Below are 124,810 nucleotides of genomic sequence, written 5' to 3' on the forward strand. Positions count from 1 at the left end.
TCTGTGTATCATGTAGTCAGTAGCATGAGAACCCCTTTAAAACAAGGTCTGTGTTTCATGTAGTCAGTAGCACGAGAACCCCTTTAAAACAAGGTCTGTGTTTCATGTAGTCAGTAGCATGAGAACCCCTTTAAAACAAGGTCTGTGTGTCATGTAGTCAGTAGCATGAGAACCCCTTTAAAACAAGGTCTGTGTGTCATGTAGTCAGTAGCATGAGAACCCCTTTAAAACAAGGTCTGTGTGTCATGTAGTCAGTAGCATGAGAACCCCTTTAAAACAAGGTCTGTGTGTCATGTAGTCAGTAGCATGAGAACCCCTTTAAAACAAGGTCTGTGTGTCATGTAGTCAGTAGCACGAGAACCCCTTTAAAACAAGGTCTGTGTGTCATGTAGTCAGTAGCATGAGAACCCCTTTAAAACAAGGTCTGTGTGTCATGTAGTCAGTAGCATGAGAACCCCTTTAAAACAAGGTCTGTGTTTCATGTAGTCAGTAGCATGAGAACCCCTTTAAAACAAGGTCTGTGTTTCATGTAGTCAGTAGCATGAGAACCCCTTTAAAACAAGGTCTGTGTGTCATGTAGTCAGTAGCATGAGAACCCCTTTAAAACAAGGTCTGTGTGTCATGTAGTCAGTAGCATGAGAACCCCTTTAAAACAAGGTCTGTGTGTCATGTAGTCAGTAGCATGAGAACCCCTTTAAAACAAGGTCTGTGTGTCATGTAGTCAGTAGCACGAGAACCCCTTTAAAACAAGGTCTGTGTGTCATGTAGTCAGTAGCATGAGAACCCCTTTAAAACAAGGTCTGTGTGTCATGTAGTCAGTAGCATGAGAACCCATTTAAAACGAGGTCTGTGTTTAAAAACAGTTTCTATGCATGCCAGAAAAGCCACTACACAAGACAACACAACACTAAATAGTACATTCGTTGTACTGACAAATGGTGGCAACAAACTGTTAGGGGATAAACCAAGCTGTCTTAACAGCAGAGCTTTCTGTTCATGTGGTGCATCCTTACCACTGCTACACCTGGCTATCAGCGGAGCCTCGTCTGGCAGCCAAACAGTTCATTACTGCCTTTTTAAAAAACAGAGCTGATATGACTGACGTACTTAAACAAATGTGGTTTCTACTGATAATTGAGATGTACAAACTATGGCATAAGGTAACAATGAGCGGATAAGAGGCGATCCGTAATTTAGATTAAAGACATTAATGAGCGCGCTAGGACGGACGAAGTCAATGAAAATATTTGTTCAGCACTTTTGAAATATACAGCGACGGAATTCGAAACATGGGCCATTTTTAAAGTATTCCCCTTGTACACCAAGTCAGAACCGTAGGATAAATAAAGGGGGCAAATAAACAGCCAATGAAATCTCTTACAATATTATATGATTACATTTCTCAAAAACAGGCTATAGGCCACACACCACCAAGTCAGGCTAAGTTATGAGGTGGAAAGGGACCAAATTATTAGGGTGAGCCACATGCTAACAGCTTACAACACAACATACACTTACGTATACTGTAGCTAAAAAGGTATTACTATCTCCCTGGCATATTACATCATTTATGCAGCAGCATACGGTACATTTTTGGACTCACCTTGTTGTGATCACTTGAACAGGAAGTTGGCACGCAGGTCCTTCTTTGATTAAAACAGGTCTGAGGTCAGGTCAGTCTGGCATTCTCTGGATGTATGGTGCTTTCAAGACAACTGGGAACTTGTTTTCCCAGTCTGAGATCGTCTTCTTTCCGAATTCCCAGTTGTCTTGAACTCATGAAGTCTGAGATTTCCCAGTTCAGAGTTTCCAGTTGTTCTGAACGCGGCAGAAGTCATGCTGGATTGTTTTAGTTTAGTTTATTAATTTGCCCATTTAAAAAAACAAGCACACATAAAACTTGGAAACGCCATACATACAAATAACTAAAATCATCAAGGATAACACACAATCAAGTCTGGAACTTTCTATTGTGGTCCTCTTGAAACAACATTTCTAGGCAAGATACAACATGGTTGAACACAGTATGAAAATAATCTAACGAAAAACAAAGAAGAAGAACTATCTCATCAGTGCAGTTACATCATAGGGGTCATTCAGATGGGCACAGAAGACATCTTCCCTGACCTTAATTATCCTTGTTTTCTTTATTATGTTGGTTAGGTCAGGGTGTGACAAGGGTGGTTGGTTTAGTTTTTGTATTGTCTAGGTGTTTTTGTCCTGTCTAGGGTTTTTGTATATCTATGGGGTTTTAGTATGTCTAGGTATATGTAGGTCTATGGTGGCCTGAATTGGTTCCCAATCAGAGGCAGCTGTTTATCGTTGTCTCTGATTGGGGATCCTATTTAAGTTGCCATTTTCACTTTTGGTTTTGTGGGTTATTGTCTATGTGTAGTTGCATGTCAGCACTCGTGTTTATAGCTTCACGTTCGTTCGTTTAGTTAGTTAGTTAGTTAGTTAGTTAGTTAGTTAGTTAGTTAGTTAGTTAGTTAGTTAGTTAGTTAGTTAGTTAGTTAGTTAGTTAGTTAGTTAGTTAGTTAGTTAGTTAGTTAGTTAGTTAGTTAGTTAGTTAGTTAGTTTGTTTAGTGTTCTTCGTTTTAATAAAAAAGAATGTATTCATATCACGCTGTGCCAAGATCTCCTCGTTATGACAAACGTGACAACATCAAACAGGTTTTTAACTTTATTTTTGACAGCATGGCCAATATTTAACAGTTTCTGGCTTATGGTGTTGAATGTTTATCCTTTTAAACTTGGAAAAGAGACCCTTAAACCCAGACTTGGACCACACACCCACTCCACTGAACAGCAGGCTAGTCACTGCTTTTAAATTTGGAAAAGAGACCCTTAAACCCAGACTTGGACCACACACCCACTCCACTGAACAGCAGGCTAGTCACTGCTTTTAAACTTGGAAAAGAGACCCCTAAACCCAGACTTGGACCACACACCCACTCCACTGAACAGCAGGCTAGTCACTGCTTTTAAACTTGGAAAAGAGACCCTTAAACCCAGACTTGGACCACGCACCCACTCCACTGAACAGCAGGTTAGTCACTGCTTTTAAAGTTGGAAAATATACCCTTAAACCCAGTCCTGGACCACACACCCTCTCCACTGAACAGCAGGTTAGTCACTGCTTTTAAACTTGGAAAAGAGACCCTTAAACCCAGACTTGGACCACACACCCACTCCACTGAACAGCAGGTTAGTCACTGCTTTTAAAGTTGGAAAATAGACCCTTAAACCCAGTCCTGGACCACACACCCTCTCCACTGAACAGCAGGCCAGTCACTGCTTTTAAACATGGAAAAGAGACCCTTAAACCCAGACTTGGACCACATACCCTCTCCACTGAACAGCAGGCTCGTCACTGCTTTGCTGTGCTCGCACTTATTTCTTCCAAACCACTTATTGTTGAATTTGCGATTTCCAACTTGTGTAATGTTTATGGCCGATGAGCACCGATGCAATTTATCTATCAGTTCACTTCATAAAGACAAGGATTGAAAAGGATTTGCCTGCAGATTGTCTTGTCTAGTTAAGATTTTGAAAGTATGATGGATCAGTCCAATCAAAGCTACGGTAGATATAATGTGATTTGACAATTTTATCTGTGGTCAATGACCTTGAGCCTTCTTGGATGAGAATTTCTAATGTAACTCTATGGCAACACCCAAGGTGCTTGAATTGTCGAGCTCTAGAACAATCCTCCTGTATTCCTGACCCTGAGATGGCTCTAGAACATTCCTCCTGTATTCCTGACCCTGAGATGGCTCTAAAACATTTATCCTGTATTCCTGACCCTGAGATGGCTCTAGAACATTCCTCCTGTATTCCTGACCCTGAGATGGCTCTAAAACATTCCTCCCGTATTCCTGACTCTGAGATAGCTCTAGAACAGATTGGGAATATGACTGAATAATGAATAGGCCTTGGAACAGATTGGGAATATGACTGAATAATGAATAGGCCTTGGAACAGATTGGGAATATGACTGAATAATGAATAGGCCTTGGAACAGATTGGGAATATGACTGAATAACAAATAGGCCTTGGAACAGATTGGGAATATGACTGAATAATGAATAGGCCTGGCAACATCACCAATAAAATGGTACTAACGTCTGTTCAATGTGACGCTGACGATGACAGATGACCGAGAAACATAATGAGAGTTCCTGCTGAACTGACATACATTTTTGTATTAATTTATTTCTCATGTTTATTTTCTAATCTAATTGATCCTGCCCCTGGGTGCTGAGAGAACACTGCAGAATTAAATTATTGGGCTTCAGCTGTAACCTATTCCACTTGTTATGGAACCAACCACGGATATAATGGGAACCAACTATGGTTTATAATGGGAACCAACCACGGATATAATGGGAACCAACCACGGATATAATGGGAACCAACTATGGTTTATAATGGGAACCAACCACGGATATAATGGGAACCAACCACGGATATAATGGGAACCAACTATGGTTTATAATGGGAACCAACCACGGATATAATGGGAACCAACCACTGATATAATGGGAACCAACCACGGATATAATGGAACCAACTATGGATATATGGGAACCAACTACGGATATAATGGGAACCAACTATGGATATAATGGGAACCAACCACAGATATAATGGGAACCAACTACGGTTATAATGGGAACCAACCACTGATATAATGGGAACCAACCACGGATATAATGGGAACCAACCACAGATATAATGGGAACCAACTACGGATATAATGGGAACCAACCACGGATATAATGGGAACCAACCACAGATATAATGGGAACCAACCACGGATATAATGGGAACCAACCACGGATATAATGGGAACCAACTATGGTTTATAATGGGAACCAACCACGGATATAATGGGAACCAACCACTGATATAATGGGAACCAACCACGGATATAATGGGAACCAACTATGGATATAATGGGAACCAACTACGGATATAATGGGAACCAACTATGGATATAATGGGAACCAACCACAGATATAATGGGAACCAACTACGGTTTATAATGGGAACCAACCACAGCTATAAAGGGAACCAACCACGGATATAATGGGAACCAACTACGGATATAATGGGAACCAACCACTGATATAATGGGAACCAACCACGGATATAATGGGAACCAACCACGGATATAATGGGAACCAACTATGGTTATAATGGGAACCAACTACAGATATAATGGGAACCAACTACGGATATAATGGGAACCAACCACGGATATAATGGGAACCAACTATGGTTATAATGGGAACCAACTACAGATATAATGGGAACCAACTACGGATATAATGGGAACCAACCACGGATATAATGGGAACCAACCACGGTTATAATGGGAACCAACAATGGATATAATGGGAACCAACTACGGATATAATGGGAACCAACCACAGATATAATGGGAACCAACCACGGTTATAATGGGAACCAACTACAGATATAATGGGAACCAACTACGGATATAATGGGAACCAACCACGGATATAATGGGAACCAACCACGGTTATAATGGGAACCAACTATGGATATAATGGGAACCAACTACGGATATAATGGGAACCAACCACAGATATAATGGGAACCAACTACGGTTTATAATGGGAACCAACCACAGATATAATGGGAACCAACTACGGATATAATGGGAACCAACCACGGATATAATGGGAACCAACTACGGTTTATAATGGGAACCAACCACGGTTATAATGGGAACCAACTATGGATATAATGGGAACCAACTACGGATATAATGGGAACCAACTACGGTTTATAATGGGAACCAACCACGGTTATAATGGGAACCAACTATGGATATAATGGGAACCAACTACGGATATAATGGGAACCAACCACGGATATAATGGGAACCAACTACGGTTTATAATGGGAACCAACCACGGATATAATGGGAACCAACTACGGTTTATAATGGGAACCAACCACGGTTATAATGGGAACCAACTATGGATATAATGGGAACCAACCACAGATATAATGGGAACCAACTACGGTTATAATGGGAACCAACCACGGATATAATGGGAACCAACCACAGATATAATGGGAACTAACTACGGATATAATGGGAACCAACTACGGATATAATGGGAACCAACCACGGATATAATGGGAACCAACTATGGTTATAATGGGAACCAACTACAGATATAATGGGAACCAACTACGGATATAATGGGAACCAACCACGGATATAATGGGAACCAACCACGGTTATAATGGGAACCAACTATGGATATAATGGGAACCAACTACGGATATAATGGGAACCAACCACAGATATAATGGGAACCAACTATGGATATAATGGGAACCAACTACGGATATAATGGGAACCAACCACGGATATATTGGGAACCAACTATGGTTTATAATGGGAACCAACCACGGATATAATGGGAACCAACCACTGATATAATGGGAACCAACCACGGATATAATGGGAACCAACTATGGATATAATGGGAACCAACTACGGATATAATGGGAACCAACTATGGATATAATGGGAACCAACCACAGATAAAATGGGAACCAACTACGGTTTATAATGGGAACCAACCACAGATATAATGGGAACCAACCACGGATATAATGGGAACCAACTACGGATATAATGGGAACCAACTATGGATATAATGGGAACCAACTACGGATATAATGGGAACCAACCACGGATATATTGGGAACCAACTATGGTTTATAATGGGAACCAACCACGGATATAATGGGAACCAACCACTGATATAATGGGAACCAACCACGGATATAATGGGAACCAACTATGGATATAATGGGAACCAACTACAGATATAATGGGAACCAACTACGGATATAATGGGAACCAACCACGGATATAATGGGAACCAACCACGGTTATAATGGGAACCAACTATGGATATAATGGGAACCAACTACGGATATAATGGGAACCAACCACAGATATAATGGGAACCAACTACGGTTTATAATGGGAACCAACCACAGATATAATGGGAACCAACCACGGATATAATGGGAACCAACTACGGATATAATGGGAACCAACTATGGATATAATGGGAACCAACTACGGATATAATGGGAACCAACCACGGATATATTGGGAACCAACTATGGTTTATAATGGGAACCAACCACGGATATAATGGGAACCAACCACTGATATAATGGGAACCAACCACAGATATAATGGGAACCAACCACGGTTATAATGGGAACCAACTACAGATATAATGGGAACCAACTACGGATATAATGGGAACCAACCACGGATATAATGGGAACCAACCACGGTTATAATGGGAACCAACTATGGATATAATGGGAACCAACTACGGATATAATGGGAACCAACCACAGATATAATGGGAACCAACTACGGTTTATAATGGGAACCAACCACAGATATAATGGGAACCAACTACGGATATAATGGGAACCAACCACGGATATAATGGGAACCAACTACGGTTTATAATGGGAACCAACCACGGTTATAATGGGAACCAACTATGGATATAATGGGAACCAACTACGGATATAATGGGAACCAACTACGGTTTATAATGGGAACCAACCACGGTTATAACGGGAACCAACTACGGATATAATGGGAACCAACTACGGATATAATGGGAACCAACTACGGATATAATGGGAACCAACTACGGATATAATGGGAACCAACCACAGATATAATGGGAACCAACTACGGTTTATAATGGGAACCAACCACAGATATAATGGGAACCAACCACGGATATAATGGGAACCAACTACGGATATAATGGGAACCAACCACTGATATAATGGGAACCAACCACGGATATAATGGGAACCAACCACGGATATAATGGGAACCAACTATGGTTATAATGGGAACCAACTACAGATATAATGGGAACCAACTACGGATATAATGGGAACCAACCACGGATATAATGGGAACCAACTATGGTTATAATGGGAACCAACTACAGATATAATGGGAACCAACTACGGATATAATGGGAACCAACCACGGATATAATGGGAACCAACCACGGTTATAATGGGAACCAACTATGGATATAATGGGAACCAACTACGGATATAATGGGAACCAACCACAGATATAATGGGAACCAACCACGGTTATAATGGGAACCAACTACAGATATAATGGGAACCAACTACGGATATAATGGGAACCAACCACGGATATAATGGGAACCAACCACGGTTATAATGGGAACCAACTATGGATATAATGGGAACCAACTACGGATATAATGGGAACCAACCACAGATATAATGGGAACCAACTACGGTTTATAATGGGAACCAACCACAGATATAATGGGAACCAACTACGGATATAATGGGAACCAACCACGGATATAATGGGAACCAACTACGGTTTATAATGGGAACCAACCACGGTTATAATGGGAACCAACTATGGATATAATGGGAACCAACTACGGATATAATGGGAACCAACTACGGTTTATAATGGGAACCAACCACGGTTATAATGGGAACCAACTATGGATATAATGGGAACCAACTACGGATATAATGGGAACCAACCACGGATATAATGGGAACCAACTACGGTTTATAATGGGAACCAACCACGGATATAATGGGAACCAACTACGGTTTATAATGGGAACCAACCACGGTTATAATGGGAACCAACTATGGATATAATGGGAACCAACCACAGATATAATGGGAACCAACTACGGTTTATAATGGGAACCAACCACGGATATAATGGGAACCAACCACAGATATAATGGGAACTAACTACGGTTTATAATGGGAACCAACCACGGATATAATGGGAACCAACCACGGATATAATGGGAACCAACCACGGATATAATGGGAACCAACCACAGATATAATGGGAACCAACCACTGATATAATGGGAACCAACCACGGATATAATGGGAACCAACTATGGATATAATGGGAACCAACCACGGATATAATGGGAACCAACTACGGTTTATAATGGGAACCAACCACGGATATAATGGGAACCAACCACGGATTTAATGGGAACCAACTACGGTATATAATGGGAACCAACCACTGATATAATGGGAACCAACCACGGATATAATGGGAACCAACCACGGATATAATGGGAACCAACTATGGTTATAATGGGAACCAACTACAGATATAATGGGAACCAACTACGGATATAATGGGAACCAACCACGGATATAATGGGAACCAACTATGGTTATAATGGGAACCAACTACAGATATAATGGGAACCAACTACGGATATAATGGGAACCAACCACGGATATAATGGGAACCAACCACGGTTATAATGGGAACCAACTATGGATATAATGGGAACCAACTACGGATATAATGGGAACCAACCACAGATATAATGGGAACCAACCACGGTTATAATGGGAACCAACTACAGATATAATGGGAACCAACTACGGATATAATGGGAACCAACCACGGATATAATGGGAACCAACCACGGTTATAATGGGAACCAACTATGGATATAATGGGAACCAACTACGGATATAATGGGAACCAACCACAGATATAATGGGAACCAACTACGGTTTATAATGGGAACCAACCACAGATATAATGGGAACCAACTACGGATATAATGGGAACCAACCACGGATATAATGGGAACCAACTACGGTTTATAATGGGAACCAACCACGGTTATAATGGGAACCAACTATGGATATAATGGGAACCAACTACGGATATAATGGGAACCAACTACGGTTTATAATGGGAACCAACCACGGTTATAATGGGAACCAACTATGGATATAATGGGAACCAACTACGGATATAATGGGAACCAACCACGGATATAATGGGAACCAACTACGGTTTATAATGGGAACCAACCACGGATATAATGGGAACCAACTACGGTTTATAATGGGAACCAACCACGGTTATAATGGGAACCAACTATGGATATAATGGGAACCAACCACAGATATAATGGGAACCAACTACGGTTTATAATGGGAACCAACCACGGATATAATGGGAACCAACCACAGATATAATGGGAACTAACTACGGATATAATGGGAACCAACTACGGATATAATGGGAACCAACCACGGATATAATGGGAACCAACTATGGTTATAATGGGAACCAACTACAGATATAATGGGAACCAACTACGGATATAATGGGAACCAACCACGGATATAATGGGAACCAACCACGGTTATAATGGGAACCAACTATGGATATAATGGGAACCAACTACGGATATAATGGGAACCAACCACAGATATAATGGGAACCAACCACGGATATAATGGGAACCAACCACGGTTATAATGGGAACCAACTATGGATATAATGGGAACCAACTACGGATATAATGGGAACCAACTACGGATATAATGGGAACCAACTATGGATATAATGGGAACCAACTACGGATATAATGGGAACCAACCACGGATATAATGGGAACCAACTATGGTTTATAATGGGAACCAACCACGGATATAATGGGAACCAACCACTGATATAATGGGAACCAACCACGGATATAATGGGAACCAACTATGGATATAATGGGAACCAACTACGGATATAATGGGAACCAACTATGGATATAATGGGAACCAACCACAGATATAATGGGAACCAACTACGGTTTATAATGGGAACCAACCACAGATATAATGGGAACCAACCACGGATATAATGGGAACCAACTACGGATATAATGGGAACCAACCACTGATATAATGGGAACCAACCACGGATATAATGGGAACCAACCACGGATATAATGGGAACCAACTATGGTTATAATGGGAACCAACTACAGATATAATGGGAACCAACTACGGATATAATGGGAATCAACCACGGATATAATGGGAACCAACTATGGTTATAATGGGAACCAACTACAGATATAATGGGAACCAACTACGGATATAATGGGAACCAACCACGGATATAATGGGAACCAACCACGGTTATAATGGGAACCAACTATGGATATAATGGGAACCAACTACGGATATAATGGGAACCAACCACAGATATAATGGGAACCAACCACGGTTATAATGGGAACCAACTACAGATATAATGGGAACCAACTACGGATATAATGGGAACCAACCACGGATATAATGGGAACCAACCACGGTTATAATGGGAACCAACTATGGATATAATGGGAACCAACTACGGATATAATGGGAACCAACCACAGATATAATGGGAACCAACTACGGTTTATAATGGGAACCAACCACAGATATAATGGGAATCAACTACGGATATAATGGGAACCAACCACGGATATAATGGGAACCAACTACGGTTTATAATGGGAACCAACCACGGTTATAATGGGAACCAACTATGGATATAATGGGAACCAACTACGGATATAATGGGAACCAACTACGGTTTATAATGGGAACCAACCACGGTTATAATGGGAACCAACTATGGATATAATGGGAACCAACTACGGATATAATGGGAACCAACCACGGATATAATGGGAACCAACTACGGTTTATAATGGGAACCAACCACGGATATAATGGGAACCAACTACGGTTTATAATGGGAACCAACCACGGTTATAATGGGAACCAACTATGGATATAATGGGAACCAACCACAGATATAATGGGAACCAACTACGGTTTATAATGGGAACCAACCACGGATATAATGGGAACCAACCACAGATATAATGGGAACTAACTACGGTTTATAATGGGAACCAACCACGGATATAATGGGAACCAACTACGGATATAATGGGAACCAACCACGGATATAATGGGAACCAACCACAGATATAATGGGAACCAACTACGGTTTATAATGGGAACCAACTACGGATATAATGGGAACCAACTACGGATATAATGGGAACCAACTATGGATATAATGGGAACCAACTACGGTTTATAATGGGAACCAACCACAGATATAATGGGAACCAACTACGGTTTATAATGGGAACCAACCACGGATATAATGGGAACCAACTACGGTTTATAATGGGAACCAACTACGGATATAATGGGAACCAACTACGGTTTATAATGGGAACCAACTACGGATATAATGGGAACCAACTACGGATATAATGGGAACCAACTACGGTTTATAATGGGAACCAACTACGGATATAATGGGAACCAACTACGGATATAATGGGAACCAACTACGGATATAATGGGAACCAACCACTGATATAATGGGAACCAACCACGGATATAATGGGAACCAACCACGGATATAATGGGAACCAACTACGGTTTATAATGGGAACCAACTACGGTTTATAATGGGAACCAACTACGGATATAATGGGAACCAACTACGGTTTATAATGGGAACCAACCACGGATATAATGGGAACCAACTACGGTTTATAATGGGAACCAACTATGGTTTATAATGGGAACCAACTATGGTTTATAATGGGAACTAACCACGGATATAATGGGAACCAACTATGGTTTATAATGGGAACCAACTACGGATATAATGGGAACCAACTACGGTTTATAATGGGAACCAACTATGGTTTATAATGGGAACCAACCACGGATATAATGGGAACCAACTACGGATATAATGGGAACCAACCACGGATATAATGGGAACCAACCACGGATATAATGGGAACCAACTACGGATATAATGGGAACCAACCACGGATATAATGGGAACCAACTACGGATATAATGGGAACCAACTACGGTTTATAATGGGAACCAACTACGGATATAATGGGAACCAACTACGGTTTATAATGGGAACCAACCACGGATATAATGGGAACCAACCACGGTTATAATGGGAACCAACTATGGATATAATGGGAACCAACCACGGTTATAATGGGAACCAACTACAGATATAATGGGAACCAACTACGGATATAATGGGAACCAACCACGGATATAATGGGAACCAACCACGGTTATAATGGGAACCAACTATGGATATAATGGGAACCAACTACGGATATAATGGGAACCAACCACAGATATAATGGGAACCAACTACGGTTTATAATGTGAACCAACCACAGATATAATGGGAACCAACTACGGATATAATGGGAACCAACCACGGATATAATGGGAACCAACTACGGTTTATAATGGGAACCAACCACGGTTATAATGGGAACCAACTATGGATATAATGGGAACCAACTACGGATATAATGGGAACCAACTACGGTTTATAATGGGAACCAACCACGGTTATAATGGGAACCAACTATGGATATAATGGGAACCAACTACGGATATAATGGGAACCAACCACGGATATAATGGGAACCAACTACGGTTTATAATGGGAACCAACCACGGATATAATGGGAACCAACTACGGTTTATAATGGGAACCAACCACGGTTATAATGGGAACCAACTATGGATATAATGGGAACCAACCACAGATATAATGGGAACCAACCACGGTTATAATGGGAACCAACCACGGATATAATGGGAACCAACCACAGATATAATGGGAACTAACTACGGATATAATGGGAACCAACTACGGATATAATGGGAACCAACCACGGATATAATGGGAACCAACTATGGTTATAATGGGAACCAACTACAGATATAATGGGAACCAACTACGGATATAATGGGAACCAACCACGGATATAATGGGAACCAACCACGGTTATAATGGGAACCAACTACGGATATAATGGGAACCAACTACGGATATAATGGGAACCAACCACAGATATAATGGGAACCAACCACGGATATAATGGGAACCAACCACGGTTATAATGGGAACCAACTATGGATATAATGGGAACCAACTACGGATATAATGGGAACCAACTACGGATATAATGGGAACCAACTATGGATATAATGGGAACCAACTACGGATATAATGGGAACCAACTATGGTTTATAATGGGAACCAACCACGGATATAATGGGAACCAACCACTGATATAATGGGAACCAACCACGGATATAATGGGAACCAACTATGGATATAATGGGAACCAACTACGGATATAATGGGAACCAACTATGGATATAATGGGAACCAACCACAGATATAATGGGAACCAACTACGGTTTATAATGGGAACCAACCACAGATATAATGGGAACCAACCACGGATATAATGGGAACCAACTACGGATATAATGGGAACCAACCACTGATATAATGGGAACCAACCACGGATATAATGGGAACCAACCACGGATATAATGGGAACCAACTATGGTTATAATGGGAACCAACTACAGATATAATGGGAACCAACTACGGATATAATGGGAACCAACCACGGATATAATGGGAACCAACTATGGTTATAATGGGAACCAACTACAGATATAATGGGAACCAACTACGGATATAATGGGAACCAACCACGGATATAATGGGAACCAACCACGGTTATAATGGGAACCAACTATGGATATAATGGGAACCAACTACGGATATAATGGGAACCAACCACAGATATAATGGGAACCAACCACGGTTATAATGGGAACCAACTACAGATATAATGGGAACCAACTACGGATATAATGGGAACCAACCACGGATATAATGGGAACCAACCACGGTTATAATGGGAACCAACTATGGATATAATGGGAACCAACTACGGATATAATGGGAACCAACCACAGATATAATGGGAACCAACTACGGTTTATAATGGGAACCAACCACAGATATAATGGGAACCAACTACGGATATAATGGGAACCAACCACGGATATAATGGGAACCAACTACGGTTTATAATGGGAACCAACCACGGTTATAATGGGAACCAACTATGGATATAATGGGAACCAACTACGGATATAATGGGAACCAACTACGGTTTATAATGGGAACCAACCACGGTTATAATGGGAACCAACTATGGATATAATGGGAACCAACTACGGATATAATGGGAACCAACCACGGATATAATGGGAACCAACTACGGTTTATAATGGGAACCAACCACGGATATAATGGGAACCAACTACGGTTTATAATGGGAACCAACCACGGTTATAATGGGAACCAACTATGGATATAATGGGAACCAACCACAGATATAATGGGAACCAACTACGGTTTATAATGGGAACCAACCACGGATATAATGGGAACCAACCACAGATATAATGGGAACTAACTACGGTTTATAATGGGAACCAACCACGGATATAATGGGAACCAACTACGGATATAATGGGAACCAACCACGGATATAATGGGAACCAACCACAGATATAATGGGAACCAACTACGGTTTATAATGGGAACCAACTACGGATATAATGGGAACCAACTACGGATATAATGGGAACCAACTATGGATATAATGGGAACCAACTACGGTTTATAATGGGAACCAACCACAGATATAATGGGAACCAACTACGGTTTATAATGGGAACCAACCACGGATATAATGGGAACCAACTACGGTTTATAATGGGAACCAACTACGGATATAATGGGAACCAACTACGGTTTATAATGGGAACCAACTACGGATATAATGGGAACCAACTACGGATATAATGGGAACCAACTACGGTTTATAATGGGAACCAACTACGGATATAATGGGAACCAACTACGGATATAATGGGAACCAACTACGGATATAATGGGAACCAACCACTGATATAATGGGAACCAACCACGGATATAATGGGAACCAACCACGGATATAATGGGAACCAACTACGGTTTATAATGGGAACCAACTACGGTTTATAATGGGAACCAACTACGGATATAATGGGAACCAACTACGGTTTATAATGGGAACCAACCACGGATATAATGGGAACCAACTACGGTTTATAATGGGAACCAACTATGGTTTATAATGGGAACCAACTATGGTTTATAATGGGAACTAACCACGGATATAATGGGAACCAACTATGGTTTATAATGGGAACCAACTACGGATATAATGGGAACCAACTACGGTTTATAATGGGAACCAACTATGGTTTATAATGGGAACCAACCACGGATATAATGGGAACCAACTACGGATATAATGGGAACCAACCACGGATATAATGGGAACCAACCACGGATATAATGGGAACCAACTACGGATATAATGGGAACCAACCACGGATATAATGGGAACCAACTACGGATATAATGGGAACCAACTACGGTTTATAATGGGAACCAACTACGGATATAATGGGAACCAACTACGGTTTATAATGGGAACCAACTACGGTTTATAATGGGAACCAACTACGGATATAATGGGAACCAACTACGGATATAATGGGAACCAACTACGGATATAATGGGAACCAACTACGGTTTATAATGGGAACCAACTATGGTTTATAATGGGAACCAACTACGGATATAATGGGAACCAACTACGGATATAATGGGAACCAACTACGGATATAATGGGAACCAACTACGGTTTATAATGGGAACCAACTATGGTTTATAATGGGAACCAACCACGGATATAATGGGAACCAACTACGGATATAATGGGAACCAACCACGGATATAATGGGAACCAACCACGGATATAATGGGAACCAACTATGGATATAATGGGAACCAACCACGGATATAATGGGAACCAACTACGGATATAATGGGAACCAACTACGGTTTATAATGGGAACCAACTACGGATATAATGGGAACCAACTATGGTTTATAATGGGAACCAACTACGGTTTATAATGGGAACCAACTACGGATATAATGGGAACCAACTACGGATATAATGGGAACCAACTACGGATATAATGGGAACCAACTACGGTTTATAATGGGAACCAACTACGGTTTATAATGGGAGCCATCTAGGGATATAATGAGAACCAACCATGGATATAATGGGAACCAACCACGGATATAATGGGAACCAACTACGGATATAATGGGAACCAACTACGGTTTATAATGGGAACCAACCACGGATATAATGGGAACCAACCACGGATATAATGGGAACCAACTACGGATATAATGGGAACCAACCACGGATATAATGGGAACCAACTACGGTTTATAATGGGAACCAACTATGGATATAATGGGAACCAACCACGAATATAATGGGAACCAACTATGGATATAATGGGAACCAACCACGGATATAATGGGAACCAACTACGGTTTATAATGGGAACCAACCACGGATATAATGGGAACCAACTACGGATATAATGGGAACCAACTACGGATATAATGGGAACCAACCACGGATATAATGGGAACCAACTACGGATATAATGGGAACCAACCACGGATATAATGGGAACCAACTACGGATATAATGGGAACCAACTACGGTTTATAATGGGAACCAACTATGGATATAATGGGAACCAACTATGGATATAATGGGAACCAACCACGGATATAATGGGAACCAACTATGGATATAATGGGAACCAACTACGGATATAATGGGAACCAACCACGGATATAATGGGAACCAACCACGGATATAACGGGAACCAACTACGGATATAATGGGAACCAACTACGGATATAATGGGAACCAACTACGGTTTATAATGGGAACCAACTATGGATATAATGGGAACCAACCACGGATATAATGGGAACCAACTATGGATATAATGGGAACCAACCACGGATATAATGGGAACCAACTATGTATATAATGGGAACCAACTACGGATATAATGGGAACCAACTACGGTTTATAATGGGAACCAACTATGGATATAATGGGAACCAACCACGGATATAATGGGAACCAACTATGGATATAATGGGAACCAACCACGGATATAATGGGAACCAACTATGGATATAATGGGAACCAACTACGGATATAATGGGAACCAACCACGGATATAATGGGAACCAACCACGGATATAACGGGAACCAACTACGGATATAATGGGAACCAACTACGGATATAATGGGAACCAACTACGGTTTATAATGGGAACCAACTATGGATATAATGGGAACCAACCACGGATATAATGGGAACCAACTATGGATATAATGGGAACCAACCACGGATATAATGGGAACCAACCACGGATATAATGGGAACCAACCACGGATATAATGGGAACCAACCACGGATATAATGGGAACCAACTATGGATATAATGGGAACCAACCACGGATATAATGGGAACCAACTATGGATATAATGGGAACCAACTACGGATATAATGGGAACCAACCACGGATATAATGGGAACCAACTATGGATATAATGGGAACCAACTACGGATATAATGGGAACCAACCACGGACATAATGGGAACCAACTATGGATATAATGGGAACCAACCACGGATATAATGGGAACCAACACGGATATAATGGGAACCAACTACGGATATAATGGGAACCAACTACGGTTTATAATGGGAACCAACTATGGATATAATGGGAACCAACCACGGATATAATGGGAACCAACTATGGATATAATGGGAACCAACCACGGATATAATGGGAACCAACTATGTATATAATGGGAACCAACTACGGATATAATGGGAACCAACTACGGTTTATAATGGGAACCAACTATGGATATAATGGGAACCAACCACGGATATAATGGGAACCAACTATGGATATAATGGGAACCAACCACGGATATAATGGGAACCAACTATGGATATAATGGGAACCAACTACGGATATAATGGGAACCAACCACGGATATAATGGGAACCAACCACGGATATAATGGGAACCAACTACGGATATAATGGGAACCAACCACGGATATAATGGGAACCAACTACGGTTTATAATGGGAACCAACTATGGATATAATGGGAACCAACCACGGATATAATGGGAACCAACTATGGATATAATGGGAACCAACCACGGATATAATGGGAACCAACCACGGATATAATGGGAACCAACCACGGATATAATGGGAACCAACCACGGATATAATGGGAACCAACTATGGATATAATGGGAACCAACCACGGATATAATGGGAACCAACTATGGATATAATGGGAACCAACTACGGATATAATGGGAACCAACCACGGATATAATGGGAACCAACTATGGATATAATGGGAACCAACTACGGATATAATGGGAACCAACCACGGATATAATGGGAACCAACTATGGATATAATGGGAACCAACCACGGATATAATGGGAACCAACTATGGATATAATGGGAACCAACCACGGATATAATGGGAACCAACTACGGTTTATAATGGGAACCAACTATGGATATAATGGGAACCAACTATGGATATAATGGGAACCAACCACGGATATAATGGGAACCAACTATGGATATAATGGGAACCAACTACGGATATAATGGGAACCAACCACGGATATAATGGGAACCAACCACGGATATAACGGGAACCAACTACGGATATAATGGGAACCAACTACGGATATAATGGGAACCAACTACGGTTTATAATGGGAACCAACTATGGATATAATGGGAACCAACCACGGATATAATGGGAACCAACTATGGATATAATGGGAACCAACCACGGATATAATGGGAACCAACTATGTATATAATGGGAACCAACTACGGATATAATGGGAACCAACTACGGTTTATAATGGGAACCAACTATGGATATAATGGGAACCAACCACGGATATAATGGGAACCAACTATGGATATAATGGGAACCAACCACGGATATAATGGGAACCAACTATGGATATAATGGGAACCAACTACGGATATAATGGGAACCAACCACGGATATAATGGGAACCAACCACGGATATAATGGGAACCAACTACGGATATAATGGGAACCAACCACGGATATAATGGGAACCAACTACGGTTTATAATGGGAACCAACTATGGATATAATGGGAACCAACCACGGATATAATGGGAACCAACTATGGATATAATGGGAACCAACCACGGATATAATGGGAACCAACCACGGATATAATGGGAACCAACCACGGATATAATGGGAACCAACCACGGATATAATGGGAACCAACTATGGATATAATGGGAACCAACCACGGATATAATGGGAACCAACTATGGATATAATGGGAACCAACTATGGATATAATGGGAACCAACCACGGATATAATGGGAACCAACTATGGATATAATGGGAACCAACTACGGATATAATGGGAACCAACCACGGATATAATGGGAACCAACTATGGATATAATGGGAACCAACCACGGATATAATGGGAACCAACTATGGATATAATGGGAACCAACTACGGATATAATGGGAACCAACCACGGATATAATGGGAACCAACTATGGATATAATGGGAACCAACCACGGTTATAATGGGAACCAACTATGGATATAATGGGAACCAACCACGAATATAATGGGAACCAACTATGGATATAATGGGAACCAACCACGGATATAATGGGAACCAACTATGGATATAATGGGAACCAACCACGGATATAATGGGAACCAACTATGGATATAATGGGAACCAACCACGGTTATAATGGGAACCAACTATGGATATAATGGGAACCAACTATGGATATAATGGGAACCAACCACGGATATAATGGGAACCAACTATGGATATAATGGGAACCAACCACGGTTATAATGGGAACCAACTATGGATATAATGGGAACCAACCACGGATATAATGGGAACCAACTATGAATATAATGGGAACCAACCACGGATATAATGGGAACCAACTATGGATATAATGGGAACCAACCACGGTTATAATGGGAACCAACTATGGATATAATGGGAACCAACCACGGATATAATGGGAACCAACTATGGATATAATGGGAACCAACCACAGATATAATGGGAACCAACTACGGATATAATGGGAACCAACCACGGATATAATGGGAACCAACCACGGATATAATGGGAACCAACTACGGATATAATGGGAACCAACTACAGATATAATGGGAACCAACTACGGATATAATGGGAACCAACTATGGATATAATGGGAACCAACTATGGATATAATGGGAACCAACCACGGATATAATGGGAACCAACTACGGATATAATGGGAACCAACTACGGATATAATGGGAACCAACCACGGATATAATGGGAACCAACTACGGTTTATAATGGGAACCAACCACGGATATAATGGGAACCAACCACGGATATAATGGGAACCAACTACGGATATAATGGGAACCAACCACGGATATAATGGGAACCAACCACGGATATAATGGGAACCAACTACGGATATAATGGGAACCAACCACGGATATAATGGGAACCAACTACGGTTTATAATGGGAACCAACTACGGATATAATGGGAACCAACCACGGATATAATGGGAACCAACCACGGTTTATAATGGGAACCAACTACGGTTTATAATGGGAACCAACTACGGATATAATGGGAACCAACCACGGATATAATGGGAACCAACTACGGTTTATAATGGGAACCAACTATGGTTTATAATGGGAACCAACCACGGTTATAATGGGAACCAACCACTGATATAATGGGAACCAACCACGGATATAATGGGAACCAACTATGGTTTATAATGGGAACCAACCACTGATATAATGGGAACCAACCACGGTTATAATTGGAACCAACCACTGATATAATGGGAACCAACCACGGTTATAATGGGAACCAACCACTGATATAATGGGAACCAACTACGGTTTATAATGGGAACCAACTATGGTTTATAATGGGAACCAACCACGGTTATAATGGGAACCAACCACTGATATAATGGGAACCAACCACGGATATAATGGGAACCAACTACGGTTATAATGGGAACCAACCACTGATATAATGGGAACCAACCACGGTTATAATGGGAACCAACCACGGATATAATGGGAACCAACTATGGATATAATGGGAACCAACCACGGTTATAATGGGAACCAACTATGGATATAATGGGAACCAACCACGGATATAATGGGAACCAACTATGAATATAATGGGAACCAACCACGGATATAATGGGAACCAACTATGGATATAATGGGAACCAACCACGGTTATAATGGGAACCAACTATGGATATAATGGGAACCAACCACGGATATAATGGGAACCAACTATGGATATAATGGGAACCAACCACAGATATAATGGGAACCAACTACGGATATAATGGGAACCAACTATGGTTATAATGGGAACCAACTACAGATATAATGGGAACCAACTACGGATATAATGGGAACCAACCACGGATATAATGGGAACCAACCACGGATATAATGGGAACCAACTATGGATATAATGGGAACCAACTATGGATATAATGGGAACCAACCACGGATATAATGGGAACCAACTACGGATATAATGGGAACCAACTACGGATATAATGGGAACCAACCACGGATATAATGGGAACCAACTACGGTTTATAATGGGAACCAACCACGGATATAATGGGAACCAACCACGGATATAATGGGAACCAACTACGGATATAATGGGAACCAACTACGGATATAATGGGAACCAACCACGGATATAATGGGAACCAACTACGGATATAATGGGAACCAACCACGGATATAATGGGAACCAACTACGGTTTATAATGGGAACCAACTACGGATATAATGGGAACCAACCACGGATATAATGGGAACCAACCACGGTTTATAATGGGAACCAACTACGGTTTATAATGGGAACCAACTACGGATATAATGGGAACCAACCACGGATATAATGGGAACCAACTACGGTTTATAATGGGAACCAACTATGGTTTATAATGGGAACCAACCACGGTTATAATGGGAACCAACCACTGATATAATGGGAACCAACCACGGATATAATGGGAACCAACTATGGTTTATAATGGGAACCAACCACTGATATAATGGGAACCAACCACGGTTATAATTGGAACCAACCACTGATATAATGGGAACCAACCACGGTTATAATGGGAACCAACCACTGATATAATGGGAACCAACTACGGTTTATAATGGGAACCAACTATGGTTTATAATGGGAACCAACCACGGTTATAATGGGAACCAACCACTGATATAATGGGAACCAACCACGGATATAATGGGAACCAACTATGGATATAATGGGAACCAACCACTGATATAATGGGAACCAACCACGGTTATAATGGGAACCAACCACTGATATAATGGGAACCAACCACGGTTATAATGGGAACCAACTACGGATATAATGGGAACCAACTACGGATATAATGGGAACCAACCACGGATATAATGGGAACCAACCACGGATATAATGGGAACCAACTATGGATATAATGGGAACCAACCACGGTTATAATGGGAACCAACTATGGATATAATGGGAACCAACCACGAATATAATGGGAACCAACTATGGATATAATGGGAACCAACCACGGATATAATGGGAACCAACTATGGATATAATGGGAACCAACCACGGATATAATGGGAACCAACTATGGATATAATGGGAACCAACCACGGTTATAATGGGAACCAACTATGGATATAATGGGAACCAACTATGGATATAATGGGAACCAACCACGGATATAATGGGAACCAACTATGGATATAATGGGAACCAACCACGGTTATAATGGGAACCAACTATGGATATAATGGGAACCAACCACGGATATAATGGGAACCAACTATGAATATAATGGGAACCAACCACGGATATAATGGGAACCAACTATGGATATAATGGGAACCAACCACGGTTATAATGGGAACCAACTATGGATATAATGGGAACCAACTACGGATATAATGGGAACCAACCACGGATATAATGGGAACCAACTACGGTTTATAATGGGAACCAACTACGGATATAATGGGAACCAACCACGGATATAATGGGAACCAACCACGGTTTATAATGGGAACCAACTACGGTTTATAATGGGAACCAACTACGGATATAATGGGAACCAACCACGGATATAATGGGAACCAACACGGTTTATAATGGGAACCAACTATGGTTTATAATGGGAACCAACCACGGTTATAATGGGAACCAACCACTGATATAATGGGAACCAACCACGGATATAATGGGAACCAACTATGGTTTATAATGGGAACCAACCACTGATATAATGGGAACCAACCACGGTTATAATTGGAACCAACCACTGATATAATGGGAACCAACCACGGTTATAATGGGAACCAACCACTGATATAATGGGAACCAACTACGGTTTATAATGGGAACCAACTATGGTTTATAATGGGAACCAACCACGGTTATAATGGGAACCAACCACTGATATAATGGGAACCAACCACGGATATAATGGGAACCAACTACGGTTATAATGGGAACCAACCACTGATATAATGGGAACCAACCACGGTTATAATGGGAACCAACCACTGATATAATGGGAACCAACCACGGTTATAATGGGAACCAACCACTGATATAATGGGAACCAACCACGGTTATAATGGGAACCAACCACTGATATAATGGGAACCAACCACGGTTATAATGGGAACCAACCACTGATATAATGGGAACCAACCACGGATATAATGGGAACCAACTACGGTTTATAATGGGAACCAACTATGGTTTATAATGGGAACCAACCACGGATATAATGGGAACCAACCACGGTTATAATGGGAACCAACCACTGATATAATGGGAACCAACCACGGTTATAATGGGAACCAACCACTGATATAATGGGAACCAACCACGGTTATAATGGGAACCAACCACTGATATAATGGGAACCAACTACGGATATAATGGGAACCAACTACGGATATAATGGGAACCAACCACGGATATAATGGGAACCAACTACGGATATAATGGGAACCAACTATGGATATAATGGGAACCAACTATGGATATAATGGGAACCAACCACGGATATAATGGGAACCAACCACGGATATAATGGGAACCAACTACGGATATAATGGGAACCAACTACGGATATAATGGGAACCAACTACGGATATAATGGGAACCAACTACGGATATAATGAGAACCAACCACAGATATAATGGGAACCAACTACGGATATAATGGGAACCAACCACGGATATAATGGGAACCAACTACGGATATAATGGGAACCAACCACGGATATAATGGGAACCAACTACGGTTTATAATGGGAACCAACTACGGATATAATGGGAACCAACTACGGATATAATGGGAACCAACCACTGATATAATGGGAACCAACCACGGATATAATGGGAACCAACTACGGATATAATGGGAACCAACTACGGATATAATGGGAACCAACCACGGTTATAATGGGAACCAACTACGGTTTATAATGGGAACCAACCACAGATATAATGGGAATGTTATTATGCTGTTATCACAAAGAGCCTCAAAGGTTGACATGAAATGACAATAACTGCTTTTTTGTGAAAAACTGTCCTCAATCATTTAGGGCTCAATATGTGATATTTTGTTTCTGTCTAACGGTCGTTTCTCATTTTCTGGTTGAGACCAGATGTATGTTTCTCTCCAAATCACGAGGCTCCTTAGAAACTGCAAGCCCGTTTCACAGTTCAATGTTTCTGCCAAAGTTCAAACTTGTCATCCTACAGGACAGACATCAAATTTAATGTTAACGTTAATGAGTTAATGTTGATTTTTATAACCATAAATATGTTATTAGTGACGCAGAACCCACCAAATGGAACAAGAGGGGTAACTAACTTCGCTCTGGATAAGAGCGTCTGCTTAATGACTTAAATGTAAATGAGTTTCAGAGGAAGTGACACTGCTTATTTACACTGTCTACTGTACATCACACGGAAGGTTCATCTCTGAGGGTGACACCTCAGACGGGGACTATCCTATCTCTCTGAGGGTGAAGGTGACACCTCAGACGGGGACTATCCTATCTCTCTGAGGGTGAAGGTGACACCTCAGACGGGGACTATCCTATCTCTCTGAGGGTGACACCTCAGACGGGGACTATCCTATCTCTCTGAGGGTGAAGGTGACACCTCAGACGGGGACTATCCTATCTCTCTGAGGGTGACACCTCAGACGGGGACTATCCTATCTCTCTGAGGGTGAAGGTGACACCTCAGACGGGGACTATCCTATCTCTCTGAGGGTGAAGGTGACACCTCAGACGGGGACTATCCTATCTCTCTGAGGGTGAAGGTGACACCTCAGGCGGGGACTATCCTATCTCTCTGAGGGTGAAGGTGACACCTCAGACGGGGACTATCCTATCTCTCTGAGGGTGAAGGTGACACCTCAGGCGGGGACTATCCTATCTCTCTGAGGGTGACACCTCAGACGGGGACTATCCTATCTCTCTGAGGGTGAAGGTGACACCTCAGACGGGGACTATCCTATCTCTCTGAGGGTGAAGGTGACACCTCAGACGGGGACTATCCTATCTCTCTGAGGGTGAAGGTGACACCTCAGACGGGGACTATCCTATCTCTCTGAGGGTGACACCTCAGACGGGGACTATCCTATCTCTCTGAGGGTGAAGGTGACACCTCAGACGGGGACTATCCTATCTCTCTGAGGGTGAAGGTGACACCTCAGACGGGGACTATCCTATCTCTCTGAGGGTGAAGGTGACACCTCAGGCAGGGACTATCCTATCTCTCTGAGGGTGACACCTCAGACGGGGACTATCCTATCTCTCTGAGGGTGAAGGTGACACCTCAGACGGGGACTATCCTATCTCTCTGAGGGTGACACCTCAGACGGGGACTATCCTATCTCTCTGAGGGTGAAGGTGACACCTCAGACGGGGACTATCCTATCTCTCTGAGGGTGAAGGTGACACCTCAGACGGGGACTATCCTATCTCTCTGAGGGTGAAGGTGACACCTCAGACGGGGACTATCCTATCTCTCTGAGGGTGAAGGTGACACCTCAGACGGGGATTATCCTATCTCTCTGAGGGTGAAGGTGACACCTCAGACGGGGACTATCCTATCTCTCTGAGGGTGAAGGTGACACCTCAGACGGGGACTATCCTATCTCTCTGAGGGTGAAGGTGACACCTCAGACGGGGACTATCCTATCTCTCTGAGGGTGAAGGTGACACCTCAGGCGGGGACTATCCTATCTCTCTGAGGGTGAAGGTGACACCTCAGACGGGGACTATCCTATCTCTCTGAGGGTGAAGGTGACACCTCAGACGGGGATTATCCTATCTCTCTGAGGGTGAAGGTGACACCTCAGACGGGGACTATCCTATCTCTCTGAGGGTGAAGGTGACACCTCAGACGGGGACTATCCTATCTCTCTGAGGGTGAAGGTGACACCTCAGACGGGGACTATCCTATCTCTCTGAGGGTGAAGGTGACACCTCAGGCGGGGACTATCCTATCTCTCTGAGGGTGAAGGTGACACCTCAGACGGGGACTATCCTATCTCTCTGAGGGTGAAGGTGACACCTCAGACGGGGACTATCCTATCTCTCTGAGGGTGAAGGTGACACCTCAGACGGGGACTATCCTATCTCTCTGAGGGTGAAGGTGACACCTCAGACGGGGACTATCCTATCTCTCTGAGGGTGAAGGTGACACCTCAGACGGTGACTATCCTATCTCTCTGAGGGTGAAGGTGACACCTCAGTCGGGGACTATCCTATCTCTCTGAGGGTGAAGGTGACACCTCAGACGGGGACTATCGTATCTCTCTGAGGGTGAAGGTGACACCTCAGACGGGGACTATCGTATCTCTCTGAGGGTGAAGGTGACACCTCAGACTGGGACTATCCTATCTCTCTGAGGGTGAAGGTGACACCTCAGACGGGGACTATCCTATCTCTCTGAGGGTGAAGGTGACACCTCAGACGGGGACTATCCTATCTCTCTGAGGGTGAAGGTGACACCTCAGACGGGGACTATCCTATCTCTCTGAGGGTGAGGGTGACACCTCAGACGGGGACTATCCTATCTCTCTGAGGGTGAAGGTGACACCTCAGACGGGGACTATCCTATCTCTCTGAGGGTGAAGGTGACACCTCAGACGGGGACTATCCTATCTCTCTGAGGGTGAAGGTGACACCTCAGACGGGGACTATCCTATCTCTCTGAGGGTGAAGGTGACACCTCAGACGGGGACTATCGTATCTCTCTGAGGGTGAAGGTGACACCTCAGACGGGGACTATCCTATCTCTCTGAGGGTGAAGGTGACACCTCAGACGGGGACTATCCTATCTCTCTGAGGGTGAAAGTGACACCTCAGACGGGGACTATCCTATCTCTCTGAGGGTGAAGGTGACACCTCAGACGGGGACTATCCTATCTCTCTGAGGGTGAAGGTGACACCTCAGACGGGGACTATCCTATCTCTCTGAGGGTGACACCTCAGACGGGGACTATCCTATCTCTCTGAGGGTGAAGGTGACACCTCAGGCGGGGACTATCCTATCTCTCTGAGGGTGAAGGTGACACCTCAGACGGGGACTATCCTATCTCTCTGAGGGTGAAGGTGACACCTCAGACGGGGACTATCCTATCTCTCTGAGGGTGAAGGTGACACCTCAGACGGGGACTATCCTATCTCTCTGAGGGTGAAGGTGACACCTCAGACGGGGACTATCCTATCTCTCTGAGGGTGAAGGTGACACCTCAGACGGGGACTATCGTATCTCTATACTAATTCAGCCTTGATTTTCATTACAATGTGTGTGCATTTCTCTAAACAGCCAATGAATTAAGTTTAATTTGTCTAGGCTATTACCGGTAATTAACTAATTATAATGATCTGAAAACGTCAAGGCTGCTAGCTGTAAAATGAGCTGAGAATGAAAAAGGAAACCCCAGGAAGTATTTGATGTTTGCCAGTGGATAGGCTGTGGGAGCAGGCCCCACGAACCTGCCCCAGGAACCTGAGGAGAGTTGATCGTGGTGGCAAAGGCGAGTATAAACAGGATTAACACAGGACTTAAAACCCGGCCAAGACCACGTACATAGACTTCTGGTGGGACAGGGACAGGAGCTGGGGCTGGACAGAGGCTGGGGCTGGGGCCGGACAGAGGCTGGGGCTGGACAGTGGCTGCGGCTGGACAGAGGCTGGGGCTGGACAGAGGCTGGGGCTGGACAGAGGCTGGTGCTGGACAGAAGCTGGGGCTGGACAGAGGCTGGGGCTGGACAGAGGCTGGGGCTGGACAGAGGCTTGGCGCTCGAGCAGTGTGGGTGCAATAATTGAATAACATTTATTTTGCGAAGCACGCGCACGGACGAGTCCGGTCTGGTCATCATGTTACCTGTTACCCCCCCCAGTGACTGACAGATACCACCTCTTCCCCCCCAGTGACTGACAGATACCACCTCTTCCCTCCCAGTGACTGACAGATACCACCTCTTCCCCCCCAGTGACTGACAGATACCACCTCTTCCCTCCCAGTGACTGACAGATTCCACCTCTTCCCCCCAGTGACTGACAGATACCACCTCTTCCCTCCCAGTGACTGACAGATTCCACCTCTTCCCCCAGTGACTGACAGATTCCACCTCTTCCCCCCAGTGACTGACAGATTTCACCTCTTCCCCCCAGTGACTGACAGATTCCACCTCTTCCCCCCAGTGACTGACAGATACCACCTCTTCCCCCCCAGTGACTGACAGATTCCACCTCTTCCCTCCCAGTGACTGACAGATTCCACCTCTTCCCCCCCAGTGACTGACAGATACCACCTCTTCCCCCCCAGTGACTGACAGATTCCGCCTCTTCCCTCCCAGTGACTGACAGATTCCATCTCTTCCCCCCCAGTGACTGTTAGATTCCACCTCTTCCCCCCCAGTGACTGACAGATTCCACCTCTTCCCCCCCAGTGACTGACAGATACCACCTCTTCCCCCCCAGTGACTGACAGATTCCACCTCTTCCCCCCCAGTGACTGACAGATTCCACCTCTTCCCCCCCAGTGACTGACAGATTCCTCCTCTTCCCTCCCAGTGACTGACAGATTCCTCCTCTTCCCTCCCAGTGACTGACAGATTTCACCTCTTTACCCCAGTGACTGACAGATTTCACCTCTTTACCCCAGTGACTGACAGATACCACCTCTTCCCCCAGTGACTGACAGATTCCACCTCTTCCCCCAGTGACTGACAGATTCCACCTCTTCACCCCCAGTGACTGACAGATACCACCTCTTCCCCCCCAGTGACTGACAGATTCCACCTCTTCCCCCCCAGTGACTGACAGATTCCACCTCTTCCCCCCCAGTGACTGACAGATTCCTCCTCTTCCCTCCCAGTGACTGACAGATTCCTCCTCTTCCCTCCCAGTGACTGACAGATTTCACCTCTTTACCCCAGTGACTGACAGATTTCACCTCTTTACCCCAGTGACTGACAGATACCACCTCTTCCCCCAGTGACTGACAGATTCCTCCTCTTCCCCCCCAGTGACTGACAGATACCACCTCTTCCCCCCAGTGACTGACAGATTCCACCTCTTCCCCCCCAGTGACTGACAGATTCCACCTCTTCCCCCCCCCAGTGACTGACAGATTCCACCTCTTCCCCCCCAGTGACTGACAGATTCCACCTCTTCCCCCCCAGTGACTGACAGATTCCACCTCTTCCCCCCCAGTGACTGACAGATTTCACCTCTTCCCCCAGTGACTGACAGATTCCACCTCTTTACCCCAGTGACTGACAGATTCCACCTCTTTACCACAGTGACTGACAGATTCCACCTCTTTACCCCAGTGACTGACAGATTCCACCTCTTCCCCCCCAGTGACTGACAGATACCACCTCTTCCCTCCCAGTGACTGACAGATTCCTCCTCTTCCCCCCCAGTGACTGACAGATACCACCTCTTCCCTCCCAGTGACTGACAGATTCCACCTCTCTCCCCCAGTGACTGACAGATTCCACCTCTTCCCCCCCAGTGACTGACAGATACCACCTCTTCCCTCCCAGTGACTGACAGATTCCACCTCTTCCCCCCAGTGACTGACAGATTCCACCTCTTCCCCCCAGTGACTGACAGATTTCACCTCTTCCCCCAGTGACTGACAGATTCCACCTCTTCCCCCAGTGACTGACAGATACCACCTCTTCCCCCCCAGTGACTGACAGATTCCACCTCTTCCCTCCCAGTGACTGACAGATTCCACCTCTTCCCCCAGTGACTGACAGATACCACCTCTTCCCCCCCAGTGACTGACAGATTCCGCCTCTTCCCTCCCAGTGACTGACAGATTCCATCTCTTCCCCCCCAGTGACTGTTAGATTCCACCTCTTCCCCCAGTGACTGACAGATTCCACCTCTTCCCCCCCAGTGACTGACAGATACCACCTCTTCCCCCCCAGTGACTGACAGATTCCACCTCTTCCCCCCCAGTGACTGACAGATTCCACCTCTTCCCTCCACTGACTGACAGATTCCACCTCTTCCCCCAGTGACTGACAGATTCCACCTCTTCCCCCAGTGACTGACAGATTTCACCTCTTTACCACAGTGACTGACAGATTCCACCTCTTCCCCCCCAGTGACTGACAGATTCCACCTCTTCCCCCCCAGTGACTGACAGATTCCACCTCTTCCCCCAGTGACTGACAGATTCCACCTCTTCCCCCCCAGTGACTGACAGATTCCACCTCTTCCCCCCCAGTGACTGACAGATACCACCTCTTCCCCCCCAGTGACTGACAGATTCCACCTCTTCCCCCCCAGTGACTGACAGATTCCACCTCTTCCCCCCCAGTGACTGACAGATTCCTCCTCTTCCCCCAGTGACTGACAGATTCCTCCTCTTCCCTCCCAGTGACTGACAGATTTCACCTCTTTACCCCAGTGACTGACAGATTTCACCTCTTTACCCCAGTGACTGACAGATACCACCTCTTCCCCCAGTGACTGACAGATTCCTCCTCTTCCCCCAGTGACTGACAGATACCACCTCTTCCCCCCCAGTGACTGACAGATTCCACCTCTTCCCCCAGTGACTGACAGATTCCACCTCTTCCCCCAGTGACTGACAGATTCCACCTCTTCCCCCAGTGACTGACAGATTCCACGTCTTCCCCCCCAGTGACTGACAGATTCCACCTCTTCCCCCCCAGTGACTGACAGATTCCTCATCTTCCCCCCCAGTGACTGACAGATTCCACCTCTTCCCCCCAGTGACTGACAGATTTCACCTCTTTCCCCCCAGTGACTGACAGATACCACCTCTTCCGCCCCAGTGACTGACAGATTCCACCTCTTCCCCCCCAGTGACTGACAGATTCCACCTCTTCCCCCCCAGTGACTGACAGATTCCTCCTCTTCCCCCCCAGTGACTGACAGATACCACCTCTTCCCCCCAGTGACTGACAGATTCCACCTCTTCCCCCCCAGTGACTGACAGATTCCACCTCTCCCCCCCCAGTGACTGACAAATTCCACCTCTCCTCCCCCAGTGACTGACAGATTCCACCTCTTCCCCCCCCAGTGACTGACAGATTCCACCTCTTCCCCCCCAGTGACTGACAGATTCCTCATCTTCCCTCCCAGTGACTGACAGATTCCTCCTCTTTACCACAGTGACTGACAGATTCCACCTCTTCCCTCCCAGTGACTGACAGATTCCACCTCTTCCCTCCCAGTGACTGACAGATTTCACCTCTTTTTACCACAGCACCACATCACTGACTATAATTGGTTGTCATTTTATTTTATTTTTTTCTCCGGTACCTAAAGAAATAGCACCACATCACTGACTATAATTGGTTGTCATTTTATTTTATTTTTTTCTCCGGTACCTAAAGAAATAGCACTACATCACTGACTATAAATGGTTGTCATTTTTTTATTTTTTTATCCGGTACCTAAACAAATAGCACTACATCACTGACTATAATTGGTTGTCATTTCATTTGATTTTTTTCTCCGGTACCTAAAGAAATAGCACTAAATCACTGACTATAATTGGTTGTCATTTTATTAGATTTTTTTCTCCGGTACCTAAAGAAATAGCACCACATCACTGACTATAATTGGTTGAATCTGTAATGCCACTATAGTTACACATCTTTGTTTTGAATTTTGCTTACTTTTTGTAAAGACTGAAAAGTCTCATCATAAAAGTATTTTGTTAAACCTGACTACCTGTCTCTTTGCGGGACATAATACATTCTTATGGGATTTTACCTAAAGTGACGTGTTCAGGGCAGGTTTTCTGTCATTTGTATTAAAATTGAAACAGAACAGAATATCATTATACAGTATATCATTGCAATCAGTAGAATCCAGGGAACACCCATATATATGACTTTTTAGAGGATTTTCATGTAAACTATTGAAACTAGGCATGAAAACAGTCATTTGGCATGCGTTTTCACCACTTTTCGACTAAAAGTTAAAAGGACACATATATATGGCATGTTGTGTTTATTGTGTTTTACAGACCCTCTCGGATATTGTTTTATCATTGGGCTGTATGTATGAATTATTTATGGAGATATGGCCATGTAAATCCTGTCCAGTATAGCCCGCTGGTTGGTGGCCATACTAGAAAAGCAGGGGCTAAACAAGCTAGCAGTTAGCAGACCGGGTTAGCAAGCAAGCAGTTAGTAGGGGCTAGCAGTTAGCAGACCGGGGCAGGCAAGCAAGCAGTTAGCAGACCGGGGCAGGCAAGCAAGCAGTTAGTAGGGGCTAGCAGTTAGCAGACCGGGTTAGCAAGCAAGCAGTTAGTAGAGGCTAGCAGTTAGCAGACCGGGGCAGGCAAGCTAGCAGTTAGCAGACCGGGGCTAGCAAGTTAGCCTATGGGGGACGTAGCGATGGGGGTAAATCTGTGTTTGCCTCTTCGTGCGGTGACGTTGATAGACCAGTCGTGGAATTAGTAGGGTTCCAAGTAGCTCTAGGCAGCTAGCAGGCCTAGCAGGTTAGCAGAATGGGCCTTCAGCAGGTGTCGCACCTGAGGGGCCTGTTGGAATCCTCTGGCAGATTATGTCGGTGTTACAGTCATAGAGGATCGGTGGGGTTCCGTGCCCCGTACCGGCAGTAGAAAGGGTCCAGATATTGTAGCCCAGGAGTGAGCTGGGAGATGGGTCTAGCATGGGCTAGCCCCAGGGTAGTTGGTGCTAGCTCCGGGACGGAAACATTAGCCAGGAGTAGTCAACCCGGGTTGCGGTTAGCTAGCTGTGATGATCCAGATGAAAAGGTTCAGAGTTTGTGGTAGGAATTTGGGAATATGGAGAGAAAAATAGGTCCGGTATGCTCTGGTATGAAACGCGAACTGGCGAGAGCTTTCCGAGCTAAAGGTTAGCTGATGACCGCTAGCAGTGGTTAGCTGACTGATAGCTGGTAGCTAGCTAGCTTCAGTTGAGGTATTCCAGTTTGAAGTAAATATAAATACTTTAGGGAAAAAAGAAAACAGATCCACACCACATTGGGTGAGGCGGGTTGCAGGAGAGTATTTTGAAGTTGAGGTTTAGGAAAAATATTAAAAAGAATGCGAAGAAAAAGATATATACACATGGGACGAGACGAGACAAAGACAAAGACGTCTGACTTGCTACGCCATCTTGGATTGCAAGGAAAGTTGGAATCCAACTTTTGAAAGTTGGATCATTTTATCCTTTTGAAGCTTTCGTACAATATGATTTTGAGGATTCAAAGCCACTGGGAAACATCCATGGCAGGCATTGTTGTCACTTTAGCTTCCTACATAACTTCTGAGTGATAGAAAGCACAACTACCACCACCAATCAGCCTACACCACTGCGCACACACCCGTCGTTACTATGACAACTAGTGTAGACATTTCAGCAAATGACTGCTGTCTGAACACATAAATCTGATTCAGTCACTTGTAACTTGCTGTTTGGACAGTCAATATTCTAAAACAGAGTTGAAAAAGCAAACTGATTTGAGCATTAAAGGCCTGCAGTGTGAACAAGGCTTTAGACACAAGCAGAAGTGCTGACACATAACATTGGCAGTACAGTACAGTACAGTACAAGGCTTTAGACACAAGCAGAAGTGCTGACACATAACATTGGCAGTACAGTACAGTACGGTACAGTACAGTACAGTACAGTACAGTACAGTACAGAACAAGGCTTTAGACAAGCAGAAGTGCTGACACATAACATTTACAGTACAGTACAGTACAGTACAGTACAGTACAAGGCTTTAGACACAAGCAGAAGTGCTGACACATAACATTGGCAGTACAGTACAGTACAGTACAGTACAGTACAGTACAAGGCTTTAGACACAAGCAGAAGTGCTGACACATAACATTGGCAGTACAGTACAGTACAGTACAGTACAAGGCTTTAGACACAAGCAGAAGTGCTGACACATAACATTGGCAGTACAGTACAGTACAGTACAGTACAAGGCTTTAGACACAAGCAGAAGTGCTGACACATAACATTGGCAGTACAGTACAGTACAGTACAGTACAGTACAGTACAGTACAGTACAGTACAGTACAGTACAGTACAAGGCTTTAGTCTCACATCGACCTCTACATGCAACAGCATTATTATACAACTCAAACCAATAGTCCTTCCCAAAGAGCAGTAACTCTAGCAGAGGTCCAATAGTCCTTCCCAAAGAGCAGTAACTCTAGCAGAGGTTCAATAGTCCTTCCCAAAGAGCAGTAACTCTAGCAGAGGTCCAATAGTCCTTCCCAAAGAGCAGTAACTCTAGCAGAGGTCCAATAGTCCTTCCCAAAGAGCAGTAACTCTAGCAGAGGTCCAATAGTCCTTCCCAAAGAGCAGTAACTCTAGCAGAGGTCCAATAGTCCTTCCCAAAGAGCAGTAACTCTAGCAGAGGTCCAATAGTCCTTCCCAAAGAGCAGTAACTCTAGCAGAGGTCCAATAGTCCTTCCCAAAGAGCAGTAACTCTAGCAGAGGTCCAATAGTCCTTCCCAAAGAGCAGTAACTAGCAGAGGTCCAATAGTCCTTCCCAAAGAGCAGTAACTAGCAGAGGTGAGGTTTAACTGTATAAGGACTTTCTCAGTATATCTGTTGAGCTTTCTACCAGCTCTAAAATAATAAAGTTATCATCAAGCATTTGATTTTAATCATGTGTATTAGTCCAGCCCTTTGGGTTCCTAGGACCAGGATTAGAACCAGGACTAGAATCAGGATCAGAACCAGGATCAGGATTAGAACCAGGACTAGAATCAGGATCAGAACCAGGATCAGGATTAGAACCAGGATCAGGATTAGGATCAGGATTAGAACCAGGATCATGATTAGAACCAGGATCAGGATTAGAACCAGGACTAGAATCAGGATCAGGATTAGAACCAGGATCAGTATTAGAACCAGGACCAGGATTAGAACCAGGATCAGTATTAGAACCAGGACCAGGATTAGAACCAGGATCAGTATTAGAACCAGGACCAGGATTAGAATCAGGATCAGGATTAGAACCAGGATCAGTATTAGAACCAGGACCAGGATTAGAACCAGGATCAGGATTAGAACCAGGACCAGGATTATAACCACGATCAGGATTAGAACCAGGACCAGGATTAGAACCAGGACCATGATTAGAACCAGGATCAGGATTAGAACCAGGACCAGGATTAGAACCAGGATCAGGATTAGAACCAGGATCAGGATTAGAACCAGGACCATGATTAGAACTAGGATCAGGATTAGAACCAGGACCATAATTAGAACCAGGATCAGGATTAGAACCAGGACCATGATTAGAGCCAGGATCAGGATTAGAACCAGGATCAGGATTAGAACCAGGATCAGGATTAGAACCAGGACCAGGATTAGAACTAGGATCAGGATTAGAACCAGGACCATAATTAGAACCAGGATCAGGATTAGAACCAGGACCATGATTAGAACCAGGATCAGGATTAGAACCAGGATCAGGATTAGAACCAGGATCAGGATTAGAACCAGGACTAGAATCAGGATCAGGATTAGAACCAGGATCAGTATTAGAACCAGGACCAGGATTAGAACCAGGATCAGTATTAGAACCAGGACCAGGATTAGAACCAGGATCAGTATTAGAACCAGGATTAGAATCAGGATCAGGATTAGAACCAGGATCAGTATTAGAACCAGGACCAGGATTAGAACCAGGATCAGGATTAGAACCAGGACCAGGATTATAACCACGATCAGGATTAGAACCAGGACCAGGATTAGAACCAGGACCATGATTAGAACCAGGACCATGATTAGAACCAGGATCAGGATTAGAACCAGGACCAGGATTAGAACCAGGATCAGGATTAGAACCAGGATCAGGATTAGAACCAGGACCAGGATTAGAACCAGGACCATGATTAGAACCAGGATCAGGATTAGAACCAGGACCAGGATTAGAACCAGGATCAGGATTAGAACCAGGATCAGGATTAGAACCAGGACCAGGATTAGAACCAGGACCATGATTAGAACCAGGACCAGGATTAGAACCAGGATCAGGATTAGAACCAGGATCAGGATTAGAACCAGGACCAGGATTAGAACCAGGACCAGGATTAGAACCAGGATCAGGATTAGAACCAGGACCAGGATTAGAACCAGGATCAGGATTAGAACCAGGACCATGATTAGAACCAGGACCAGGATTAGAACCAGGATCAGGATTAGAACCAGGACCAGGATTAGAACCAGGATCAGGATTAGAACCAGGATCAGGATTAGAACCAGGATCAGTATTAGAACCAGGACCAGGATTAGAACCAGGATCAGGATTAGAACCAGGACCAGGATTATAACCACGATCAGGATTAGAACCAGGACCAGGATTAGAACCAGGATCATGATTAGAACCAGGATCAGGATTAGAACCAGGATCAGGATTAGAACCAGGATCAGGATTAGAACCAGGACCGAGATTTGAACCAGGACCAGGATTAGAACCAGGATCAGGATTAGAACCAGGACCGAGATTTGAACCAGGACCATGATTAGAACCAGGACCATGATTAGAACCAGGATCAGGATTAGCACCAGGACCAGGATTAGAACCAGGATCAGGATTAGAACCAGGATCAGGATTAGAACCAGGATCATGATTAGAACCAGGACCATGATTAGAACCAGGATCAGGATTAGAACCAGAAACATGATTAGAACCAGGACCATGATTAGAACCAGGATCAGGATTAGAACCAGGACCATGATTAGAACCAGGACCAGGATTAGAACCAGGATCAGTTCCCGCTCAGCCCAGTCAAAACTGTTCGCTGCTCTGGCTCCCCAATGGTGGAACACAAACTCCCTCACGACGCCAGGACAGCGGAGTCAATCACCACCTTCCGGAGACACCTGAAACCCCACCTCTTTAAGGAATACCTAGGATAGGATAAAGTAATCCTTCTCACCCCCCACCCCCCTTAAAAGATTTAGATGCACTATTGTAAAGTGGCTGTTCCACTGGATGTCATAAGGTGAATGCACCAATTTGTAAGTCGCTCTGGATAAGAGCGTCTGCTAAATGACTTAAATGTAAATGTAAATGATCAGGATTAGAAGCAGGATCAGGATTAAAACCAGGATCAGGATTAGAACCAGGACCATGATTAGAACCAGGATCAGGATTAGAACCATGATCAGGATTAGAACCAGGATCAGGATTAGAACCAGGACCAGGATTAGAACCAGGACCAGGATTAGAACCAGGATCAGGATTAGAACCAGGACCAGGATTAGAACCAGGATCAGGATTAGAACCAGGACCAGGATTAGAACCAGGATCAGGATTAGAACCAGGACCAGGATTAGAACCAGGATCAGGATTAGAACCAGGACCAGGATTAGAACCAGGACCAGGATTAGAACCAGGATCAGGACTAGAACCAGGATCAGAACCAGGACCAGGATTAGAACCAGGACCAGGACTAGAACCAGGATCAGGATTAGAACCAGGACCAGGATTAGAACCAGGATCAGGAAACACTTCCTCTGTTATAACGTCCTGCGTTGGAGCTGAGCAGTGAGAGAACAGAACCCAGCAGCCAGCCAGAACCCAGCAGCCAGCCAGAACCCAGCAGCCAGCCAGAACCCAGCAGCCAATCAGAACCCAGCAGCCAGCCACGCTTCACTGACCAGGTGGTAAATTCTCTTCTTCCATAACAGCATAAAGACACTAATGAAATCAGCTAAATTAATTAAGCCCTCCAGCTCCCTCACTCTTTCCCTCTCGGTCTCTTTTTTTCTGCAACTCATCTGCCAGATGCAGCAGGCATCAGGAATATGACTGACAGTCACTACAGTCAGTGGATTCTCACCTGCTGCTAAATAGTAAACCAGGGGTGTCAAACTTATTCCATGGAGGACCGAGTGTCTGCTGGATATGGGTTTTCCTTTCAATGAAGCTCTAGACCACCAGGTGAGGGGAGTTCATTACTAATTAGTGACCTTCATTCATCAATCAAAGACATGGACGGAGCAAAAACCCATCGACAATCGGCCCTCCATGGAATGATTTTGACACGTGCTGTAGGTGATTGACTGTAGGCCACAGTATATATATATATATATATATATATATGTATATATTTTTTATTTATTTAACTAGGCAAGTCGGTTAAGAACACATTCTTATTTACAATGACGGCCTACCAAAAGGCCTCCTGCGGGGACGGGGGCTGAGATTAACAATTAAAAAATACAATTAAAATATAGGAGAAAACACACAGCACAACAAAACATAGACCACAACACTACATAAAGAGAGACCTAAGACAACAACATAGCAAGGCAGCAACACATAACACAGCATGTTAGCAACACAACATGACAACAACATGGTAGCAACACATAACACAGCATGTTAGCAACACAACATGACAACAGGGCAGCAACACATAACACAGCATGTTAGCAACACAACATGACAACAACATGGTAGCAATACAACATTACAACAACATGGTAGCAATACAACATGACAACAACATGGTAGCAACACAACATGACAACAACATGGTAGCAACACAACATGACAACAACATGGTAGCAACACAACATGACAACAACATGGTAGCAACACAACATGACAACAACATGGTAGCAACACAGCATGACAACAACATGGTAGCAACACAACATGACAACAACATGGTAGCAACACAACATGACAACAACACGGTAGCAACACAACCTGACAACAACATGGTAGCAACACAACATGACAACAACAAGGTAGCAACACAACATGACAACAACATGGTAGCAACACAACCTGACAACAACATGGTAGCAACACAACATGACAACAACATGGTAGCAACACAACATGACAACAACATGGTAGCAACACAACATGACAACAACACGGTAGCAACACAACATGACAACAACATGGTAGCAACACAGCATGACAACAACATGGTAGCAACACAACATGACAACAACATGGTAGCAACACAACATGACAACAACATGGTAGCAACACAACATGACAACAACATGGTAGCAACACAACATGGTAGCAACACAACATGACAACAACATGGTAGCAACACAACATGGTAGCAACACAACATGACAACAACATGGTAGCAACACAACATGGTAGCAACACAACATGACAACAACATGGTAGCAACACAACATGACAACAACATGGCAGCAACTCAACATGACAACAACATGGTAGCAACACAACATGACAACAACAACATGGTAGCAACACAACATGACAACAACATGGCAGCAACACAACATAACAACAACATGGTAGCAACACAACATGACAACAACATGGCAGCAACACAACATGACAACAACATGGTAGCAACACAACATGACAACAACATGGCAGCAACACAACATGACAACAACATGGTAGCAACACAACATGACAACAACATGGTAGCAACACAACATAACAACAACATGGTAGCAACACAACATGACAACAACATGGTAGCAACACAACATGACAACAACACGGTAGCAACACAACATGACATCAACATGGTAGCAACACAACATGACAACAACATGGCAGCAACACAACATGACAACAACACGGTAGCAACACAACATGACAACAACATGGTAGCAACACAGCATGACAACAACATGGTAGCAACACAACATGGTAGCAACACAACATGACAACAACATGGCAGCAACACAACATGACAACAACATGGTAGCAACACAACATGACAACAACATGGTAGCAACACAACATGGTAGCAACACAACATGACAACAACATGGCAGCAACACAACATGGTAGCAACACAACATGACAACAACATGGTAGCAACACAACATGACAACAACATGGCAGCAACACAACATGTTAGCAACACAACATGACAACAACATGGTAGCAACACAACATGGTAGCAATACAACATGACAACAACATGGCAGCAACACAACATGACAACAACATGGTAGCAACACAACATGACAACAACATGGCAGCAACACAACATGACAACAACATGGTAGCAACACAACATGACAACAACATGGTAGCAACACAACATGGCAGCAGCACAGAACATGGTACAAACATTATTGGGCCCAGACAACAGCACAAAGGGCAAGAAGGTAGAGACAACAATATATCACACAAAGCAGCCACACCTGTCAGTAAGGGTGTCCATGATTGAGTCTTTGAATGAAGGGTTGAAACGTTACAGCCACCAGGTGAGGTCATCATCAGACTGCTGTCTAATAAAGCAATGAGAGGCCCTAGACTAAGGACCAATATAAAGGGTGGCTGGCAAACATTTTAAGGGCCAATCTGGAATTTATACATACATTTTACCAGCATCATCCCTCAACTGTTTATCAAAACAGTGGCTGGGTTTCCACTTGGTTTAAATCCCAGATTACCCCTTTATCGTATGGGCTACATTGTTGAATAGCATGTGGTGCTTAGTTTGAAGATGAGGCTGAAGGCGAAAGGCTTGTATTTTCAGTCTATGAAAACTTCCCATTGGCTGTAAAGGGTGTACCACCACTCCGGACTACAATAGTCCTGGTTGGGAGATAAAACACGAATCTGCCAAAGTGTGTCCATTCATTTTTAAGAGTTCAAACGTACTACTGGCATAACAAACCACAACAACAACAACAACTACCCATGTTGGCCCTGCAGAAGGAGAGACAGAGTACCCACGTTGGCCCTGCAGAAGGAGTGACAGAGAGTACCCATGTTGGCCCTGCAGAAGGAGTGACAGAGTACCCACGTTGGCCCTGCAGAAGGAGTGACAGAGAGTACCCATGTTGGCCCTGCAGAAAGAAAGACAGAGTACCCATGTTGGTCCTGCAGAAGGAGTGACAGAGAGTACCCATGTTGGCCCTGCAGAAGGAGGGACAGAGAGTACCCATGTTGGCCCTGCAGAAGGAGAGACAGAGAGTACCCATGTTGGCCCTGCAGAAGGAGAGACAGAGAGTACCCATGTTGGCCCTGCAGAAGGAGAGACAGAGAGTACCCATGTTGGCCCTGCAGAAGGAGTGACAGAGAGTACCCATGTTGGCCCTGCAGAAGGAGTGACAGAGAGTACCCATGTTGGCCCTGCAGAAGGAGTGACAGAGAGTACCCATGTTGGCCCTGCAGAAGGAGTGACAGAGTACCCATGTTGGCCCTGCAGAAGGAGTGACAGAGAGTACCCATGTTGGCCCTGCAGAAGGAGTGACAGAGAGTACCCATGTTGGCCCTGCAGAAGGAGTGACAGAGAGTACCCATGTTGGCCCTGCAGAAGGAGTGACAGAGAGTACCCATGTTGGCCCTGCAGAAGGAGTGACAGAGAGTACCCATGTTGGCCCTGCAGAAAGAAAGACAGAGTACCCATGTTGGTCCTGCAGAAGGAGTGACAGAGAGTACCCATGTTGGCCCTGCAGAAGGAGTGACAGAGAGTACCCATGTTGGCCCTGCAGAAGGAGTGACAGAGTACCCATGTTGGCCCTGCAGAAGGAGTGACAGAGAGTACCCATGTTGGCCCTGCAGAAAGAGAGACAGAGTACCCATGTTGGCCCTGCAGAAGGAGTGACAGAGAGTACCCATGTTGGCCCTGCAGAAGGAGTGACAGAGAGTACCCATGTTGGCCCTGCAGAAGGAGTGACAGAGAGTACCCATGTTGGCCCTGCAGAAGGAGTGACAGAGAGTACCCATGTTGGCCCTGCAGAAGGAGTGACAGAGTACCCATGTTGGCCCTGCAGAAGGAGTGACAGAGAGTACCCATGTTGGCCCTGCAGAAAGAGAGACAGAGTACCCATGTTGGCCCTGCAGAAGGAGTGACAGAGAGTACCCATGTTGGCCCTGCAGAAGGAGTGACAGAGAGTACCCATGTTGGCCCTGCAGAAGGAGTGACAGAGAGTACCCATGTTGGCCCTGCAGAAAGAGAGACAGAGTACCCATGTTGGCCCTGCAGAAGGAGTGACAGAGAGTACCCATGTTGGCCCTGCAGAAGGAGTGACAGAGAGTACCCATGTTGGCCCTGCAGAAGGAGTGACAGAGAGTACCCATGTTGGCCCTGCAGAAGGAGTGACAGAGAGTACCCATGTTGGCCCTGCAGAAGGAGTGACAGAGAGTACCCATGTTGGCCCTGCAGAAGGAGTGACAGAGAGTACCCATGTTGGCCCTGCAGAAGGAGTGACAGAGAGTACCCATGTTGGCCCTGCAGAAGGAGTGACAGAGAGTACTCATGTTGGCCCTGCAGAAAGAGAGACAGAGTACCCATGTTGGCCCTGCAGAAGGAGTGACAGAGAGTACCCATGTTGGCCCTGCAGAAGGAGTGACAGAGAGTACCCATGTTGGCCCTGCAGAAGGAGTGACAGAGAGTACCCATGTTGGCCCTGCAGAAGGAGTGACAGAGAGTACCCACGTTGGCCCTGCAGAAGGAGAGACAGAGTACCCATGTTGGCCCTGCAGAAGGAGTGACAGAGAGTACCCATGTTGGCCCTGCAGAAGGAGTGACAGAGAGTACCCATGTTGGCCCTGCAAAAGGAGTGACAGAGAGGTTGTCTTTCCTACCGATCATCTGGCGGACCCACTGGGCACAGACATATAGTGTTGTCAACTAACGTGATTTTTTATTTTATTTTTTACTTTAAGTTAAAAGTTTAGTAAAAAAAATAGTAAATGCCCTAACATTGATGCCTTTTTTCAAATCCAATTAGATATTCACTTTGATTCAATGTCATCAACACATAGATTTTTTACTCCAGTTGAAATGACGTGGAAACGACGTTGATTCAACCCATTTTCTGCCCAGTGGGGAGCAACAGAGCATCTGCAATGTTATGTCATCCCAGGGCTGTGTGTACTCTAGAACTGTTCTCACAGCGCAGTACCCCGGAGGGGAAGGTGGTTTCCCTACGTCCAATGGGTCTGATCTGAGAGACAGGCCGCAGTCTGGACAGGATAGTTATCACTGCAACTCTTTAAAAACAAAGGATCTTTGTAATATACGTTTCACGTTATCATATTACTAGAGATTCTGATAAACTGAGCCGCGGGTATTGTGGTGGAAGCTGTTTTCTACTACCCTCTTCCTGTAGAGAGAGGATAAAGGCGTGACATTGGCACTGCCTTGGTTTCAACCATAGAGAATGATAGAGAAAACATCCTTATATAGTTCTATTATGGCGTCTGTAAGTGCATGGGAAACGCCAATGAGGCAATCTCCATTTTGAAGAAGTCCATTTTTTATTTATTTTTTACGATTGGCTGATCCCTCCTGGTGAGCCAATGAAGTTGAAATGTCCCACCCAGTTGAAATGGTGGAAGCCCTCAATGGCGCTGCGCATTTTGACGACGGCCTTCTTGCCACTAGAGACCTCTATCATTGTCTATGGTTTGAACAATCCTGACTGCAGAGAGGGGGACGCGGAGACGCGCGTCGTCAATAGCTTTATTTGCATATCCGAGCATACGCCACCGTACACATGCTGGGGCAACGAACAGTGAAGACGCTACAGACAGACCGGTCAATACCGACAACTTAAAGGATACAATAATGCCGAGCCGTCCACCCCGCGACTAGGCTGGACGGCAAGCGGTGCATCTCTGAGAGACGCTGAGGGAAACGGCAGGGTATCCTCCCATTTCCACGTTTACATTTGAGCCTGTCCTCACTCTCTGTTGTGTTTCTTTGGACATGTCCTCGCTAAATATAGACTACGACGAAGACCAGAGATGGGTTCCTACACACGTCCAGGTCACCGTTCTGCGGGGCAGGGGCTTGCGGGCGAAGGGCAAACACGGTACCAGCGACGTCTACACCATTATCCAGGTGGGCAAGGAGAAATACTCCACTTGTGTTCTGGAAAAGACCACTGTTCCCGAATGGAAGGAGGAATGTTCTTTCGAGTTGTTACCGGGTGTTCTGGAGCAGGTTGGGGACGGGGGCGCATACCCTCCCGGGAACAGCGACTTGGTCCTGACGGTGATGCACCGGGCGCTCATGGGACTGGACGTGTTTCTGGGCCAAGCCGTGATCCCCCTGGATAAGGTGTTTCAGGACAGAATATGCATGAAAAACGAGTAGGTTTCATTTTTTTTTGAGGTTTGAAGTATTTTTGCTGTATATTCCATTTGATTTCAGCGCTTCGGGGAGACGAGAGAACACCGGCCCTGTCCTGCATGGTGGTCTGTTCTAGAAACAGTCTCGCAGTGTTTCAAAGAGATTTTTTTTAAACTACCCAAAGCCTTACATTGTACGACAACATTAGTCAACTTTACCTTTCTTTTAATGGGGTTTAGAGGCTTTTCGAGGCTTTATTCTAAAGTTGACTTCTATAAACACAACAACTGTCAGATCATTCTGCAGCTTCAACCCAGGGCCTCTGCACTACCAGACACGCCCTCTACATGCAGCCAGACATCACAACTAGTTTGTCAAACAGACTATGAAAAGGGGACTATGCTATTTGATAGCCATTCTAGACAGCCGTGTTATTACTTTTTAGCCTACAGAGCTGGGCTGTGATGAGGGAGGTTAGACTACAGAGCTGGGCTATGATGAGGGAGGTTAGACTACAGAGCTGGGCTGTGATGAGGGAGGTTAGACTACAGAGCTGGGCTGTGATGAGGGAGGTTAGACTACAGAGCTGGGCTGTGATGAGGGAGGTTAGACTACAGTGCTGTGCTATGATGAGGGAGGTTAGACTACAGAGCTGGGCTATGATGAGGGAGGTTAGACTACAGAGCTGGGCTATGATGAGGGAGGTTAGCCTACAGAGCTGGGCTATGATGAGGGAGGTTAGCCTACAGAGCTGGGCTATGATGAGGAGGTTAGACTACAGAGCTGTGCTATGATGAGGGAGGTTAGACTACAGAGCTGTGCTATGATGAGGGAGGTTAGCCTACAGAGCTGTGCTATGATGAGGGAGGTTAGCCTACAGAGCTGGGCTATGATGAGGGAGGTTAGCCTACAGAGCTGGGCTATGATGAGGGAGGTTAGACTACAGAGCTGGGCTATGATGAGGGAGGTTAGCCTACAGAGCTGGGCTATGATGAGGGAGGTTAGCCTACAGAGCTGGGCTATGATGAGGGAGGTTAGCCTACAGAGCTGTGCTATGATGAGGGAGGTTAGCCTACAGAGCTGGGCTATGATGAGGGAGGTTAGCCTACAGAGCTGGGCTATGATGAGGGAGGTTAGCCTACAGAGCTGGGCTATGATGAGGGAGGTTAGCCTACAGAGCTGTGCTATGATGAGGGAGGTTAGCCTACAGAGCTGGGCTATGATGAGGGAGGTTAGCCTACAGAGCTGTGCTATGATGAGGGAGGTTAGCCTACAGAGCTGGGCTATGATGAGGGAGGTTAGCCTACAGAGCTGTGCTATGATGAGGAGGTTAGCCTACAGAGCTGTGCTATTATGAGGGAGGTTAGCCTACAGAGCTGGGCTATGATGAGCGAGGTTAGCCTACAGAGCTGTGCTATGATGAGGAGGTTAGCCTACAGAGCTGGGCTATGATGAGGAGGTTAGCCTACAGAGCTGTGCTATGATGAGGGAGGTTAGCCTACAGAGCTGGGCTATGATGAGGGAGGTTAGCCTACAGAGCTGGGCTATGATGAGGAGGTTAGACTACAGAGCTGGGCTATGATGAGGGAGGTTAGCCTACAGAGCTGGGCTATGATGAGGGAGGTTAGCCTACAGAGCTGGGCTATGATGAGGGAGGTTAGCCTACAGAGCTGGGCTATGATGAGGGAGGTTAGCCTACAGAGCTGGGCTATGATGAGGGAGGTTAGCCTACAGAGCTGGGCTATGATGAGGGAGGTTAGCCTACAGAGCTGTGCTATGATGAGGGAGGTTAGCCTACAGAGCTGGGCTATGATGAGGGAGGTTAGCCTACAGAGCTGTGCTAGGTTTACAGAGCTGGGCTATGATGAGGAGGTTAGCCTACAGAGCTGTGCTATGATGAGGAGGTTAGCCTACAGAGCTGTGCTATGATGAGGAGGTTAGCCTACAGAGCTGTGCTATGATGAGGGAGGTTAGCCTACAGAGCTGTGCTATGATGAGGGAGGTTAGCCTACAGAGCTGGGCTATGATGAGGAGGTTAGCCTACAGAGCTGGGCTATGATGAGGAGGTTAGCCTACAGAGCTGTGCTATGATGAGGAGGTTAGCCTACAGAGCTGGGCTATGATGAGGGAGGTTAGCCTACAGAGCTGTGCTATGATGAGGGAGGTTAGCCTACAGAGCTGTGTTATGATGAGGGAGGTTAGCCTACAGAGCTGGGCTATGATGAGGGAGGTTAGCCTACAGAGCTGTGCTATGATGAGGAGGTTAGCCTACAGAGCTGTGCTATGATGAGGGAGGTTAGCCTATAGAGCTGTGTTATGATGAGGGAGGTTAGCCTACAGAGCTGGGCTATGATGAGGAGGTTAGACTACAGAGCTGGGCTATGATGAGGAGGTTAGCCTACAGAGCTGGGCTATGATGAGGAGGTTAGACAACAGAGCTGGGCTATGATGAGGGAGGTTAGCCTACAGAGCTGGGCTATGATGAGGGAGGTTAGACTTCAGAGCTGGGCTATGATGAGGAGGTTAGCCTATAGAGCTGGGCTATGATGAGGGAGGTTAGCCTACAGAGCTGGGCTATGATGAGGAGGTTAGCCTACAGAGCTGTGCTATGATGAGGGAGGTTAGTCTACAGAGCTGTGCTATGATGAGGGAGGTTAGCCTACAGAGCTGGGCTATGATGAGGGAGGTTAGCCTACAGAGCTGGGCTATGATGAGGAGGTTAGCCTACAGAGCTGGGCTATGATGAGGAGGTTAGCCTACAGAGCTGGGCTATGATGAGGAGGTTAGCCTACAGAGCTGGGCTATGATGAGGGAGGTTAGCCTACAGAGCTGGGCTATGATGAGGGAGGTTAGCCTACAGAGCTGGGCTATGATGAGGGAGGTTATCCTACATAGCTGGGCTATAATGAGGGAGGTTAGCCTACAGAGCTGGGCTATGATGAGGGAGGTTAGCCTACAGTGCTGGGCTATGATGAGGGAGGTTAGACTACATGAGGTTAGCCTAAAGAGCTGTGCTATAAGAGGTTAGCCTACAGAGCTGGGCTATGATGAGGGAGGTTAGCCTACAGAGCTGGGCTATAATGAGGGAGATTAGCCTACAGAGCTGGGCTATGATGAGGGAGTTAGCCTACAGAGTTGTGCTATGATGAGGGAGGTTAGCCTACAGAGCTGGGCTATGATGAGGGAGGTTAGCCTACAGAGCTGGGCTATGATGAGGGAGGTTAGCCTACAGAGCTGGGCTATGATGAGGGAGGTTAGCCTACAGAGCTGGGCTATGATGAGCGAGGTTAGCCTACAGAGCTGGGCTATGATGAGCGAGGTTAGACTACAGAGCTGGGCTATGATGAGGGATGTTAGCCTACAGAGCTGGGCTATGATGAGGATGTTAGCCTCCAGAGCTGGGCTATGATGAGGATGTTAGGTTACAGGAGGATAGCCTACAGAGCTGGGCTATAATGAGAGAGGTTAGCCTACAGAGCTGGACTATAATGAGGGAGGTTAGCCTACAGAGCTGGACTATAATGAGGGATGTTAGCCTCCAGAGCTGGGCTATGATGAGGGATGTTAGCCCCCAGAGCTGGGCTATGATGAGGGATGTTAGCCTACATAGCTGGGCTATGAGGGATGTTAGCCTCCAGAGCTGGGCTATGATGAGGGATGTTATAGCCTCCAGAGCTGGGCTATGATGAGGGATGTTAGCCTCCAGAGCTGGGCTATGATGAGGGATGTTAGCCTCCAGAGCTGGACTATAATGAGGGATGTTAGCCTCCAGAGCTGGGCTATGATGAGGGATGTTAGCCTCCAGAGCTGGGCTATGATGAGGGATGTTAGCCTCCAGAGCTGGGCTATGAGGGATGTTAGCCTCCAGAGCTGGGCTATGAGGGATGTTAGCCTCCAGAGCTGGGCTATGAGGGATGTTAGCCTCCAGAGCTGGGCTATGAGGGATGTTAGCCTCCAGAGCTGGGCTATTCAGAGAGTAATTCTAAACTCCAGATTTGGAATAACATGTTATTCTCTGTAGTCTGTATTGTGGCCACAGGACTATTGCAGGATGTGAAATTACTGGGGATTAGAGTTTGTCCCAGTTCTCAGGATAATCCACTGGTCTCATGGCCTGAAAGCTCTGATTGGCATCCCAAATGCTACGCTATTTAGTTTAGAGTGCAATACTGTTGACCAGGGCCCGTGGGGGGTGGGGCCTGACCAGGACCCGTGGGGGGTGGGAGGGGGGGGGTGGAGCCTGACCATGGCCCGTGGGGAATGGAGCCTGACCATGGCCCGTGGGGGATGGAGCCTGACCACGGCCCATGGGGCATGGAGCCTGACCAGGGCCCATGGGGCATGGAGCCTGACCAGGGCCCGTGGGGCATGGAGCCTGACCAGGGCCCGTGGGGCATGGAGCCTGACCAGGGCCCATGGGGGGGATGGAGCCTGACCACGGCCCGTGTGCATAGGGGGATGGCCTGTCTCATACTACCAGGGCCCATTAGGTGGATGTTGATGCCTGAGCCTATTAGGTGATAGACCACGGGCCTGTCTCCTATTAGGTGATGCATAGCCTGCCTCATACTATTAGGTGATACGTTGTACCGGGCCTGTCTCATACTATTAGGTGATAGAAGTAGTGATGACCCGGGCCTGTCTCATACTATTAGGTGATAGATGTGACTGACCCGGGCCTGTCTCATACTATTAGTGATGTTGTACCCGGTCCTGCCTCATACTATTAGGTGATAGAAGTAGTGATGACCGTTGTAGGCCTGTCTCATACTAGGTTAGGTGATAGACCGGGCCTGTCTCATACTATTAGGTGACGACGACCCGGGCCTGTCTCATACTATTAGTTGATACCCAGGCCTGTCTCATAAGTCATAGTGATGACCCGGGCCTGTCTCATACTATTAGGTGATAGATGTTGTAGTGACGACCCGGGCCTGTCTCATACTATTAGGTGATAGACGTAGTGACGACCCGGGCCTGCCTCATACTATTAGGTGATAGACGTTGTAGTGACGACCCGGGCCTGCCTCATACTATTAGGTGATAGACCGGGCCTGTCTCATACTATTAGGTGATAGACGTAGTGACGACCCGGGCCTGCCTCATACTATTAGGTGGTAGACGTAGTGACGACCCGGGCCTGCCTCATACTATTAGGTGATAGAAGTAGTGACGACCCGGGCCTGTCTCATACTATTAGGTGATAGACGTTGTAGTGACGACCCGGGCCTGCCTCAAACTATTAGGTGATAGACGTAGTGACGACCCGGGCCTGCCTCATACTATTAGGTGGTAGACGTTGTAGTGACGACCCGGGCCTGCCTCATACTATTAGGTGATATAAAGTGGTTTAACATATTTTATTTTTTATAAGTATTCAGACTCTTTGCTATGATATTCATAGTTGAGCTCAGGTGCATCCTGTTTCCATTGATCATCCTTGAGATGTTTCTACAACTTGATTGGAGTCCACCTGTGGTAAATTCAATTGATTGGACATGATTTGGAAGGTTGAAGGAATTGTCCGTAGAGCTCCAAGACAGGATTGTGTTGACGCACAGATCTGGGGAAGAGTACCAAAACATTTCTGCAGCATTGAAGGTCTCATTGCCCTCCATCATTCTTAAATGGAAGAAGTTTGGAACCACCAAGACTTCCTAGAGTTGGCCGTCCGGCCAAACTGAATAATTGGTTGAAGGGTCTTTGTCAGGGAAGTGACCCAGAACCTGATGGTCACTCTGACAGAGCTCCAGAGTTCCTCTGTGGAGATGGGAGAACCTTCCAGAAGGACAACCATCTCTGCAGCACTCCATCAATCAGACCTTTATGGTAGAGTGGCCAGACGGAAGCCACTCCTCAGTAAAAGGCACATGACAGCCCACTTGGAGTTTTCCAAAAGGCACCTAAAGGACTCTCAGACAATGAGAAACGAGATTCTCTGGTCTGATGAAACCAAGATTGAACTCTTTGGCCTGAATGTCCAGCGTCACGTCTGGAGGAAACCTGGCACCATCCCTACAGTGAAGCATGTTGGTGGCGGAAAAATGCTGTGGGGATTTTTTTCAGCAGCAGGGACTGGGAGACTAGTCAGGATCGAGGGAAAGATGAACAGAGCAAAGTACAGAGAGATCCTTGATGGAAAAACTACCTTCCAACAGGACAACGAACCTAAGCACACAGCCAAGACAGCGCAGAATTGGCTTCAGGTCAAGTCTCTGAATGTGCTTGAGTTTGCCCAGCCAGAGCCCGGACTTGAACCCAATCGGACATCTCTATAGAGACCTGAAAATAGCTGTGCAGCGACGCTCCCCATCTAACCTCACAGAGCTTGAGAGAATCTGCAGAGAAGAATGGGATAAACTCCCCAAATACAGGTGTGCCAAGCTTGTAGCGTCATACCGGGGGAGGCAGGGTAGCCTAGTGGTTAGTGTTGAGCTAGTAACCAAAAGGTTGCAAGATCGAATCCCCGAGCTGACAAGGTACAGATCTGTCGTTCTGCCCCTGAACAAGGCAGTGTTCCCCGGTTGGCCATTGTTGAGAATAAGAATTTGTTCTTAACGGACTTGTCTAGTTAAATAAAGGTATAATACCAAAGAAGACTCGAGGATGTAATCGCTGCAAAAGGTACTTCAACAAAGTACTGAGTAAAAGTACAACGAAGTACTGGATACTAATATGATATTTCAGTTTAATTGTATTTTGCCCCTTTTTTCTCCCCAATTTAATGATATCCAATTCGTAGTTATAGTCTTATCTCATTGCAGCAACTCCCGTACGAACTCGGGAGAGGCGAAAGTCGAGAGCCAACGCGTCCTCCGAACCACGACCCAACCTAGCCGCACTGCTTCTTGACACAATGCCCACTTAACCATGAAGCCAGCCGCACCAATGTGTCGGAGGAAACACCGTACACCTGGCGACTGTGTCAGCGTGCATTGTGTCCGGCCCCCCCACAGCAGTCACTAGTGCGCGTTTGGACAGGGACATCCCTGCCGGCCAAACCCTCCTCTAACCCGAACGACTCCTGGCCAATTGTGCGCCGCCCCATGTGTCTCCTGGTCGCGGCCAGCTGAGACAGAGCCTGGGCTCGAACCCAGAATCTCTAGTGGCACAGCTTTAGCTGCAAAGATTTCTAAAACAATTTTTGCTTTGTCATTATGGGGGTATTGTGATGTCATTATGGGGTATTATGATGTCATTGTGGGGTATTGTGATGTCATTATAGGGTATTGTGATGTCATTATAGGGTATTGTGATGTCATTATGGGGTACTGTGATGTCATTATGGGGTACTGTGATGTCATTATGGGGTATTGTGATGTCATTATGGGGTACTGTGATGTCATTATGGGGTACTGTGATGTCATTATGGGGTACTGTGATGTCATTATGGGGTATTGTGTGTAGATTAATGAGGATCTTTATTTATTTAATCCATTTTAGAATAAGGCTAAGGTAACAAACGTTGTAAAGGTCAAGGGGTCTGAATACTTTCTGAATGCGCTGTATATTCTAGATATGAGTGTGTTCCTTCATATAGATTGATGGTGCGTATTGCAGGGAATGATGACCGAGGCGTGCCTGGACCCAGCTCTGCCAAAGACCTGTCACTTAACTATTTCTGATATTTATAAAGCTCTTACATAGGAGGAGGGGCTTAGTATAGCTCAGCCTCTGTTGGGCACTGGGACATACTGTATATTCCAGTCATCCATCTCGTCATCCATCTCTATTAATCTCTAGTCATCCATCTCTATATTGTGAGAGTGGTGAACAGTAGTTAACTATTTGTATTTTTATAGAACCTTTATTTAACTAGGCAAGTCAGCGAAGAGCAAATTCTTATTTATAATGACGGCCTACACCGGCCAAACCTGGACGAAGCTGGGCCAATGGTGCGGCGCCCTACGGGACTCCCGGTTACGGCCGGCTGGGATACAGCCTGGATAGTAGTGGGGGAGGGGCTCTCATCACATCCAGATGTGGAATGTGTTTCTCCTCTCATGTCCATTGTGGTTTCTGACTTTACAGCCTGTCCTGCTGAGGAGGCTGTAGTTTACAGCCTGTCCTGCTGAGGAGACTGTAGTTTACAGCCTGTCCTGCTGAGGAGGCTGTAGTTTACAGCCTGTCCTGCTGAGGAGGCTGTAGTTTACAGCCTGTCCCACTGAGGAGGCTGTAGTTTACAGCCTGTCCTGCTGAGGAGGCTGTAGTTTACAGCCTGTCCCACTGAGGAGGCTGTAGTTTACAGCCTGTCCTGCTGAGGAGGCTGTAGTTTACAGCCTGTCCCACTGAGGAGGCTGTAGTTTACAGCCTGTCCTGCTGAGGAGGCTGTAGTTTACAGCCTGTCCCACTGAGGAGGCTGTAGTTTACAGCCTGTCCTGCTGAGGAGGCTGTAGTTTACAGCCTGTCCTGCTGAGGAGGCTGTAGTTACAGCCTGTCCTGCTGAGGAGGCTACAGCCTGTCCTTCTGAGGAGGCTGTAGTTTACAGCCTGTCCCACTGAGGAGGCTGTAGTTTACAGCCTGTCCTGCTGAGGAGGCTGTAGTTTACAGCCTGTCCCGCTGAGGAGGCTATAGTTTACAGCCTGTCCTGCTGAGGAGGCTGTAGTTTACAGCCTGTCCTGCTGAGGAGGCTGTAGTTTACAGCCTGTCCTGCTGAGGAGGCTGTAGTTTACAGCCTGTCCTGCTGAGGAGGCTGTAGTTTACAGCCTGTCCTTCTGAGGAGGCTGTAGTTTACAGCCTGTCCTGCTGAGGAGGCTGTAGTTTACAGCCTGTCCTGCTGAGGAGGCTGTAGTTTACAGCCTGTCCTGCTGAGGAGGCTGTAGTTTACAGCCTGTCCTTCTGAGGAGGCTATAGTTTACAGCCTGTCCTTCTGAGGAGGCTGTAGTTTACAGCCTGTCCTGCTGAGGAGGCTGTAGTTTACAGCCTGTCCTTCTGAGGAGGCTGTAGTTTACAGCCTGTCCTGCTGAGGAGGCTGTAGTTTACAGCCTGTCCTGCTGAGGAGACTGTAGTTTACAGCCTGTCCTGCTGAGGAGGCTGTAGTTTACAGCCTGTCCTTCTGAGGAGGCTGTAGTTTACAGCCTGTCCTGCTGAGGAGGCTGTAGTTTACAGCCTGTCCTGCTGAGGAGGCTGTAGTTTACAGCCTGTCCTGCTGAGGAGGCTGTAGTTTACAGCCTGTCCTGCTGAGGAGACTGTAGTTTACAGCCTGTCCTGCTGAGGAGACTGTAGTTTACAGCCTGTCCTGCTGAGGAGACTGTAGTTTACAGCCTGTCCTTCTGAGGAGGCTGTAGTTTACAGCCTGTCCTGCTGAGGAGGCTGTAGTTTACAGCCTGTCCTGCTGAGGAGGCTGTAGTTTACAGCCTGTCCTTCTGAGGAGGCTGTAGTTTACAGCCTGTCCTGCTGAGGAGGCTGTAGTTTACAACCTGTCCTGCTGAGGAGACTGTAGTTTACAGCCTGTCCTGCTGAGGAGGCTGTAGTTTACAGCCTGTCCTGCTGAGGAGACTGTAGTTTACAGCCTGTCCTGCTGAGGAGGCTATAGTTTACAGCCTGTCCTTCTGAGGAGGCTGTAGTTTACAGCCTGTCCTGCTGAGGAGGCTGTAGTTTACAGCCTGTCCTGCTGAGGAGGCTGTAGTTTACAGCCTGTCCTGCTGAGGAGACTGTAGTTTACAGCCTGTCCTTCTGAGGAGGCTGTAGTTTACAGCCTGTCCTTCTGAGGAGGCTGTAGTTTACAACCTATTCCCTTCATAGTGTGCTACTCTGGTCAACTATACTGTAAAGGACTCTGGTCAACAGTAGGGCACTATACTGTATAGGACTGGTCAACAGTAGGGCACTATACTGTATAGGACTGGTCAACAGTAGGGCACTATACTGTATAGGACTCTGGTCAACAGTAGGGCACTATACTGTATAGGACTCTAGTCAACAGTAGGGCACTATACTGTATAGGACTGGTCAACAGTAGGGCACTATACTGTATAGGACTGGTCAACAGTAGGACACTATACTGTATAGGACTCTGGTCAACAGTAGGGCACTATACTGTAGAGGACTCTGGTCAACACTAGGACACTATACTGTATAGGACTCTGGTCAACAGTAGGGCACTATACTGTATAGGACTCTGGTCAACAGTAGGGCACTATACTGTAGAGGACTCTGGTCAACAGTAGGGCACTATACTGTATAGGAATCTGGTCAACAGTAGGGCACTATACTGTAGAGGACTCTGGTCAACAGTAGGGCACTATACTGTATAGGACTGGTCAACAGTAGGGCACTATACTGTAAAGGACTCTGGTCAACAGTAGGGCACTATACTGTAAAGGACTGGTCAACAGTAGGGCACTATACTGTAATTATAGAGGGAATAGGTCTCCAGCTCTGCTCTGCTTACTCCAAGAACAGTGTACAACTACTGTACCTACAGGACTACAGTATGTCTGACTGATCCTACTGTACTACCAACCCCTGTTATACAGAGTGAGGTGTGTACAATTGATAGTTGAAGTTAGTTTGCTATGGGCCAGACCCAGTTGATAGTTAGTTTGCTATGGGACAGACCCAGTTGATAGTTAGTTTGCTATGGGACAGACCCAGTTGATAGTTAGTTTGCTATGGGACAGACCCAGTTGATAGTTAGTTTGCTATGGGCCAGACCCAGTTGATAGTTGATAGTTAGTTTGCTATGGGCCAGACCCAGTTGATAGTTAGTTTGCTATGGGCCAGACCCAGTTGATAGTTAGTTTGCTATGGGCCAGACCCAGTTGATAGTTAGTTTGCTATGGGCCAGTTTTCTCCCTTCGGTGTGGATCAGAGAGGGAGTGAGGAGGCTGCGTCCCAATTGGCACCCTATTCCTTATAAAGTGCACGTCAGAAGTAGTGCACTATAAAGGGAAAAGTGCTATTTGGTACGCAGACAGGAGATGGTCTCAGATGGGGAGATGGGGACAGGGTGGAGTGTTGTGGTTTCCTGTTTTAGGGAGATTCCGGAACAGATGGGGAGTGTTTTACAATCTGTCTGTACAGACTCCCAGAAATGCCCAGGAGCAGGCAGCCCCATACCCGTCCTTCTGCCCCACACGCGTGCTTCTGCCCCACTACAGACCTGTACTGTCTCTCCTGTGGGTCTGCCCCACTACAGACCTGTACTGTCTCTCCTGTGTTTCTGCCCCACTACAGACCTGTACTGTCTCTCCTGTGTGTCTGCCCCACTACAGACCTGTACTGTCTCTCCTGTGTGTCTGCCCCACTACAGACCTGTACTGTCTCTCCTGTGTGTCTGCCCCACTACAGACCTGTACTGTCTCTCATGTGTGTCTGCCCCACTACAGACCTGTACTGTCTCTCCTGTGTGTCTGCCCCACTACAGACCTGTACTGTCTCTCCTGTGTGTCTGCCCCACTACAGACCTGTACTGTCTCTCATGTGTGTCTGCCCCACTACAGACCTGTACTGTCTCTCCTGTGTGTCTGCCCCACTACAGACCTGTACTGTCTCTCCTGTGTGTCTGCCCCACTACAGACCTGTACTGTCTCTCCTGTGTGTCTGCCCCACTACAGACCTGTACTGTCTCTCCTGTGTGTCTGCCCCACTACAGACCTGTACTGTCTCTCCTGTGTGTCTGCCCCACTACAGACCTGTACTGTCTCTCATGTGTGTCTGCCCCACTACAGACCTGTACTGTCTCTCCTGTGTGTCTGCCCCACTACAGACCTGTACTGTCTCTCCTGTGTGTCTGCCCCACTACAGACCTGTACTGTCTCTCCTGTGTGTCTGCCCCACTACAGACCTGTACTGTCTCTCCTGTGTGTCTGCCCCACTACAGACCTGTACTGTCTCTCCTGTGTGTCTGCCCCACTACAGACCTGTAGGCCACAAATAGACCATGTCCTTCTGCCCCACTACAGATCTGTAGGCCACAAATAGACCATGTCCTTCTGCCCCACTACAGACCTGTAGGCCACAAATAGACCATGTCCTTCTGCCCCACTACAGACCTGTAGGCCACAAATAGACCATGTCCTTCTGCCCCACTACAGACCTGTAGGCCACAAATAGACCATGTCCTTCTGCCCCACTACAGACCTGTAGGCCACAAATAGACCATGTCCTTCTGCCCCACTACAGACCTGTAGGCCACAGACCATGTCCTTCTGCCCCACTACAGACCTGTACTGTCTCTCCTGTGTGTCTGCCCCACTACAGACCTGTACTGTCTCTCCTGTGTGTCTGCCCCACTACAGACCTGTTAGGCCACAAATAGACCATGTCCTTCTGCCCCACTACAGACCTGTAGGCCACAAATAGACCATGTCCTTCTGCCCCACTACAGACCTGTAGGCCACAAATAGACCATGTCCTTCTGCCCCACTACAGACCTGTAGGCCACAAATAGACCATGTCCTTCTGCCCCACTACAGACCTGTAGGCCACAAATAGACCATGTCCTTCTGCCCCACTACAGACCTGTAGGCCACAAATAGACCATGCAGCTTTATTTTACACATAGCAAAGATTGCAACTATTTGAACAACATGGAGAACAGAAGCTGTAGACCATGTTGATCCACACTCAAGTATAATTTGTTTGCGCTTTTATTGAAAATGAAACACAGAAATATCTCATTTATTCAATAAGTAGGAAATCCAGAATCCTCCAACAAGGACTTCTGGAAAATAAAAAACATGTTGGGAAACCCTAGTTTCAGATGTATTGTTAATACCAGGCTATGTTCTGTACTGTTTCAGATGTATTGTTAATACCAGGCTATGTTCTGTACTGTTTCAGATGTATTGTTAATACCAGGCTATGTTCTGTACTGTTTCAGATGTATTGTTAATACCAGGCTATGTTCTGTACTGTTTCAGATGTATTGTTAATACCAGGCTATGTTCTGTACTGTTTAAGATGTATTGTTAATACCAGGCTATGTTCTGTACTGTTTCAGATGTATTGTTAATACCAGGCTATGTTCTGTACTGTTTCAGATGTATTGTTAATACCAGGCTAAGAACTGTCTGGGTGACACTGCTTCTCCAACACGCTTCTCCTTCCTTCCACTGTGCATTATTCAATCAACACAATTTATTATAGAGACAAAATAATGCTTAGAAACATGATTTCTCATAGCAACAAAACAATGCTTAGAAACATGATTTCTCATAGCAACAGAACAATGCTTAGAAACATGATTTCTCATAGCAACAAAACAGTGCTTAGAATCATGATTTCTCATTGCAACAAAACAATACTTAGAAACATGATTTCTCATAGCAACAAAACAATGCTTAGAAACATGATTTCTCATAGCAACAAAACAATGCTTAGAAACATGATTTCTCATAGCAACAAAATAATGCTTAGAAACATGATTTCTCATAGCAACAAAACAATGCTTAGAAACATTATTTCTCATAGCAACAGAACAATGCTTAGAAACATGATTTCTCATAGCAACAGAACAATGCTTAGAAACATGATTTCTCATAGCAACAAAATAATGCTTAGAAACATACTGGTACTTGACTCCCCTCTGCCTGTCTCTCTGTCCCTGTATGTACCCCCCCATTCCCTGTGCTTGAGCTAAAGCATGCGTACTACTACTAATAATGCTGTCAGGTGTCTTACTAAAGGGATCTATAACGTATCTACAGCATACAGTTGAAGTCGGAAGTTTACATACACTTAGGTTGGAGTCATTAACTCGTTTTTCAACCACTCCACAAATTTCCTGATAACAAACTATAGTTTTGCCAAGTTGTTTAGGACATCTACTTTGTGCATGGCAAAAGTCATTTTTCCAACAATTGTTTACAGACAGATTATTTCACTTATCACAATTCCAGTGGGTCAGAAGTTCACATACACTAAGTTGACTGTGCCTTTAAATCAGCTTAGAAAATTCCAGAAAATGATGTCATGGCTTTAGAAGCTTCTGATAGGCTAATTGACATCATTTGAGTCAATTGAAGATATATCTGTGGATGTTTCAAGGTCCACCTTCAAACTCAGTGCTTCTTTGCTTGACACCATGGGGAAATCAAAAGAGATCAGCTAAGACCTCCACATGTCTGGTTCATCATCAACAGGTTATGGGCAGAAACCCCATTGTGTGCATACTAACAGGTTATGAGCAGAAACCCCATTGTGTGCATACTAACAGGTTATGAGCAGAAACCCCATTGTGTGCATACTAACAGGTTATGAGCAGAAACCCCATTGTGTGCATACTAACAGGTTATGAGCAGAAACCCCATTGTGTGCATACTAACAGGTTATGAGCAGAAACCCCATTGTGTGCATACTAACAGGTTATGAGCAGAAACCCCATTGTGTGCATACTAACAGGTTATGAGCAGAAACCCCATTGTGTGCATACTAACAGGTTATGAGCAGAAACCCCATTGTGTGCATACTAACAGGTTATGAGCAGAAACCCCATTGTGTGCAAACTAACAGGTTATGAGCAGAAACCCCATTGTGTGCATACTAACAGGTTATGAGCAGAAACCCCATTGTGTGCATACTAACAGGTTATGAGCAGAAACCCCATTGTGTGCATACTAACAGGTTATGAGCAGAAACCCCATTGTGTGCATACTAACAGGTTATGAGCAGAAACCCCATTGTGTGCATACCAACAGGTTATGAGCAGAAACCCCATTGTGTGCATACTAACAGGTTATGAGCAGAAACCCCATTGTGTGCATACTAACAGGTCATGAGCAGAAACCCCATTGTGTGCATACTAACAGGTTATGAGCAGAAACCCCATTGTGTGCATACTAACAGGTTATGAGCAGAAACCCCATTGTGTGCATACTAACAGGTCATGAGCAGAAACCCCATTGTGTGCATACTAACAGGTTATGAGCAGAAACCCCATTGTGTGCATACTAACAGGTTATGAGCAGAAACCCCATTGTGTGCATACTAACAGGTTATGAGCAGAAACCCCATTGTGTGCATACTAACAGGTTATGAGCAGAAACCCCATTGTGTGCATACTAACAGGTTATGAGCAGATGATGATTACCTGTGGAATGCCAAAAAGCCAAACCTTGAACCCTAATGAACATATGGAGGTTTGATTCACTGTAGTTATTGTCAAGTTGGTTGTCAAGTTGGTTGTTGATCATTGCTAGACAACCATTTAAGTCTTGCCATAGATTTCCAAGCTGATTTAAGTAAAAGGTTTAACTAGGCCACTCAGGAACCTTCAATGTCGTCTTGGTAAGCAACTCTTGTAGATTTGGCCTTGTGTTTTAGGTTATTGTCCTGCTGAAAGGTGAATTCATCTCCCAGTGTCTGTTGGAAGCAGACTGAACCAGATTTTCCTCTAGGATTTTGCCTGTGTTTATGGCAAGCATACCCATAACATGATGCAGCCACCACCATAAAGAGTGGTACTCAGTGATGTGTTGGATTTTCCCCAAACGTACCGCTTTTTATTCAGAACAAAACGTTTGTTTCTTTACCAATTTGTTTGCAGTATTACTTTAGTGCCTCATTGCAAACAGGAAGCATGTTTTGAAATGTGTTCTATTCTCTACACGCTTCCTATTATTCACTCTGTCAGTTAGTATTGTGGAGTTACTACAATTGTTGATCCATCCTCAGTTTTCTCCTATCACAATCATTGAACTCTGTAACTGTTTTAAAGTCACCATTGGCCTCATGGTGAAATCCCTGAGTGGTTTCCTTCCTCTCTGGCAACTGAGTTAGAAAGCACGCCTGTGTTTTTGTAGTGACTGGGTGTTTTGATAGAATGAATAACTTCACCAACGTCTGCTTTAAAAAAATACATATAAAATCAAATCAAATGTATTTATATAGCCCTTCGTACATCAGCTGATATCTCAAAGTGCTGTACAGAAACTCAGCCTAAAACCCCAAACAGCAAGCAATGCAGGTGTAGAAGCACGGTGGCTAGAAAGGCCAAAACCTAGGAAGAAACCTAGAGAGGAACCAGGCTATGTGGGGTGGCCAGTCCTCTTCTGGCTGTGCCGGGTGGAGATTATAACAGAACATGGCCAAGATGTTCAAATGTTCATAAATGACCAGCATGGTCGAATAATAATAAGGCAGAACAGTTGAAACTGGAGCAGCAGCACGGTCAGGTGGACTGGGGACAGCAAGGAGTCATCATGTCAGGTAGTCCTGAGGCATGGTCCTAGGGCTCAGGTCCTCCGAGAGAGAGAAAGAGAGAAGGAGAGAATTAGAGACACTTAGATTCACACAGGACACCGAATAGGACAGGAAAAGTACTCCAGATATAACAAACTGACCCTAGCCCCCCGACACATAAACTACTGCAGCATAAATACTGCCCCTTCTTTGCGAGTCATTGGGAAACCTCCCTGGTCTTTGTGGTTAAATCTGTGAAATTCACTGTTCTACTGAGGGACCTTACAGATAATTGTATGTGTGGAGTACAGAGATGAGGTAGTCATTCAACCATCATGTTAAACACTATTATTACTTGTTAAAAGCACATTTTTACTCCTGAACTTATTTAGCTAACTGTAGACTTGCATAATTAAAGGGATTGAATACTTATTGACTCAAAAATACATTTCAGCTTTTCTTTTGTAATTAATTTGTAAAAAAAAAAAACATTCTAAAACATGAATCTACTTTGACATTATGGAGTATTGTGTGTGTAGATCAGTGGCCATTTTAAATGTTTTTAAATTCAGGCTTTAACACAACAACATGTGAAAGATGTCAAAGGGAATACTTCCTGAAAGTGTATGATGGTATGACACGCTGCATGCCTTGTTCTTCCACCACACCTTGCTTACAATGACAACACCGCTTCTATTTTTGTCTGAATACAGAAGAGCTTGATAGTGAGAGGACATTTTCTTTTTTTGCTGAGTTTACAATGCTAAGGTTCCATTGTGATGTCACACCTGTCAGAGGTTTGCGACTGGGGGATCTACTTTTTTGTCTCTGGGTAATAAGATGGAGGATGTCTGGTCGTAGATCTGCTATCGACGGGACTCTTGGAACTGCAATATTTTCTGCTTTTCTGAAACATGGATTCCGGACTAGATACCCCACATCGCTATCCACCTCTATGGATTCTCCATTTCCCGAGTTGACAGAACATTGTATTTGGGGAAATCGAGAGTTGGAGGGGTATGCCTCTTCATCAACAGTGTGCTGACCATTGTTCACTCGTCTTGGAATACCAGATGGTCAAATGCCAACCCTTCTAACCTCCCGAGAGAGTTTTCATCTGTTATCGTGACTGCTGTATATATTCCACCTCGGGACAAGAAAAACAACAAGCTGGCGCTTAACAAACTGTAAACAAACAAACTGTACAAGGCTGTAAACAAGCAGGAAAGCATTAGTGCTGAGCGATTTAACCGACATTTTCTGTAATCATTAAGTGCTTTGAAAGGTTGGTTATGACACATCAACTTCATCATCCCCGATAGGTATTCATCTTATCTAAGTGGGTGAAGGCAGTGTGGAGAGCAATAGGCTATGTGAGAATGCTGTTCATTGATGAGAGCTCGGGGGTTCAACACCATAGTCCCCTCCAAGCTCGTCACCAAGCTTGACCCTGGGACTGAACACCTCCCTCTGCAACTAGATCCTAGACTTCCTGATGGGCTGACCACAAGGGCAGCGAACATCACCTCCTCCACACTGACCCTCAACACAGGGGCCCCACAGGGGTGTGTGCTTAGTCCCCTCCTGTACTCCCTGCTCACCCACAACTCCGTGGCCACGCATGACTCCAACACCATCAAATTTACTGACGACACGACGGTGGTAGGCCTGACCACTGGTGACGATGGGACAGCCTACAGGGAGGTTCGGTGACCTGTCAGTAAGACCAAGGAGCTGATCGTAGACGATGGGACAGCCTACAGGGAGGTTCGGTGACCTGTCAGTAAGACCAAGGAGCTGATCGTAGACGATGGGACAGCCTACAGGGAGGTTCGGTGACCTGTCAGTAAGACCAAGGAGCTGATCGTGGACTACAGGAAAGGAAGGCGAGTACGACAGGGCTGCATTGGAGCTGGTCGAGAGCTTCAAGTTCCTTGGTGTCGAAATCACTAAGGACTTAAAATGGTCCACACACACGCAAACAGTCGTGAAAAAGGTGCACCGGCACCTCTTCCCCCCCTCAGGTGGAAATGTCTCTTCATGCTGACTCTATACACACGCTAATATACCATCTTAATTTACGCTGCTGCTACTCCGTTTATCTATCCTGATGCCTAGTCACCTTACCCCTATACTTATCTAACCCTGCCACTACATTATCCATTGGAAATATGGCACTGACTCTGGAACTGACCCTGTACATCTATGGTTTACTTTCTCATGTTCTTTTTTCTCGTCTGTTTTTGTTCTACTTGACTTTTTTTGTGTGTATTTTATTGATTGTCGGGAAAGAGTTAGCAAGAAAGGCATTTCATTGTACTTGTGCACGTAACAAACTTGAAACATGAGAAGTCTATTTTTAGGGAGGTTATGTGTCGGAGGTGTATTTCTGGTGGGGTAATTCTCTTTACCAGTCATAATCCTGGGTCCTGGCTGTCAGCCAGTCATATTAGAGCAGATGATACTTTCCCATGAGTCATTCTGTCACTGAGTTTAACTGTATCACACCAGTGTATTAGGTATACCACCCCGTTAACACAAAAATGGTTCGTGTACAGACAGTGAGTCACGTGACTTGCTACATGAAACAGGCAGACAGCCATCCAGGTTCGATTGAACGTTAGAATGGGGCAAAACAAGTGACCTAAGCGAATTTGAGCGTGGTATGATCGTCGGTGCCAGGCGTGCCTGTTCCAGTATCTCAGAAATATCCGACGAAAGAAAATCATTCCAGTCAGCGGCAGTCCTGTGGGCGATGAGAGGTCAAAAGAGAATGGCAAGAATTTTGCAAGCTAACATGTGGGCTACAAACAGGCAAATAACGGCATCTCAGAACGCACAACTCGTACAGATGGACTATTGCAGCAGGTGACCACCCCGGGTTCCACTCTTATCATCTAAAAACAAGAAGAATTGGCTCCAGGGGGGTTCACCAACAATTGAGCAGTGGATAAACCTTGCCTGGTCCAACGAATCCCGCCTCCTGTTGCTGATGAAGGATTTGGCATAAACAGCATGAGTCCATGGCCCCATCCCGCCTGGTGTCAATGGTGACGGTGGTGTAATGGTTTGCGGAATGTTTTCCTGGCACACGTTAGATTTCTTTGAACAATGAAGAATCCGGGCCATTCTGGAGACGGAGGGGTCCAACCTTGTACTAGATAGGTGTACCTAATAATAAACTGGGTACATGTAGCTGGTTTTTGCATCGGCAGGTCGGAACAGCAGCGTTGGGCTCAAGGAGGAAAGTGTGTGTCTTTTTGTTAACAACAGCTGGTGAACGATCTCTAATATTAAGGAAGTCTTGAGGTTCTGTTCTCCTGAGTTAGAATACCTCATGATAAGCTGTAGACCATACTATTTACCAAGAGCGTTTTCATCTATATTCTTCATAGGTGTCTATTTACCACCACAAACCGATGCTGGCACTAAGACCGCTCTCAACAAGCTGTTTTGGGCCGTAAGCAAAGAAGAATATGCTCATCCAGAGGTGGCGCTCCTAGTGGCCGGGGACTTTAACACAGGGAAACAACTCAACGCACACAAAGCTCTTCCTCGACCTCCATTTGGCAAATCTATACCAATACTCTATCCTCCTGATTCCTGCTTATATGCAAAAACTCAAACAGGAAGTACCAGTGACGCGCTCAATACGAAACTGGTCCGATGAAGCAGAAGCAAAGTACAGGACTGTTTCTCTAGCGCAGACTGGAATATATTCCGGGATTCATCCGATGGCACTGAGGAGTACACCACCTCAGTCATCTGCTTCATCAATGAGTGCATCGACGACGTCGTCCCTACAGTGACCATACGTACATATCCCAACCAGAAGCCATGGATTACAGGCAGCATCCGCACTGAGCTAAAGGCGAGAGCTGCAGCTTTCAAGGAGTGGGAGACTAATCCGGACGCTTATAAGAAGACCCGTATGCTCTCAGATGAATTATTAAGACTGAATGCTAAATGCCAGCTATGCTCACTCAAGCAACACTGAACAATGCATGAGAGCACCAGCTGTTCCGGACGACTGTCATCACGCTCTCTGTAGTCGACACGAGTAAGACTTTAAACAGGTCAACGTTCACAAGGCTGCGGGGCCAGACAGATTACCAGGACGTTTACTGCGAGCATGCGCTGACCAACTGGCAAGTGTCTTCACTGACATTTTCAACCTCTTCTTGACCCAGTCTGTAATACCTACATGTTTCAAGCAGACCACCATAGTCCCTGTACACATGTTGTTACCTCGTACCCCTGCACCTTGACTCTGGTACCCTGTGTATATAGCCATGTTATTACCTCGTACCCCTGCACCTTGACTCTGGTACCCTGTGTCTATAGCCATGTTATTGCCTGGTACCCCTGCACCTTGACTCTGGTACCCTGTGTCTATAGCCATGTTATTGCCTGGTACCCCTGCACATTGACTCAGTACTGGTACCCTGTGTATATAGCCATGTTATTACCTCGTACCCCTGCACATTGACTCTGTTACCCTGTGTATATAGCCATGTTATTACCTCGTACCCCTGCACCTTGACTCTGTTACCCTGTGTATATAGCCATGTTATTACCTCGTACACTTGCACATTGACTCAGTACTGGTACCCTGTGTATATAGCCATGTTATCAGCTCGTACCCCTGCACATTGACTCAGTACTGGTACCCCGTGTATATAGCCATGTTGTTACCACGTACCCCTGCACATTGACTCTGGTACCCTGTGTATATAGCCATCTTATCACCTCGTACCCCTGCACATTGACTCAGTACTGGTACCCTGTGTATATACTGTGTATAGAGCCATGTTATCATTATCAGTACTGGTACTCTGTGTATAGAGCCATGTACTCAGTACTAGTACTAGTGTATAGAGCCCTGCATGTTATCATTGACTCAGTACTGGTACTCTGTGTGTAGAGCCATGTTATCATTGACTCAGTACTGGTACTCTGTGTATAGAGCCATGTTATCATTGACTCAGTACTGGTATTCTGTGTATATAGCCATGTTATCATTGACTCAGTACTGGTACTCTGTGTATAGAACTATGTTATCATTGACTCAGTACTGGTACTCTGTGTATAGAGCCATGTTATCATTGACTCAGTACTGGTACTCTGTGTATAGAGCCATGTTATCATTGACTCAGTACTGGTACTCTGTGTATACTGGTACTCTGTGTATAGATGTTATCATTGACTCAGTACTGGTACTCTGTGTATAGAGCCATGTTATCATTGACTCAGCTACTTGTACTCTGTGTATAGAGCCATGTTATCATTGACTCAGTACTGGTACTCTGTATAGAGCCATGTTATCATTGACTCAGTACTGGTACTCTGTGTATAGAGCCATGTTATCATTGACTCAGTACTAGTACTCTGTGTATAGAGCCATGTTATCATTGACTCAGTACTGGTACTCTGTGTATATAACCTAGTTATCATTGACTCAGTACTGGTACTCTGTGTATAGAGCCATGTTATCGTTGACTCAGTACTGGTACTCTATGTATAGAGCCATGTTATCTTTGACTCAGTACTGGTACTCTGTGTATATAACCATGTTATCATTGACTCAGTACTGGTACTCTGTGTATAGAGCCATGTTATCATTGACTCAGTACTGGTACTCTGTGTATAGAGCCATGTTATCATTGACTCAGTACTGGTACTCTGTGTATAGAGCCATGTTATCATTGACTCAGTACTGGTACTCTGTGTATAGAGCCATGTTATCATTGACTCAGTACTGGTACTCTGTGTATAGAGCCATGTTATCATTGACTCAGTACTGGTACTCTGTGTATAGAGCCATGTTATCATTGACTCAGTACTAGTACTCTGTGTATAGAGCCATGTTATCATTGACTCAGTACTTGTACTCTGTGTATAGAGCCATGTTATCATTGACTCAGTACTGGTACTCTGTGTATAGAGCCATGTTATCATTGACTCAGTACTGGTACTCTGTGTATAGAGCCATGTTATCATTGACTCAGTACTGGTACTCTGTGTATAGATGTTATCGTTGACTCAGTACTGGTACTCTGTGTATAGAGCCATGTTATCATTGACTCAGTACTGGTACTCTGTGTATATAACCATGTTATCATTGACTCAGTACTGGTACTCTGTGTATAGAGCCAAGTTATCGTTACTCATTGTGTATTTATTATTACATGCTTTACTTTTCTATTATTTCTCTATTTGCTTTCTCTCTACTGTTTTGGGAAGGGCCCGTGCGTAAGCATTTCACTGCTAGTCCACACCTAGCATCTAATTTAAGTGAGTTCAGATCTACCTGCCAATTACTATAACACTAGCTAATAGCAGTTGGTCTGGTTTCAACAGCAGCATATCTACACAATGAATGTAAGAATTTCCCATGAGTCATTCAGTACCTGACACAGTTCAAGGCTACTATATGTTTTAGAGCTACTGCCTGTTTTAGAGCTACTGCCTGTTTTAGAGCTACTGCCTGTTTTAGAGCTACTGCCTGTTTTAGAGCTACTGCCCGTTTTAGAGCTACTGCCCTTTTAGAGCTACTGCCTGTTTTAGAGCTACTGCCCATTTTTAGAGCTACTGCCTGTTTTAGAGCTACTGCCTGTTTTAGAGCTACTACCCATTTTAGAGCTACTGTCCCTTTTTAAAGCTACTGACCCTTTTTAAAGCTACTGCCTGTTTTAGAGCTACTGCCCGTTTTAGAGCTACTGCCCGTTTTAGAGCTACTGCCCGTTTTAGAGCTACTGCCTGTTTTAGAGCTACTGCCCATTTTTAGAACTACTGCCTGTTTTAGAGCTACTGCCTGTTTTAGAGCTACTGCCCTTTTTAGAGCTACTGCCTGTTTTAGAGCTACTGCCTGTTTTAGAGCTACTACCCATTTTAGAGCTACTGTCCCTTTTTAAAGCTACTGACCCTTTTTAAAGCTACTGCCTGTTTTAGAGCTACTGCCCGTTTTAGAGCTACTGCCCGTTTTAGAGCTACTGCCTGTTTTAGAGCTACTGCCCGTTTTAGAGCTACTGCCTGTTTTAGAGCTACTGCCTGTTTTAGAGCTACTGCCCGTTTTAGAGCTACTGCCTGGTTTAAAGCTACTGCCCGTTTTAGAGCTACTGCCCGTTTTAGAGCTACTGCCTGGTTTAGAGCTACTGCCCGTTTTAGAGCTACTGCCTGTTTTAGAGCTACTGCCCGTTTTAGAGCTACTGCCCCTTTTAAAGCTACTGCCTGTTTAGAGCTACGACCTGTAGCTGTTTTTTAAAACTCTATATTTCATTAGCAGCAGCCTATATATGAATGGTTAAGTCGTCTCCTGTTTGGGGATGCTTTCAGCAGCACAGCGGCATGTCTATGAATGGCCTGCCAATGGCGGTGACCGTGTTATGCTGTTTTGACATGGCCATTGTATCAAGGCCAGCCAGTAGCCACTCATTGTTAGTGTTTTCCTGGTGGTTGTTTTGCCAGGGTTTAGAAGATGATGTGTCCCAAATGGCACCTTATTCTCTATTTAGTGCCCTTCACTACTTTTGTTTTTACCAGAGCCCTATGTAGGGAATAGGGTGCCATTTGGGATGCACATGATGTCTGGGTGAGGAAAACAGGTCTGATAACAATAACAAGGTGCCAGAATGTATCATGGGAGATCTGAACACACACACACACACACACACACACACACACACACACACACTGGAGCGTGGTCTCGGGGTGTGTGTGTAGTCCCTCCCTGGACGTGAGGCCAGATTAACCTCATTCAGATGAACAATAGGTTAATTCAGCCTCTCCTCGGTCTCACCTGACACCTTTATGTTACCAGCTCGATTGGAGTCTATTGGGGTATTTGTTTGCATAGTTATTGTTTTAAGACCAGATTGCCATTGTTTTAAGACCAGATTGTAGAATAATAGTGAAGACATCAAAACTATGAAATAACACACAAGGAATCATGTAGTAGCCAAAACAGTGTTGAACAAATCTAAATATATTTTATACTTGAGATTCTTCAAAGTAGCCTTGTTGACAACTTTGCAAACTCTAGGAATTCTCTCAACCAGCTTCATGAGGTATTATCAGGTGTGCCTTAATGAGGACCGTCACAGGAAATGAAGACCCAGAGTTACCTCTGCTGCAGAGCCTCAGAAATTGCAACCCAAATTAATGCTTCACAGAGTTCAAGTAACAGACACATCTCAACATCAACTGTTCAGAGGAGACTGCGTGAATCAGGCCTTCATGGTCGAATTGCTGCAAAGAAACCACTAATAAAGGACACCAATAATAAGAAGAGACTTGCTTGGGCCAAGAAACACGAGCAGTGGACATTAGACCAGTGGAAATCTGTGCCTTTTCATCTGATGAGAACAAATTTTAGATTTTTGGTTCCAATTGCCGTGTCTTTGTGAGACGCAGAGTAGGTGAACGGATGGTCCCTGCATGTGTGGTTCCCACCGTGAAGCATGGAGGAGGAGGAGGTGTGATGGGTGCTTTGCATCCCATCAGATGACCTTGTCTCCACAATCACCCGACCTCAACCCAATAGAGATGGTTTGGGATGACCGCAGAGTGAAGGAAAAGCAGCCAACAAGTGCTCAGCATATGTGGGAACTCCTTCAAGACTGTTGGAAAAGCATTCCAGGTGAAGCTGGTTGAGAGAATGCTGAGACTGTGCAAAGCTGTCATCAAGGCAAAGGGTGGCTACTTTAAACAATCTAGAATATATTTGGATTTGTTTAATACTTTCCTGGTTACTACATGTTTCCATATGTGTTAGTTCACAGTTTTGATGTCTTCAATATTATTCTAGTAATAAATCAAGAAAAAAACCTTGAATGAGTAGGTTTGTCCAAACTTTTGACTGGTATTGTATGTTTAGAAATCCCTTCTGCCATCTCTACCTTGCTCATGAATCTATATATGATCCAGTCTGAAGTGATCTTGTCTCTGTTCCAGGTGGTACAAGCTGAACTCCAAGACTGGGAAGAAGGAGAAAGAGCGAGGGGACATTCAGGTGACGGTGCAGTTCACCAAGAACAACCTGACAGCCAGCATGTACGACCTCTCCCTGGGTAAGGACAAGCCCCGGTCCACCTTCGGCAAGATCAAGGACCGCATCAAGGGCAAGAAGAGGAGCAGCAAGGACTCTGATGAAGACTCCGCCTCCACTATTGGGGGCGGCTACGGCCCCGTTTCCCGCATGAGGAACCGGTTGCCGAGCGATGGCGGCGGGGAGGAAGACTACGAGGACGATGAAGGGGGGGAGGGGCGGAGGAGTAAGATGAGGAACTTCTTCTTGCGAGGGAAACTGAGGAAGTCGTCCGATACGAGGTCGAGCACGTCGCTAGGGTCGGAGAGTAGTGAGTCGTCGTCGAGGGGAGGGAGTCTCAGTCCCACCGCTGGGATCTCTGTAGTGGTGTCTGACCTGTCTAACTCGCCTAGCAACAGCAGCAACTTCACAGCAGACAGCCCTGGTGAGAGGAAAACATCATATATATACCTAGTTATAGTGGAATATAATAAGGGTACATGGTCATAAGGCCAGATGGTTCTCCAAGATGTTCAAATGTTTATAGATGACCAGCAGGATCAAATAATCACAGTGGTTGTAGAGGGTGCAACAGGTCAGTAGTACCTCAGGAGTAAATGTCCGTAGGCTTATCATAGCTGAGCATTCGCGAGGTAGAGAGAGAGAGAGACTCAAAAAAGCAGGTCCTGGACAAGGTAGTACGTCCGGTGAACAGGTCAGGGTTCTATAGCCGCAGGCAGAACAGTTGAAACTAGAGCACCAGCACGACCAAGTGGACTGGAGACAGCAAGGAGTCATCAGGCCAGGTAGTGCTGAGGCATGGTCCTCAGGTCCTCCGGGAGGGAGAGAGTTTGTGAGAGACCGCTGTAGAGCTCATCACTCCCCCTAACTGGTAGGGGGCCAGAGGCAATTTCCCGATGCCAACACATCTTTCTTGCTAATTTACACGCTGAGGCTATGTTGTGCTTGGTGACCTCTGACTGTTTTATCCTAACATCGTTGGCGCCAACGTGGATAACAATATTCCTAAACTCTACACTCTGCAGTTTTAGCCAGCACTCTCTTCAGATGAGCTTTAACGTTGGTAGCCCTGCCCCCTGGTAAACAGTGTATAATCGCTGGATGATTCGTTTTAAGTCTAATACTGCGGGTAATGGAGTCGCCAATGACTAGGGTTTTCAATTTGTCAGAGCTAATGGTGGCAGGTTTTGGTGGGAGGTTTCGGCGGCCCAATAACGGGAGAAAGAGAGACCTGAGAAGGCTCAGCCTCCGATTCGTTGCTTAATGGGGAGAACCGGTTGAAAGTTTGTCGCTCTTCCCCACCAGCCTCCACTGAGCGATATATACTCTACCACCATCCCATCCCCCATCTACCACCACACTACCACCATCTACCATCTACCACCCCACTACACCATCCCCCATCTACCACCCCACTACCCCATCTACCACCCCACTTCCCCATCTACCACCCCACTTCCCCATCTACCACCCCATCTACCACCCCACTACCCCCATCTACCACCCCACTTCCCCATCTACCACCCCACTTCCCCATCTACCCCCATCTACCACCCCACTTCCCCATCTACCACCCCATCTACCACCCCACTACCCCCATCTACCACCCCACTTCCCCATCTACCACCCCATCTACCACCCCACTACACCATCCCCCATCTACCACCCCACTACCCCATCTACCACCCCAGTACCCCATCTACCACCCCACTACCCCATCTACCACCCCACTACCCCATCCCCCATCTACCACCCCACTACCCCCATCTACCACCCCAGTACCCTATCTACCACCCCACTACCCCATCTACCACCCCACTACCCCCATCTACCACCCCACTACCCCATCTACCACCCCACTACCCCATCTACCACCCCACTACCCCATCTACCACCCCACTACCCTCCCCCATCTACCACCCCACTACCCTATCACCCCACTACCCCATCTACCACCCCACTACCCCATCTACCACCCCAGTACCCTATCTACCACCATCTACCACCCCACTACCCCCATCTACCACCCCAGTACCCTATCTACCACCCCACTACCCCATCTACCACCCATCTACCACCCCACTACCCCCATCTACCACCCATCTACCACCCCACTACCCCATCTACCACCCCACTACCACCCACTACCCCATCTACCACCCCACTACACCATCTACCACCCCACTACACCATCCCCCATCTATCACCCCACTACCCTATCTACCACCCCATCTACCACGCCACTACCACTCCACTACCCCACCCCCCATCTACCACCCCATCTACCACCCCACTACCCTATCTACCACCCCACTACCCCATCTACCACCCCAATACCCCATCTACCACCCCATCCCCCATCTACCACCCCACTACCCCATCTACCACCCCAATACCCCATCTACCACCCCATCCCCCATCTACCACCCCAATACCCCATCTACCACCCCACACCCCATCTACCACGCCACTACCACCCCACTACCCCCCCCCCCATCTACCACCCCATCTACCACCCCACTACCCTATCTACCACCCCACTACCCCATCTACCACCCCAATACCCCATCTACCACCCCATCCCCCATCTACCACCCCACTACCCCATCTACCACCCCACTACCCCATCTACCACCCCACTACCCCATCTACCACCCCACTACCCCTCCACTACCCCATCTACCACCCCACTACCCCATCTACCACCCCACTACCCCATCTACCACCCCACTACCCCATCATCTACCACCCCACTACCCCATCTACCACCCATCTACCACCCCACTACCCCATCTACCACCCCACTACCCATATCTACCACCCATATACCACCCCACTACCCCATCTACCACCCATCTACCACCCCACTACCCCATCTACCACCCCACTACCCCATCTACCACCCCACTACCCCATCTACCACCCCACTACCCCATCTACCACCCCACTACCACCCCACTACCACCCCATCTACCACTCCACTACCACCCCACTACCCCATCTACCACCCCACTACCCCATCTACCACCCCACTACCACCCCACTTCCACCCCACTACCACTCCACTATCCCATCCCCATCCTCCTACTTTAATTGTTTAATTGCATACATTGTCGCTCTTTGCTGTCTCTTTTCCGGTCATGAAAAGACATGCTATTCAAGCACTAGCATCTCTCTCTCTTTCCCCTCCACAGATCACACGGCAGAGTTGTCTCCCAAGCTGGCCTCCTATACATGTGAGTTCACTGACGAGTCTGGAGAGATCAACATCCCTGTGCCTCAGCCTGTCTGCATCAATGGAAGCCATGTGTACAACACCACCTTGGACCCTTGCCCGGGGAACCCTGTAGTACCCTTAGATCCTCTAGCCCTGGTGAAGAAGAACCTGCCTCTGTCCCAATCCCTCCAGAACCTCAACCAGCGGAGAGAGGAGCTCCCTGTCCTCCTCCCTAAAGGTCCCGCTGCGGATGGCCGGCGCTGGTCCTTTGACAAGGCAGGGAAGGAGGAGAAGGTGGCCATCGCAGCGGCCCTGGAGCAGGCTGGCCAGGGGATGGGCGAGGGGGCCAGGGAGGAGTCGGACAGAGACAGCCGGAGCAGGAACTGTCTGGATGAGTCTGAACAGGCCTCGAACTCTGACTCTGGCCCGGGCGAGAAACACAAAGGATGGTTTGGATCAAAGGACAACCATAACAAACCCAGGTGAGAAAGAATGACCACTACTGGGTGTTAACAGGCTAGAACGCAGGGTGACGTAGACCGCTCAGAAAGATAAGTGACCTCCACTGACTATATTATAGATGACAACTGGTTTGTCTCAAAGATGTCCACCACAACCCAGGATACGTTTGTGTCGTGTTGCTAGAAAACCAAAGGATTTAAATCATATGATGTGTAAGGGATGGCCTTATTAGACTGTTGACAATTAGTTGAAGTGCCAGAGGTTTCTACACAGGGCAGGTTGGAGTCATTGAGTCATGTTGTTGAAGTGCCAGAGGTTTCTACACAGGGCAGGTTGGAGTCATTGAGTCATGTTGAAGTGCCAGAGGTTTCTACACAGGGCAGGTTGGAGTCATTGAGTCATGTTGTTGAAGTGCCAGAGGTTTCTACACAGGGCAGGTTGGAGTCATTGAGTCATGTTGTTGAAGTGCCAGAGGTTTCTACACAGGACAGGTTGGAGTCATTGAGTCATGTTGTTGAAGTGCCAGAGGTTTCTACACAGGGCAGGTTGGAGTCATTGAGTCATGTTGTTGACGTGCCAGAGGTTTCTACACAGGGCAGGTTGGAGTCATTGAGTCATGTTGTTGACGTGCCAGAGGTTTCTACACAGGGCAGGTTGGAGTCATTGAGTCATGTTGTTGAAGTGCCAGAGGTTTCTACACAGGGCAGGTTGGAGTCATTGAGTCATGTTGAAGTGCCAGAGGTTTCTACACAGGGCAGGTTGGAGTCATTGAGTCATGTTGAAGTGCCAGAGGTTTCTACACAGGGCAGGTTGGAGTCATTGAGTCATGTAGTTGAAGTGCCAGAGGTTTCTACACAGGGCAGGTTGGAGTCATTGAGTCATGTTGTTGAAGTGCCAGAGGTTTCTACACAGGGCAGGTTGGAGTCATTGAGTCATGTTGTTGAAGTGCCAGAGGTTTCTACACAGGGCAGGTTGGAGTCATTGAGTCATGTTGAAGTGCCAGAGGTTTCTACACAGGGCAGGTTGGAGTCATTGAGTCATGTTGTTGACGTGCCAGAGGTTTCTACACAGGGCAGGTTGGAGTCATTGAGTCATGTTGAAGTGCCAGAGGTTTCTACACAGGGCAGGTTGGAGTCATTGAGTCATGTTGAAGTGCCAGAGGTTTCTACACAGGGCAGGTTGGAGTCATTGAGTCATGTTGTTGACGTGCCAGAGGTTTCTACACAGGGCAGGTTGGAGTCATTGAGTAATATATAATAATAATAATATATGCTATTTAGCAGACGCTTTATCCAAAGCGACTTACAGTCATGTGTGCATACATTCTACACATGGGTGGTTGGAGTCATGAACCCACTACCCTGGCGTTGCCAGCACCATGCTCTACCAACTGAGCTACAGAAGGACCCCATAGTCATGTTGAAGTGCCAGAGGTTTCTACACAGGGCAGGTTGGAGTCATTGAGTCATGTTGTTGAAGTGCCAGAGGTTTCTACACAGGGCAGGTTGGAGTCATTGAGTCATGTTGTTGAAGTGCCAGAGGTTTCTACACAGGGACAGGTTGGAGTCATTGAGTCATGTTGACGTGCCAGAGGTTTCTACACAGGGCAGGTTGGAGTCATTGAGTCATGTTGTTGAAGTGCCAGAGGTTTCTACACAGGGCAGGTTGGAGTCATTGAGTCATGTTGAAGTGCCAGAGGTTTCTACACAGGGCAGGTTGGAGTCATTGAGTCATGTAGTTGAAGTGCCAGAGGTTTCTACACAGGGCAGGTTGGAGTCATTGAGTCATGTTGAAGTGCCAGAGGTTTCTACACAGGGCAGGTTGGAGTCATTGAGTCATGTTGTTGACGTGCCAGAGGTTTCTACACAGGGCAGGTTGGAGTCATTGAGTCATGTTGTTGAAGTGCCAGAGGTTTCTACACAGGGCAGGTTGGAGTCATTGAGTCATGTTGTTGACGTGCCAGAGGTTTCTACACAGGGCAGGTTGGAGTCATTGAGTCATGTTGTTGACGTGCCAGAGGTTTCTACACAGGGCAGGTTGGAGTCATTGAGTCATGTTGTTGACGTGCCAGAGGTTTCTACACAGGGCAGGTTGGAGTCATTGAGTCATGTTGTTGACGTGCCAGAGGTTTCTACACAGGGCAGGTTGGAGTCATTGAGTCATGTTGTTGAAGTGCCAGAGGTTGCTACACAGGGCAGGTTGGAGTCATTGAGTCATGTTGAAGTGCCAGAGGTTTCTACACAGGGCAGGTTGGAGTCATTGAGTCATGTTGAAGTGCCAGAGGTTTCTACACAGGGCAGGTTGGAGTCATTGAGTCATGTTGTTGACGTGCCAGAGGTTGCTACACAGGGCAGGTTGGAGTCATTGAGTCATGTTGTTGACGTGCCAGAGGTTTGCTACACAGGGCAGGTTGGAGTCATTGAGTCATGTTGTTGACGTGCCAGAGGTTTCTACACAGGGCAGGTTGGAGTCATTGAGTCATGTTGAAGTGCCAGAGGTTTCTACACAGGGCAGGTTGGAGTCATTGAGTCATGTTGTTGACGTGCCAGAGGTTTCTACACAGGGCAGGTTGGAGTCATTGAGTCATGTTGAAGTGCCAGAGGTTTCTACACAGGGCAGGTTGGAGTCATTGAGTCATGTTGTTGAAGTGCCAGAGGTTTCTACACAGGGCAGGTTGGAGTCATTGAGTCATGTTGAAGTGCCAGAGGTTTCTACACAGGGCAGGTTGGAGTCATTGAGTCATGTTGACGTGCCAGAGGTTTCTACACAGGGCAGGTTGGAGTCATTGAGTCATGTTGTTGAAGTGCCAGAGGTTTCTACACAGGGCAGGTTGGAGTCATTGAGTCATGTTGAAGTGCCAGAGGTTTCTACACAGGGCAGGTTGGAGTCATTGAGTCATGTAGTTGAAGTGCCAGAGGTTTCTACACAGGGCAGGTTGGAGTCATTGAGTCATGTTGAAGTGCCAGAGGTTTCTACACAGGGCAGGTTGGAGTCATTGAGTCATGTTGTTGACGTGCCAGAGGTTTCTACACAGGGCAGGTTGGAGTCATTGAGTCATGTTGTTGAAGTGCCAGAGGTTTCTACACAGGGCAGGTTGGAGTCATTGAGTCATGTTGTTGACGTGCCAGAGGTTTCTACACAGGGCAGGTTGGAGTCATTGAGTCATGTTGTTGACGTGCCAGAGGTTTCTACACAGGGCAGGTTGGAGTCATTGAGTCATGTTGTTGAAGTGCCAGAGGTTTCTACACAGGGCAGGTTGGAGTCATTGAGTCATGTTGTTGACGTGCCAGAGGTTTCTACACAGGGCAGGTTGGAGTCATTGAGTCATGTTGTTGACGTGCCAGAGGTTTCTACACAGGGCAGGTTGGAGTCATTGAATGTTGTTGACGTGCCAGAGGTTTCTACACAGGGCAGGTTGGAGTCATTGAGTCATGTTGACGTGCCAGAGGTTTCTACACAGGGCAGGTTGGAGTCATTGAGTCATGTTGTTGAAGTGCCAGAGGTTTCTACACAGGGCAGGTTGGAGTCATTGAGTCATGTTGACGTGCCAGAGGTTTCTACACAGGGCAGGTTGGAGTCATTGAGTCATGTTGTTGAAGTGCCAGAGGTTTCTACACAGGGCAGGTTGGAGTCATTGAGTCATGTTGACGTGCCAGAGGTTTCTACACAGGGCAGGTTGGAGTCATTGAGTCATGTTGAAGTGCCAGAGGTTTCTACACAGGGCAGGTTGGAGTCATTGAGTCATGTTGACGTGCCAGAGGTTTCTACACAGGGCAGGTTGGAGTCATTGAGTCATGTTGACGTGCCAGAGGTTTCTACACAGGGCAGGTTGGAGTCATTGAGTCATGTTGAAGTGCCAGAGGTTTCTACACAGGGCAGGTTGGAGTCATTGAGTCATGTTGTTGACGTGCCAGAGATTTCTACACAGGGCAGGTTGGAGTCATTGAGTCATGTTGACGTGCCAGAGGTTTCTACACAGGGCAGGTTGGAGTCACTGAGTCATGTTGACGTGCCAGAGGTTTCTACACAGGGCAGGTTGGAGTCATTGAGTCATGTTGAAGTGCCAGAGGTTTCTACACAGGGCAGGTTGGAGTCATTGAGTCATGTTGTTGAAGTGCCAGAGGTTTCTACACAGGGCAGGTTGGAGTCATTGAGTCATGTTGTTGACGTGCCAGAGGTTTCTACACAGGGCAGGTTGGAGTCATTGAGTCATGTTGTTGAAGTGCCAGAGGTTTCTACACAGGGCAGGTTGGAGTCATTGAGTCATGTTGAAGTGCCAGAGGTTTCTACACAGGGCAGGTTGGAGTCATTGAGTCATGTTGAAGTGCCAGAGGTTTCTACACAGGGCAGGTTGGAGTCATTGAGTCATGTTGACGTGCCAGAGGTTTCTACACAGGGCAGGTTGGAGTCATTGAGTCATGTTGACGTGCCAGAGGTTTCTACACAGGGCAGGTTGGAGTCATTGAGTCATGTTGTTGACGTGCCAGAGGTTTCTACACAGGGCAGGTTGGAGTCATTGAGTCATGTTGTTGACGTGCCAGAGGTTTCTACACAGGGCAGGTTGGAGTCATTGAGTCATGTTGAAGTGCCAGAGGTTTCTACACAGGGCAGGTTGGAGTCATTGAGTCATGTTGTTGAAGTGCCAGAGGTTTCTACACAGGGCAGGTTGGAGTCATTGAGTCATGTTGTTGACGTGCCAGAGGTTTCTACACAGGGCAGGTTGGAGTCATTGAGTCATGTTGTTGAAGTGCCAGAGGTTTCTACACAGGGCAGGTTGGAGTCATTGAGTCATGTTGTTGAAGTGCCAGAGGTTTCTACACAGGGCAGGTTGGAGTCATTGAGTCATGTTGTTGAAGTGCCAGAGGTTTCTACACAGGGCAGGTTGGAGTCATTGAGTCATGTTGTTGACGTGCCAGAGGTTTCTACACAGGGCAGGTTGGAGTCATTGAGTCATGTTGTTGACGTGCCAGAGGTTTCTACACAGGGCAGGTTGGAGTCATTGAGTCATGTTGTTGAAGTGCCAGAGGTTTCTACACAGGGCAGGTTGGAGTCATTGAGTCATGTTGTTGAAGTGCCAGAGGTTTCTACACAGGGCAGGTTGGAGTCATTGAGTCATGTTGTTGAAGTGCCAGAGGTTTCTACACAGGGCAGGTTGGAGTCATTGAGTCATGTTGAAGTGCCAGAGGTTTCTACACAGGGCAGGTTGGAGTCATTGAGTCATGTTGTTGACGTGCCAGAGGTTTCTACACAGGGCAGGTTGGAGTCATTGAGTCATGTTGTTGAAGTGCCAGAGGTTTCTACACAGGGCAGGTTGGAGTCATTGAGTCATGTTGTTGAAGTGCCAGAGGTTTCTACACAGGGCAGGTTGGAGTCATTGAGTCATGTTGTTGAAGTGCCAGAGGTTTCTACACAGGGCAGGTTGGAGTCATTGAGTCATGTTGAAGTGCCAGAGGTTTCTACACAGGGCAGGTTGGAGTCATTGAGTCATGTTGTTGAAGTGCCAGAGGTTGCTACACAGGGCAGGTTGGAGTCATTGAGTCATGTTGTTGAAGTGCCAGAGGTTTCTACACAGGGCAGGTTGGAGTCATTGAGTCATGTTGTTGAAGTGCCAGAGGTTTCTACACAGGGCAGGTTGGAGTCATTGAGTCATGTTGTTGACGTGCCAGAGGTTTCTACACAGGGCAGGTTGGAGTCATTGAGTCATGTTGTTGAAGTGCCAGAGGTTTCTACACAGGGCAGGTTGGAGTCATTGAGTCATGTTGTTGACGTGCCAGAGGTTTCTACACAGGGCAGGTTGGAGTCATTGAGTCATGTTGAAGTGCCAGAGGTTTCTACACAGGGCAGGTTGGAGTCATTGAGTCATGTTGTTGAAGTGCCAGAGGTTTCTACACAGGGCAGGTTGGAGTCATTGAGTCATGTTGTTGACGTGCCAGAGGTTTCTACACAGGGCAGGTTGGAGTCATTGAGTCATGTTGTTGAAGTGCCAGAGGTTGCTACACAGGGCAGGTTGGAGTCATTGAGTCGTGTTGTTGACGTGCCAGAGGTTTCTACACAGGGCAGGTTGGAGTCATTGAGTCATGTTGTTGAAGTGCCAGAGGTTGCTACACAGGGCAGGTTGGAGTCATTGAGTCGTGTTGTTGACGTGCCAGAGGTTTCTACACAGGGCAGGTTGGAGTCATTGAGTCATGTTGTTGACGTGCCAGAGGTTTCTACACAGGGCAGGTTGGAGTCATTGAGTCATGTTGAAGTGCCAGAGGTTTCTACACAGGGCAGGTTGGAGTCATTGAGTCATGTTGTTGAAGTGCCAGAGGTTTCTACACAGGGCAGGTTGGAGTCATTGAGTCATGTTGTTGAAGTGCCAGAGGTTTCTACACAGGGCAGGTTGGAGTCATTGAGTCATGTTGAAGTGCCAGAGGTTTCTACACAGGGCAGGTTGGAGTCATTGAGTCATGTTGTTGACGTGCCAGAGGTTTCTACACAGGGCAGGTTGGAGTCATTGAGTCATGTTGTTGAAGTGCCAGAGGTTTCTACACAGGGCAGGTTGGAGTCATTGAGTCATGTTGTTGAAGTGCCAGAGGTTTCTACACAGGGCAGGTTGGAGTCATTGAGTCATGTTGTTGAAGTACCAGAGGTTTCTACACAGGGCAGGTTGGAGTCATTGAGTCATGTTGAAGTGCCAGAGGTTTCTACACAGGGCAGGTTGGAGTCATTGAGTCATGTTGTTGAAGTGCCAGAGGTTTCTACACAGGGCAGGTTGGAGTCATTGAGTCATGTTGTTGAAGTGCCAGATGTTTCTACACAGGGCAGGTTGGAGTCACTGAGTCATGTTGTTGAAGTGCCAGATGTTTCTACACAGGGCAGGTTGGAGTCATTGAGTCATGTTGACGTGCCAGAGGTTTCTACACAGGGCAGGTTGGAGTCATTGAGTCATGTTGACGTGCCAGAGGTTTCTACACAGGGCAGGTTGGAGTCATTGAGTCATGTTGTTGACGTGCCAGAGGTTTCTACACAGGGCAGGTTGGAGTCATTGAGTCATGTTGTTGAAGTGCCAGAGGTTTCTACACAGGGCAGGTTGGAGTCATTGAGTCATGTTGTTGACGTGCCAGAGGTTTCTACACAGGGCAGGTTGGAGTCATTGAGTCGTGTTGTTGACGTGCCAGAGGTTTCTACACAGGGCAGGTTGGAGTCATTGAGTCATGTTGTTGAAGTGCCAGAGGTTTCTGCCAGAGGTTTCACAGGGCAGGTTGGAGTCATTGAGTCATGTTGAAGTGCCAGAGGTTTCTACACAGGGCAGGTTGGAGTCATTGAGTCATGTAGTTGAAGTGCCAGAGGTTTCTACACAGGGCAGGTTGGAGTCATTGAGTCATGTTGTTGAAGTGCCAGAGGTTTCTACACAGGGCAGGTTGGAGTCATTGAGTCATGTTGTTGAAGTGCCAGAGGTTTCTACACAGGGCAGGTTGGAGTCATTGAGTCATGTTGAAGTGCCAGAGGTTTCTACACAGGGCAGGTTGGAGTCATTGAGTCATGTTGTTGACGTGCCAGAGGTTTCTACACAGGGCAGGTTGGAGTCATTGAGTCATGTTGAAGTGCCAGAGGTTTCTACACAGGGCAGGTTGAGTCATTGAGTCATGTTGAAGTGCCAGAGGTTTCTACACAGGGCAGGTTGGAGTCATTGAGTCATGTTGTTGACGTGCCAGAGGTTTCTACACAGGGCAGGTTGGAGTCATTGAGTAATATATAATAATAATAATCATGCTATTTAGCAGACGCTTTTATCCAAAGCGACTTACAGTCATGTGTGCATACATTCTACGTATGGGTGGTCCCGGGAATTGAACCCACTACCCTGAGCGTTGTTGAAGTGCCAGAGGTTTCTACCAACTGAGCACAGAAGGACCCCATAGTCATGTTGAAGTGCCAGAGGTTTCTACACAGGGCAGGTTGAGTCATTGAGTCATGTTGTTGAAGTGCCAGAGGTTTCTACACAGGGCAGGTTGGAGTCATTGAGTCATGTTGTTGAAGTGCCAGAGGTTTCTACACAGGACAGGTTGGAGTCATTGAGTCATGTTGACGTGCCAGAGGTTTCTACACAGGGCAGGTTGGAGTCATTGAGTCATGTTGTTGAAGTGCCAGAGGTTTCTACACAGGGCAGGTTGGAGTCATTGAGTCATGTTGAAGTGCCAGAGGTTTCTACACAGGGCAGGTTGGAGTCATTGAGTCATGTAGTTGAAGTGCCAGAGGTTTCTACACAGGGCAGGTTGGAGTCATTGAGTCATGTTGAAGTGCCAGAGGTTTCTACACAGGGCAGGTTGGAGTCATTGAGTCATGTTGTTGACGTGCCAGAGGTTTCTACACAGGGCAGGTTGGAGTCATTGAGTCATGTTGTTGAAGTGCCAGAGGTTGCTACACAGGGCAGGTTGGAGTCATTGAGTCATGTTGTTGACGTGCCAGAGGTTTCTACACAGGGCAGGTTGGAGTCATTGAGTCATGTTGTTGACGTGCCAGAGGTTTCTACACAGGGCAGGTTGGAGTCATTGAGTCATGTTGACGTGCCAGAGGTTTCTACACAGGGCAGGTTGGAGTCATTGAGTCATGTTGTTGACGTGCCAGAGGTTTCTACACAGGGCAGGTTGGAGTCATTGAGTCATGTTGTTGAAGTGCCAGAGGTTTCTACACAGGGCAGGTTGGAGTCATTGAGTCATGTTGAAGTGCCAGAGGTTTCTACACGGGGCAGGTTGGAGTCATTGAGTCATGTTGAAGTGCCAGAGGTTTCTACACAGGGCAGGTTGGAGTCATTGAGTCATGTTGAAGTGCCAGAGGTTTCTACACAGGGCAGGTTGGAGTCATTGAGTCATGTTGTTGACGTGCCAGAGGTTTCTACACAGGGCAGGTTGGAGTCATTGAGTCATGTTGTTGACGTGCCAGAGGTTTCTACACAGGGCAGGTTGGAGTCATTGAGTCATGTTGTTGAAGTGCCAGAGGTTTCTACACAGGGCAGGTTGGAGTCATTGAGTCATGTTGAAGTGCCAGAGGTTTCTACACAGGGCAGGTTGGAGTCATTGAGTCATGTTGTTGACGTGCCAGAGGTTTCTACACAGGGCAGGTTGGAGTCATTGAGTCATGTTGAAGTGCCAGAGGTTTCTACACAGGGCAGGTTGGAGTCATTGAGTCATGTTGTTGAAGTGCCAGAGGTTTCTACACAGGGCAGGTTGGAGTCATTGAGTCATGTTGTTGAAGTGCCAGAGGTTTCTACACAGGACAGGTTGGAGTCATTGAGTCATGTTGACGTGCCAGAGGTTTCTACACAGGGCAGGTTGGAGTCATTGAGTCATGTTGTTGAAGTGCCAGAGGTTTCTACACAGGGCAGGTTGGAGTCATTGAGTCATGTTGAAGTGCCAGAGGTTTCTACACAGGGCAGGTTGGAGTCATTGAGTCATGTAGTTGAAGTGCCAGAGGTTTCTACACAGGGCAGGTTGGAGTCATTGAGTCATGTTGACGTGCCAGAGGTTTCTACACAGGGCAGGTTGGAGTCATTGAGTCATGTTGTTGACGTGCCAGAGGTTTCTACACAGGGCAGGTTGGAGTCATTGAGTCATGTTGTTGAAGTGCCAGAGGTTTCTACACAGGGCAGGTTGGAGTCATTGAGTCATGTTGTTGAAGTGCCAGAGGTTTCTACACAGGGCAGGTTGGAGTCATTGAGTCATGTTGTTGACGTGCCAGAGGTTTCTACACAGGGCAGGTTGGAGTCATTGAGTCATGTTGTTGAAGTGCCAGAGGTTGCTACACAGGGCAGGTTGGAGTCATTGAGTCGTGTTGTTGACGTGCCAGAGGTTTCTACACAGGGCAGGTTGGAGTCATTGAGTCATGTTGTTGACGTGCCAGAGGTTTCTACACAGGGCAGGTTGGAGTCATTGAGTCATGTTGTTGACGTGCCAGAGGTTTCTACACAGGGCAGGTTGGAGTCATTGAGTCATGTTGACGTGCCAGAGGTTTCTACACAGGGCAGGTTGGAGTCATTGAGTCATGTTGTTGAAGTGCCAGAGGTTTCTACACAGGGCAGGTTGGAGTCATTGAGTCATGTTGACGTGCCAGAGGTTTCTACACAGGGCAGGTTGGAGTCATTGAGTCATGTTGTTGAAGTGCCAGAGGTTTCTACACAGGGCAGGTTGGAGTCATTGAGTCATGTTGACGTGCCAGAGGTTTCTACACAGGGCAGGTTGGAGTCATTGAGTCATGTTGAAGTGCCAGAGGTTTCTACACAGGGCAGGTTGGAGTCATTGAGTCATGTTGACGTGCCAGAGGTTTCTACACAGGGCAGGTTGGAGTCATTGAGTCATGTTGACGTGCCAGAGGTTTCTACACAGGGCAGGTTGGAGTCATTGAGTCATGTTGAAGTGCCAGAGGTTTCTACACAGGGCAGGTTGGAGTCATTGAGTCATGTTGTTGACGTGCCAGAGGTTTCTACACAGGGCAGGTTGGAGTCATTGAGTCATGTTGACGTGCCAGAGGTTTCTACACAGGGCAGGTTGGAGTCACTGAGTCATGTTGACGTGCCAGAGGTTTCTACACAGGGCAGGTTGGAGTCATTGAGTCATGTTGAAGTGCCAGAGGTTTCTACACAGGGCAGGTTGGAGTCATTGAGTCATGTTGTTGAAGTGCCAGAGGTTTCTACACAGGGCAGGTTGGAGTCATTGAGTCATGTTGTTGACGTGCCAGAGGTTTCTACACAGGGCAGGTTGGAGTCATTGAGTCATGTTGTTGAAGTGCCAGAGGTTTCTACACAGGGCAGGTTGGAGTCATTGAGTCATGTTGAAGTGCCAGAGGTTTCTACACAGGGCAGGTTGGAGTCATTGAGTCATGTTGAAGTGCCAGAGGTTTCTACACAGGGCAGGTTGGAGTCATTGAGTCATGTTGACGTGCCAGAGGTTTCTACACAGGGCAGGTTGAGTCATTGAGTCATGTTGACGTGCCAGAGGTTTCTACACAGGGCAGGTTGGAGTCATTGAGTCATGTTGTTGACGTGCCAGAGGTTTCTACACAGGGCAGGTTGGAGTCATTGAGTCATGTTGTTGACGTGCCAGAGGTTTCTACACAGGGCAGGTTGGAGTCATTGAGTCATGTTGAAGTGCCAGAGGTTTCTACACAGGGCAGGTTGGAGTCATTGAGTCATGTTGTTGAAGTGCCAGAGGTTTCTACACAGGGCAGGTTGGAGTCATTGAGTCATGTTGTTGACGTGCCAGAGGTTTCTACACAGGGCAGGTTGGAGTCATTGAGTCATGTTGTTGAAGTGCCAGAGGTTTCTACACAGGGCAGGTTGGAGTCATTGAGTCATGTTGTTGAAGTGCCAGAGGTTTCTACACAGGGCAGGTTGGAGTCATTGAGTCATGTTGTTGAAGTGCCAGAGGTTTCTACACAGGGCAGGTTGGAGTCATTGAGTCATGTTGTTGACGTGCCAGAGGTTTCTACACAGGGCAGGTTGGAGTCATTGAGTCATGTTGTTGACGTGCCAGAGGTTTCTACACAGGGCAGGTTGGAGTCATTGAGTCATGTTGTTGAAGTGCCAGAGGTTTCTACACAGGGCAGGTTGGAGTCATTGAGTCATGTTGTTGAAGTGCCAGAGGTTTCTACACAGGGCAGGTTGGAGTCATTGAGTCATGTTGTTGAAGTGCCAGAGGTTTCTACACAGGGCAGGTTGGAGTCATTGAGTCATGTTGAAGTGCCAGAGGTTTCTACACAGGGCAGGTTGGAGTCATTGAGTCATGTTGTTGACGTGCCAGAGGTTTCTACACAGGGCAGGTTGGAGTCATTGAGTCATGTTGTTGAAGTGCCAGAGGTTTCTACACAGGGCAGGTTGGAGTCATTGAGTCATGTTGTTGAAGTGCCAGAGGTTTCTACACAGGGCAGGTTGGAGTCATTGAGTCATGTTGTTGAAGTACCAGAGGTTTCTACACAGGGCAGGTTGGAGTCATTGAGTCATGTTGAAGTGCCAGAGGTTTCTACACAGGGCAGGTTGGAGTCATTGAGTCATGTTGTTGAAGTGCCAGAGGTTTCTACACAGGGCAGGTTGGAGTCATTGAGTCATGTTGTTGAAGTGCCAGAGGTTTCTACACAGGGCAGGTTGGAGTCACTGAGTCATGTTGTTGAAGTGCCAGAGGTTTCTACACAGGGCAGGTTGGAGTCATTGAGTCATGTTGTTGACGTGCCAGAGGTTTCTACACAGGGCAGGTTGGAGTCATTGAGTCATGTTGTTGAAGTGCCAGAGGTTTCTACACAGGGCAGGTTGGAGTCATTGAGTCATGTTGTTGACGTGCCAGAGGTTTCTACACAGGGCAGGTTGGAGTCATTGAGTCATGTTGAAGTGCCAGAGGTTTCTACACAGGGCAGGTTGGAGTCATTGAGTCATGTTGTTGAAGTGCCAGAGGTTTCTACACAGGGCAGGTTGGAGTCATTGAGTCATGTTGTTGACGTGCCAGAGGTTTCTACACAGGGCAGGTTGGAGTCATTGAGTCATGTTGTTGAAGTGCCAGAGGTTTCTACACAGGGCAGGTTGGAGTCATTGAGTCATGTTGTTGAAGTGCCAGAGGTTTCTACACAGGGCAGGTTGGAGTCATTGAGTCATGTTGTTGAAGTGCCAGAGGTTTCTACACAGGGCAGGTTGGAGTCATTGAGTCATGTTGTTGACGTGCCAGAGGTTTCTACACAGGGCAGGTTGGAGTCATTGAGTCATGTTGTTGACGTGCCAGAGGTTTCTACACAGGGCAGGTTGGAGTCATTGAGTCATGTTGACGTGCCAGAGGTTTCTACACAGGGCAGGTTGGAGTCATTGAGTCATGTTGTTGAAGTGCCAGAGGTTTCTACACAGGGCAGGTTGGAGTCATTGAGTCATGTTGTTGAAGTGCCAGATGTTTCTACACAGGGCAGGTTGGAGTCACTGAGTCATGTTGTTGAAGTGCCAGATGTTTCTACACAGGGCAGGTTGGAGTCATTGAGTCATGTTGTTGACGTGCCAGAGGTTTCTACACAGGGCAGGTTGGAGTCATTGAGTCATGTTGTTGAAGTGCCAGAGGTTTCTACACAGGGCAGGTTGGAGTCATTGAGTCATGTTGTTGAAGTGCCAGAGGTTTCTACACAGGGCAGGTTGGAGTCATTGAGTCATGTTGTTGAAGTGCCAGAGGTTTCTACACAGGGCAGGTTGGAGTCATTGAGTCATGTTGTTGAAGTGCCAGAGGTTTCTACACAGGGCAGGTTGGAGTCATTGAGTCATGTTGTTGAAGTGCCAGAGGTTTCTACACAGGGCAGGTTGGAGTCATTGAGTCATGTTGTTGAAGTGCCAGAGGTTTCTACACAGGGCAGGTTGGAGTCATTGAGTCATGTTGTTGAAGTGCCAGAGGTTTCTACACAGGGCAGGTTGGAGTCATTGAGTCATGTTGTTGACGTGCCAGAGGTTTCTACACAGGGCAGGTTGGAGTCATTGAGTCATGTTGTTGAAGTGCCAGAGGTTTCTACACAGGGCAGGTTGGAGTCATTGAGTCATGTTGTTGAAGTGCCAGAGGTTTCTACACAGGGCAGGTTGGAGTCATTGAGTCATGTTGTTGAAGTGCCAGAGGTTTCTACACAGGGCAGGTTGGAGTCATTGAGTCATGTTGTTGACGTGCCAGAGGTTTCTACACAGGGCAGGTTGGAGTCATTGAGTCATGTTGTTGACGTGCCAGAGGTTTCTACACAGGGCAGGTTGGAGTCATTGAGTCATGTTGTTGAAGTGCCAGAGGTTTCTACACAGGGCAGGTTGGAGTCATTGAGTCATGTTGAAGTGCCAGAGGTTTCTACACAGGGCAGGTTGGAGTCATTGAGTCATGTTGAAGTGCCAGAGGTTTCTACACAGGGCAGGTTGGAGTCATTGAGTCATGTTGTTGAAGTGCCAGAGGTTTCTACACAGGGCAGGTTGGAGTCATTGAGTCATGTTGTTGAAGTGCCAGAGGTTTCTACACAGGGCAGGTTGGAGTCATTGAGTCATGTTGTTGAAGTGCCAGAGGTTTCTACACAGGGCAGGTTGGAGTCATTGAGTCATGTTGTTGAAGTGCCAGAGGTTTCTACACAGGGCAGGTTGGAGTCATTGAGTCATGTTGTTGACGTGCCAGAGGTTTCTACACAGGGCAGGTTGGAGTCATTGAGTCATGTTGAAGTGCCAGAGGTTTCTACACAGGGCAGGTTGGAGTCATTGAGTCATGTTGAAGTGCCAGAGGTTTCTACACAGGGCAGGTTGGAGTCATTGAGTCATGTTGTTGACGTGCCAGAGGTTTCTACACAGGGCAGGTTGGAGTCATTGAGTCATGTTGAAGTGCCAGAGGTTTCTACACAGGGCAGGTTGGAGTCATTGAGTCATGTTGTTGAAGTGCCAGAGGTTTCTACACAGGGCAGGTTGGAGTCATTGAGTCATGTTGTTGAAGTGCCAGAGGTTTCTACACAGGGCAGGTTGGAGTCATTGAGTCATGTTGACGTGCCAGAGGTTTCTACACAGGGCAGGTTGGAGTCATTGAGTCATGTTGTTGAAGTGCCAGAGGTTTCTACACAGGGCAGGTTGGAGTCATTGAGTCATGTTGAAGTGCCAGAGGTTTCTACACAGGGCAGGTTGGAGTCATTGAGTCATGTTGTTGAAGTGCCAGAGGTTTCTACACAGGGCAGGTTGGAGTCATTGAGTCATGTTGAAGTGCCAGAGGTTTCTACACAGGGCAGGTTGGAGTCATTGAGTCATGTTGTTGACGTGCCAGAGGTTTCTACACAGGGCAGGTTGGAGTCATTGAGTCATGTTGTTGAAGTGCCAGAGGTTTCTACACAGGGCAGGTTGGAGTCATTGAGTCATGTTGTTGACGTGCCAGAGGTTTCTACACAGGGCAGGTTGGAGTCATTGAGTCATGTTGTTGACGTGCCAGAGGTTTCTACACAGGGCAGGTTGGAGTCATTGAGTCATGTTGTTGACGTGCCAGAGGTTTCTACACAGGGCAGGTTGGAGTCATTGAGTCATGTTGTTGAAGTGCCAGAGGTTTCTACACAGGGCAGGTTGGAGTCATTGAGTCATGTTGTTGAAGTGCCAGAGGTTTGCTACACAGGGCAGGTTGGAGTCATTGAGTCATGTTGAAGTGCCAGAGGTTTCTACACAGGGCAGGTTGGAGTCATTGAGTCATGTTGAAGTGCCAGAGGTTTCTACACAGGGCAGGTTGGAGTCATTGAGTCATGTTGAAGTGCCAGAGGTTTCTACACAGGGCAGGTTGGAGTCATTGAGTCATGTTGTTGACGTGCCAGAGGTTTCTACACAGGGCAGGTTGGAGTCATTGAGTCATGTTGTTGACGTGCCAGAGGTTTCTACACAGGGCAGGTTGGAGTCATTGAGTCATGTTGTTGAAGTGCCAGAGGTTTCTACACAGGGCAGGTTGGAGTCATTGAGTCATGTTGAAGTGCCAGAGGTTTCTACACAGGGCAGGTTGGAGTCATTGAGTCATGTTGTTGACGTGCCAGAGGTTTCTACACAGGGCAGGTTGGAGTCATTGAGTCATGTTGTTGAAGTGCCAGAGGTTTCTACACAGGGCAGGTTGGAGTCATTGAGTCATGTTGAAGTGCCAGAGGTTTCTACACAGGGCAGGTTGGAGTCATTGAGTCATGTTGTTGAAGTGCCAGAGGTTTCTACACAGGGCAGGTTGGAGTCATTGAGTCATGTTGAAGTGCCAGAGGTTTCTACACAGGGCAGGTTGGAGTCATTGAGTCATGTTGTTGAAGTGCCAGAGGTTTCTACACAGGGCAGGTTGGAGTCATTGAGTCATGTTGAAGTGCCAGAGGTTTCTACACAGGGCAGGTTGGAGTCATTGAGTCATGTTGTTGAAGTGCCAGAGGTTTCTACACAGGGCAGGTTGGAGTCATTGAGTCATGTTGTTGAAGTGCCAGAGGTTTCTACACAGGGCAGGTTGGAGTCATTGAGTCATGTTGTTGACGTGCCAGAGGTTTCTACACAGGGCAGGTTGGAGTCATTGAGTCATGTTGTTGAAGTGCCAGAGGTTTCTACACAGGGCAGGTTGGAGTCATTGAGTCATGTTGTTGACGTGCCAGAGGTTTCTACACAGGGCAGGTTGGAGTCATTGAGTCATGTTGTTGAAGTGCCAGAGGTTTCTACACAGGGCAGGTTGGAGTCATTGAGTCATGTTGTTGAAGTGCCAGAGGTTTCTACACAGGGCAGGTTGGAGTCATTGAGTCATGTTGTTGACGTGCCAGAGGTTTCTACACAGGGCAGGTTGGAGTCATTGAGTCATGTTGTTGACGTGCCAGAGGTTGCTACACAGGGCAGGTTGGAGTCATTGAGTCATGTTGTTGACGTGCCAGAGGTTTCTACACAGGGCAGGTTGGAGTCATTGAGTCATGTTGTTGACGTGCCAGAGGTTTCTACACAGGGCAGGTTGGAGTCATTGAGTCATGTTGTTGAAGTGCCAGAGGTTTCTACACAGGGCAGGTTGGAGTCATTGAGTCATGTTGAAGTGCCAGAGGTTTCTACACAGGGCAGGTTGGAGTCATTGAGTCATGTTGTTGAAGTGCCAGAGGTTTCTACACAGGGCAGGTTGGAGTCATTGAGTCATGTTGACGTGCCAGAGGTTTCTACACAGGGCAGGTTGGAGTCATTGAGTCATGTTGAAGTGCCAGAGGTTTCTACACAGGGCAGGTTGGAGTCATTGAGTCATGTTGTTGACGTGCCAGAGGTTTCTACACAGGGCAGGTTGGAGTCATTGAGTCATGTTGTTGACGTGCCAGAGGTTTCTACACAGGGCAGGTTGGAGTCATTGAGTCATGTTGAAGTGCCAGAGGTTTCTACACAGGGCAGGTTGGAGTCATTGAGTCATGTTGTTGACGTGCCAGAGGTTTCTACACAGGGCAGGTTGGAGTCATTGAGTCATGTTGACGTGCCAGAGGTTTCTACACAGGGCAGGTTGGAGTCATTGAGTCATGTTGTTGACGTGCCAGAGGTTTCTACACAGGGCAGGTTGGAGTCATTGAGTCATGTTGAAGTGCCAGAGGTTTCTACACAGGGCAGGTTGGAGTCATTGAGTCATGTTGTTGAAGTGCCAGAGGTTTCTACACAGGGCAGGTTGGAGTCATTGAGTCATGTTGTTGACGTGCCAGAGGTTTCTACACAGGGCAGGTTGGAGTCATTGAGTCATGTTGTTGAAGTGCCAGAGGTTTCTACACAGGGCAGGTTGGAGTCATTGAGTCATGTTGACGTGCCAGAGGTTTCTACACAGGGCAGGTTGGAGTCATTGAGTCATGTTGAAGTGCCAGAGGTTTCTACACAGGGCAGGTTGGAGTCATTGAGTCATGTTGACGTGCCAGAGGTTTCTACACAGGGCAGGTTGGAGTCATTGAGTCATGTTGACGTGCCAGAGGTTTCTACACAGGGCAGGTTGGAGTCATTGAGTCATGTTGTTGACGTGCCAGAGGTTTCTACACAGGGCAGGTTGGAGTCATTGAGTCATGTTGTTGACGTGCCAGAGGTTTCTACACAGGGCAGGTTGGAGTCATTGAGTCATGTTGAAGTGCCAGAGGTTTCTACACAGGGCAGGTTGGAGTCATTGAGTCATGTTGTTGAAGTGCCAGAGGTTTCTACACAGGGCAGGTTGGAGTCATTGAGTCATGTTGTTGACGTGCCAGAGGTTTCTACACAGGGCAGGTTGGAGTCATTGAGTCATGTTGTTGAAGTGCCAGAGGTTTCTACACAGGGCAGGTTGGAGTCATTGAGTCATGTTGTTGAAGTGCCAGAGGTTTCTACACAGGGCAGGTTGGAGTCATTGAGTCATGTTGTTGAAGTGCCAGAGGTTTCTACACAGGGCAGGTTGGAGTCATTGAGTCATGTTGTTGACGTGCCAGAGGTTTCTACACAGGGCAGGTTGGAGTCATTGAGTCATGTTGTTGACGTGCCAGAGGTTTCTACACAGGGCAGGTTGGAGTCATTGAGTCATGTTGTTGAAGTGCCAGAGGTTTCTACACAGGGCAGGTTGGAGTCATTGAGTCATGTTGTTGAAGTGCCAGAGGTTTCTACACAGGGCAGGTTGGAGTCATTGAGTCATGTTGTTGAAGTGCCAGAGGTTTCTACACAGGGCAGGTTGGAGTCATTGAGTCATGTTGAAGTGCCAGAGGTTTCTACACAGGGCAGGTTGGAGTCATTGAGTCATGTTGTTGACGTGCCAGAGGTTTCTACACAGGGCAGGTTGGAGTCATTGAGTCATGTTGTTGAAGTGCCAGAGGTTTCTACACAGGGCAGGTTGGAGTCATTGAGTCATGTTGTTGAAGTGGAGGTTTCTACACAGGGCAGGTTGGAGTCATTGAGTCATGTTGTTGAAGTGCCAGAGGTTTCTACACAGGGCAGGTTGGAGTCATTGAGTCATGTTGACGTGCCAGAGGTTTCTACACAGGGCAGGTTGGAGTCATTGAGTCATGTTGTTGAAGTGCCAGATGTTTCTACACAGGGCAGGTTGGAGTCACTGAGTCATGTTGTTGAAGTGCCAGATGTTTCTACACAGGGCAGGTTGGAGTCACTGAGTCATGTTGTTGAAGTGCCAGATGTTTCTACACAGGGCAGGTTGGAGTCATTGAGTCATGTTGACGTGCCAGAGGTTTCTACACAGGGCAGGTTGGAGTCATTGAGTCATGTTGTTGAAGTGCCAGAGGTTTCTACACAGGGCAGGTTGGAGTCATTGAGTCATGTTGTTGACGTGCCAGAGGTTTCTACACAGGGCAGGTTGGAGTCATTGAGTCATGTTGAAGTGCCAGAGGTTTCTACACAGGGCAGGTTGGAGTCATTGAGTCATGTTGTTGAAGTGCCAGAGGTTTCTACACAGGGCAGGTTGGAGTCATTGAGTCATGTTGTTGACGTGCCAGAGGTTTCTACACAGGGCAGGTTGGAGTCATTGAGTCATGTTGTTGAAGTGCCAGAGGTTTCTACACAGGGCAGGTTGGAGTCATTGAGTCATGTTGTTGAAGTGCCAGAGGTTTCTACACAGGGCAGGTTGGAGTCATTGAGTCATGTTGTTGAAGTGCCAGAGGTTTCTACACAGGGCAGGTTGGAGTCATTGAGTCATGTTGTTGACGTGCCAGAGGTTTCTACACAGGGCAGGTTGGAGTCATTGAGTCATGTTGTTGACGTGCCAGAGGTTTCTACACAGGGCAGGTTGGAGTCATTGAGTCATGTTGTTGAAGTGCCAGAGGTTTCTACACAGGGCAGGTTGGAGTCATTGAGTCATGTTGTTGAAGTGCCAGAGGTTTCTACACAGGGCAGGTTGGAGTCATTGAGTCATGTTGTTGAAGTGCCAGAGGTTTCTACACAGGGCAGGTTGGAGTCATTGAGTCATGTTGAAGTGCCAGAGGTTTCTACACAGGGCAGGTTGGAGTCATTGAGTCATGTTGTTGACGTGCCAGAGGTTTCTACACAGGGCAGGTTGGAGTCATTGAGTCATGTTGTTGAAGTGCCAGAGGTTTCTACACAGGGCAGGTTGGAGTCATTGAGTCATGTTGTTGAAGTGCCAGAGGTTTCTACACAGGGCAGGTTGGAGTCATTGAGTCATGTTGTTGAAGTACCAGAGGTTTCTACACAGGGCAGGTTGGAGTCATTGAGTCATGTTGAAGTGCCAGAGGTTTCTACACAGGGCAGGTTGGAGTCATTGAGTCATGTTGTTGAAGTGCCAGAGGTTTCTACACAGGGCAGGTTGGAGTCATTGAGTCATGTTGTTGAAGTGCCAGAGGTTTCTACACAGGGCAGGTTGGAGTCATTGAGTCATGTTGTTGAAGTGCCAGAGGTTTCTACACAGGGCAGGTTGGAGTCATTGAGTCATGTTGTTGACGTGCCAGAGGTTTCTACACAGGGCAGGTTGGAGTCATTGAGTCATGTTGTTGAAGTGCCAGAGGTTTCTACACAGGGCAGGTTGGAGTCATTGAGTCATGTTGTTGACGTGCCAGAGGTTTCTACACAGGGCAGGTTGGAGTCATTGAGTCATGTTGTTGAAGTGCCAGAGGTTTCTACACAGGGCAGGTTGGAGTCATTGAGTCATGTTGTTGACGTGCCAGAGGTTTCTACACAGGGCAGGTTGGAGTCATTGAGTCATGTTGACGTGCCAGAGGTTTCTACACAGGGCAGGTTGGAGTCATTGAGTCATGTTGTTGAAGTGCCAGAGGTTTCTACACCAGGGCAGGTTGGAGTCATTGAGTCATGTTGTTGACGTGCCAGAGGTTTCTACACAGGGCAGGTTGGAGTCATTGAGTCATGTTGTTGAAGTGCCAGAGGTTTCTACACAGGGCAGGTTGGAGTCATTGAGTCATGTTGAAGTGCCAGAGGTTTCTACACAGGGCAGGTTGGAGTCATTGAGTCATGTTGTTGAAGTGCCAGAGGTTTCTACACAGGGCAGGTTGGAGTCATTGAGTCATGTTGTTGAAGTGCCAGAGGTTTCTACACAGGGCAGGTTGGAGTCATTGAGTCATGTTGTTGACGTGCCAGAGGTTTCTACACAGGGCAGGTTGGAGTCATTGAGTCATGTTGTTGACGTGCCAGAGGTTTCTACACAGGGCAGGTTGGAGTCATTGAGTCATGTTGAAGTGCCAGAGGTTTCTACACAGGGCAGGTTGGAGTCATTGAGTCATGTTGTTGACGTGCCAGAGGTTTCTACACAGGGCAGGTTGGAGTCATTGAGTCATGTTGTTGAAGTGCCAGAGGTTTCTACACAGGGCAGGTTGGAGTCATTGAGTCATGTTGAAGTGCCAGAGGTTTCTACACAGGACAGGTTGGAGTCATTGAGTCATGTTGTTGACGTGCCAGAGGTTTCTACACAGGGCAGGTTGGAGTTAGTAACCATGTTTCCATCCACAGTTTTAACGCTAGCAGTCATACCATATAAAAATAAATCATGACCGAAACAGGAAGTTTTTGGTGCAATTTTATAAATGCAGACGGATCAAAATTAATTATGTGAGAAATGGCGGTGGAAATGCCTTTATGCACAAATATTGAAGTTAACGTTTCAGCATGATAAGGCACGGCCATGTACACAATCCCTGGAAGCTGAAAATGTCCCAGTTCTCCCATGACCTGCATACTCACCAGACATGTCACCAATTGAGCATGTTTGGGATGCTCTGGATCGATCTGTATGACAGCGTGTTCCAGTTCCCGCCAAATATCCAGCAACTTCACACAGCCATTGAAGAGCAGTGGAACAACATTCCACAGACCACAATCAACAGCCTGATCAACTCTGTGTGAAGGAGATGTGTCGCGCTGCATGAGGCAAATGGTCACACCAGATACTGACTGGTTTTCTGATCCACACCAGATACTGACTGGTTCTGATCCACGCCAGATACTGACTGGTTCTGATCCACGCCCCTACCTTTCTTTATGTGTGATGACTGATTACAGATGTGCATCTTTAATGGGAAATTCATAGATTTGAGCCTAATGAATTTATTTCAATTGACTGATTTCCTTCTATGAACTGTAACTTCGTAAAATATTTGAAATTGTTGCATATTGAGCTGACGTTTCTGTTCAGTGTGAAAATCTGCTGCTGATGGAGCTCATGAGCTGGGCCTCTCTGAGCTGGGCCTGTCTGAGCTGGGCCTCTCTAAGCTGGGCCTGTCTGAGCTGGATCCATCTAAACTGGTATGTGTCTATGGTGTATGTAGACACCTGGGCCATGAGGGAGACATTACTGAGTACCGCTCTCCATATTTTCAAGCATAGTGGTGGCTGCATCATGTTATGAGTATGCTTGTAATCGTTAAGGACTGGGGAGTTTTTCAGGATAAAAAATAAACGGAATGGAGCTAAGCACAGGAACAATTCTAGAGGAAAACCTGGTTCAGTCTGCTTTCCACCAGACACTGGGAGATGAATTCACCTTTCAGCAGTCCACCTGTGGTAAATTCAATTGATTGGACATGATTTGGAAAGGCACACACCTGTCTATACAAGGTCCCACAGTTGACAGTGCATGTCAGAGCAAATACCAAGCCATGAGGTTGAAGGAATTGTCCGTTGAGCTCAGAGACAGCATTGTGTTGAGGCACAGATCTGGGGAAGCGTACCAAAACATTTCTGCAGCATCGAAGGTCCACCAAGAACACAGTGGCCTCCATCATTCTTAAATGGAAGAAGAACCACAAAGACTCTTCCTAGAGCTGGCCACCCAGGCCAAAATTAGATCATTCTGTATCAAATGTTCAATACATTTTCTAAAAACATGTTTTTTTACTTTGTCATTATGTGGTTTTGTGTGGAGATGGTAGGAAGAAAATTATATATAATCCATTTTGAATTCAGGTTGTAACACAACAACTTGTGGAATAAGTCAAGAGGTGTGAATACTTTCTGAAGGCACTACCCAGAGCCCACAAGTATTTGTGACATTTGGTTACTGCCTGTTGCACTTTCTTTGGTTACACGCCTGTGGTTGGTGTTTAGTGTGGCAGTAGGGTTGTGCTGTGGTGGAGAAAGGACCAGATTTTATCTCATCCCATGTTCCTGGTTGGAGATCCTGCTTTGCTCATTGTTGGGACATCAGGTTTGTGTTTGTGCCGTGTTAGCAGTGAGAGATCGTTGGGGTTAGCGTGGATTGGCTACCTGGACTCTTGTCTTCTTCTCTGGTAGGTTTTGTTGACGTCCCGTATGACACACGTTTGGCAGTGTTAGCTCATTCTTATTTTTGTGTGGTGACCGTGGCTGGAGCAGTTGTCTCGGGAGCACATCCGTGGCTCAGAGGGGTAACCACCTGGGAGCTTTGTCTGTGACAGTGAGCAAATACCCACTGCAGTAACTGTCTGAAGACTAGGGTTGAGCTAGGTCTTGGGGAAGCTACCCACCACCAGTAACTGTCTGAAGACTAGGGTTGAGCTAGGTCTTGGAGAAGCTACCCACCACCAGTAACTGTCTGAAGACTAGGGTTGAGCTAGTAATAGGTCTTGAGGAAGCTACCCACCACCAGTAACTGTCTGAAGACTAGGGTTGAGCTAGTAATAGGTCTTGAGGAAGCTACCCACCACCAGTAACTGTCTGAAGACTAGGGTTGAGCTAGTAATAGGTCTTGGGAAGCTACCCACCGCCAGTAACTGTCTGAAGACTAGGGTTGAGCTAGGTCTTGGAGAAGCTACCCACCACCAGTAACTGTCTGAAGACTAGGGTTGAGCTAGTAATAGGTCTTGAGGAAGCTACCCACCGCCAGTAACTGTCTGAAGACTAGGGTTGAGCTAGGTCTTGGAGAAGCTACCCACCACCAGTAACTGTCTGAAGACTAGGGTTGAGCTAGTAATAGGTCTTGAGGAAGCTACCCACCACCAGTAACTGTCTGAAGACTAGGGTTGAGCTAGGTCTTGGAGAAGCTACTCACCACCAGTAACTGTCTGAAGACTAGGGTTGAGCTAGGTCTTGGAGAAGCTACTCACCACCAGTAACTGTCTGAAGACTAGGGTTGAGCTAGTAATAGGTCTTGGGGAAGCTCCATTAATTGTTTTTCTCTCCTGTGTGGTTGGGGGCTGGGATTAAAAAACACTGTGCTTTTGTTAGTCTGGTTTGATGTACTCAATTGGGGCGAGAGCAGGTTGTTGTTCGTCCATAGTTGGTTAACTGTTTGACTATGGCTAACATTAAGGAATTCTTCCAAGTCCCGAGGGAGGAGCTTCTGGTTTGCTATACTTAAGGCCAATTGTTATGAATTGCGACACATTATAACATTGAGATTGATGATAAACGTCTGAAAGACACAGTTAAGTCCATACTAAAGGCCAACTTGATCGAATCCGGCATTCTAACGGAGTCATTTTCTCCTGGTTTGGCTACATTTCGGTCCACTACAAACGCCCCTAATCCTGTCTTCTCCTTTGAACAGCAAAAGGACCTGTTGTTGCTACAACTAGATCATGATAGGTTGAAACAGCAACACGCCTTGGAAATGGAGTTGGAGGTTAAAAGGTTTAAACAAGAAACGGCGCCAAGCTGACGCTGCAACAAGTCCGTTTTAGATTTGGTCAGAGAAGGTAACCTCTCTGACATGTCTATTAATGACAGTTACGGTGATTTATCCGGAGGTCGTGCTCAGCTTTCCTTCCAACGTAGCTGGAAACTTGAGGCGCCCGCCAAAATTCAGGGAAAAGGAACCAGAGTTTTTTTTTTCACTGTTTGAAAGGGTAACAGATTCCAGGAATTGGCCTGACACCCGACCGTACGTTGATGTTGCAATGTGTGCTATCTGGGAAAGCACAAGAAGTCTACTCAGTTCTTAACGTTGCTGATATACAAAACTATGGCAAAGTTAAAGCTGCTGTGTTGCACAACTATGAGTTAGTTCCTGAAGTGTGTCACCAGCGGTTTAGAACCTGACAAACAGACTTATGTTGAGTTTTGCACGGGACTTGCACACCCAGTTTAACTGATGGTGCACTTCGTTGGCTGTTCCAACCTACGAACAGTTTAGTTGTGCCGGAGCATTTCAAAGATTCTGTCCCTGACCGCCTTGGCGCATACATAAATGAGCATAAAGTGCAGACCGTCTCAGAGGCTGCACTGTTGGCTGATGAATATGTGCCGATGCATAAATATCACTTTGGGGAACCCCGTCTTCACAGTGACTGTCGCAGGGAGAGTTTTGCGAATAAATTCTTTCCTACTGGACCTGATCTTGTCTCAAGGGTTGACTCTTGTTCCCATGTGTAATCCGATCATGGCAAAATCTGCTGTGGTAAAGGTAATTGGAAAAGTGAATGCCCTGTCCCTAGAGTTAAAGCTAGGCCTTCTGGGATAAATGCTTTTAAGTTAAGGGATTCAATTGTTTCACCTTTAAGGACCAGTTAAAATAAACATTGGGTATGGTTGACAGTGCATCTATCCATTCACCGGTCATTACGGAGGGTTACGGAGGGTTACGGGGGGTTACGGAGGGTTAAGGAGGGTTACGGAGGGTTTACGTATCCCTGAGGGTTCCAGTTAAAGCCTCGTGAGATACTGGTGTCTATGATCCCTCTTTCGCCAGAGACGGATACGGGACACAGTGTCTTGATCCGAGGGATAGTTTTGCATATTGTGTCTGTCCCTTTACACAAACTTGTGCTCTCCACAGATCTGGTACAAGGTGACGTTATCATAGGAGTGGAGGTGATTCTAGGAAATGACCTTGCCGGTGGGCGGGTCTGGCGAGATGTATCACCACCTCTCATGGTTTCCTTGGGCCCATCTCAGAGAGGTGCCCGGATGAAGGTGCTCAGAGTTTCCCCAAAGTGTTTGTTTACTGCTTGTGCCGTGACTCGTGCTATGAGTCCGTGTCTGAGTCCGGTGGACCAGCGAGGTGGCGGACTGTTCTGTAACTTGTGTACCTGACCTTCCTTTGTCTGTGACCTGGTAGCAGAACAGCGGGCTGACCCTGCTCTGAAAGGGTTGTTTGATGTTCCAAATGTAGTACAGAGTAAGGATCAATTGTTGTTGAGGAAATGGCTGCCTCGTGGTGACTATTTTTTGGGTGACCTTGTCATTCAAAATGTACCTTCCATATACCTTCCGTGATATGGTTTTGCGGACGTCTCATGGGGATGTTGCTGGTCACTTAGGTGTTGGGAAGACCCATGGCCATATTAATTTATTTTGGCCTAGTCTGAAAAGAGCCGTCTCAGCATTTATCAAACATTGCCATACTTGCCAGTTGACTGGGGAAGCCTAACCAGACGTTAAAGCCAGCACCTTTGTACCCAATATCAGTAGTAAGCCAAACCTTTGAGCGTTTAACTATTGAATGTGTAGGCCCATTGCCTCGTTCCAAACCGGTAGTATTTAACTGTTAACTGTGATGTGCCCAGAGACCCGTTATCCAGCTGCTTATCCTCTCTGTACCATAACAACCACGTCCGTTGTTAGGGCATTGACTCAGTTTATTTCTGTTTTCGGGAAATACCCAAAATTATTCAAAGTGATCAAGGTTCCATCTTCACTTCTCACACGTTTGCACAGGTGTTAACGCCAACTTCGCATCAGACAGAATCTTGCGACCGCATATCATACACAGAGTCAGGGAGCCGTGGAGCGGTTCCATCAGATCTTGAAGTCGTTGTTGCCTGGTTACTGGATTGAGTTGGAACGTGACTGGAAGGAGGCTCTTGGCCTGACCTGGGCTCTACAACACTTTGGGTGTAGTGCCTCTAGTTGTATATACTGATCGCAACCCACACACCTTTTTTTACGCTCTACGCTGTATGGGTGATGGTGTGACCGTCCCTCCCTGCTCTGTCTACTGTGTTTTGCTGTGCTTACTTCCTTGTAGCAGATTGGTGGGCGGAGTAGGAGAGGTGGGCGGAGTAGGAGAGGTGGGCGGAGTAGGAGAGGTGGGCGGAGTTGGGAGGGTGGGCGGAGTAGGAGAGGTGGGCGGAGTTGGGAGGGTGGGCAGTGCTGATGGGGTACACCTGTGAGATAAAGCCACTGTTTCCCCATTCAGCAAGAGATTCCTCTCTCCATGCATACAGGTACCTTTTGGCTGTTTCTAATTTACTGACCTTCATGCCTCGTCTGAGTGTTGTTGTGAGTATTTGCTTTATTTATGGAAGAAATTCATTTAGTTATTCCTTTACTCAGAGTTTCCCATTGGTACAATCTTAAGAGACCCCCACCACTGAAATCTCCTCATATGCTTCATATCAATCCCCTGTAGAAAGCTGATCTGGGGTCAGGTCCCCTCCCTCTCCATATAAGGTACTGATCCCATAATATCGTCACTCTGAGACTGTGGATATGTCCCCTGGTTTCATAATGGGCTTGAAGCCTACTTCCTGTACACTGAGCATTATGGCCCCAGATCACAGAAATGGAATGTTATTCCTTTTCATGCTCTGTTCTCTCTGTGGGTTTTCTGAACTTTGAACATTGAACTGAAGAATAGCATGTTTTTATGGTTGATAAATACTTTCCTAAATCTAAATAATCTACTAGATCGGAGTATTTTGGTGCTGAGACGGAGACAACTATGCACATTTGATTTATTTTTTTACTTTTATTTCTCCTTTATTTAACTAGGCAAGTCAGTTCAGAACAAATTCGTATTTACAATGACACACTACCAAAAGGCAAAAGGCCTCCTGTGGGGACGGGGGCTGGGATTAAAAAATAAATAAATAAATAAATACAATAAAAATACAGGACAAAACACACACTACATAAAGAGAGACAACACAACACTACATAAAGAGAGACAACACAACACTACATAAAGAGAGACGACACAACACTACATAAAGAGAGACAACACAACACTACATGAAGAGAGACAACACTACATGAAGAGAGACAACACAACACTACATGAAGAGAGACAACACAACACTACATAAAGAGAGACAACACAACACTACATAAAGAGAGACACCACAACACTACATAAAGAGAGACACTACAACACTACATAAAGAGAGACAACACAACACTACATAAAGAGAGACAACACAACACTACATAAAGAGAGACACCACAACACTACATAAAGAGAGACAACACAACACTACATAAAGAGAGACGACACAACACTACATAAAGAGAGACACCACAACACTACATAAAGAGAGACAACACTACATAAAGAGAGACAACACAACACTACATAAAGAGAGACACCACAACACTACATAAAGAGAGACAACACAACACTACATAAAGAGAGACAACACTACATAAAGAGAGACAACACAACACTACATAAAGAGAGACAACACAACACTACATAAAGAGAGACAACACTACATAAAGAGAGACAACACTACATAAAGAGAGACAACACTACATAAAGAGAGACAACACAACACTACATAAAGAGAGACAACACAACACTACATAAAGAGAGACAACACTACATAAAGAGAGACAACACTACATAAAGAGAGACAACACAACACTACATAAAGAGAGACAACACTACATAAAGAGAGACAACACTACATAAAGAGAGACAACACTACATAAAGAGAGACAACACTACATAAAGAGAGACAACACAACACTACATAAAGAGAGACCACACTACATGGAGAGAGACAACACAACACTACATAAAGAGAGACAACACTACATAAAGAGAGACAACACAACACTACATAAAGAGAGACACCACAAAACTACATAAAGAGAGACAACACTACATAAAGAGAGACAACACAACACTACATAAAGAGAGACAACACTACATAAAGAGAGACAACACTACATAAAGAGAGACAACACTACATAAAGAGAGACAACACAACACTACATAAAGAGAGACAACACTACATAAAGAGAGACAACACTACATAAAGAGAGACAACACTACATAAAGAGAGACAACACTACATGAAGAGAGACAACACAACACTACATGAAGAGAGACAACACAACACTACATAAAGAGAGACACCACAACACTACATAAAGAGAGACAACACTACATAAAGAGAGACAACACTACATAAAGAGAGACAACACAACACTACATAAAGAGAGACAACACTACATAAAGAGAGACAACACTACATAAAGAGAGACAACACTACATAAAGAGAGACAACACTACATGAAGAGAGACAACACAACACTACATGAAGAGAGACAACACAACACTACATAAAGAGAGACACCACAACACTACATAAAGAGAGACAACACTACATAAAGAGAGACAACACAACACTACATAAAGAGAGACGACACAACACTACATGAAGAGAGACACCACAACACTACATAAAGAGAGACAACACAACACTACATAAAGAGAGACAACACTATATAAAGAGAGACAACACAACACTACATAAAGAGAGACAACACTACATAAAGAGAGACAACACTATATAAAGATAGACAACACAACACTACATAAAGAGAGACAACACAACACTACATAAAGAGAGACAACACAACACTACATAAAGAGAGACAACACAACACTACATAAAGAGAGACAACACAACACTACATAAAGAGAGACAACACTATATAAAGAGAGACAACACAACACTACATAAAGAGAGACAACACAACACTACATAAAGAGAGACAACACAACACTACATAAAGAGAGACAACACAACACTACATAAAGAGAGACAACACAACACTACATAAAGAGAGACAACACAACACTACATAAAGAGAGACACCACAACACTACATAAAGAGAGACGCCACAACACTACATAAAGAGAGACAACACAACACTACATAAAGAGAGACACCACAACACTACATAAAGAGAGACGCCACAACACTACATAAAGAGAGACACCACAACACTACATAAAGAGAGACACCACAACACTACATAAAGAGAGACAACACAACACTACATAAAGAGAGACAACACAACACTACATAAAGAGAGACACCACAACACTACATAAAGAGAGACAACACTACACTACATAAAGAGAGACAACACAACACTACATAAAGAGAGACGACACAACACTACATGAAGAGAGACAACACTACATGAAGAGAGACAACACAACACTACATAAAGAGAGACAACACTACACTACATAAAGAGAGACAACACAACACTACATAAAGAGAGACACCACAACACTACATGAAGAGAGACAACACAACACTACATAAAGAGAGACACCACAACACTACGTAAAGAGAGACAACACAACACTACATAAAGAGAGACACCACAACACTACATAAAGAGAGACACCACAACACTACATAAAGAGAGACACGACAACACTACATAAGAGACAACACAACACTACATAAAGAGAGACACCACATCACTACATAAAGAGAGACAACACAACACTACATAAAGAGAGACAACACAACACTACATAAAGAGAGACACCACAACACTACATAAAGAGAGACACCACAACACTACATAAAGAGAGACAACACAACACTACATAAAGAGAGACAACACAACACTACATAAAGAGAGACACCACAACACTACATAAAGAGAGACACCACTACATAAAGAGAGACAACACAACACTACATAAAGAGAGACACCACAACACTACATAAAGAGAGACACCACAACACTACATAAAGAGAGACAACACAACACTACATAAAGAGAGACACCACAACACTACATAAAGAGAGACACCACAACACTACATAAAGAGAGACCACAACACTACATAAAGAGAGACACCACAACACTACATAAAGAGAGACGACACAACACTACATAAAGAGAGACAACACAACACTACATAAAGAGAGACACCACAACACTACATAAAGAGAGACACTACAACACTACATAAAGAGAGACACCACAACACTACATAAAGAGAGACAACACAACACTACATAAAGAGAGACACCACAACACTACATAAAGAGACACAACACTACATAAAGAGAGACACCACAACACTACATAAAGAGACACACCACAACACTACATAAAGAGAGACACCACAACACTACATAAAGAGAGACACTACACTACATAAAGAGAGACACCACAACACTACATAAAGAGAGACCACAACACTACATAAAGAGAGACACCACAACACTACATAAAGAGAGACACCACTACACTACATAAAGAGAGACACCACAACACTACATAAAGAGAGACACCACAACACTACATAAAGAGAGACACCACAACACTACATAAAGAGACGACACAACACTACATAAAGAGAGACACCACAACACTACATAAAGAGAGACACCACAACACTACATAAAGAGAGACAACACAACACTACATAAAAGAGAGACAACACAACACTACATAAAGAGAGACACCACAACACTACATAAAGAGAGACAACACTACACTACATAAAGAGAGACGACACAACACTACATAAAGAGACACAACACTACACTACATAAAGAGAGACACCACAACACTACATAAAGAGAGACAACACAACACTACATAAAGAGAGACGACACAACACTACATAGAGACAACACAACACTACATAAAGAGAGACAACACAACACTACATAAAGAGAGACCACACAACACTACATAAAGAGAGACAACACAACACTACATAAAGAGAGACGACACAACACTACATAAAGAGAGACAACACTACATAAAGAGAGACAACACAACACTACATAAAGAGAGACAACACTACACAACACTACATAAAGAGAGACAACACAACACTACATAAAGAGAGACAACACAACACTACATAAAGAGAGACAACACAACACTACATAAAGAGAGACACCACAACACTACATAAAGAGAAACAACACTACATAAAGAGAGACACCACAACACTACATAAAGAGAGACAACACAACACTACATAAAGAGACGACACAACACTACATAAAGAGACACCACAACACTACATAAAGAGAGACAACACAACACTACATAAAGAGACACCACAACACTACATAAAGAGAGACACCACAACACTACATAAAGAGAGACAACACAACACTACATAAAGAGAGACGACACAACACTACATAAAGAGAGACACCACAGCACTACATAAAGAGAGACAACACTACATAAAGAGAGACAACACAACACTACATAAAGAGAGACAACACTACACAACACTACATAAAGAGAGACAACACAACACTACATAAAGAGAGACAACACAACACTACATAAAGAGAGACAACACAACACTACATAAAGAGAGACAACACTACATAAAGAGAGACAACACTACATAAAGAGAGACACCATAACACTACATAAAGAGAGACACAACACAACACTACATGAAGAGAGACAACACAACACTACATAAAGAGAGACAACACAACACTACATAAAGAGAGACAACACTACACTACATAAAGAGAGACCACAACACTACATAAAGAGAGACACCACAACACTACATAAAGAGAGACACCACAACACTACATAAAGAGAGACACCACAACACTACATAAAGAGAGACGACACAACACTACATAAAGAGAGACAACACAACACTACATAAAGAGAGACAACACAACACTACATAAAGAGAGACAACACTGCATAAAGAGAGACAACACTACATAAAGAGAGACACCACAACACTACATAAAAGAGAGACAACACAACACTACATAAAGAGAGACAACACAACACTACATAAAGAGAGACAACACAACACTACATAAAGAGAGACAACACTACACTACATAAAGAGAGACCACAACACTACATAAAGAGAGACACCACAACACTACATAAAGAGAGACAACACTACATAAAGAGAGACACCACAACACTACATAAAGAGAGACACCACAACACTACACAACACTACATAAAGAGACACACCACAACACTACATAAAGAGAGACACCACAACACTACATAAAGAGAGACGACACAACACTACATAAAGAGAGACGACACAACACTACATAAAGAGAGACAACACAACACTACATAAAGAGAGACAACACAACACTACATAAAGAGAAACAACACTACATAAAGAGAGACACCACAACACTACATAAAGAGAGACACCACAACACTACATAAAGAGAGACAACACAACACTACATAAAGAGAGACAACACAACACTACATAAAGAGAGACAACACAACACTACATAAAGAGAGACAACACAACACTACATAAAGAGAGACAACACAACACTACATAAAGAGAGACAACACAACACTACATAAAGAGAGACAACACAACACTACATAAAGAGAGACAACACAACACTACATAAAGAGAGACAACACAACACTACATAAAGAGAGACACCACAACACTACATAAAGAGAGACGCCACAACACTACATAAAGAGAGACACCACAACACTACATAAAGAGAGACAACACAACACTACATAAAGAGAGACAACACAACACTACATAAAGAGAGACAACACAACACTACATAAAGAGAGACAACACAACACTACATAAAGAGAGACAACACAACACTACATAAAGAGAGACAACACAACACTACATAAAGAGAGACAACACAACACTACATAAAGAGAGACAACACAACACTACATAAAGAGAGACAACACAACACTACATAAAGAGAGACAACACAACACTACATAAAGAGAGACAACACAACACTACATAAAGAGAGACACCACAACACTACATAAAGAGAGACACCACAACACTACATAAAGAGAGACAACACAACACTACATAAAGAGAGACAACACAACACTACATAAAGAGAGACAACACAACACTACATAAAGAGAGACAACACAACACTACATAAAGAGAGACAACACAACACTACATAAAGAGAGACAACACAACACTACATAAAGAGAGACAACACAACACTACATAAAGAGAGACAACACAACACTACATAAAGAGAGACACCACAACACTACATAAAGAGAGACAACACAACACTACATGAAGAGAGACACCACTACACTACATAAAGAGAGACACCACAACACTACATAAAGAGAGACACCACAACACTACATAAAGAGAGACACCACAACACTACATAAAGAGAGATGAGACAACAATATATCACGCAAAGCAGCCACAGCGCTCAGTAAGAGTGTCCATGATTTGAGTCTTTGAATGAAGAGATTGAGATAAAACTGTCCAGTTTTAGTGTTTGTTGCAGCACATTCCAGTCGTTACCTGCTGTGAACTGAAAAGAGGAGCGACCCAGGGATGTGTGTGCTTTGGGGACCTTTAACAGAATGTGACTGGCAGAACAGGTGTTGTATGTGGAGGATGAGGGCTGCAGTAGATATCCCAGATAGGGGGAGTGAGGCCTATGAGGGCTTCAGTAGATATCTCAGGTAGGGGGAGTGAGGCCTATGAGGGCTGCAGTAGATATCTCAGGTAGGGGGAGTGAGGCCTATGAGGGCTGCAGTAGATATCTCAGATAGGGGGAGTGAGGCCTATGAGGGCTGCAGTAGATATCTCAGGTAGGGGGAGTGAGGCCTATGAGGGCTGCAGTAGATATCTCAGGTAGGGGGAGTGAGGCCTATGAGGGCTACAGTAGATATCTCAGGTAGGGGGAGCGAGGCCTAAGAGGGCTGCAGTAGATATCTCAGATAGGGGGAGTGAGGCCTATGAGGGCTGCAGTAGATATCTCAGGTAGGGGGAGTGAGGCCTATGAGGGCTGCAGTAGATATCTCAGATAGGGGGAGTGAGGCCTATGAGGGCTGCAGTAGATATCTCAGATAGGGTGGAGTGAGGCCTATGAGGGCATTGATCCCAGAATCCGTTGTCTCCATGTAGTCTAGTCTGTCGACAACATTAAAAGGTGCACAGTATTTAAAGGGATGGCTTCAGATAAATATACTGAAAACTCTATTGAATAAAAACTCCATGATAAAATCTGTTGGGCAGCAAGTGGGAGGGTTTTCCTTGGTTGAATGACGTTTATTCAGAGCACAAGGGAACCACGCCTGCAGAGCCTGTTAGGCACCTGCAGAAGGTACAGTGCCTTGCGAAAGTATTCGGCCCCCTTGAACTTTGCGACCTTTTGCCACATTTCAGGCTTCCAACATAAAGATATAAAACTGTATTTTTTTGTGAAGAATCAACAACAAGTGGGACACAATCATGAAGTGGAACGACATTTATTGGATATTTAAAACTTTTTTAACAAATCAAAAACGGAAAAATTGGGCGTGCAAAATTATTCAGCCCCCTTAAGTTAATACTTTGTAGCGCCACCTTTTGCTGCGATTACAGCTGTAAGTCGCTTGGGGTATGTCTCTATCAGTTTTGCATATCGAGAGACTGACATTTTTTCCCATTCCTCCTTGAAAAACAGCTCAAGCTCAGTGAGGTTGGATGGAGAGCATTTGTGAACAGCAGTTTCCAGTTCTTTCCACAGATTCTCGATTGGATTCAGGTCTGGACTTTGACTTGACCATTCTAACACCTGGATAGGTTTATTTTTGAACCATTCCATTGTAGATTTTGCTTTATGTTTTGGATCATTGTCTTGTTGGAAAACAAATCTCCGTCCCAGTCTCAGGTCTTTTGCAGACTCCATCAGGTTTTCTTCCAGAATGGTCCTGTATTTGGCTCCATCCATCTTCCCATCAATTTTAACCATCTTCCCTGTCCCTGCTGAAGAAAAGCAGGCCCAAACCATGATGCTGCCACCACCATGTTTGACAGTGGGGATGGTATGTTCAGGGTGATGAGCTGTGTTGCTTTTACGCCAAACATAACGTTTTGCATTGTTGCCAAAAAGTTAAATTTTGGTTTCATCTGACCAAAGCACCTTCTTCCACATGTTTGGTGTGTCTCCCAGGTGGCTTGTGGCAAACTTTCAACGACACTTTTTATGGATATCTTTAAGAAATGGCTTTCTTCTTGCCACTCTTCCATAAAGGCCAGATTTGTGCAATATACGACTGATTGTTGTCCTATGGACAGAGTCTCCCACCTCAGCTGTAGATCTCTGCAGTTCATCCAGAGTGATCATGGGCCTCTTGGCTGCATCTCTGATCAGTCTTCTCCTTGTATGAGCTGTAAGTTTAGAGGGACGGCCAGGTCTTGGTAGATTTGCAGTGGTCTGATACTCCTTCCATTTCAATATTATCGCTTGCACAGTGCTCCTTGGGATGTTTAAAGCTTGGGAAATCTTTTTGTATCCAAATCCGGCTTTAACCTTCTTCACAACAGTATCTCGGACCTGCCTGGTGTGTTCCTTGTTCTTCATGATGCTCTCTGCGCTTTTAACGGACCTCTGAGACTATCACAGTGCAGGTGCATTTATACGGAGACTTGATTACACACAGGTGGATTGTATTTATCATCATTAGTCATTTAGGTCAACATTGGATCATTCAGAGATCCTCACTGAACTTCTGGAGAGAGTTTGCTGCACTGAAAGTAAAGGGGCTGAATAATTTTGCACGCCCAATTTTTCAGTTTTTGATTTGTTAAAAAAGTTTGAAATATCCAATAAATGTTGTTCCACTTCATGATTGTGTCCCACTTGTTGTTGATTCTTCACAAAAAAATACAGTTTTATATCTTTATGTTTGAAGCCTGAAATGTCGCAAAGTTCAAGGGGGCCGAATACTTTCGCAAGGCACTGTATGTCTGAATAGAAGGGAACCACGCCTGCAGAAGGTGTCTGACAGGTCTGACAGGTCTGAATACCAACTACTGAGAAGTACGTAGCGTAAATTCCTGAATCAGTTCCTAATGAGGTGTGTACTTTTCTTTGGTAAGACCTGTTTCTAATACAGCGAAGGTCAGATGGATGAGGGTCCTGTATGTTGACTCCATCTGGCTAGACAACACAAACCGATCTGGCACCTGGCTACAATGGGTCTACAACTACACGGACCCATATTCAGTGGTGCCACTCAGTCTGGTGCATCGTCTCTCAGGCTAAACATTACGTCGTCTGTCTAGCTCAACGTGTTGTCGCAGGACTGGATTTAAAGCCTGATGTTGTTTAGGGGTTGAGGTAAAGGTATCAGGGATGTTGGAAGCTACTCAGTTTTACTACATCAGGCCAACCACTGGTTGGTTTAGTCTGTCAGGGGATAACGCCTCAGAGTTTTAGATGCTAAGAAATACCTTATTATTATTTTTAAATTCAGAATTGAAGGTATTATCCCCCAACATTTGCAGTTGTTTGGTGTTACCACTGACTATGTCCAGTAGAACTGCAGGTCTGAGGTTAGCCTTGTAAACAAACATCACTAATCAAGAGGACTGTGTGCCTTCCTTTCACAGCCCGGTGGTGTCACCTAGCTCAGGCTCTCACCTCATCCCCCATACCCCTGGTCTCACCCCCCTTACCCCTGGTCTGCTGTCCTGGGGCCCCCCTCACCTCCCTGTAGATCCTAACTCACTGGGCACCCCACTCCATCACACTAACCCCTTCAGCCCGTCTCCTCCCCTCATGTCTCCCTCCAACCCGTTCCTCTCTCTCCTCCAGTGTAACCCTTTCTACGAGGAGCTCCTAGCTGACCAAGCTCTAAACCTTAACTCTGCCCAGCCCCATCTGCCTCCCTGTTGTTCTAGCTTTACCTCCTATATCTCAGTAGCACCCCAAACCTGGTCTACCAACCCTAACCCGGTACCCATCCTGCCCCCAACCCAAGACAGCCCAGTCACACCAGACTGCACTAACACTGGTATGAAAAGAGCCTCCCTGAAACTTCCTCCAGAAGAGGAGAGCGCCAACACTAAGGATGAAGAAGAAGAAGAAGAAGAAGCAGTCACACCAGACTGCACTAACACTGGTATGAAGGAACAAAGAGCCTCCCTGAAACTTCCTCCAGAAGAGAAGAGCGCCAACACTAAGGATAAAGAAGAAGAAGAAGAAGCAGTCACACCAGACTGCACTAACACTGGTATGAAGGAACAAAGAGCCTCCCTGAAACTTCCTCCAGAAGAGGAGAGCGCCAACACTAAGGATGAAGAAGAAGAAGAAGAAGCAGTCACACCAGACTGCACTAACACTGGTATGAAGGAACAAAGAGCCTCCCTGAAACTTCCTCCAGAAGAGAAGAGCGCCAACACTAAGGATAAAGAAGAAGAAGAAGAAGCAGTCACACCAGACTGCACTAACACTGGTATGAAGGAACAAAGAGCCTCCCTGAAACTTCCTCCAGAAGAGGAGAGCGCCAACACTAAGGATGAAGAAGAAGAAGAAGAAGAAGCAGTCACACCAGACTGCACTAACACTGGTATGAAGGAACAAAGAGCCTCCCTGAAACTTCCTCCAGAAGTGTCCTCTGCTAACTCTCCCTCTGTGAGGAAGACATGCCCTCTGCTAACTCTCCCCTCTGTGAGGAAGACATGCCCTCTGCTAACTCTCCTCTGTGAGGAAGACATGTCCTCTGCTAACTCTCCCCTCTGTGAGGAAGACATGCCCTCTGCTAACTCTCCCCTCTGTGAGGAAGACATGTCCTATGCTAAGGCTGAGACTCCATCATTCTACACTGCGACTGGCCCAGACAACATGGCTGCTTTAGACTTGATGGGGGAGTTCTCTGACGATCGATGCTCGGCCACTTGTGATGATGTCATCCGGTCAGACACAATAGATCGAGCCACATCCCATCTGGGAGCCACCTGTGTTGTTAAAGAGAAGACCACATCCCCTGCAGCAAGGATAGACTGGCCAATCGGCATGGACTTAGAATCATATAACTCAGCAGAACTTTCCAATGTACTTCTGTACTCTGTCAGGTCTCAAGCTCACAGTCCACTAAAAACAGTTCAGTCCACTACTGGGACATCTAGTGGTGAGAAGGTCAATGAAGACATTGAGGATTACAGATCAGAGGACCAATACTCAGAACACCCTCGTGTGGAGTCCGTTGTAGTCCAACATTCTCTCTCAGAAGAACACCCTCGTGTGGAGTCCGTTGTAGTCCAACATTCTCTCTCAGAAGAACACCCTCGTGTGGAGTCCGTTGTAGTCCAACATTCTCTCTCAGAAGAACACCCTCGTGTGGAGTCCGTTGTAGTCCAACATTCTCTCTCAGAAGAACACCCTCGTGTGGAGTCCGTTGTAGTCCAACATTCTCTCTCAGAAGAACACCCTCGTGTGGAGTCCGTTGTAGTCCAACATTCTCTCTCAGAAGAACACCCTCGTGTGGAGTCCGTTGTAGTCCAACATTCTCTCTCAGAAGAACACCCTCGTGTGGAGTCCGTTGTAGTCCAACATTCTCTCTCAGAAGAACACCCTCGTGTGGAGTCCGTTGTAGTCCAACATTCTCTCTCAGAAGAACACCCTCGTGTGGAGTCCGTTGTAGTCCAACATTCTCTCTCAGAAGAACACCCTCTCCAACGGTCCCTCTCAGAGGGCACAAGGAGGAACAGCGTTGAGGACCTGACCCTGTCGTTCGGCAGCGACCCTGGCGTTGTAACCCCGGGGTCGTCGTCCTTTGTCCAGCAGCATGACACTTCTGACCTCCTCGCTGCCTCCTCCTTCTCCGCTCCTTCCTCTCTAACTGCTGAACGTAACACATCTTCCCCTCCAGCTCTCTCCTCTCTCCCTGCCCCGCCCCCTGCTACTGTGAGGTCATCAGTAAGCACTGTCTCGGCCGCAACCCTTTTCTCCACTGCACAGCCAGTGATTGGTGCATCGCATGCTGGCATGCCCCAGGAGACACATCCGCCAGCCAATCAGCAGATCAGGTGAGGTCACATGTTTACTGGGAAGTGGGGGGTGTCTCAACAGGGCCTCAAGTTCTTCTTCTTCTTCTCTCAGCGACTGCCCCATAGTTGATGCAAAGATGAGCCCTCTACTTATCTCTATGGCGATTGACGATCCGGGGTCCTCCCGTTACTTCCACTGCCTCTCCTCTGCAACCTGTCTTAGTTAACCCTTAGTTATCCTTAGTTAAGTTAACCCCGCCCCCCCCCTCCTCTTCATTCTCTTCTGTGTGAAAAGCTTCTACTCTGTGGTTCTTGTCTCTTCTTGTCTCTATGGTCAGTGTGATGGGTCCTGAAGTTAACCCCGCCCCCCCCTCCCCAATGAAATGTAGTATAGAATCCTTTATGTGTTTGATACACGGGGGGGGCGACAGGCGCAAGTTGGTGGCAGAACAAGGGGGAGTTATTCTGTAGAAAGCCAGCAAAAAAAGGTATGTATTTACATGGTGCTTATGGGTGCATTTCACACTACTTTTGGATTATAATGGGATTTTCAGGCTCGTGTGAATGTCCTGCTTAACATAATGTTTGTGTCATCATCGCAAATCAAATGCATTATACTTCAAATACACTTCAACCAGTAAAATGGCTCTTCGGCTAGCTTTTGCTACAAGCTATATCATATGAGCGTTAGCATTCTAGCTAACAAATGCTACATCCAAAATAGTTATTTTGCAAAGATCACATCCAAGTATAATCTTAGCGACTGTTCAAGCAAGAATCAAAACATCATGGTAAGCGTATGAGAACCCGGAAATTATTTTGTTTAGAAGTAATAACGTCAATCTAATGTACATCTTGAATGGGTACAGATGGCGATGGCTTTCTTACTGCAGCCAAGAGTCGTGGACATCTGTGACTGACGTCATTGTGTACTGGAAAAGGGTCTATTCACACTCACAGACCTGCTAGGAGGGAGAGTACTGGAGGACAGGGTTCAATAACAGCTAGGAGGGAGAGTACTGGAGGACAGGGTTCAATAACAGCTAGGAGGGAGAGTACTGGAGGACAGGGTTCAATAACAGCTAGGAGGGGGAGTACTGGAGGACAGGGTTCAATAACAGCTAGGAGGGAGAGTACTGGAGGACAGGGTTCAATAACAGCTAGGAGGGAGAGTACTGGAGGACAGGGTTCAATAACAGCTAGGAGGGAGAGTACTGGAGGACAGGGTTCAATAACAGCTAGGAGGGAGAGTACTGGAGGACAGGGTTCAATAACAGCTAGGAGGGAGAGTACTGGAGGACAGGGTTCAATAACAGCTAGGAGGGAGAGTACTGGAGGACAGGGTTCAATAACAGCTAGGAGGGAGAGTACTGGAGGACAGGGTTCAATAACAGATAGGAGGGGGAGGACAGGGTTCAATAACAGCTAGGAGGGAGAGTACTGGAGGACAGGGTTCAATAACAGCTAGGAGGGAGAGTACTGGAGGACAGGGTTCAATAACAGCTAGGAGGGAGAGTACTGGAGGACAGGGTTCAATAACAGCTAGGAGGGAGAGTACTGGAGGACAGGGTTCAATAACAGCTAGGAGGGAGAGTACTGGAGGACAGGGTTCAATAACAGCTAGGAGGGAGAGTACTGGAGGACAGGTCCCAATAACAGCTAGGAGGGAGAGTACTGGAGGACAGGGTTCAATAACAGATAGGAGGGAGAGTACTGGAGGACAGGGTTCAATAACAGCTAGGAGGGAGAGTACTGGAGGACAGGGTTCAATAACAGCTAGGAGGGAGAGTACTGGAGGACAGGGTTCAATAACAGCTAGGAGGGAGAGTACTGGAGGACAGGGTTCAATAACAAATAGGAGGGAGAGTACTGGAGGACAGGGTTCAATAACAGCTAGGAGGGAGAGTACTGGAGGACAGGGTTCAATAACAGCTAGGAGGGAGAGTACTGGAGGACAGGGTTCAATAACAGCTAGGAGGGAGAGTACTGGAGGACAGGGTTCAATAACAGCTAGGAGGGAGAGTACTGGAGGACAGGGTTCAATAACAGCTAGGAGGAGAGTACTGGAGGACAGGGTTCAATAACAGCTAGGTGGGGGAGTACTGGAGGACAGGGTTCAATAACAGCTTGGAGGGAGAGTACTGGAGGACAGGGTTCAATAACAACTAGGAGGGAGAGTACTGGAGGACAGGGTTCAATAACAGCTAGGAGGGAGAGTACTGGAGGACAGGGTTCAATAACAGCTAGGAGGGAGAGTACTGGAGGACAGGGTTCAATAACAGATAGGAGGGGGAGGACAGGGTTCAATAACAGCTAGGAGGGGGAGTACTGGAGGACAGGGTTCAATAACAGCTAGGAGGGAGAGTACTGGAGGACAGGGTTCAATAACAGCTAGGAGGGAGAGTACTGGAGGACAGGGTTCAATAACAGCTAGGAGGGAGAGTACTGGAGGACAGGGTTCAATAACAGCTAGGAGGGAGAGTACTGGAGGACAGGGTTCAATAACAGCTAGGAGGGAGAGTACTGGAGGACAGGGTTCAATAACAGCGAGGAGGGAGAGTACTGGAGGACAGGGTTCAATAACAGCGAGGAGGGGGAGTACTGGAGGACAGGATTCAATAACAGCTTTCTCTGTGAAACTATCTTCACTATCTTCAAGTTCAAGTCTGGAGACTGAAAGATGGACTTTTATTTTTGTGCCCTTTTCTATCAGTGACGCGTCTTACTGTATGTCCCTTTACAGTCCTCACCCAGTGAAGCCCCTGACCCCAGAGGAGAAGAGGCGAGCGGAACTTTCTGAGGGGCGGTCGGTGCTGGACAAACTCAAGTCCTCTATCCACCCGGGGAGGAGCAGCCAGCCCACCGAGCAGCAGCCTGAGAAGAAAAAGGTACAGCAGTGACTCGCTGGCACACACCACACAGAACTACCACACAGAACTACCACACAGAACTACCACACAGAACTACCACACAGAACTACCACACATAACTACCACACAGAACTACCACACAGGACTACCACACAGAACAACCACACAGAACTACCACACAGAACTACCACACAGGACTACCACACAGAACTACCACACAGGACTACCACGCAGAACTACCACGCAGAACTACCACGCAGAACTACCACGCAGAACTACCACACAGAACTACCACACAGAACTACCACACAGGACTACCACACAGGACTACCACACAGGACTACCACGCAGAACTACCACGCAGAACTACCACGCAGAACTACCACGCAGAACTACCACACAGAACTACCACACAGAACTACCACACAGAACTACCACACAGAACTACCACACAGAACTACCACACAGAAAGCACAAACTGAAGCAATTGGCAGTTTCTCTGTTTAACTTAATCCCCCCTCTCTCATTGTATTTACCTCTCCTTTCTCCCCCCTCTCTCTCTCATTGTCTTTACCTCTCCTTTCTCCCCCCTCTCTCTCTCATTGTCTTTACCTCTCCTTTCTCCCCCTCTCTCTCTCATTGTCTTTACCTCTCCTTTCTCCCCCTCTCTCTCTCGTTGTCTTTACCTCTCCTTTCTCCCCCTCTCTCATTGTCTTTACCTCTCCTTTCTCCCCCCTCTCTCTCTCGTTGTCTTTACCTCGCCTTTCTCCCCCTCTCTCTCTTGTTGTCTTTACCTCTCCTTTCTCCCCCCCTCTCTCTCGTTGTCTTTACCTCACCTTTCTCCCCCCTCTCTCTCTCGTTGTCTTTACCTCTCCTTTCTCCCCCCTCTCTCTCTCGTTGTCTTTACCTCGCCTTTCTCCCCCTCTCGTTTTCTTTACCTCTCCTTTCTCCCCTCTCGTTTTCTTTACCTCGCCTTTCTCCCCCTCTCTCTCTCGTTGTCTTTACCTCTCCTTTCTCCCCCTCTCTCTCTCGTTGTCTTTACCTCGCCTTTCTCCCCCTCTCTCTCTCGTTGTCTTTACCTCGCCTTTCTCCCCCTCTCTCTCTCGTTGTCTTTACCTCGCCTTTCTCCCCTCTCTCTCTCGTTGTCTTTACCTTGCCTTTCTCTCCCTCTCTCGTTTTCTTTACCTCGCCTTTCTCCCCCTCTCTCATTGTCTTTACCTCTCATTTCTCTCCCTCTCTCTCTCGTTGTCTTTACCTCGCCTTTCTCCCTCTCTCGTTGTCTTTACCTCGCCTTTCTCTCCCTCTCTCTCTCGTTGTCTTTACCTCGCCTTTCTCCCTCTCTCGTTGTCTTTACCTCGCCTTTCTCCCCCTCTCTCTCTCGTTGTCTTTACCTTGCCTTTCTCTCCCTCTCTCGTTGTCTTTACCTCGCCTTTCTCCCCCTCTCTCATTGTCTTTACCTCTCATTTCTCTCCCCCTCTCTCTCGTTGTCTTTACCTCGCCTTTCTCCCTCTCTCGTTGTCTTTACCTCGCCTTTCTCTCCCTCTCTCTCTCGTTGTCTTTACCTCGCCTTTCTCCCTCTCTCGTTGTCTTTACCTCGCCTTTCTCCCCCTCTCTCTCTCGTTGTCTTTACCTTGCCTTTCTCTCCCTCCCTCTCTCGTTGTCTTTACCTCGCCTTTCTCCCTCTCTCGTTGTCTTTACCTCACCTTTCTCCCCCTCTCTCTCTCGTTGTCTTTACCTCTCCTTTCTCCCCCTCTTTCTTTCTCTCCAAGTCTCTGACGGAGGGAGCTGGGCCTTACTACCACCTGACCCACAGTGAGCTGGTCGCCCTCCTCCTCCAACGGGAGGCAGACCTACACCGGCAGAGGGTGGAGTTTGACCACCAGAGGGCGTTGCTAGCGAAGCGGGAGGCGGAGTTGAAGAAGATGAAGCCTCAGGTTAGGGATCTGGAGGACTACATAGACACGCTGCTGGTTCGCATTATGGAGCAGACTCCCACCATCCTGCAGGTCGGCACCAAGCTCAAGTGACCGAGAGAGGGACTGATGGAATGGGGGTAACTAGCACCTAGGCTTGTGACATTCCCAGGTTTTCTATAAATCCTGGTTGGAAGATTCCCCGAACCGGAGGGAATAAGCAGGGGATCCAGGAATACTCTAACTGGGATTTCTGGGAAAACCTGAGAATTTTGTTTGCCGCAATTTTGCAACCCTGCTTGCACCTCGTTACTCTGACCCCCCCCATAACAACCTCTACTCTGACCCTCCATAACAACCTCTACTCTGACCGCCCCCATAACAACACAACAACAATAGCTGTCTTCTTTATTAGTCTGTTCACTGCTGTGCTTCTGACATAATACTGTAGCTAGAAAACACAGCACTGACACAGCGGATGGTTTGGAATTGACTTCTCTTGTATTGGAAGGTGCCCTCCTGGTTTTGAAGGGGTTTGGGTTGCGGTGGTGGGTTGTGGTTCGTAAGGTTATGGTTTGGTAGAGGTCGGGGTTAAACAAGAGGGTCCTCAGGTTGTTTCAGGTATACCCAGTTGGTATTTGAGCTAAGAGATCAAACCCAGATCACTCCGATACTGAATGACTTCCTCTTCATCACCTAGGCTACATCCAAAATGGCACCCTAGATTCTGTGTAGTGCACTACTTTTGATCGGGCCCAAAGGGAAACCCATATAGGGCTCTGGTCAATAGTAGTGCACTATATAGGAATAGGGTGCCATTTGGAATGCAGGCCCAGTCACTTCACAACCTAGACATTTTGCCCTGCAGACAAGTGCACCTACCACAGTTGTCAAGCTACAAATCAAATGAGAGATAGGAACTATCACCCATGTGTTATGGGCTGTGTCCCTAAAGTAGTGCACTATGTAGGGAATAGGTTGCCATTTAGGATGTAAAAATGATGTGCAAATTAATGGAATGGGAAGTGGTTTTAGGTTCAAAAGTGTTCTTACAAAAACAAACAGATGAATAGTTTGATCTTTGATGCGAAGTTCAGCTTGATTTGCTTTTTCTTTCATTTCTTACAATATGCTGCTTTTAACGTGGTGTATTGCAGGCAGACAGACAGACAGACAGACAGACAGACAGACAGACAGACAGACAGACAGACAGACAGACAGACAGACAGACAGACAGGCAGACAGAATGTGTTGATACCATTAAGATAAGTACTATAGGTCTCAATGTTAGGCCTATTACCCGGCTAGATAATGTACTGTTTCAGATGATACTACCAGGCTAAGAAATTGAGTGTTGTGTAGTGCAGATAGACGTGCACAGAATGTATTGATACGATCAGGTTAAGTATTGTACCTTTTCAGATAGTGTGGCAAAAATTCTGATCGGGTTTTCCAGAAATCCAGGTTTTTCCAGAAATCCAATAATTCCGGGATTCGGAAGGGAATAAGTAGGAAATCCAGGTTGAATAATTCCGGGATTCGGAAGGGAATAAGTAGGAAATCCAGGTTGGATAATTCCGGGATTCGGAAGGGAATAAGTAGGAAATCCAGAATCCTCCAACAAGGACTTCTGGAAAATAAAAAACATGTTGGGAAACCCTAGTTTCAGATGTATTGTTAATACCAGGCTATGTTCTGTACTGTTTCAGATGTATTGTTAATACCAGGCTATGTTCTGTACTGTTTCAGATGTATTGTTAATACCAGGCTATGTTCTGTACTGTTTCAGATGTATTGTTAATACCAGGCTATGTTCTGTACTGTTTCAGATGTATTGTTAATACCAGGCTAAGAACTGTCTGGGTGACACTGCTTCTCCAACACGCTTCTCCTTCCTTCCACTGTGCATTATTCAATCAACACAATTTATTATAGAGACAAAATAATGCTCAGAAACATGATTTATTATAGAGACAAAACAATGCTTAGAAACATGATTTCTCATAGCAACAAAACAATGCTTAGAAACATGATTTCTCATAGCAACAAAACAATGCTTAGAAACATGATTTCTCATAGCAACAGAACAATGCTTAGAAACATGATTTCTCATAGCAACAGAACAATACTTAGAAACATGATTTCTCATAGCAACAAAACAATGCTTAGAATCATGATTTCTCATAGCAACAAAATAATGCTTAGAAACATACTGGTACTTGACTCCCCTCTGCCTGTCTCTCTGTTTCTGTATGTACCCCCCCATTCCCTGTGCTTGAGCTAAAGCATGCGTACTACTACTAATAATGCTGTCAGGTGTCTTACTAAAGGGATCTATAACGCATCTACAGCTGTATATGCCATCTTGAAACGCCAAATGCTGCCTTATGGTTTTTCCTTAATGCTCCAGTTCACAGTTTGGTTCCAGAAGAGCACTTCACCATTTCACCTAAAGGAGATTGGGACACATGAAGAAAAAGTCAAGCCATTGTCCCGTTATTCTGTCACAACACTTTGCTTTGTTGCAATGTTATTTAGTTGTTGTTTAGTTCATCACACAAGAAGATTGTGTGCATACTAACAGGTTATGAGCAGAAACCCCATTGTGTGCATACTAACAGGTTATGAGCAGAAACCCCATTGTGTGCATACTAACAGGTTATGAGCAGAAACCCCATTGTGTGCATACTAACAGGTTATGAGCAGAAACCCCATTGTGTGCATACTAACAGGTTATGAGCAGAAACCCCATTGTGTGCATACTAACAGGTTATGAGCAGAAACCCCATTGTGTGCATACTAACAGGTTATGAGCAGAAACCCCATTGTGTGCATACTAACAGGTTATGAGCAGAAACCCCATTGTGTGCATACTAACAGGTTATGAGCAGAAACCCCATTGTGTGCATACTAACAGGTCATCAGCAGAAACCCCATTGTGTGCATACTAACAGGTTATGAGCAGAAACCCCATTGTGTGCATACTAACAGGTTATGAGCAGAAACCCCATTGTGTGCATACTAACAGGTTATGAGCAGAAACCCCATTGTGTGCATACTAACAGGTTATGAGCAGAAACCCCATTGTGTGCATACTAACAGGTTATGAGCAGAAACCCCATTGTGTGCATACTAACAGGTTATGAGCAGAAACCCCATTGTGTGCATACTAACAGGTTATGAGCAGAAACCCCATTGTGTGCATACTAACAGGTTATGAGCAGAAACCCCATTGTGTGCATACTAACAGGTTATGGGCAGAAACCCCATTGTGTGCATACTAACAGGTTATGAGCAGAAACCCCATTGTGTGCATACTAACAGGTTATGAGCAGAAACCCCATTGTGTGCATACTAACAGGTTATGAGCAGAAACCCCATTGTGTGCATACTAACAGGTTATGAGCAGAAACCCCATTGTGTGCATACTAACAGGTTATGAGCAGAAACCCCATTGTGTGCATACTAACAGGTTATGGGCAGAAACCCCACTGTGTGCATACTAACAGGTTATGAGCAGAAACCCCACTGTGTGCATACTAACAGGTTATGAGCAGAAACCCCATTGTGTGCATACTAACAGGTTATGAGCAGAAACCCCATTGTGTGCATACTAACAGGTTATGAGCAGAAACCCCATTGTGTGCATACTAACAGGTTATGAGCAGAAACCCCATTGTGTGCATACTAACAGGTTATGAGCAGATGATGATTACCTGTGGAATGCCAAAAAGCCAAACCTTGAACCCTAATGAACATATGGAGGTTTGATTCACTGTAGTTATTGTGAAGCCACTGTTGCTAAATGGGTTCCAGTCTGTTGAGCTGTCATTCCCTTTCCTTGTCATAGTGGAATGTCAACACAAACGGACTGGATTTCTCCAGGCTAAACTGTTACAGCATTTCTAGATGTTCTTGCACTACCCTCCTCTTCAGAAGCGTAGAAATAGAATGGTCAGAACATACAGAGCCTTAAGAAAGTATTCAATCTTCGATCTTGATTTGGTAAGTGTTGAACCCGATTACAGCTGGGAGTCTTTGTGTCTCTAAAAGCTTTTCACACCTGGATTGTTCAGCATTTTGCTCATTATCCTTTTAAAAACTCTTCAAGCTCGGTCAAGTTGGTTGTCAAGTTGGTTGTTGATCATTGCTAGACAACCATTTATGTCTTGCCATAGATTTCCAAGCTGATTTAAGTAAAAGGTTTAACTTGGCCACTCAAGTACCCTCAATGTCGTCTTGGTAAGCAACTCTTGTAGATTTGGCCTTGTGTTTTAGGTTATTGTCCTGCTGAACGGTGAATTAATCCCCCAGTGTCTGTTGGAAAGCAGACTGAACCAGGTTTTGCCTGTTTTAGCTCTATTCTGTACATTTTTATCCTGGAAAAACTCCCCAGTCCTTATCGATGACAAGCATACCCATAACATGATGCGGACACCACTTTGCATGAAAATATAAAGAGTGGTACTCAGTGATGTGTGGGATTTTCCCCAAACGTACCGCTTTTTATTCAGAACGAAACGTTTGTTTCGTTACCAATTTGTTTGCAGTATTACTTTAGTGCCTCATTGCAAACAGGAAGCATGTTTTGAAATGTGTTCTATTCTCTACACGCTTCCTATTATTCACTCTGTCAGTTAGTATTGTGGAGTTACTACAATTGTTGATCCATCCTCAGTTCTCCTATCACAGCCATTAAACTCTTTTAAAATCACATTGGCCACATGGTGAAATCACTGAGCGGTTTCCTGAATAGGAAAACCTCCCTAGTCTTTGTGGTTGTATCTGTGTTTGAAATTCACTTCTCAAATTTATTTTTTTATTTTTCCTTTATTTAACTAGGCAAGTCAGTTAATTACTGGTCTAGGAACAGTGGAACAGTGGGTTAACTGGTCTAGGAACAGTGGGTTAACTGGTCTAGGAACAGTGGGTTAACTGTTCTAGGAACAGTGGGTTAACTGGTCTAGGAACAGGTTAACTGGTCAGTGGGTTAACTGGTCTAGGAACAGTGGGTTAACTGGTCTAGGAACAGTGGGGGTCTGGGAACTGTTCTAGGAACAGTGGGTTAACTGGTCTAGGAACAGTGGGTTAACTGGTCTAGGAACAGTGGGTTAACTGGTCTAGGAACAGTGGAACAGTGGGTTAACTGGTCTGGGAACAGTGAGTTAACTGGTCTAGGAACAGTGGGTTAACTGGTCTAGGAACAGTGGGTTATCTGGTCTAGGAACAGTGGGTTAACTGGTCTAGGAACAGTGGGTTAACTGGTCTAGGAACAGTTGGTTAACTGCTTGTTCAGGGGCAGAACAACAGATTTTTACCTTGTCAGCTCGGGGATTTGATCTTGCAACCTTTCGGTTACCAGTCCAACGCTCTAACCACTATGTGTGGGGTACAGAGATGAGGTAGTCGTCAGTCAACCATCATGTTAAAAACTTACTGCACACGGAGTCCATGCAACGTATTATGTGACTTGTTAAGCACATTTTTACTTCTGAGCTTATCTAGGCCTTAACAAGGGGGTTGAATACTGATTGTCTCAAGACATTTCAGCTTTAAATGTGATGTTAAATTGTTTAACAAAAATCTACAAACAAAATTCCACTTGGACTTAACGGGGTTTTAAATTTTAAATTCAAGACTGTAACAACGAAATTTGAAAAATGTCAAGGGGGTTGAATACTTTCTGAAGGTCCTGTATTAATGGGTCGACTTCCTACCGATCCCTCTGCCTCACTGGGCGTCTTCTTCTTGACATGACACCTCAAGAAGTTGTTTAGCCAAAAAAAGGTTTCTATCCAGTTTAAAGCACATTGATTCTGAAATAGTATAATAATGCCTCCTCTCAATAGTATAATAATGCCTCCTCTCAAGTTCTGCTTTATGAATGCAAGGGTCTACACTATTCCCTAGTGCAATACTTTTGGCCTGAGCCCTGTAGGCCCTGGCCAAAAGTAGTGCACTATATTTTAGGGTGCCATTTTAGCTGCAGACGATAAATGTGACTCTGCATTTTTCTAAACTGCTAATGTTTCGTCTTCCTCCTTGTCTTCCGTTTTAAAGTTCATTTCAGTTCAACTGATTGTGTATTCTGTCTCTGTTTTAGCTGGTGGGATATGCATAAGTTAGTCAAAGATTGGAAAGTTTACAATTCGTGATACAATTGTTTCACAAATTTTATATATTTAATAAAATGATTTTGTGTTTCTTGCTCACTATATGTTTGGCTGTTCAACTTTATTTTAACACACACACACACACACACACACACACACACACACACACACACACACACACACACACACACACACACACACACACACACACACACACACACACACACACGCTCTTTGCTCGAGACCTCCAGTGCGCCTCCACGGCACAGTGTATCCGGTGCCTCGGCCAAGGACAAGGCCTCCTGCATGTCTCCCCAGCCTGGTGAGTCCTGTGCCTGCTCCCAGAACCGACTCTCCCGCCAGTCCG

At 45.8% G+C, this 124,810-nt stretch overlaps 3 protein-coding genes and 3 long non-coding RNA genes across 11 annotated transcripts; 5 read left to right on the plus strand and 1 right to left on the minus strand.

Annotated features, from left to right (window-relative positions):
- Positions 1-37,024: 37,024 nt before the first annotated feature.
- On the plus strand, positions 37,025-38,815 carry LOC127927677 (sperm-associated antigen 8-like; the record flags this gene model as incomplete). Its single annotated transcript, XM_052514303.1, has 2 exons — positions 37,025-37,141; positions 38,759-38,815. Coding segments are annotated over 2 exons (174 nt in total), but the record flags the coding sequence as incomplete, so codon positions are not given.
- Positions 38,816-44,926: 6,111 nt separating this feature from the next.
- LOC127927680 (rab11 family-interacting protein 5-like) lies at positions 44,927-45,824 on the plus strand. The gene has a single exon (XM_052514307.1). It carries the CDS (start codon positions 45,224-45,226, stop codon positions 45,611-45,613), a length of 390 nt encoding a protein of 129 aa, XP_052370267.1. The 5' UTR covers positions 44,927-45,223; the 3' UTR covers positions 45,614-45,824.
- A 445-nt stretch (positions 45,825-46,269) lies between these two features.
- On the plus strand, positions 46,270-47,753 carry LOC127927683 (uncharacterized). The gene is made up of 5 exons (XR_008128458.1): positions 46,270-46,326; positions 46,359-46,655; positions 46,755-46,853; positions 47,526-47,591; positions 47,721-47,753. It is a non-coding gene; the product is annotated as an uncharacterized LOC127927683 (long non-coding RNA).
- Positions 47,754-55,893: 8,140 nt separating this feature from the next.
- LOC127927682 (uncharacterized) lies at positions 55,894-57,833 on the minus strand. 4 transcript variants are annotated; one of them, XR_008128457.1, is made up of 4 exons: positions 57,758-57,833; positions 57,264-57,453; positions 57,036-57,187; positions 55,894-56,997 (listed from the first exon to the last, which is right to left on the minus strand). It is a non-coding gene; the product is annotated as an uncharacterized LOC127927682 (long non-coding RNA). The 4 variants fall into 4 exon arrangements; XR_008128454.1 differs by having other exon boundaries at positions 57,036-57,225; XR_008128455.1 differs by having other exon boundaries at positions 55,894-56,883; positions 56,922-57,225.
- A 45-nt stretch (positions 57,834-57,878) lies between these two features.
- Positions 57,879-61,223, plus strand: LOC127927681 (uncharacterized). Of its 3 annotated transcripts, none has more exons than XR_008128452.1 (3): positions 57,879-59,972; positions 60,047-60,305; positions 60,454-61,223. It is a non-coding gene; the product is annotated as an uncharacterized LOC127927681 (long non-coding RNA). The 3 variants fall into 3 exon arrangements; XR_008128451.1 differs by having other exon boundaries at positions 60,343-61,222; XR_008128453.1 differs by having other exon boundaries at positions 60,047-60,268; positions 60,454-61,222.
- Positions 61,224-69,297: 8,074 nt separating this feature from the next.
- LOC118376832 (uncharacterized) lies at positions 69,298-120,878 on the plus strand. The gene is made up of 7 exons (XM_052514304.1): positions 69,298-69,305; positions 70,667-71,184; positions 73,955-74,459; positions 111,169-113,586; positions 116,261-116,435; positions 118,187-118,470; positions 120,741-120,878. The coding sequence occupies exons 1-6, from the start codon at positions 69,298-69,300 to the stop codon at positions 118,442-118,444; spliced, it is 3,882 nt and encodes a 1,293-aa protein (XP_052370264.1). The 3' UTR covers positions 118,445-118,470; positions 120,741-120,878.
- Positions 120,879-124,810: the final 3,932 nt, after the last annotated feature.

The sequence above is a fragment of the Oncorhynchus keta genome, unplaced genomic scaffold, assembly GCF_023373465.1.
Source record: "Oncorhynchus keta strain PuntledgeMale-10-30-2019 unplaced genomic scaffold, Oket_V2 Un_scaffold_17272_pilon_pilon, whole genome shotgun sequence".
NCBI lineage: Eukaryota > Metazoa > Chordata > Actinopteri > Salmoniformes > Salmonidae > Oncorhynchus > Oncorhynchus keta.

Coding starts and splice junctions, on each gene's coding strand:
- LOC127927680 (XM_052514307.1), top strand. CDS start 45,224: ATGTCCTCGCTAAATATAGACTACGACGAAGACCAGAGATGGGTTCCT.
- LOC118376832 (XM_052514304.1), top strand. Junction 74,460..111,168: donor GACAACCATAACAAACCCAG/GTGAGAAAGAAT, acceptor TTCCTTTCACAG/CCCGGTGGTGTCACCTAGCT. Junction 116,436..118,186: donor AGCAGCCTGAGAAGAAAAAG/GTACAGCAGTGA, acceptor TTTCTCTCCAAG/TCTCTGACGGAGGGAGCTGG.